This window comes from Lepidochelys kempii, chromosome 14 (genome assembly GCF_965140285.1).
Source record: "Lepidochelys kempii isolate rLepKem1 chromosome 14, rLepKem1.hap1, whole genome shotgun sequence".
NCBI lineage: Eukaryota > Metazoa > Chordata > Testudines > Cheloniidae > Lepidochelys > Lepidochelys kempii.
The window spans coordinates 36,099,251-36,242,872 of record NC_136393.1 but is presented as its reverse complement, the minus strand read 5'-3'; the positions used below and the strand labels follow the sequence as shown (position 1 = coordinate 36,242,872).

The 143,622-nt window shown below is 46.7% G+C and overlaps 4 protein-coding genes, 1 long non-coding RNA gene and 5 pseudogenes across 6 annotated transcripts; 6 read left to right on the top strand and 4 right to left on the bottom strand.

Annotated features, from left to right (window-relative positions):
• LOC140898146 (olfactory receptor 14A16-like) overlaps positions 1-730 on the top strand; it is a 1,000-nt pseudogene extending 270 nt beyond the window's left edge.
• Positions 731-13,985: 13,255 nt separating this feature from the next.
• LOC140897743 (olfactory receptor 14A16) lies at positions 13,986-14,945 on the top strand. Its single transcript, XM_073310744.1, has one exon. The coding sequence runs from the start codon at positions 13,986-13,988 to the stop codon at positions 14,943-14,945; it is 960 nt and encodes a 319-aa protein (XP_073166845.1).
• A 14,755-nt stretch (positions 14,946-29,700) lies between these two features.
• On the top strand, positions 29,701-30,624 carry LOC140898145 (olfactory receptor 14A16). Its single transcript, XM_073311587.1, has one exon. It carries the CDS (start codon positions 29,701-29,703, stop codon positions 30,622-30,624), a length of 924 nt encoding a protein of 307 aa, XP_073167688.1.
• A 1,354-nt stretch (positions 30,625-31,978) lies between these two features.
• Positions 31,979-37,674, bottom strand: LOC140898144 (olfactory receptor 6F1-like; annotated as a pseudogene).
• An 18,605-nt stretch (positions 37,675-56,279) lies between these two features.
• LOC140898143 (olfactory receptor 6F1-like) lies at positions 56,280-62,511 on the top strand (annotated as a pseudogene).
• A 2,939-nt stretch (positions 62,512-65,450) lies between these two features.
• LOC144929310 (uncharacterized) lies at positions 65,451-69,621 on the bottom strand. The gene is made up of 3 exons (XR_013634561.1): positions 68,530-69,621; positions 65,894-65,967; positions 65,451-65,550 (listed from the first exon to the last, which is right to left on the bottom strand). It is a non-coding gene; the product is annotated as an uncharacterized LOC144929310 (long non-coding RNA).
• Positions 69,622-69,892: 271 nt separating this feature from the next.
• On the top strand, positions 69,893-86,738 carry LOC140898142 (von Willebrand factor A domain-containing protein 5A-like; annotated as a pseudogene). Its single transcript, XR_013634600.1, has 15 exons — positions 69,893-70,036; positions 70,385-70,607; positions 71,154-71,322; positions 72,013-72,127; positions 72,641-73,012; positions 73,464-73,607; positions 74,818-74,897; positions 75,134-75,248; positions 75,374-75,538; positions 76,264-76,367; positions 76,634-76,842; positions 77,816-78,058; positions 79,333-79,469; positions 79,929-80,054; positions 80,519-86,738. The product of XR_013634600.1 is annotated as a von Willebrand factor A domain-containing protein 5A-like (transcript).
• On the top strand, positions 81,668-117,046 carry LOC140898141 (olfactory receptor 6N1-like). Its single transcript, XM_073311585.1, is given in 4 exon segments — positions 81,668-81,741; positions 116,065-116,137; positions 116,140-116,514; positions 116,517-117,046. Coding segments are annotated over 3 exon segments (978 nt in total). The 5' UTR covers positions 81,668-81,741.
• Positions 99,172-100,222, bottom strand: LOC140897472 (olfactory receptor 5B21-like; annotated as a pseudogene).
• A 19,611-nt stretch (positions 117,047-136,657) lies between the features above and the next one.
• LOC140898070 (olfactory receptor 11A1) lies at positions 136,658-137,608 on the bottom strand. Its single transcript, XM_073311528.1, has one exon. It carries the CDS (start codon positions 137,603-137,605, stop codon positions 136,658-136,660), a length of 948 nt encoding a protein of 315 aa, XP_073167629.1. The 5' UTR covers positions 137,606-137,608.
• Between the last annotated feature and the right edge of the window lie 6,014 nt (positions 137,609-143,622).

Below are 143,622 nucleotides of genomic sequence, written 5' to 3'. Positions count from 1 at the left end.
TTCTTATTCTGGTTGAGATACCCAAATAATTTTTTTCTTATTCTTTGCTTCAGCAAATTTTTCCTTACTGACCATCATGCCGTACGATCGATACATCGCCATCTGCCAACCATTGCACTTGGAGACAGTAATGAACAGGAGAGCTTTCGTCCAAATGGCAGCAAGTGCCTGGATCAGTGTTATTCTCTACTCTGCAGTGCACACTGGGAATATGTTTGCAATATCCTTCTGTAGAGGCAACGTGGTGGACCAGTTCTTCTGTGAAATCCCCCAGCTCCTCCACCTCGCCTGCTCTGACTCGTATCTCAGGGAAATTGTTGTTATTTCTTTTCATGTGCTTTTAGGTTTAATCTGCTTTGCTTTTATAATTGTGTCATATGTTCAGATCTACAAAACAGTGCTGAAAATCCCTTCGGAGCAGGGCCAGCATAAAGCCCTCTCCACCTGCCTCCCTCATCTCACTGTGGTCTCCTTGTTCCTTTTCACGGGCACCTTTGCCTTCCTGAAACCAACCTCCAACTCGACCTCAGATCTGAATCTCTTGGTGGCTGTTCTCTATTCTGTGTTGCCCCCAATGATGAATCTGATCATCTACAGCATGAGAAACAAGGAAATGAAAGGTGCACTGAGTAAACTGATAGGTTGGAGGTTATTCAGCAGAATAAAATGTCTATATTTCTCCACTGATCGCGAGTTCATTCTGTGTTTCTTTATAAATAGAATCATCTGATGACATGATTGCCTTCATGAGAACATACTTTGTAATCTTTTTTATGCAGAATTGGGTATTTGCATTCATAAAAATCCAGACAAATTTAACCCAAGAAAATTATAGTTACTCTAGGTTTACATCAATGTAATTAAGATCGGAATCTATCTATCTATCTATCTATCTATCTATCTATCTATCTATCTATCTATCTATCTATCTATCTATCTATCTATCTATCTATCTATCTATCTATCTGTGTACAGCTAGACACCACCATTCTATGTGATAATCAGTAGCCCTAGCAAAGTTCCTAGTGGGTTCTCTGGCTCTTCTTTGTCAGGATAATAACGCTGACAGAGGTATCAACACATTTGTTCTTTGGTTTTTGTTTGTTTGTCAGTTGTTTAGTTTAATTTTGTTGAGTTGTTTGTTTTTATTTGTTTCTTTGTTCCAGGTGGGTTTGCAGGTGAGAAGGCCTGTTGAGACGGTGAGAGTTTAGTTTGACAGGATTTTCAATGTTTGCCTTCTCTTGAGAGTGCTCATATGTCATCTCTTTGATGGGGTTTTCTGAGTAAGCTGAAGGTTTGCTCCCCACAATGATAAAAGGGTGCAAAAGAAGTTTCTGCATGGCTAAGTTCCTCCTGACTCGATTATGTATATACTGTTGGGATATTATTGTATTATGAATGACGTCTTAGGGGAGAAAGAGCCTCAGATAGCTGTCTTTTATTATTTTAACCTGAAGAAGAGTTCTGTGTAACTCAAAAGCTTGTCCCTCTCACCAACAGAAGATTGTCCAATTAAAGTTATTACCTCACCCATCTTCTCTGTGTAAGATCTGTGTCATTCTTGCTATGGTGCAAAGACTGTTTGGAAGAGAAACTTTTTCCAGTGTTTTCTAAAGAAAATCCAACTTGGGATAATGAGGCCAAGTTTGGATCCTACTGAAGTCACTGAGGTTTAGCCCCTCACTTCAAAGAAATTAGGATTTGGCCAAGAGCCTGTCTACACAAGGATCCAGAATTGGCTGACAGACCCCAGGAGAAAGTGAGTGTGACAGAAATGTAAGGGCCTGATATCCCAGCTCATCTGAACCAGCACCAATGTAGAGTAAACACATTAACATCACCAATTTAATACTTCTGAGGTTCTGGCCCAAAGTCTCTGGGCTACACTCAGCAGTGACATGAACACTGGTGTAAGTTACTTGGTTGGGATCATTTTGTTCTAGCCTTGATGTAAATGGAAAAGTGCCGTCACATGCACTTATCTGGTGTTCCATACGCTATCCCATGTAGATCTACTCATTTCCAAGCTGAGAAAGGATCTCAGAAGTTGTTACTATTAGAATACCATCTTTGTGCATGGTTCTGTACACTACATATATGACGGACAAAAACAGGTCATGTGATTAGATAGAGAGACAGACAGATAGGATCATTTATTCTCCTAACACACAACCTCATTTAGTCATAATGACTGATTTCTCTTTGATTGTGAATTATGTTAGTTAGCTAGCTAGATAACAAATCACGGATGAAAATTATTGTGCTTCTTCCTGTTAATGATTGTCTTTGTCCACTTCATGATTCTCTTATAAGTACTCGTTATTAAACATTATTTAGCAAAGATAGTTTATGACTCTGTCTTACTCCATCGCTCATTTACAAAGAGCTCATCAAAAGTACTCAGTGTTTAGACTTCCAGATGTTTTGACTGGATACATTTTAAACATGCTGTGTTTTGTTTCTCTGAATAAATGAACATATCACACATGGGTTCCTGAAAAACCAAGGGGCTAATTCTCAGCTGGTTTAAATTGTCATCGCTCTGTTGAAGTCAATAGATCTCTGAGAATTTACACCAGCTGAGGATCTGGTCCAAACATGAGTGGCCCCATTGAAAGTTTAAAGAAAACTTATACTTAAGTCCCTGTTGGTTATGGGTTAGGGCTATGGATAGGGCTGAAGGATAACCCCAAACTGGTGTCAGACCCTGACACTGCAAGTTACTCTCCTTTCCCAATCAAATAAAGCCCTGCAATTGGTGCACTGGAATTATTCTCCCTTTCTGGGTTCTGGATAATTAACATGAAATAACAGTTTATCCCAAAGCCAGAATCTCTGGGTCTTCTTCTCCAAACTCACCAGTACAGTGTGCTGCTTCCTCACCAACCTCTCCCTCCTGGACGTCCTGCTCACCAGCATGGTCGTCCGCATGGTGAGCAATCAGGAGACGAGTTCCTTCCCTAGCTACCATGCCCAGGCCTACTTCCACTGCCTGATGGACTGCATGGAGTTCTTCTTCTTTGATAGCATGTCCTCAGACTTCAGAATGGCATCTCATACCTGCTGCAATTCCTCACTATCGTGAGCAATCGGATCTGCCTCTGCCTGGTGGCTGCCTCATGGCGAGGGGTAACATTTGCAGAAACACTTCTGTGACAAGTGCAACATGCCTTAGTCACTCAGGCCAGATTTTTAAAGGTATTTAGGTGCGTTGTGAGATCTTCAAAAACATCTTATCACTTAACACCCATGGATTTCTATAGGTATTAAGTATCTAGGTTCTTTAAGTAATTCTCCATATGCACCTAAATACCTTTAAAAATATGGCCGTATTATAGGTAGAAGTGCCAAAGTCACGTTTGAAAATAAGACTTTGGTACCTAAATAACTGGGTGAGGGATGATAATTTTACCCAGTGGCTGTAAATGGAGGAGAATCTCTGTGCATGTAAGTGTGTGTGTGTTTATATGAGAAGAAGAGGGAGAATGTCTAGCGAGACAAGGTAGAGCCAGGTCTACACTGGAAAAGTTTTGCTGAAATAGCAATACAAACAAACTCTCCTACTGTAAATGGACTAGTAGTTTTGCTGGTATTACTTACACTGGTTCTCTGAGAGAAACAAGCCACACCACAGAAGCATTTGTAAGCTGGTTTAACCATGTTTACAAGAGGGGTTTTACTGCCATAGAAATGTTGCCCAAAAAATCACACTTCCAAGCTGACATTGCTATGATGGTGAAGGTTTCTAGTGTCAATCTGTTTTATGTGTTTCTTTTTGTGAGATTACATGATAAGTGCAATGTACTGAGACATTGCTTTCAGTGTGTGTTTGCTAGTCAAGTACACGGCTCACATGTGTGGTGTTGTCAATGTACATTATTGTGAGTGTATACCTGAGTTGAAATCAGTGTCCATGTGAGTCTTCTGTTCGTGTGTGTCCATGAGAATGTACAAAATCATGTGTTTATGGTGAAAAATATTGCGTAACTTTTGTGTGTATTGTCAGTGCTTCTTCTGGCATGCAAGTTTGCATTATTGTTGTGTTTGTGAACACACAATATTGTGTGTTTATTAGTGAAAAATATTGTGTGAATACATGAGTGTTATGACTGTGGATTATTGTGCTTGTGTTTGTACGGGTACATGATTGCATATTTATGGGAAAATATGATTTTGCTGCATGTGTGTGTTTGGAAGTGAACATTAATAAGGACTTACCGCTGAGCCTGGGATAAACATCAAAAGCTGCTGTCTTCCTGCAGCTCCTCAGATAGTGAGATTTGAGTCCGTTCAAAGGTGATGTTTCCAATGCATCATTTCCTCCCATGCCAAGTGCAGCTCATTTCAGGAGTCCTTCAACCTTTGTATTTGCTATCTTGTTAATTTTAAAACAAAATTTGCAAGAATTATTTTGAGCCACATTTTCAAATGTCACTTTTATTCTGCATCTTGAAAGGACTCCAGAATGGTGCAAAAAATTCCATATTTGGGCTTTTATTTTCAAGGGAGTCTAAAGAAGTTAGTGTGTTATACCAATAAAATAAAAACCAGCAGGATCTTATTAAAGGGGAAAGGGCAAAATACCACATTTATTGTGAATACAGAAAGAATCATAGTAAGCAGTTAGTTACAGCTATAACATTCCATTCAGTCTCATATTTATTCACACATTCATTCATACACACACACACACACACACAGGTTCTGCAAGGTTGTTATCATAGTTATCAGACTTAGAGTTGCTCATGCCAAGCCACTGGCCAGGTGGCCTGGACATGAGGAGGGAGCAGGGCCTTGTCAGATGCTCATCTGATGCTCCTGGAAGTTGGTTTGCAGAATCAGACCCCCAAAGTTCTCGCTTTCTAGAGTCTATTTTTATAGGAATTTCTTCCTTTGCCAGTCTATGGGAATTGCTTCATCATGCTGTTGCTGAATCAATCAGCAGATGGCACATTCCTGACGGCTCTGTGCTGCTAGATGTTATCTTGTTCTTTGGTTCTCCCATCCTTGAGGCTGTTGGGTGGATTCCAGTCTGCCCTCCAGGGGCCCTCTGGTTATTTCCACTTGACGCCTTCTTCAGCCGATGGACACTGGATTCTTAGGCTGGCCCCTCCCTGATCATTCATTTATTATCCACACCAAGCATCCATCCACATACATCCATTTTAATCACAACTGTTAACAAAGCAAGATGAATACAACAAAAGGGCGGGGAGTCTCTGGGTGCTGTTTCTGTTGTTACAGAGTATTGTTTTAAGTCTCTCTCTGTGTGAGTGGTTGTTGTTACAAAGAATTGCTTTGAGAACAGACTCTGTCTTAGAATGTACTAACACAATTAGCAGCTTGCAAGTTTCACATATAGAGGGAGAGAAACAGTACTAAAAACCAAGAAACTTCTTAATTACTAATACCCTGGAATTTAAACTATGGGGAATCAAACTCATTTGTGATTTTAATACAGAACTTCTTTAATATGATTCAGCAAGTGCAGTAGATAGGAGTTCAGAACTTGTTCCAGGCCCAGGTCCTCCAAGGTATTATGCACCCAGCTCTCATGTGACTTGGTTTTTGGTTTTGCCACTGACATACTTGGTGGCTCTGGGCAATAGCCAATACTTGGTGCTTCAAAGCAGGTGAAAAATCAACCCATCCAGTGCTGAACATGAAATGTAACTTATTTCTTATGCCCAGAGGCCAGCTCAGAAGAACTCAGGTCCCATTCAGGCATCAAATTAAATGGTGCCCATGGAAGAATTTAATCTGAGAATGACATCAGCCTCATGATAGCTTCGAATGGACGGAACTGTTATAATTCAACTCTATAGATGATGTGAAAGTAGAATGAATTATATTGAAATTATAATTCATTAAAGAAATGCTGCTTGAAGGGTTTGTTGAAATATAGTTGTCAGGAAGAGAAACATTAAAGAGTGTGAGACAATGGGTCCTGAAACTAATTAACTTAGAGCTCCTACTGAGGTAGGAGATTGGTAAACGTTAGTATGCAAATAAGATAGGTATGTATATTTGTCAGTTTCTGCTTCCTTTTGTCTCTTATGTTAAATTGGCTTTGGCTTATCTGTTTAAACAAGTTAGCTTGAGCTTTTGCAAGAGGCACACATATCTGGGTGCATTGGCAAAGCGCTTTGCTAATAAACAGAGTGGTCTGACAAACCTTCTGAGTCTTGAATCTGACTTTGACAATGATCAGGAAAAAAAGTCCCATTATTCACTGCTCTGTCTATCTAAAGTGTCTATATGGCTGCCATGACTGCATTCCATCACAATGTTTTCCAATGTATAAATTGCAGGTTTCACCAAACAAAATTTTCACAGAAAGTCTTCACTTTCCTTGAACATTTTCTGTTTTTCATTTAAAGAAATTAAAACTGGAAAAACAAATAGTTTTGCCTGAAAATTGTATTTTTAATTTAATTTAATTTAGTTTAATTTAATGTTTTTTGACAGTTTTCAGACAAAAAAGTTCAGTTTTGAGAAATGTTGGGGATTTTCTTTAACAAAAAAAACACAAAATTTTCATGAGGAAACAAAGTTTCCAACCACCTCTGTTTTAACCACTAACTCTTTAATATATTTATCCTCCCCGCAACCCTACAAGGCAGGGCAATACTATTATATCCATGTTATAGATGGGAACTGTTGTCCGGACAGAATGACGTGCCCAAGATCACACAGGAAACCCATGGCAAAGCAGGTAGCTGAGCTGGGTCTCTCAGGTTCCATGTTAGCGTCCAGATCACCTGGACCATTCCTCCTCAGTCACTGCTGTCACACTGTCTGGAACGGCTCACAACCATGAGTGTCAATCGCAGGTCAGATGGTCAGAACACAGGGCAGACACCCCAAACTGGTGGTATATTCAAAAATTAGATTTCACCAAGCCAGTAATAAATGTGAACTCCTGGATCACTATATTAGTATTACCATGGAGTCACAGACAGTCCCCTAGGATCTCCAGCCACTCTTACCAACCAGATAAACTGGACTTTGTGATAAAAGGTTCTTAAAACAAAGAATCACATTCTATTGGGTTACTCCCAACCCCAAAGGGTCAGTCACTTATCCCAGGTCAATGGATCCTCTTGATCTCACAGCAAAGGCAATGCTGGCAGCAAATTTCTCTAGTAAACTAACTAAAGTTTTATTAGCTAAGAAAAGAAATGAAAGTTATTGAGAGTTTAAAGCAGGTAAAATACATTAACAGGTTTGGACAGTCCAAGTTTGTCAGTGCAAAGTGACAGCAGAAATGTGGTATCTGCTAGTTTTCCATAAGTCTCTCAGGGTTACCCAAGATAACTTTGGGGATCTCTGTCTTGCATCTTTTCAGGTTTCAGAGTAGCAGCCATGCTAGTCTGTATTCGCAAAAAGAAGAGGAGTACTGGTGGCACCTTAGAACTAACCAATTAATTTGAGCATAAACTTTCGTGAGCTACAGCTCACTTCATCGGATGCATTTAGTGGAAAACACAGTGAGGACATATATATATACACACAGAGAACATGAGAAAAAAACCAAACCGAAAAACCAAACCTGTAAGGAGAGTGATCAATTAAGATGAGCTATTACCAGCAGGAGATCGGGGTTGGGGGGAGGGAGGAGGGAAACTTTTTGCAGTGATAATCAAGGTGAGCCATTTCAAGCAGTTAACAGGAACAACTGAGGAACTGTGAGGGGGGGGGAGAGGGAAGAAATAAACAAACATGGGGAAATAGTTTTACTTTGTGTAATGACCCATCCATTCTAAGTCTCTATTCAGGCCTAAGTTAACTGTATCCAGTTTGCAAATTAATTCCAATTCGGCAGTCTCTCGTTGGAGTCTGTTTCTGAAGTTTTTTTGTTGTAATATAGCGACTTTCATGTCTGTAATCGCATGACCAGAGAGATCGAAGTGTTCTCCGACTGGTTTATGAATGTTATAATTCTTGACAACTGATTTTTGTCCATTTATTCTTTTATGTAGAGACTGTCCAGTTTGACCAATGTACATGGCAGAGGGGCATTGCTGGCACATTGCTTGCATCTGGAATGTTCCCTGAAAGTGTCCAAACAGCTCAGAGAGACAGAACCATTCCCTGGATCCATTCTCACAGCTGTCTTCCCTGGAAAGCAATCTGGCAAGTGTTTCCATCACAGCATGGGTTTTTCCTCTAATGACTAAACGCAGACTGGGTCTGTGGATTTCCCTTTGTCCAACACAATGACCCGTACTTTGAAGGTAGCATGTTCTTCATTTACATTTCCAAGGCTCCAATCGCATTTGATGGGCAAACGTAATTACCGGGATACATGCGATGTAAATTGCAATGTAACAGTAGACAACAATCCTTCCTTAGTTTTCATGAAGTTCACACATCACATAAATTCACACTTTTGATCTAGGGTTAATTAAGTAGAGGGATATACCTAATGTAAAGGGATAGCATTCAACAGGTTACAGATAAGTGAAGGCAATATCATTCCCATTTCCTTTGAACTAAACACTTGAGTGAATTAGTACACTTAACATTTCTTTGATAGTCATACGTTTGTGATGGTAATATAGTATGTAGTCCTGTTTATTTGCCTGAGATAGAATTTTGGGTTTTGTTTGCCCACTTGAATTTTGAGGTTTTTAAAATAGAATTGTTTGTGTCGTATACCCTTATCAACATATGTGAACAAGGGGCAGGGGGGACACCACCGTGTGTTGCTTCTGCCCACAGATGGGGTTTTTCAATACAAAGAGAAATAGGGTTCCAGTGTTGCTGGATATGGCGGGCGTTTGATATACAGTGTACAATTGATGGCTGCCTGACTCCTCTCCCAAGACAAGGTCAACTTGGGGTGGGGGGGCAGGGAGATGGGGGAAGCTATAAGGAACACTAAAAACCAATGAAAAAGGTAACCCTGACTGGTTCATAATTTCACTCCCTATCCCTCCCACGGGGTACAAAAGAGGTGGTACCGAAGCCCCCAGACTCAAGACCCTCCAAAATGGAATATGACCATAAATTGTAAGGGTGGTACCAGGGTTCAGGGTACCGGGGCGTACACTACAGGTATAATTAAGCCCACTACAAAGGAGGAGGGAGAGGAAGCTCTGTTGGTGTAAAGAGCTGGGGTTATGCATTGCTGGCAGTTTGGACACTGGCTACCTGCTTTCTGTCTGCATGACAAGAACCAAGGGAGGGTAGGGGAAGCCCTAACAACACACAAGTGAATTGGCCTATTGCTCTGACCTGAGCTGGCCTGTCAGTGTCACAATTGCTACGTGACCAGAGGGAGCGACATTACTCAGCTATGCCTTCACAGGGATTAATAAACCCATGGCTGGCCTGGATCCGCTGACTCGAGCTCATGGGGCTTGGGCTCCGGGGCTGAAATATTGTTGTGTAGACATTCGGACCCAGGCTGGAGCCCGAGCTCTAGGACCCTACACAGCAATTTTTAGCACCACAGTCCAAGCTCTGCAACCCCGAGTCAGATGACGCAGGCCTGCCAAAGCCGTGCCACAGGGCTTTTATCCCCGTGTAGACATACCCGAAGGGACTGGGACTCATGACACCCGGGTTATATTCCTCAGAGCTGCTGTGTGACCTCTAGCCAGTTACTTCCCCTCTCTGTACACTCTGAAAAATGAGGATGATGATCCTGACCCGGCTTGATAAATCACTTTGAGATCTACAGCTAAGTTGTATTGTTATCTCGATCTACAGGGTAACCAGGCACAGAGCAGGGAAGAATACCTGAAGAATGCAGCTGGGTGGGAAATGGGTTTCCCATCCTGCAAGACTTTTCAAGATTTTGAGAGAGACAAAGAAGGTGAGGTATCATTTTTTATTGGACCAACTTCTGTTGGTGGATGGGACAAGCTTTTGTGCTTCACAGAGCTCTTCCTCTGGTCTGGAGAAGAGAACCATAGTGTTCATGATCAGTACAAGGTGGGACAGATTGTTATGCATAAGGGGATCACACATATTGTAGGAGACCACTTAAAATGAAGTGGGCAATTAACATGAAGCGGGCTATTAACACTCTGCAGAATAGGCAGCAGGGCCCATTGGCTCCAAAGGAGCTACAGCCAATTTACACCTGCTGGCGACCAATGTGAATTCAATATTTTTTAAAAGTCTTGCAGCGTTGCATCTGCAGCCCATTGAAATTTTTAGTTTAGTGCTGTCTGTAGTAAGAGAAAAATTAATGTAATGGATGAGAAAGAAAGAAAGAAAGAAAGAAAGAAAGAAAGAAAGAAAGAAAGAAAGAAAGAAAGAAAGAAAGAAAGAAAGAAAGAAAGAAAGAAAGAAAGAAAGAAAGAAAGAAAGAAAGAAAGATTTGGGCCATTCATCCCAACAGAAGTTGAAAATGAGAAACTTGAAAACTGTGCAACACTGAATTCTTCCAAAGTTCTATCCGTAGAGGGACTGAACCATTCTCCACCACCAATAAAAGTTACACTTGTAATTAAACCCATGGGGCAAAGAGCTAAGAAAGTGCAGACGAGTTCAGAACTTTTGAATCAGCTTCGGATCACATTGGCAGGCAAAAAATATGGATTTATAACTGTGTAATGGGCTAGATCCCCAGCTGATGTAAATTGACATCCCTCGACGGAAATCCAAGGCCCAGATTCCCAGTTGGCGTAAATAGGCCAAACTACCATGAACTCAATGGAAGTGTAACAATTTACACAAGCCCATGACCTGGCCCTTAGTTTTTAGTCTTCACCTCTGGGTACCTCTTGGTGACTGACTTCAGTCAGACTAGGCAGCCTGAGCTGTGGGTTCCTCTAGCAGAGGCATCCCAAGACCTGCTCATACAATGCAGGAGGGAAAAAAAGTCTCTGCTCCCCCAGAAGTGATTACGTGATGTTAATGAAGGAACAGGCTATTCCAGGCCAGCTGAGATTCTGGTGCGACAAGGCTCTTCGCTATTGTGGATCATGTGTCTCTGTTAGAAATCGCTGTTTTATCCCTTCCAACCCTGAGATTCTATGATTCATTCATTCTATGATTCATTCTACAAACACCTTGGGACATTCTTTGGGCCTCTGCCCTGCCTTGGTTTTAGCCAAGGGTCCTTCCAGGGATGCTGCCATCAAGTGAGATAAAGGGCGGGTACTGTTCTCCCTCTGTGGGGTTAGCGTTGGGCAGGTTGTCAGGGTGGTTTGCTCCAGAGGTGAGATCAGAGCTGGGCGTAAAGCCTTGGAGACCGGATTCAACTATTTAGCCCAGAGTAGGGACATCCTGGGCTGTGACAATATCTGAACCCTGCAAAAGACAGTCCTTCATCTCCCAGCCAAGCCTGTCCAAGGAGGGGAGCAGGGAGCACCCCTCTGTGGAGTGGATCCCTGTCTACTAGGAACTGCAGAGAGACTCAGGAAATCCAGCGAAGGGACATGGAAACTGCTGCTTGATAATACAGTGATGAGGGCATGAGAGAGAGATGACCAAAGAATCCTGGTGCTGGAGGATCAAAAGCATCGCATGTTGGGAAAAAATCCACAAAGACCAACAGACTACCTTTTTGCTTTCAATTCTACATGTGAAGGTATTAATATACAGACAAATTTAATAATAGAGATATGAATTGTAATTGGAACTTTTAAAGACTTTTATTATCAAACAGCTAGAGCCTGTCAGATTTCTTTTCAGCAGAATGTAAGAACCGAAATATAAGTTAGAATTTGAACTCTTTAAGGAATTAACTCTCAGTCCGGTCAGACATCTAGATCCAGTCAGAGAAAAAGAAGGTGGACAATGACTTTGCATGAGAAATCAGAAATGTTTACAGGGATTAGCAACCAACAACTAATTTCTTTTCAGCTAAAAACTACTGTAAACTGGAAATTGCACATTGCAAACCAAAGAATATTGGGATTTGCAGATTTCAAAAAAGCAAAACAAAATATCTGAGTATAGGAGATACTTTCCCTGAACATTTTTGTTTAGTTCAAAAACTTGTTTTCCTACAAAAAACTCATTTTCCTACTACTACAAAAAATATCTAAATTTCCAAACATCTCTAATTTGGAATGGAACTTTAAACAAGGGAGGGGAACACTAATACTGTTCAATAATACCATAATTTCAAAACCATTTTTTCTCTTGAAACTGGGTTTGTTTCTGTGTCAAAGGGATAATTACTGGAAGGTCAAAATTGAATAAGCAGCAGAGCTGATAGCCACAGTTGATATGTTATGCACACTAGCACCTTTAGACTCAGAGTTGAACCACCAGTTAAAGCCAGTCTATCTCAATGTTGCCAAAGGACATACAGGAGGTAAATGGGACTAGAACCCATATTTCCAGGATTTCCTTGGAAGTTAACAAGATAGACACAGGACCAGGATTACAAAGGGTTTAAGCACCTAAAGAAGGAGAAAGGCGCCTTTGGGGATTTACAATAGCATCTGAGCAGGTTAGGTGCTATCTTTTAATCACAGGTTTCAGAAAAAGAAAAGGAGGACTTGTGGCACCTTAGAGACTAACCAATTTATTTGAGCATAAGCTTTCGTGAGCTACAGATCCGATGAAGTGAGTTGTAGCTCACGAAAGCTTATGCTCAAATAAATTGGTTAGTCTCTAAGGTACCACAAGTCCTCCTTTTCTTTTTATCTTTTAATCGTGGCCCACAGAAGCTTGGCTGGAATCAGGGAACCACGGTGGCGATTGTACTCCCTGTGTTATGCTGGGGTCAGACTAGAGGGTCTGAATGGCCCTTTTAGCATTATCACCTTTGTTTCTGTGCCCTTGCCTCTGAATCTCTGCTTCTGAGCTGTGCAGGGCTCCAGGGCATGAGTCTTGCTAGCCCTCAGGAAATAGACGTGGATAATTCACCTTCCCACAGCATCAGTCCTTTAATGTCAGTGCAGCTCAACGCCAGCTACTCACAGCTCGTCTGCAGAGAGCAATCGGTTTGAGCCTAGTTCAATCGCAGAATGAGGCTGAAAGGATTCTCAGATACCTGTGCCATTAGCTTCTAGATTCTGCTATATAGATAGATAGTGACCAAAAAATCCTAGTGCTGGATGACTGAATGTGTCTTCCATTGGGAAAAATCCACAAAGGCTAGCACAGGAAGTTTGCTATTTCAATTAAATGTGTTGGGGGATCAACATACAGGAAAGAATTAAGATGATAAATATGAATTACCGTATGAACTGGTTAAGACCTTTCCCATCAGTTTAATCAAATACCTACTGCTGACTGGAATTTTTCCTCCCATCAGGAAAATTTTTACTTTTCACTGAACACCCTAAATCCATTCCCCGCTCCCTCCTCCCCCTCCCAGTTTTTGGCAAATGAAAACTTTCTGCTGAAAACTGATTTTTTTTTATTCCAAAACCAATATAGTTTGGTTTTTTAAGTTTTCATTTTTTTTTTACAAAACAATCCCAAAATGTTTGAGAAAAGCAGACAGATTCTGAGATGTGTTGTTATTTAGCTTAAAAACCAATCTCCATTAAAAAGAACACAGCTGAAAAATTTCCAACCAGCCTCTATGCACAGAGTTTGGGGTGGAAAAATTACAGATGAGTTGCTATTTACGATGCTGGGTGAGTCAACATCATATTGCCCTGCAAAGTGAGAATCAGGCTGTGTTAGAATTTTAGTTGATCAGTTTCATACCCAAGTTGTGAGAATTGTTGGGTTTGGAGTGTGCTTTGTTCCATCCTTCATATTGCATTTTATCAAGCCACACCTTGGGCCAAATCCTCAGATGAGATAAAGTGACGAAGCTCCATTGACTTTAAAGGAGCTGACCTAATTTACACTGGTGTGGTAACGTGACTCATTGATTGTCAGAGGCGAGGAGCACTAACAACACCTACTCATTGTAAGTGATGAGATCTGTGCACTTTTGACATTCATAGAATGAGATATTAGGGAAAGGGGAATCAGGGCCATTCCCTCTGTTGCTCTAATCCTGACCATTGTCTTTCTCATTCCCTCCACAGACATCGCACAGTGTACTGCAGAAGAAAATGTCCAACCAAACTGCCGTGACCGAGTTCCTTCTCCTGGGATTCTCTGACATTCGGGAGCTGCAGATTTTACACTTTGTGGTGTTTCTACTGCTTTACCTGATATCCCTGCTGGGGAACCTTCTCATCATCACAGCCATAGCCCTTGACCGCCACCTTCACACCCCCATGTACTTCTTCCTGATGAATCTGTCCATCCTAGACCTCGGCTCCATGTCTGTCACCATCCCCAAATCCATGGCCAATTCCCTCACGAACACCAGATCGATTTCTTATTCTGGATGTGTTGCCCAAGTCTTTCTCATCTTCTTCTTCGCTTCAGCAGATTTTGCCTTACTGACCATCATGGCGTACGACCGATACGTCGCCATCTGCCAACCACTGCACTATGAGACAGTGGTGAACAGGACAGCATGTGTTCAAATGGCAGCCAGTGCCTGGATCACTGGAATTCTCTACTCTGCACTGCACACTGGGATCACCTTTGAAATCTGCTTCTGTGGAGGCAACGTGGTGGATCAGTTCTTCTGTGAAATCCCCCAGCTCCTCAATCTCGCCTGCTCTGACTTGTACCTCATTGAAGTTGGGTTTCTCATCTTTAGTTCATTCTTAGGCTTAAGCTGCTTTCTTTTCATCATTGTGTCATATGTTCAGATCTTCAAAGCAGTGCTGAGAATCCCCTCTAAGCAGGGTGGGCATAAAGCCTTCTCCACCTGCCTCCCTCACCTCACCGTGGTGTCCTTGTTCTTTAGTACTGCAACCTTTGCCTACCTGAAACCCACCTCCAGCTCAACCTCAGGTCTGAATCTCATAGTGGCTGTTCTTTATTCTGTGTTGCCACCGATGATGAATCCGATCATCTACAGCATAAGAAACAAAGAGATCAAAGGTGCACTGAGTAAACAGATAGGTTGGAAGTTATTCACTAAGAACAAAATGTCCATATGTCTCCTTCGGTAGCAATTTCATTCTGTATTTCTTTATAAATAAAATCTGATGACATTATTGCCTCCATGAGAAAATACTGTGCACTCTGTTTATGCGGAATTGGGTATTTGCACTAGTAAAGATACAGACAAACATGACTCAAGAAAAAAAGGAGTTTCTATAGGTTTACACCAATGTAAATAAGATTGGAATATATCATATACTGCTACCGATCACCATACTACCTGAGACCCTTGCCTATAAAATCAGTAGCCATAGCAGAGTCCCTGGTAAGGTCTTTTGCTCTTCTTATATTTTGGGATAAAAACTCAGTTGGTTTGTTTGTTTGTTTTAGGAGGTTTTGGCAGTGGAAAGGCCTGAGAAGATGGTGACTGTTTGGTGAGACGGGATTTTCAATATTTGTCCCTTCTTGGGAGTATCCATATGTCATCTCTTTGATGGGGTTTCCTGAGCGAACTGAAGGTTTGCTCCCCACGATGACAAAAGAGTGCAAAAGAGGATTATGCATGGCTTAGTTCCTACTGACATGATTATGTGTAGATTGTTGGGATATTATTGTATTATTAAAGATATGTGTCATAAATATAAAGGAAAGGGTAACCACCTTTCTCTCCACAGTGCTATAAAATCCCTCCTGGCCAGAGGCAAAACCCTTTCACCTGTAAAGGGTTAAGAAGCTAAGATAACCTCGCTGGCACCTGACCAAAATGACAAATGAGGAGACAAGATACTTTCAAAGCTGGGGGGGGGGAACAAAGGGTATGTCTGTCTGTGTGATGCTTTTGCCAGGAACAGATCAGGAATGCAGCTCAGAACTCCTGTAAAAGGTTACAGAGTAACAGCCGTGTTAGTCTGTATTCGCAAAAAGAAAAGGAGTTCTTGTGGCACCTTAGAGACTAACCAATTTATTTGAGCATAACATCCGATGAAGTGAGCTGTAGCTCACGAAAGCTTATGCTCAAATAAATTGGTTAGTCTCTAAGGTGCCACAAGAACTCCTTTTCTTTTTGTAAAAAGTTAGTAAGTAATCTAGCTAGAAATGCATTAGATTTCTTCTGTTTAATGGCTGGTAAAATAGCTGTGCTGAATGGAATGTATATTCCTGGTTTTGTGTCTTTTTGTAACTTAAGGTTTTGCCTAGAGGGATGCTCTATGTTTTTATCTGATTACCCTGTAAGGTATTTACCATCCTGATTTTTAGAGAGGTCATTCTTTTACCCTTTCTTTCATTAAAATTCTTCTTTTAAGAACCTGATTGCTTTTTCTTTGTTCTTAAGATCCAAGGGTTTGGGTCTGTGTTCACCTGTACAAATTGGTGAGGATTTTGATCAAGCCTTTCCCAGGAAAGGGGGTGTAGGTCTTGGGGGGATATTTTGGGGGAAGACGTCTCCAAGTGGGCTCTTTCTCAGTTCTTTGTGTAACACGCTTGGTGGTGGCAGCATAGGGTTCAAGGACAAGGCAAAGTTTGTACCATGAGGAAGTTTTTAACCTAAGCTGGTAAGAATAAGCTTAGGGGGTCTTTCATGCAGGTCCCCACATCTGTACCCTAGAGTTCAGAGTGGGGAAGGAACCTTGACAATATGTAAGGCATCTTTTTATTATTTTAACCTAAATGAGTATAGCATCATAGAATATTAGGGTTGGAAGAGACCTCAGGAGGTCATCTAGTCCAATCTCCTGCTCAAAGCAGGACCAACGCCGACTAAATCACCCCAGTCAAGGCTTTGTCAAGCCAGGCCTTAAAAACCTCTAAGGATGGAGATTCCACCACCTCCCTAGGTAACCCTCCTAGTGAAATAGTGTTTCCCAATATCCCACCTAGACCTCCCCCACTGTATCTTGAGACCACTGCTCCTTGTTCTGTCATTTGCCACCACTGAGAACTGCCTAGCTCCATCCTCTTTGGAACCCCCCTTCAGGTCATTGAAGGCTGCTATCAAATTCCCCCTCTCTCTTCTCTTCTGCAGACTAAATAACCCCAGTTCCCTCAGTCTCTCCTCATAAGTCATGTGCCCCAGCCCACTAATCATTTTCGTTGCTCTCCACTGGACTCTCTCCAATTTGTCCACATCTGTTCTGTTGTGGGGATGTAAAAACAGTGTCATTCTTGCTATGGTGGAAAGACTGTTTTAAAATAAGTGACATGAACACTGGTGTCTGGGGTCTTCTTGTCTTCTTGTCTGGGATCATTTTGTTCTAGCCCTGGTGTAAGTGGACAAGTGCCATCACGTGCACTGATCTGGTGTTCCATATACCTTTCCGTGTAGATGTACTCACACCCGAGCTGAGAAAGGATCTCAGAAGTCGGCCTGTTAGTAGTATTAGAATATCATCTTTGTGCATGGTTGTGTACACTTCATATATGACAGACAAATCAGAGTATGTGATTAGCTAGAGAGACAGACAGACAGGACCATTCCTTGTCCTAACCCACAACTTCATTTAGTGATAATGATAGATTTCTATTTGATTGTGAATTACATGAGCTAGCTAGCTAGTGTGACAAAATTTCTCCTCTACCTTGGTGGGTCTTGCGCTTATTGACGGATTTGTTTGCCTTTGAGCTTCACGGCAGCCCTCAGTTTGGCTGTTTTCGTGAACCCACAGTCCAGGTCAACTCCTCCTGTGTCTGACCAGGAATTGGGAGGTTTGGGGGGAACCCGGGCTCGCCTCGACTCCAGGGCCCTGTGGAATGCAGCTGTCTAGAGTGCCTCCTGGAACAGCTGTGCGACAGCTACAACTCCCTGGGCTACTTCCCCATGGCCTCCTCCCAACACCTTCTTTATCCTCACCATAGGACCGTCCTCCTGGTGTCTGATAATGCTTGTATTCCTCAGTCCTCCCACAGTCCACATTCTCACTCCTAGCGACTCTTGCTCCCAGCTCCTTACACGTGCACCAAAAACTGAAGTGAGCTCCTTTTTAAACCCAGATGCCCTGATTAGCCTGCCTTAATTGATTCTAGCAGCTTCTTGATTAGAACACCTGCAGCCAATCAGCCTGTCTGTCTTAATTGTCTCCAGAAGGTTCCTGATTGTTCTGGAACCTTCCCTGTTACCTTACCCAGGGGAAAGGGACCTACTTAACCTGGGGCTAATATATCTGCCTTCTACTACTCTCCTGTAGCCATCTGGCTCGACCCTATCACACTAGATAATGAATAATCTATGGAAATTATTGTGCAAATTATTGTGCTTCTTTTCCTGTTAATGATTGTCTATGTCCAGATCATGATTTTCTTATAAGTACTCCTTATTACACATTATTTCGCAAAGATTTTGTATGACTATATCTTACTCCATCACTCATTTACAAACAGCTCATCCTAATACATTTAGTGTTTGAACTTTGAGCTGTTTTGACTGGATACATTTTTAACATACTCTGGTTTGCTTGGAAGTATTACAGACGGGTTGGAAGAGACCTCAGGAGGCCATCTAGTCCAATCCCCTGCACAAAGCAGGACCAACACCAACTAAATCATCCCAGAAAGGCTTAGTCAAGCCGGGCCTCAGGCCAATGCTCAGCTGATTTAAATTGGCATAGCTCTATTGAAGTCAATAGATCTCTGAGAATTTACACCAGCTGAGGATCTGCTCCAAAAACTCATGATTATGAATTTAAAACTCATTTCCTTTGAATATTCTGTACAATGGTCCTGATTCCGCAGCCACTTCAGCACGTTCTTAACTTTAACCATATGAGTGGCCCCATTGAAGGTTTAAAGGTAAACTCATGTTTAAGTCCCTGTTGAAAATGGGTTAGGGATATGGATAGGGCTTAAGGATAACCCCAAACTGGTGTCAGACCCTGACACTCTTTCCATTTCTCTCCTTTCCCAGTCAAATAAAGCCCTGCAATTGGTGCATTGGAATTACTCTCCCCGTCTGGCGTCTTTCAAAAATTAGGATTCTGGGACGTGACGTGTCAGTGACTTTCAGCACCACACCGATGAATGGAGTAGAGAGAGAGAGAGCAACATTGACAAGGACTTGCACAGAGAAAGGATGCAGTGCCACTGTCCATGTCGTCAGTGTTAGGGGTATTCTGATGTGAGGCTCCCACAGTCACTCCAGTTGAAGCTGTTCCAGTCTGGAAAAATAATTAAAGAGTTATTGGAGCAGGGGGTCTGGACACGGGGTCTCCCAGGTGAGTGCTTTGACCACCAGGCTACAGGGTAATTCTCATGTGCTCTCTCTCCCTCTCTGACCCAATGATTCTTTAATGATTTAATCCAAAGTGGAACAGCTTGAACAGGAGAGGTTGAGGGAGCCCCACGTCGGAATATCCCACAGCCCAGTGATTAGGACACTCACCCAAAAGGTGGCAGATCCCCCTTCAAATCCCTTCTCCTCCTCAGGCAGAGGGGGGACTTGAACTGGGGGTTTCCCCATAGCCAGGTAAGTACCCTAACCACTGGGCTAAAAGTTAAACAGGAGGGCCTTCTCCTTCTCACACAAAACACCGGAGGGGCCTGACCCAAGGAGAGGGTTCCCAGGTATGCATCACAAGCAGGGATAGGCGCCACCCAACAGTTCGACATAGGCAACTATCTCTGTGAGGGGACGGAGCGTGGCACACCCGAGTCTAGTCATCATCTCCCAGTGGTCAGGTTAGGCACCTCCCCACTGCCTGCTGGCAACTGTGGATCCCATTTAGGTGTTTACCTCTCCCCATTCATTGAACAGGGAGCCTGGGCTCCAAACACAGGCTTTAGGAATCATGGGGATTTTCTAAGTGCCTAAATGTTAGGTGCTGCAATGCTCATCGTTAGAATACCTAAAAGCAAGATTTTTAAAGGTATTTAGGTGCCTGGTGGGATTTTCAAAAGCATTTAGGTACCTAAATCCAATTGAAATCAAAGGGTGTTTTGAAAGTCCTACTAAATGCTTAAATACCTTAAAAAAATCAGGCCCTAATTCCTTCTGTGAATCTAGCCCTGAGTGTCTGATAGCCCTGAAGAGGCTTTAACAATATCATCCCAGAAAACTGAAGACAGATCCAAAAAACGTATTTTTGAGCCCTTCCTAACACTGAAGGGCTTTGTAAACTGCAGCCGTATCCAGACATGGGTTCTACAAATGGCCCTGTCCCTTTAAAATGAGCCAGACACAGACCCCAGGACCAAACACTCATGAGTTTGAGGTTTTAAAATATAAGGCTGCTCCCATCTCAGCTGAGATACGGACCACCTCACCTCTAGATCATGCAGAACAATCTGGTCCCAGCAGGGTACACGAGAAAAGCTGATAGTCATTGGATAGCTGACAGTCAGTGGTAGCTGGGTAGCTTTGAAAATGAGGCCTCTTTGAAAATGCCAGCTGAGGGCTTTGTCAAGTGGAAAATGATCTATTGTCAGATTTTACAAATGGCCCCTCTCTTCATCATTGGCCAAACAGAAACATCCATCCCTGAGCTGTGCAGTGTTCAACATCCAGCCTTGCCTTCATCACTGCCTAGGGGTGCACAGGGACCATTCCCCCGCTAGGCCGCGAGTGACTATGTTGGCATAAGCATCAAAGTTTGTGCCTTGTGATGGCTTCATGGTGACCTTAAGAAATGGACTGGGGGTCTTTGTGCGGTTTCTAGAAGATGTATCCCCAACACACAAACATCAGCATCACTGGAAATATATTTGCATCCTTGTGCTCCATTACTATAGAGAGGTTCAGAAGTATGCAGAAAGGAATCCTCTGTCCTATATAGCAGGGGTCCCTCCACGGCAGGGGAGAAGCACACGTCCGGGGAATGGGGAGCGAGGGAAGATCGCACAGCTGCCACCTGGGCTTATATATGTACTACTGAAAAATGTCAGACTTCAGAACCTTGGGCTAATCATCTGGCCACTGAGGGTTAGGGTGGTGCAAAGAAAATTGGGATACAAGGGGACAAGACAGAAATCTCTGTATATTAAGTCTGGGATATTCAAAGCGGTCGAAGGACATTAGTTGCCTAACTCCCATTGTGCAGTCAATGGGAGATGGGCACATAATTCCCTGAAGCCACTCTGAAAATCCCTGTCACAGCTCATGGCCCGCAGTGAAAGTTCACTGTACGGTTCCAGATTCTGCAGCACCCACAGCCCCTTGTGTCTGCTCTAACTGCACAGGATGGTGGAGAGTCGGTCACTGGTTCCTCCAGAGGGCCAAACCCATTCCTGGGGTCTCCCCAAGGAAATCAGTGATTTTGCACCCAGGATACAATCGTTCCCTTCTGCTGAGCTGTTTTCTACTCTCTCCCCTTCTAATGCCCCCTGGGGATAATCACAGCTCTGTGCTTCTCACACGGGTTTCCTAGGGGATGCCCTACTTGGTCTGATTGCTTTGGTTGCTCTCAGTAACTGAATCCCTGGGCTGATGTTATGTTCCTGGCACACCATGCTTGGTGCACCATGCTGTGGCAGGGCCTGGGAATAGATTGTGCCCCAATAAGGCAACTTTAGAGAGCAGGACTGTCTCTTGCCTTTGGCCCCTGAACATCTGAGAGGAGCTGAGGTCTCAGTTCACACCCCATTTCCATGTGGAAGCTACAAACATTGTCAAGCAGGATGGGACAGGCTGGCTCGGGAGATAAGAGATGAAGTTGCTGCTTTCACCTCTAAGCCACCTGTCCAAACCCAGCCCCACTGAGCAGGAGCCGAGGGCTAAATACGCAAAACCATTTAGGTGCCGAAGTCCAAAATTTACATCCTCAAAAGCTCTGCTCAGCTGCTGCCTAACCCTGTAAGCACCTACATGTCCCTAGATAAAGTCCACTGTGGTCGCTATTGCAGAGGGATGCAGATGGTGGTGTATCAGTTGTAGAAACCCAAGGTTTGCTCCAATAGGCTCTTTTGCAAATGATAGGTGTAATGTTCCTGAAGTTCAGGTGAAGCCCAGGCCTTAGAACTTGAGAAGATAGACACAGGGCACGGATTATAAAGGGATTTAGGCACCTACCTATTCTAATAGGTGCCCAGTGGGATTTACAAGAGCACCTAAGCAGGTTAGGTGCTTAACTCCCATTGAATGTCCATGGGATTTAGCCACCTGGCTTACTTAGGAGCTTTGATTAATCTCCCTAGGTGCCTGTCTCCATCGGTAGGTGCCTAAATGCCTTGAGCAGTGCAAGACGGTATATTCCTGAGGTACAAGGCTGGGAGCTGGGGGCATCTGGCTGGTGCCTTTCTTTGTGCAATTCACGAGTGGCTCTGGGAGCATTCATGCAATCTAGCTGGGTGTGGGGCTTCATATGCTTCTGGACTGAGTGATAACAGCACCTGGAGGGGTTTGCTGTTAGTCGCTAGCAGAGCATTGTGAGAGACACACCAGGCTAGTGAATTCAGGAGACACAGCCATCCCACAGCCCCAGGTTGCAGCCCGGGGAACACCATCACACACTCCCTCTCTGCCTAGGCACACAGCATGATGGGAATGACTTTTGGCTGGTGTTGGATCACAAGACACTTTGTTATTGGGGCAGGGGTAATAAAGGGTTGTGTATCCTTCTTGTGTGAATCAAGGGCAGCAGAACTGTGCTTGACATGCCCTGACTGAGGAACTCACCCTCAAGTTAACTGCACTTGCTAAGCAGGGGACATGGGTGTCAAAGGCCAGTGGAGGGGGGTGTGTGTGTGTGCGGGGGGGTGGCTGGCTGGCAGAGGCCAGAGCAAATGCCCGGACAGCGGAGAGAGCAAGGTGCCTTTCTCTCCGTCCACCAGGGTGGACGGTGAATGCCACAGATGCACCTCTGAACTCTGGTCTTCACTGACCAAGGACAACAGCTGTGAGTGGGGTGCGGTGAAGGGCACGTTACAGGAACTTTTGGTTGCTGGACTTAAGAACCTGAGGCAAAAGGACCCTGCCCAATATACTCTGGGGTGGGTGTTTTGCTCATGGTTTATGTTATGAATCCTGCTTGCAGTGTTTTCCCAAGTTAATACCAGCTTACTTTCCCCCTTTTTATTAAAAGTTTCTCTTCTACACTCGGACTCTGTGCTTGTGAGAGGGAAAGTGTTATCTCTAGAGGTGCCCAACGGGGGATGTGTAATTGTGCCAGGTTACTAGCTGGGGGCTCAAGCCGGTGTTGTGTTGCATTGTTGAAAAGGACCCCCAAGATATTGAACGCGGCCCTTGTTGCTGCCGACTCCAACTGGCAGAAGGGTTACACAGGCTTCTTAAAAGTGAAGGGGCAGGTTCTCAGTTGGTCTACATCATTATAGCTGGGTAGGTGCGACCGCGCGGTGCTGCTGGCTGGGAGAGCTGCCTGAGGCAGAAGCTTCCAGCTCGCATGATATTCCAGGCAGGACTGAATCTCCATGAGATGAAACTTAAAGAAGAGAATGACCTGGAGTCTCTGGCTCCCAATCGGTGCTCTAAGAGGAGGATAGCCATGTCTGTCCAGGCGCCCCGATCGACCTCACCGAGATCTGCCAGGAGCACCCAGGAGACGTACGCCGACTATCAGTCCTACTGCACCGTCTGCCATGAAGGCAAGGAATGGTGCTATGTAGCAGTGCAGTACCGCATCTGCCAGCAGCACCCAGGAGACGTACAGTGAGCTGAGCGAGCTCCATGCTTGCCGTGGTATGGCATCTGCATGGGTAACCCAGGAAAAAAGGCATGAAATGATTGTCTGCCGTTGCTTTCACAGAGGGAGGGAAGGAGGGAAGGAGCGGGGGTCCTGACGACATGTACCCAGAATCACGTGCGACAATGTTTGTGCCCCATCAGGCATTGGGAGCTTAACCCAGAATTCCAATGGGCAGCAGAGACTGCGAGAACTGTGGGATAGCTACTCACAGTGTACCGCTCTGTAAGTCGACGCAAGCCATGGTATTGAGGACGCACTCCTCCAACTTAATGCACTTAGTGGGGATATACGCGAGCAACTGAATAAAATCAGTTTCTAAAAATTGACTTCTATAAAATTGACCTTATTTCATAGTGTAGACATACCCTAAGAGAGTTAAGCATCTAACTCCCATTGTGCAGACAATGGGCATTGGGCACCTGTTTCCATGAAACCACTCTGAAAATCCCTGTCATAGCTCACATCCTGGAGCAAGTGTCCACTGTATTGTTCCAGATTCTGCAGCACGCACACCCCCTTGCTTCCACTCTAATTGCACAGGATGCTGCAGAGTCGGTTACAGGTCCCCCAGAGGGCCAAGCCCATTCCTGGGGCCTCTCCATGGAAATCAGCAATTAGTACCTGGGATACATGGTGCCCATTCTGTTGAGCTGTTTTCTACTCACTAGATATTACCTCACCCACCTTGTCTCTCTGTTCCCAGAAAAGCCATCTTTAGAGAGCAGGACAGTCCCTGGTCTTTGCTTCCAGCACTGGACATATGAAAGGAGAGGAGGTCTCCGTTCACACCCCATGTCCACATGAATGCTATAGCCATCTCGGCGCACGATGGGATATGCTGGCTTGGGAGATAACAGATGAAGCGGCTGTTTTCATGTCTAGGTCACCTATTCAACCCAGCCCCAGTGAGCAGTGTCCCAGTGTCCTCCCCTTCTGAGCGCTGTGAAAAATTGGTTTTGTGCCTCATCTCCTTGGACACGTCATGAAAGCACCCATTAAACATCTCATCCATCCAAACTAGAATGCATTAATCCCCTGTGAGGAGCCTCAGCAGAGACCATGGACCAGCCCGGACCTGAAGAGATCATCTCAAAATGGGAGAGGGTAGATCGGGCTCCCAGTCCTCTTCACTACATGATCTCTCCATGGAGATTGCAATAGCCATCAAAGGAGCCAATTGTTGCCAGTCAAAGTGAAGGTGGGTTCTGTAGGGATGGGCTTTAGTGTGGAACCAGAACCTCAGATCCTAAGCCCCCTTGACTGAGCTTTGGGGACGTGAGGATCCCAAGAAAGAGTCCAGTGTCTGAGCTGGGCCCATCTCAAATTAATTTGCAATTTCCTGGTAGAAATAGTCTTCTTCTGTCAGCCACACAACCCTCAGCTCTGACATAGCAGGGAAGGCCCGGTCCTGATCCCACTGCCATCACTAGCAATGCTCCCACTGACTTCAGCAGTTCCAGGGGTTGATCATAGAGGTGCACGCCGTGTGTTCATTAGAGCAAATTTCTCCAAGGAAATTTCTTCATTTCACAAGTTTTTTGTTTCATTTTCCCCCATTCCATACAGAGGTGGCCACATCAAGCATAGGACATTTGCATGGATGGAAATGTAGGTGGGGAAGGAAATGAAGTGACCTAGTCCAGGGTTGCACAGTTAGGAACGGCGAGAGCTACAAACATGGGCTGGGGCTTCCAAGCTGACTTACCCCAGTTGAAACAGAGAGACGTTAATGGCATCCCTGTGTGTTCCCCCACTGGTCATTGGTGCGGATACGCTCCCCCCATGCAAACCAGGAGTGATTCCACTGGACTCAGTGAGACTCATTCTTTTCGCCCTCAGGCTGGAGTAAATAAAGAGTAACTCTAGTCGAGGAAATGGAGCTGTTTCTCCTCTTACTCACCCAGTGAGTAACTCAACGGAGTTAGGCCATGTCGACACTATAGACCTTACAGCTTTTACCTTTACTGCCATGTCTACCCTTCGGCTCTTTCTTCCTTTATCGCTTGGGTCGGTCAAACTTTTGTCGGTTGGGGTGGTTTTTTCACATCCCAACCGACAAAATTGGTAGTGTAGACAAAGCTTAAGGTGGGGGCCTTTGGTTAACTTATCGTTCGTTATGTTAATTGAAGGATGAATTCACAGCCGTCAATCTCAATGAGGTCTGTGATTGATCCAGTCATTAGTACCTCACAGTTTAACAATACAAGGCAGCAGAAGGAAACTGGAAGTTATGGAGGGGCTTATAACTCTGGAAGCCCTTGGTCAAATGACAACAAATTTGGAACTCGAATGCTACCCCGGGCCTGCCTGAGGCACCCAAATTTCAAAGCTATCCGAGTAACCATTCAGCTTCTAGTGCACTTCCAGAAACTGAGCTTTAAACCATCAAAATGGCGGGAATGGAAATCCTCTAGCCCTCCTTCTGTATTGGCACAAGCGCACAATCCAACACGCAGACTTTCTTAAATTCCAATCTCATTTCGGGTCCCCCAAGATTTCGTGGGGGCCGTGCACTACCTTGGGTAAAATGAGACAGATTGAGACCAGTTTGACCTGCCTCACATCAATAGTTTGATCTCTAGCTTTGAGCAAAATAAACAAACCTAGAATCTTGTAATGGGGCTCATATCTCCACAACCCTTCGCTCAAATGACCCCACATTTAGGTCACTAATCCTACCCTGCACCCTCCTAAGGCACATTAAATTTCAAAAGAATCTGACTAAGTTTGTCTTCTGTTTTTTTCCTTTTTTTTTTTTTTAAGAAAGGAGGACCTTTAAACAGAAGTCATGGTGCAACCTTAACTAGAAGGGCGTTGCTGTGATGGTAATAATATTCATCAATTCATTTACTGGTTGGGTACCCATCTTGCAGGTTTCTATGAACCCTGCTATTGGAATATTCCAGGAGCATTGAGATGGGATTGTGATGTTCAGCAATGAGAATCTCAGAGACAGGAACAAACAAAAAGCTCAACATCACGGCACAGATATTTAGCTCATGTAACCTGGCCGAATTCCATAGCACTCTGCCAATTTACATTCTCTGAGGAACTGGTGTAATTGACTTCAGTGGGGCTGGGGCTGATTTACACAACAGCTGTTTGGAGATCTGGACCCTTTGAGTCCAAGGCAGCAAAAGGTGATTTACAAAAACTGGGGCACTGACCCATTCACTCCACTGACCCTGATTTGAACTTGCTGAGAATCGGAACCATTGATTCCAATAGGTCTAGGGCTGATTTCTACTCTCTGGCTCTTTGTATTTCATCAGTTTCTCTGACATGAATGTCTCATGTAATTACACATTTTTAAACAGTGCATCTGCAGCCAAAGGAGCCTTTTATTTTAATGTTGTCTGCCGGAAGGAAACAATGTTACTACTGAGAAAGAAAGAAAGAAAGAAAGAAAGAAAGAAAGAAAGAAAGAAAGAAAGAAAGAAAGAAAGAAAGAAAGAAAGAAAGAAAGAAAGAAAGAAAAGACCTGGGCTATTCACCCCAATAAAAGTTGAATATCAGAAGCAGAAAATCTCCACAACACTGTCCCCAGTTCTGTCCCAAGTGGGAATGAATCGCTCTGTCACCCTTACAAGTTATACTTGTAATTCATCCCAGTGGACAAAGAGCTAGGAAAGAGGAGCCTGGTTACGAATGTTTGACTCTTCTTTGGTTCAGTTTCACAGGCAAAGGATATGGGTTGGAAACTGTGTCATGGGCCAGATCCCCAGCTGGTGTAAATGGATGTAGCTCCGTGGAAATCAATGAGTCAGATCCCCAAGTGGTGTAAATAGCCCACGCTACTCTGAAGTCAATGGAAGTGTATCAATTTACACCAGCTCAGGACCTGGTCCTTAGTTTTTAGTGTTTGTCTCTTAGTGAGGAACTTCAAGCAGCCAGGGCAGCCTGAGCTGTGGGTTCCTCTGGTGGCTGCATCCCAAGAGCTGCTGGTGCAATGCAGGAGAAAAACACCTCTGCTCCCCTAGAGGTGACTACGTGGAGTTAATGAAGGAAGAGGCTTTTCCAGGCCAACTGAGACTCTGGTGCCAAGAGGCTCTTAGCTATTGTAGAGCCCATGTGTGTGCTACAAATATCTGTTTTATTTTGCCATCCTGTGGGGACCCCCTTTGTGATCCAGCCTTAGCTAAAGGTCCTTCAAGAGATGCTGTCACCATGTGAGATGCAGGGCAGGGGCTGTTCCCCCTCTGGGGGGTGAGGGTCAACTAGGGCAGGTTGTCAGGATGGTTTGCTCCTGAGGTGAGAGCAGAGCTGGGCTCACAGCCCTGGAGACCTGATTCAGCTATTTAGCCCCAGAGCAGGGATATCTTGGGCTCTGACCTTGTTTGAAGCCGGCACAAACCAGGATCAGCTCTAGAGCTGGGACTGTCTTTCAGTCCCTGATCCCATTTAGTCCATCACCTTTCACCCAAGCCTGCCCTAGGAGGGAAGCAGGGAGCGCCCATCTGTGCTAGGAATTGCAGAGAGACCCCCTGCAACTCAGGACATCCAGCGAAGGGATGCGACAACAGCTGGTGGATAATACAGTGGTGGTGCATGAGACAGAGAGAGAGAACCAAAGAATCCTGGCAGTGGGTGAATAGATAGATAGATAGATAGATAATGACCAATGATTCCTAACACAGTCGGATCAAATGCATCACAAATTGGAATAAAGACCAACAAAGTAAGTTTTCTATTTTAATTAAATACGTTAGAGTATTAATATATGGGGCAAATTTAATATCAGAAATATGAATTGCAATTGGAACTCTTTAGGACTTTTACTATCAAATTATGCAGATATATAGAGATGATCAGATTTTTTTTTCCACCAGAAAAAAATGACTTTTCATTGAGAACCAAACAGTTTCAGCCGAAAACTGTTGGAACCTGAAAATTTTAGCCATAATCAAAAAAAGTTTTCATTTTGATGGATATCAGAGACTTTCCATGAAAATATATTCAACTGAAAACTGAATTTTCCTTTGAAATAAAGTAGAAATTGTCTGACGACTCCTACCTGGAAACTTAGCTTTTTGCCATGGTGGGGAACATGAATATTGTCCAATAACACCATAATCTCCAACCCCATTCCCTCTATTGCAAACGTGTTTGTCTGTTTCAAAGGGGTAGCTGCAGGATGGTAAAACTGAGTAAGTAGCAAAGTTGGTGGCCCAGAGAATGTGTTTTAAGCATACTAACCTCTCTAAACTAAAGCCCTGAGAGTCGAAGCTCCCAGACAAAGGCTGTCTCTCTTTATCCTACCCAAGGACAGGCAGGAGGCTGATGGAACTAGAACCCAGATCTCCACTTCTACCATCATAGCCTCTGTCCCACACTGCTGCCTGCTAAACAAAAATACTGTCAACATGTGCACAGAACATGCACATAGGAAGACACAATCCATCCCCAAAAGAGTTCACATTCAAAGTACACGAGACAGACAAAGAGAAGGGGAGGAAAGAGAGGCAGCGGTGACTGCTCCATGGTCACAAAGTGACAAAGGCAAGACTAGAACCGAAGTCTCCTGACTCACACAGCACAGAAATAAAGTCACAGAGGGGAACCACACAACCCATCAGCAACTGAGCGATGCGACCAGCCCATCATCACCCAGCAGTGGGAGTGCAGCTGGGATCTGGTGCCATAAATCAACGTGTAAGTAGGCATCAGGCGGTATGTGGGATGTTGGGGTGGAATCATCACAGAAAAGCTGCCATGCGGGAAGCTGGGTGATTCTGTGCTGTATTTCTCAGTTAAGTGGGAATCAGACTGTGCTGGCATTTTAGTATTTTAGTTGGCCAAGTTGTGAGCCTGCTGTCTATAGCAATAGGGGCATAATTTTGGCTCAGATTGTTGGATTTGGGTTGTACTTTGTTCCATCTTTCATCCTGCATTTGATCAAGCCACATCTTGGGCCAGATCCTCAGATGGTGTAAACTGACCCAGCTCCAGTGACTTTAAGGGAGCGATGCCAATTTACACTCCTGTGATAACGCACCAGAGTAGTGCCCTGGTTGTGAGCGGTGAGGAGCCCTCACTACTCCAGTCAATGGAAGTGACAAGTGCTGTGCACCTTTGACATTCACACCATGAGATAGCATGGAGAGGGGAATCAGAGTCATTCCCTCTCTCGCTATAACCCTGACCATTGCTCTTGTCCTTCCCTCCACAGCCATCACACGATGAACTAGGAAAAAAAATGTCCAACCGAACCACCGTAACTGAGTTCCTTCTCCTGGGATACTCTGATGTTCGAGAGCTGCAGATTTTGCACTTCATGGTTTTTCTAGTGCTTTACCTGGCAGCCCTGACAGGAAATCTTCTCATCATCATAGCCATAGCTCTTGACCACCACCTTCACACCCCCATGTACTTCTTCCTGATGAGTTTGTCCATCCTAGACCTCGGCTCCATCTCTGTCACCATCCCCAAATCTATGGCCAATTCCCTTATGAACACCAGGTCCATTTCCTATTCTGGATGTGTCGCCCAAGTCTTTTTCCTCATCTTCTTTGCTGAAGCCGACTTTGTCTTACTCACCATCATGGCATACGATCGATACGTCGCCATCTGCAAACCACTGCACTATGAGACTATAATGAATAGGAGAGCTTGTGTCCAAATGGCAGCCAGTGCCTGGATCAGTGTAATTCTCTATGCTTCATTGCATACCGAGAACACTTTTTCGATCACCTTCTGTGGAGGCAACATGGTGGATCAGTTCTTCTGTGAAATCCCCCAGCTACTCAAGCTTGCCTGCTCTAACTCGTACTTCAATGAAGTTGGGGTTATTGGATTTGGTGTGTGTTTATCACTAATTTGCTTTGTTTTTATAATTGTGACATATGTTCAGATCTTAACCAAGGTACTGAGAATCCCCTCTGAGCAGGGCCGACATAAAACCTTCTCCACATGCCTTCCTCACCTCATTGTAATTTCCATGTTTGTTTCCACTGCTGTCTTTGCCTACATGAAACCCATCTCCAGTTCTCCGTCAGCTCTGGATCTCATGGTGGCTGTTCTCTATTCTGTACTGCCACCAGTGATGAATCCGATCATCTACAGCATAAGGAACAAGGAAATCAAAGCTTCCCTGAGGAAACTGACTGGTGTTAGGATATAGATATTCAGGCCTGTCTGTAAAGGCCTGTACTTTAAGAATTTAGGTGTATTCTTATCACTTGGCTAGTTAGAGGTATAAAAGAAAGAATCAAAATCACTGTCTGCCAGTGTAAGGTCCTTCTCTTACTGTGACAGTCTGAGGCCCTGTTCTTAGGCTAAGGCCTTTGGCTAAGCAGCAGAGGCAGCCATAAGCTAGGAAGCGAACAGTCACATCCTCACATTCCAAACTAGTCACATTGAAATAAGGTGCTATTGGGCTGTCAGGCACTATCAGGACAGGATTGTATTCCTATCACCTCCAGAGAAAGGGAAGTGCCTAGAAAATGTAAAAGGAAACTTAGTTTGATAGCATCCTGTCTGGCAAGAACTCACTTATCAATAGCTAGGATGTGAAATCCTCACTTCTGTATTATTTTGTCATTATCGTTCCCACTTTGCTATTGTTTGTCTGTATAACCTCTGTCTGGTTCTGTGATTGTTTCTGTCTGCTGTATAATTAATTTTGCTGGGTGTAATCTAATTATTGTGGTGGGATATAATTGGTTAGCTAATCATGTTACAGTATGTTAGGATTGGTTAGTTAAATTTCAGTAGAATGATTGGTTAAGGTATAGCTAAGAATATTACTATATAAATTAGGGGCAAACAGGAAGTAAGTTGGGATTTGAAAATAAGGAAAAAGGAACTTGTATTTAAGCTTGCTGGAAGTTCACCCCAATAAACATCAAATTGTTTGCACCTTCGGACTTCGGGTATTGTTGCTCTCTGTTCATGCGAGAAGGACCAGGGAAGTGGGAGAGTGAAGGAATAAGCTCTCTAACAACTGGGTGAAGGTTATTCAACTAGAATAAAATGTCTGCATTTCTCTGATGAACATGGTTTTATCTGTTTTTTTTACAAATACAATCAACTGATGACATTATTGTCCCCATAAGAATATGGTGTGTGATTTTTTTGTGCAAAATGCTGTATGTATAGTGGTAAATCCACACTAACTCCACTAAGTCAGTGGAGTTCTTCTCGGTTTATACCAGTATAAGTAAGATGAAAATCTATCTATCTGTCTCATGCTTTTATACTGCCACCCCTCACCATGTTATCTGAGTACCTTCCACATAAAATCAGTAGCCGTTAGAAAGTACCCAGTGGACTTCACGGAATGTCTGGTTCTTCTCCTTTTTTGGGGTCAAAACTTTACTTGGGGTTTGATGGCTTTTGATTTTCTGTTTGCTGGTGTGACAGAGTGGGATATGGCAGCATCAGATCATGAACTCTGTGTTTTGCTATCTGGGTAAATATAGACATGGTGACTTCAGAAGTCTGGGCTTGCTCAATAGCCGTCTATCGCTCTTTGTTCATGGCAGCTCTCCTACCTGAGAAAGGTGCATGTTACTTTGCTGAAGAAAGAAGAGAAATCACTCAGAGAAATCAAGACTGAAGTCTGGGGCCTTTGACTTTTGTTGCCTTTCACCTACAGGCCCTGCTGCATGGAACAAGTCTTTTGCTGTATAGGGAGTCTGGAAGTGAGGGGGGGGGGAGGGCGGGGGCATGGCTGGTGGGTCTGGAAGTCTTAATTTTAGCACATGACAAAGAGACAGGGGACCTGTTTAAGTGCAGAGTCCTACCCTGTGTCAGGTGCCAACCATAATCCCATGTAAGAAGGACTTGCAGGAGTTCATTCTATCTAAATCTAATCTAATCTATCTGTCTATCATAGGATTCCACACTGTAACCATTACCATGCTATCTGAGTACCTTCCACATAAAATCAGGAGCCATAGCAAAGCCCCTAGTAGACCCTAAGGAGCCAGAGACTCCATTCCTTTTTTTGTTCTTCCCCTCAGGGTAAAAAATATGATTGTGGTATCAGTGAAGTTGTTTGGTTCTTGCTTCTTTCTCAGATTTTTTAAATTTTATTTTAGGGTTTTTTTTTTTTTTTTTACTGGTGGATTGATTTGTTTCTTTATGAGGTGGGAGTGCCTGGGCACAGGAGCACCGGAAGCTCCCTAGAAGTGGGGGCGGGGGGCACCTACACCTGAACCAAGGCCCTACCCCCACATGGCCTCTTCCCCCAAGGCCCTTCCCCATGCTTGCTCCTCTCTGCCTCCTCCCCACCATCACTCACCCTTAAGGCCAGTAAAAAGTGGGAGAACATAGCCCTCCCACTTTTAAAAGCGATGGGGCCATGGCCCCCTGTCCACCCCATCTCCATTCTGGTTCCTCTGCCTGGGGAGATGTTTAGTGTTTGGGTAGACAGTGTTGTCAATGTTTTCTCATTTATTGGGCGTGCCCGTATGTCATCTCCTTGATGGAGTTTTCCGAGCAATGAGTGAAGTAACATCTTGTATTGGCCCAATTTCTGTTGTTGGGAGAGTCAAATTTCCAAGCTTACACAGAGCTCTTCTTCGGGTTTGGGAAAGGTGTCACAGCTAAATACAAGTTTCAGAGTGGTAGCCGTATTAGTCTGTATCAGCATGTTTTAAATTTTCATCCAGATTTGAGATAAAAACCAATTTCAAACTATTGAAATTTCCTCTACAATGAAAATTCCAATCAGCTCTAATTAGGGCTGGGTCTTCCAAAGATGCCAAAGGGACATAGGAGCAAAAATTCTATTGAAACTCTCTCAGGATACTTTGGTAAACCCAGCCTATGTCTTTACACTCCTTTGAAATCCCCAGCCTTAATAAGTAAAACATTTTCCAAAAGGTAGGGTGATACAAAGGTAAAAGTTAAAGTTTATTTACACTTTGATAATAAGACTGGTCTAGATACAAATATACAAAAATACATGTCATAAATATAAAGGGAAGGGTAAACCCCTTTGAAATCCCTCCTGGCCAGGGGAAAGCTCCTCTCACCTGTAAAGGGTTAAGAAGCTAAAGGTAACCTCGCTGGCACCTGACCAAAATGACCAATGAGGAGACAAGATACTTTCAAAAGCTGGGAGGAGGGAGAGAAACAAAGGGTCTGTGTCTGTCTATATGCTGGTCTTTACGGGGGATAGACCAGGAATGGAGTCTTAGAACTTTTAGTAAGTAATCTAGCTAGGTATGTGTTAGATTATGATTTCTTTAAATGGCTGAGAAAAGAATTGTGCTGAATAGAATAACTATTTCTGTCTGTGTATGTTTTTTGTAACTTAAGGTTTTGCCTAGAGGGGTTCTCTATGTTTTTGAATCTAATTACCCTGTAAGATATCTACCATCCCGATTTTACAGGGGGGATTTCTTTATTTCTATTCACTTCTATTTTTTATTAAAAGTCTTCTTGTAAAAAACTGAATGCTTTTTCATTGTTCTCAGATCCAAGGGTTTGGGTCTGTGGTCACCTATGCAAATTGGTGAGGCTTTTTATCCAACATTTCCCAGGAAAGGGGGGGTGCAAGTGTTGGGAGGATTGTTCATTGTTCTTAAGATCCCAGGGTCTGGGTCTGTAGTCACCTAGGCAAATTGGTGAGGCTTTTTACCAAACCTTGTCCAGGAAGTGGGGTGCAAGGTTTTGGGAAGTATTTTGGGGGGAAGGACGCGTCCAAACAGCTCTTCCCCAGTAACCAGTATTAGTTTGGTGGTGGTAGCAGCCAGTCCAAGGACAACGGGTGGAATATTTTGTACCTTGGGGAAGTTTTGACCTAAGCTGGTAAAGATAAGCTTAGTACGGTTTTCATGCAGGTCCCCACATCTGTACCCTAGAGTTCAGAGTGGGGGAGGAACCTTGACAATACAAATAAGTCAGGCATCAAGGGCAAGATATGTAAAGGTATTTAGGAACCTAGTGGGATTCTCAAAAGCATCTAGGTGTCTATCACCCGTTAAAATCAACAGTTCCCATCAACAGATGATGACACTAAACTGGGAGGAGTGGTAGATACGCTGGAGGGCAGGGATAGGACACAGAGGGACCTAGACAAATTGGAGGATTGGGCCAAAAGAAATCTGATGAGGTTCAACAAGGACAAGTGCAGAGTTCTGCACTTAGGACGGAAGAATCCAATGCACCGCTACAGACTAGGGACCGAATGGCTAGGCAGCAGTTCTGCAGAGAAGGACCTAGGGGTGACAATGGACAAGAAGCTGGATATGAGTCAACAGTGTGCCCTTGTTGCCAAGAAGGCCAATGGCATTTTGGGGTGTATAAGTAGGGGCGTAGCGAGCAGATTGAGGGACGTGATCGTTCCCCTCTATTCAACATTGGTGAGGCCTCATCTGGAGTACTGTGTCCAGTTTTGGGCCCCACACTACAAAAAGGATGTGGATAAATTGGAGAGAGTCCAGCGAAGGGCAACAAAAATCATTTGGGGTCTGGAACACATGACTTATGAGGAGAGGCTGAAGGAACTGGGATTGTTTAGTCTACGGAAGAGAAGAATGAGGGGGGATTTGATAGTTGCTTTTAGCTACTTGAAAGGTGGATCCAAAGACGATGGATCTAGACTGTTCTCAGTGGTAGCTGATGACAGATCAAGGAGTAACGGTCTCAAGTTGCAGTGGGGGAGATTTAGGTTGGATATTAGGAAAAACTTTTTCACTAGGAGGGTGGTGAAACACTGAAATGTGTTACCTCGGGAGGTGGTGGAATCCCCTTCCTTAGAAGTTTTTAAGGTCAGACTTGACAAAGCCCTGGCTGGGACGATTTAGTTGGGGATTGGTCCTGCTCTGGGCAGGGGGTTGGACTAGATGACCTCCAGAGGTCCCTTCCAACTCTGATATTCTATGATTCTATGAACAGTTATGTTTTGAGAACTATCAGTTAGCCAGTTTTTAACCAATTTACTGTTGGTTTTGTGTAGTGTTATTTTTTTTTAAAATAGTGTGATGTTACCCTGAATCAAACCTCTAGAAAAATGCAAGTCTATTACATCAACACCATTGCCTTCATCAATCAGAAATGTCACAGTTAAATCAAGTTCATTTGATAAAAAACACTTTCTGTGAAAACATATTGATCACCATTAATTGAACTTCTTTCTCCCTTGTAATTCCTCTTTGCTGAAAAGTGACCATTTTCAAAAATAAACATTTTTTGTAAAGAACTGTTGTTCTAGTGAATTTTTCTTTTCTTTTTTTAATTAAATTTTTCATTTCAATTTTTGACAACATTTAAATGGAAAACTTTATAAAAAATGTTATTGACTTGTTTCCATTTACCAACATGTAGGACCCCCAAACTTAGAACCCTTAAAAAGGGAAATAAGGTTGATTTTTTGAAATTCTTCACTAATTAAAAAAACAAATCCACCATCGTTGTTCATCATTCTGTATTTCCTGCATTTTGTTCTTTAGTCTGCTGTTTAATTATTTTTCAGCTATTGAATCAGGGAACAGACACAATGTCGTGTGAGTTGGCCAACCAGTCATACATCACAGATAATGAAAACTCTGGAGTTGCTACAAATTTAAACTTAGAACAAACTTCTGAGTACAGATTCAGTGTCACTAACATCTTGATCCTGCACACGCTTTATGCACAAGCTTTCTTTCCTAGTGTGAGTAGTCCCATTAGAGTCAACTGGACGACTCAAAATAATATAATTTACCAGCTGAGTAAGGATCTCAGGATGGGGGCCTAAATGTGAATTGCTAAAAGTAATGTCCACATAGGGCCTGATCTAAAGGCCATTTAATTCAGTTGAAAGATGATCATTGATGCCAACGGGCTGCTAATGAGACCTCTCGAGAGATTTTAAGGGACAGATTTTCAAAAGTATTTGTAGCTACCACTGAAATCAATGGGATTTGGTGCCTCATCTGCTGAAGTGCTTTGGAAAAGCCCACTAAACAACTATCTGCATCTTTAGACACCTAAATATCTTCGAAAATATGCCCCTTAGGAGCTCATGTCTGGTAGATTTTCAATAAAAATTAGGCTCCTAGAAGCCACATCTTTAATGGTATTTAGGGGCCTATCTGAATCTTTAGGTGCCTAAATTCCTTTGCAAATCTGGCCCTCAGGCACTTCTGAAAATTTTACCCAAATACAAAAGTTGTAAATGTAAAATTGGAACCAGGATTAAAAGAACAACAACAAGGACAGTTACTACCAAAGGGAACAAGAGCACAGGCTGAGAATCAGACCCAGTAACATCTAAGCCATTCAAAAACAACTTCGTGTCCCACTGAATAACCTTCCGTAAAGCCACTTTCACCTCTTTGTTTCTCAGACTGTCAATGAAGAGGTTTAACAGCGGAGTTACTATAGTATTCAAAGTGTTGACAGTCTTGTTCATGTCCAAGACATTCTGTCTGGAAGGCCTGACATACAGGAAGATGGTGGAGCTGTACCATATAATCACAAGAGTGAGATGGGCAGAGCAAGTGGAAAAGGCCTTTTGCCGGCCTTGGGCTGACGGGATGCTCCGTATGGTGGAGAGGGTGTAAATATAGGAGACCAGAGTTATTGAACATAATCCCAGGATGACAATGATCGAGATGATAAAAGCTGCCATCTCTATCACATAGGTGTCTGGGCAGGAGAGAATGATTAAGGAATCTATGCTGCAGAAGAAACGAGTAATGACATTCGTGCCACAGAAGGACAACCTAACTCTCAGAGATTCTGGGATAGAAATAGCCAGGAAACTACACACCCAGGAGCCAAGGGCCAGCTGAGCAGACAAGATGCTGTTCATGATGGTGCTATAGTGCAATGGGTAGCAAATAGCCAGATAGCAGTCATGGGCCATGGCAGACAAGAGGAAATATTCTGTGCCCTCCAAAGAGAAAATGAAGTATATCTACAGGATGCAGCTACGAAAGGGGATGGTTCTGCTTTTCCCCAGGAAAATCGCAATGGTCTTGGGAACACAAGCTGTGGTGTATCATATCTCCAGCAAGGAGAGTTTGCAAAGGAAGAAGTACATGGGGGTGCGGAGTTGATGGCTGGCCCTCACTAGGACTAGGATGGCAACATTTCCTGCAACTGTCAGGACATACATCATGGTAAACACCACAGACAGAGAGATCTGCAAATATTGACTACCGGGGAAGCCCACAAGGATAAATTCCTGTATCCTGGAATGGTTTTCCTTCTCTATTCCAGTCATAGGCTCCATCTGTCAAGATACAACAGACCATAATTCAGGAGAAGCTTTGTTACATGGATTGTTAGACATCACAGGTACAGTTTTCAAGGATGCGTGTCAAGGTTCCTTCCCCACTCTGAACTCTAGTGTACAGATGTGGGGACCTGCATGAAAGACCCCCTAAGCTTATTCTTACCAGCTTAGGTTAAAAACTTCCCCAAGGTACAAACTTTGCCTTGTCCTTGAACCCTACGCTGCCACCACCAAGTGTGTTACACAAAGAACAGAGAAAGAGCCCACTTGGAGACGTCTTCCCCCAAAATATCCCCCCAAGCCCTACACCCCCTTTCCTGGGGAAGGCTTGATAAAAATCCTCATCAATTTGTACAGGTGAACACAGACCCAAACCCTTGGATCTTAAGAACAAAGAAAAAGCAATCAGGTTCTTAAAAGAAGAATTTTAATGAAAGAAAAGGTAAAAGAATCACCTCTGTAAAATCAGGATGGTAAATACCTTACAGGGTAATCAGATTCAAAACACAGAGAATCCCTCAAGGCAAAACCTTAAGTTACAAAAAGACGCAAAAACAGGAATATACATTCCATTCAGCACAGCCTATTTTACCCGCAATTAAACAAAAGGAAATCTAATGTATTTCTACCTAGATTACTGACTAACTTTTTACAGGAGTTCTGAGTCTGCATTCCTGATCTGTTCCCGGCAAAAGCATCACACAGACAGACAGACCCTTTGTTCCTCCCCCTCCAGCTTTGAAAGTATCTTGTCTCCTCATTGGTCATTTTGGTCAGGTGCTAGCGAGGTAATCCTAGCTTCTTAGCCCTTTACAGGTGAAAGGGTTTTGCCTCTGGCCAGGAGGGATTTTATAGCACTATATACAGAAAGGTGATTACCCTTCCCTTTATATTTATGAGAGTACATAAATGATATAGAAGCCTAAATCCCATTCCAAAATCATGTAAGTTGCTTAGGAGCCTAAGAGCTGGAGTTTCAAAAGTATTTAGATGCCAACAGTGCAGACTGACAAAAATGCTTAAGCAGGTTAGGCACCTAATCTGGTTAGGTGTTTTTGAAAATCCCACTGAGCATCTATCTGAAGCTTTAGACATCTTCATACTTTTGAAAATCTGGCTCTGAAAGATTAAAGCTCTTTTGAAAATTGGATTTAGGCTTTCAAGTCACCCAGTGCCAGATTTTAAATGGTATTTAGGCATGTAGAGGGATTTTCAAAAACACCACGGCACCTAAACTCATTGATTTCATTGATGCATAGATTCCAAAGTCAGAAGGGACCATTGTGATCATCTGACCTTCTGTATAACACAGGACATAGATCTTCTTCAAAATAATTTGTAGAGCAGATCTTTTAGAAAAAAACATCCAATCTTGATTGAAAAATTCTCAGTGATGGAGAATCCACCACGACCGTTAGTAAATTGCTCCAAAAGTTAATTACTCTCACTCTACGCCATATTTCCAGTCTGATTTTGACTAGCTTAAAGTTCCAGCCATTGTATGCTGTTATCCCTTTCTATGCTAGACTGAAGAGACCATGAAGGAATTTATTAACCTTCTTTTTGTTAAGCTAAATAGATTGAGCTCCTTGGGTCTGTCACTATAAGGCGTGCTTCCTAAACTTTTAATCATTCTCGTGGCTCTTCTCTGAACCCTCTCCAATTGATCAACATCCTTTTTGAACTGTTGACACAAGAACTGGACATAGACTTTTTCCTGTTTATGCATCCAAGAATTGCATTAGTCCTTTTGGCACAGCATCACACTGGGAGCTCATGTTCAGCTGATTATCCACCATGACCGCCAAATCTTTTTCAGAATCACTGTTTCCCACAATAGAGTTCCCCATCCGGTAAGTATGTCTGACATTCTTTGTTCCTAGATGTATACATTCACATTTAGCCATAGTAAAATCATATTGTTTGCTTGAGTCCATCTTACCAAGCGATCCAGATCGCTCTATAACCCTGTCCTCTTCATTATTAACTACTTCCTCATTTTTGTGTCATTTGCATACTTTATCAGTGATGAGTTTATGTCATCTTCCATATCATTAAAAATGTTAAATAGCATTAGGATATGAACAGAACCCTCTTGGACCCCATTGGAAACATACTTGTTCCATGACAATTCCCTTTTACACTTACATTTTGAGGCCTAAGAGTTAGCCAGCTTTTGGTCCATGTATTGTGTGCCAAGTTATTTTTGTATCCTTCTAGTATTTTAGTCAAAACGTCAGGCAGTACCAAGTCAAATGCCATAGAGAAGTCTATTATATCAACACTATTGCCTTTATCAATCACAATTGTAATGTCATCAAAAATGATACCAAGTTAGTTTGACAGGATCTATTTACCATAAACCCATGTTAAATGACATTAATTATATTACTTTATTTCTTTATTAATTGAGTCCCTTATCAGTGTAATGATGCTGGTTCTGGCGGGACCCAATGGAGAGTGCCCATTCAGGACAAATTGCTTCAAGCAGGGCAGTTACAGCCCAAGGCTGGGGTTTCTGTGCACACCAAGGCAAACCAAACCAGCCAGACAGATGAGATTTTGCTTTTACCCCACTGGCTAACCACAAGTCACACAAGCAATTCCCTTAGACACCCCAGTTTCCCAGTATCACCACCAATGCCACACGTTATGAGGACAAATGGTGATGAAAACCAATACCCCAGTAAAAGAAAAAAGGTTCTCTCAATCCCAAAGGACCAAATCCCACACCCAGGTCAATATACAAAACAGATCTTACCCACAAATCACGCTGTTGCCAATCCTTTAGAATCTAAAATCTAAGGGTTTATCCATAAAAAGAAAAGATATAGATGAGAGTTAGAATTGGTTAAATGGAATCAATGATATACAGTGATGGCAAAGTTCTTGGTTCAGGCTTGCAGCAGTGAGAGAATAAACTGCAAGTTCAAATCAAGTCTCTGGAGGACATCCACAGCTGGGATGGGTCTTTCAGTCCTTGGTTCAATGCTTCAGTGTAGCAAAGTCCCTCCAGAGGTATGAAGCAGGACTGAAGACAAGATGGAGGAGCTGCAGGAGCTTTTTATAGTCTCTTGCCATGTGATCTCTCTTTCTTTCTGCCAAAGACAAGCTGTCCAACACTTGGCCTGGAAAAACCTCAGAGTTCTGTCCTTAGGCAGGTCCTTGCATACCTTGCTGAGTCACAAGGAGTGTCTGCCTTCTCTCAATGGGTCAATTGTATAGCTGATGGTCCTTAATGGGCCATCAAGCAGGCTAGGCAGAGCTGACACCAACTTGTCTGGGGTGTCACGGAGAAGCATAGCATAAGTTTGAAATACAGACAGTATAGAGCCAATATTCATAACTTTAACTACAAAAGTAATACACACAAATAGACAGCATAATCAGCACCAGCAGTCCATAACCTTGTCTTTAACACCTTATTTGACTCCCTTTATACAAGATTTGGTGCCACTACAGGACTTTGGTTGCAACAATGATCTATACTGTCCCAGCTTATGTCAATAACCTCACAATCAGCCACTCCATTATCTTGCCTGATAGGCCTATCAGGCTGACAGGCCTATAATTGCCTTGGTCCTCCCATTTACCCTTTTTCAATATTGGCACAGCATTAGCTTTCTTCCAGCGTTTCAACAGTAAAGGCCCAGTGAGCTCCTCAGCTAGCATTTTTAAAACTCCTGGATGCGGGTTATCTGGATCTGCTGATTTAAAAATGTCTAACCTTAATAGCTTCTGTTTAACATCCTCCTGAGGTACTAGTGGATTTGAGTGTTTTTTAGCCACCTAGATGCTTTTGAAAATCCCACTAGGTGCCTAAATACCTTAAAAAATCTGGCCCTTAGCTGCTGTTGAAAATTTTACCCCACCCCACACAGTGACCAAATTCATTTGGTCCACAGATTTTCTAACATCTGGAGAAACAAATGATACTTTGTATTGAATTCTGTTCTTCTCAGTCCTCCTGATGAGAAACAATCTCATCATCCATGGGAGTGGACGCTTCCTTCTGTATGCAAATAGCAGCAACATGGAAATCCAGGACTCAGAGGGTGAAAACCAACACACCGAATCAGTTTTCCATCTCTACCCCAGTCTTGAATTCTGTAGGTCACAAGAAATGCTCATGGAGTTAAACAGTTAAAATGCATTATTGAATTGAATGTTCCTTGAATGTTCAAGTCAGAATCCTAGTGCCTGAATAATTATTACCACCTCCCCTATCTCCCTAAGCCTCAATCAGCTATGACTTACAACTAGAGTTTGTCAAGAAACAGGGCAAGGGAAGGGAAGGGGATCATGATCATTTCATCATTTTTCCCATTGACATTTGAAACGTTGATAGCACTTTTGATCTACTAATTGTTCATTCAATCTTCAGCCAGTGCTATTCCTTGTCAAAAGTCCCTCCATTCTGTTAGCTGGGATTTTCAAAGGGAGCTAAGAGAGTTTGGTACCCAATACCCATTAAACTCCATTAGGTTATGGACCAATGGCATGTAGAATTTCCTTTGATTTTGGATGTCCATTTTTAAGGGATGATCTTGACTCGCACTCTGGAGAATCACTGATATGCAAATCCCATTTTAATAATTCTATGGAATTTAGCATGAAGAAGAATAGGAAGAAAAATATCCCAGTTTCCCTAAAAATTTCCTTTCTTCTAGTATTAAGGTAAATGGATCAGTCTTGTCCTCTGCTATTTTCTCCTTCATGAATCTCTGCTGTGCTCTGCGGCAGGTAGGACTTGTCTTTGTTCCTCAAAGGCTCTACGATGAACATTTTACATTGGTATATTCCAAGGCAGAGAATCATAATCTCTAATTCCAGCACAACATGGCCAAACTTGAACTCCTAATCTTTTCTCCTAGATCCTCCCTCACTTTCCATTCTCCAACTCATTTCAAAACTCAGCTACCCTTGTCATAAATATAAAGGGAAGGGTAAACCCCTTTGAAATCCCTCCTGGCCAGGGGAAAGCTCCTCTCACCTGTAAAGGGTTAAGAAGCTTAAGGTAACCTCGCTGGCACCTGATCAAAATGACCAATGAGGAGACAAGATACTTTCAAAAGCTGGGAGGAGGGAGAGAAACAAAGAGTCTGTGTGTCTGTCTATATGCTGGTTTCTGCCAGGGATAGACCAGGAATGGAGTCTTAGAACTTTTAGTAAGTAATCTAGCTAGGTATGCATTAGATTATGATTTCTTTAAATGGCTGAGAAAAGAATTGTGCTGAATAGAATAACTATTTCTGTCTGTGTATCTTTTTTGTAACTTAAGGTTTTGCCTAGAGGGGTTCTCTATGTTTTTGAATCTAATTACCCTGTAAGATATCTACCATCCTGATTTTACAGGGGGAATTTCTTTATTTCTATTTACTTCTATTTTTATTAAAAGTCTTCTTGTAAGAAAACTGAATGCTTTTTCATTGTTCTCAGATCCAAGGGTTTGGGTCTGTGGTCACCTATGCAAATTGGTGAGGCTTTTTATCCAACATTTCCCAGGAAAGGGGGGGTGCAAGTGTTGGGAGGATTGTTCATTGTTCTTAAGATCCAAGGGTCTGGGTCTGTAGTCACCTAGGCAAATTGGTGAGGCTTTTTACCAAACCTTGTCCAGGAAGTGGGGTGCAAGGTTTTGGGAAGTATTTTGGGGGGAAAGACGCGTCCAAACAGCTCTTCCCCAGTAACCAGTATTAGTTTGGTGGTGGTAGCGGCCAATCCAAGGACAACGGGTGGAATATTTTGTACCTTGGGGAAGTTTTGACCTAAGCTGGTAAAGATAAGCTTAGGAGGTTTTTCATGCAGGTCCCCACATATGTACCCTAGAGTTCAGAGTGGGGGAGGAACCTTGACACTTCCCAACACACATCTTTGGAACACTGGGGTTATTTATGTGTCTTCTTCTGAGTCCAGGACCATGATTTTTGTCTTTGGTGAAGATTTTCAGAGACAAAGAGGGAAATTCTATGGCCCAACTCCCACTGAAAACCCTTTGACAATCTCCCCCTTTGTATCGAACATTAAAACTGATTTTACATTTTGCCCAGGATCAGACTCTAACAACCAAGGAACAGATGTCATGACTAGGCTTGGAAGGATTAGATTTGTATTGGTGAATGTTGGTAAATGTCAATTTCACCACACACACACACACACACACACTGATGAAAATGTATTTCCATCGATAATACTCAAAATTTACAGATAGGCAAAGTAAGAAAAATACTGCCGGAGAACTTATTAGAGTCAAAATCCAGTGATTTAGACTTTTGAATTCGGCTTACAAATGGATTAGTGAATGAAAAGTGAAAACAGGTATGATCTGTTGAATTAAGGATATTTACTTTCTATAGTTTAACACGTGATGTTGACAATTTGTGTTTTAATAGTTTATAGAGCTTTCACTTTTTGAATCTCAGTGTTGACTATCATTTGTCTGACAGTCTCCCACTCCCCACCCCCATAATTTTGCACAACTGTAAATACTGAAATAAATAAAAAGTGGAGAAAAGCTTAAAAATAAACATTGATAGTACCCATCAAAATTATAAATAATAAAAATAAAATGCTGCCAAGCCTATCCATGACATATTAACGTATAAGTGAGAACAGAACAAGAATTTCATACAGAATTATGTACCAGACAGTGCTTAATTGTCAATGCTCATTAAGTATAATCCCTAGCTTTTGTGCAATGCTTTTCATCAGTAGATCTCAAAGCATTTTACAACCAGAGTCAGGATCATTATCCCCATTTTACAAAAGAAGAAATTATAAACCAAAATAAGTGTACCTGATTTTGCAGTGCCAGACCTTAGCCCTGGTCTACACTAGAAGTTGAGGTCAAATTTAGCAGCATTAAATCGATTTAACCCTGCACCCGTCCACACGACGAAGCCCTTTTTTTCGACTTAAAGGGCTCTTAAAATCTATTTCCTTACTCCACCCCCATCAAGGGGATTAGCACTGAAATCAGCCTTCCTGGGTCGAATTTGGGGTACTGTGGATGCAATTAGGCTCCATTATGACTGCTCTGGACAGTGCTCTCAACTCAGATGACAGGAAAAGGCCCGCAAACTTTTGAATCTCATTTCCTGTTTGGCCAGCGTGGCAAGCTGCAGCTGACCATGCAGAGCTCATCAGCAGAGGTAACCATGATGGAGTCCCAGAATCGCAAAAGAACTCCAGCATGGACTGAATGGGAGGTCCGGGATCTGATCACTATATGGGAAGAGGAATCCGTGCTATCAGAACTACGTTCCAGTTTTCGAAATGCCAAAACATTTGTCAAAATCTCCCAGGGCATGAAGGACAGAGGCCATAACAGGGACCCGAAGCAGTGCCGTGTGAAACTTATGGAGCTGAGACAAGCCTACCAGAAAACCAGAGAGGCAAACGGCCACTCTGGGTCAGAGCCCAAAACATGCCGCTTCTATGACGAGCTGCATGCCATTTCATAGAATCATAGAATATCAGGGTTGGAAGGGACCTCAGGAGGTCATCTAGTCCAACCCCCTGCTCAAAGCAGGACCAATCCCCAATTAAATCATCCCAGCCAGGGCTTTGTCAAGCCTGACCTTAAAAACTTCTAAGGAAGGAGATTCTACCACCACCCTAGGTAATGCATTCCACTGTTTCACCAACCTCCTAGTGAAAAAGTTTTTCCTAATATCCAACCTAAACCTCCCCCACTGCAACTTGAAACCATTACTCCTTGTCCTGTCCTCTTCTACCACTGAGAATAGTCTAGAACCATCCCCTCTGGAACCACCTCTAAGGTAGTTGAAAGCAGCTATCAAATCCCCCCTCATTCTTCTCTTCTGCAGATTAAACAATCCTAGTTCCTTCAGCCTCTCCTCATAAGTCATGTGTTCCAGACCCCTAATCATTTTTGTTGCCCTTCGCTGGACTCTCTCCAATTTATCCACATCCTTTTTGTAGTGTGGGGCCCAAAACTGGACACAGTACTCCAGATGAGGCCTCACCAATGTCGAATAGAGGGGAACGATCACGTCCCTCAATCTGCTCGCTATGCCCCTACTTATACATCCCAAAATGCCATTGGCCTTCTTGGCAACAAGGGCACACTGCTGACTCATATCCAGCTTCTCATCCACTGTCACCCCTAGGTCCTTTTCCGCAGAACTGCTGCCTAGCCATTCGTTCCCTAGTCTGTAGCGGTGCATTGGGTTCTTCCGTCCTAAGTGCAGGACCCTGCACTTATCCTTATTGAACCTCATCAGATTTCTTTTGGCCCAATCCTCCAATTTGTTTAGGTCCCTCTGTATCCTATCCCTGCCCTCCCGCATATCTACCACTCCTCCCAGTTTAGTATCATCCACAAATTTGCTGAGAGTGCAATCCACACCATCCTCCAGATCATTAATGAAGATATTGATCAAAACCCGCCCCAGGACTGACCCCTGGGGCACTCCACTTTACACCGGCTGCCAACTAGACATGGAGCCATTGATCACTACCCATTGAGCCCGACAATCTAGCCAACTTTCTACCCACCTTATACTGCATTCATCCAGCCCATACTTCTTTAACTTGCTGACAAGAATACTGTGGGAGACCGTGTCAAAAGCTTTGCTAAAGTCAAGAAACAATACATCCACTGCTTTCCCTTCATCCACAGAACCAGTAATCTCATCATAGAAGCCAATTAGATTAGTCAGGCATGACCTTCCCTTGGTGAATCCATGCTGACTGTTCCTGATCACTTTCCTCTCATGTAAGTGCTTCAGGACTGATTCTTTGAGGACCTGCTCCATGATTTTTCTGGGGACTGAGGTGAAGCTGACTGGCCTGTAGTTCCCAGGATCCTCCTTCTTCCCTTTTTTAAAGATTGGCACTACATTAGCCTTTTTCCAGTCATCTGGGACCTCCCCCGTTTGCCACGAGTTTTCAAAGATAATGGCCAATGGCTCTGCAATCACAGCCGCCAATTCCTTTAGCACTCTGGGATGCAACTCGTCCGGCCCCATGGACTTGTGCACGTCCAGCTTTTCTAAATAATCCCTAACCACCTCTTTCTCCACAGAGGGCTGGCCATCTACTCCCCATGCTGTGATGTCCAGCGCAGCAGTCTGGGAGCTGACCTTGTTAGTGAAGACAGAGGCAAAAAAAGCATTGAGTACATTAGCTTTTTCCACATCCTCTGTCACTAGGTTGCCTCCCTCATTCAGTAAGGGGCCCGCACTTTCCTTGGCTTTCTTCTTCTGTTGCCAACATACCTGAAGAAACCCTTCTTGTTACTCTTGACATCTCTTGCTAGCTGCAGCTCCAGGTGCGATTTGGCCCTCCTGATTTCATTCCTACATCCCCGAGCAATATTTTTATACTCTTCCCTGGTCATATGTCCAACCTTCCACTTCTTGTAAGCTTCTTTTTTATGTTTAAGATCTGCTAGGATTTCACCGTTAAGCCAAGCTGGTCGCCTGACATATTTACTATTCTTTCGACACATCAGGATGGTTTGTTCCTGTAACCTCAACAGGGATTCCTTGAAATACAGCCAGCTCTCCTGGACTCCTTTCCCCTTCATGTTAGTCCCAGAGGGGATCCTACCCATCCGTTCCCTGAGGGAGTCGAACTCTGCTTTTCTGAAGTCTGGGGTCCGTATCCTGCTGCTTACCTTTCTTCCCTGTGTCAGGATCCTGAACTCAACCAACTCATGGTCACTGCCTCCCAAATTCCCACCCATTATTGCTTCCCCCACTAATTCTTCTCTGTTTGTGAGCAGCAGGTCAAGAAAAGCTCCCCCCCCCCTAGTTGGCTCCCCTACGTTTTCCAAAAACTTCCTGGATTGTCTATGCACCACTGTATTGCTCTCCCAGCAGATATCAGGAAAATTAAAGTCACCCATGAGAACCAGGGTGTGCGATCTAGTAGCTTCTGCGAGTTGCCGGAAGAAAGCCTCATCCACCTCATCCCCCTTGTCCGGTGGTCTATAGCAGACTCCCACCACTATATCACTCTTGTTGCTCACGCTTCTAAACTTACTCCAGAGACACTCAGGTTTTTCTGCAGTTTCGTACCGGAGCTCTGAGCAGTCATACTGCTCCCTTACATACAATGCAACTCCCCCACCTTTTCTGCCCTGCCTGTCCTTCCTGAACAGTTTATAACCATCCATGACAGTACTGCAGTCATTTGAGTTATCCCACCAAGTCTCTGTTATTCCAATCACGTCATAATTCCTTGACATCCCCAGGACCTCCAGTTCTCCCTGCTTGTTTCCAAGGCTTTGTGCATTTATATATAAGCACTTGAGATAACCTGCTGATCGCCCCTCATTCTCAGTATGAGGCAGGAGCCCTCCCCTCACAGACATTCCTGCCTGGGTTCAGCCACTGCTACCCCAGCCGTGTTGTTTGACTCCTTCAGTGGAGATGGAGGCAACACAGAAGCAGGTTTTGGGGACGAGGAAGATGATGATGATGAGGTTGTAGATAGCTCACAGCAAGCAAGTGGAGAAACCTGTTTTCCCAATAGCCAGGAACTGTTTCTCATCCTGGACCTGGAGTCAGTACCCCCCGAACCCACCCAAGGCTGCCTCCCGGACCCGTCAGGCGGAGAAGGGACCTCTGGTGAGTGTACCTTTTAAAATACTATACATGGTTTAAAAGCAAGCATGTTTAATGATTAATTTGCCCTGGCATTCACAGCTTTCCTGGATGTACTCCCAAAGCCTTTGCAAAAGGTTTCTGGGGAGGGCAGCCTTATTCTGTCCACCATGGAAGGACACTTTACCACTCCAGACCAGTAGCACATAGTCGGGAATCATTGTAGAACAAAGCATTGCAGTGTATGTTTGCTGGCATTCAAACAACAACCATTCTTTATCTCTCTGTGTTATCCTCAGGAGAGTGATATCATTCATGGTCACTTGGTTGAAATAGGGTGCTTTTCTTAAGGGGACATTCAGAGGTGCCCGTTCCTGCTGGGCTGTTTGCCTGTGCCTGAACAGAAATGTTCCCCACTGTTAGCCACGGGGTGGGGGGAGGGTTGAGGGGGTAGCCACGTGGTGGGAGGAGGCAAAATGCAACCTTGTAACGAAAGCACGTGTGTTATGTATGTAATGTTAACAGCAAGGTTTACCGTGAAAGAGTGTAGCCATTGTTCTATAAAATGTGTCTTTTTAAATACCACTGTCCCTTTATTTTCGCCACCAGCTGCATGTGTTTCAAGGACCACAGGTTCTTCTCCTTCCCAGAAGCTAGTGAAGATTAGAAGGCGAAAAAAACGCACTCACGATGAAATGTTCTCTGAGTTCATGCTGCCCTCCAACAACTGACAGAGCACAGACAAATGCGTGGAGGCAGAAAATGTCAGAGTGCAGGAAAGCACAAAATGATTGGGAGGGGAGGTGGTGGGCTGAAGAGAGGGCTGAAGCTGAAAGGTGGTGGCAGCGTGATGAGAGGAGTCAGGATTCAATGCTGAGGCTGCTGGAGGATCAAACTAATATGCTCCAGCATATGGCTGAGCTGCAGGAAAGGCACCTAGAACACAGACCGCCGCTACAGCCCCTGTATAACCAACCACCCTCTTCCCCAAGTTCCATAGCCTGCTCACCCAGATGCCCAAGAACGTGGTGGGGGGACCTCCGGCCAACCAGCCACTCCACCCCAGAGGATTGCCCAAGCAACAGAAGGCTGGCATTTAATAAGTTTTAAACTTTTAAAGTGCTGTGTGGCCTTGTCCTTCCCTTGCACACCGTAGCCTGGCCAGTCATGAAACTGGTTTTCAAAGCTTCTCTGATGCACACCGTGCCCTCCTGTGTTCTTCTAACTGCCCTGGTGTCTGGCTGCACGTAACCAGCGGCCAGGCGATTTACCTCAACCTCCCACCCCACCATAAACATCTCCCCCATACTCTCACAGATATTGTGGAGCGCACAGCAAGCAGTAATAACAGTGGGAATACTGGTTTCGCTGAGGTCTAAATGAGTCAGTAAACTGCGCCAGCGCACTTTTAAACATCCAAATGCACATTCTACCACCATTCTGCACTTGCTCAGCCTGCAGTAGAACAGCTCCTGACTACTGTCCAGGCTGCCTGTATTTGGCTTTATGAGCCATGGCATTAAGGGGTAGGCTGGGTCCCCAAGGATTACTATAGGCATTTCAACATCCCCAATGGTTATTTTCTGGTCTGGGAATAAAGTCCCTTCCTGCAGCTTTTGAAACAGACCAGAGTTCCTGAAGATGCAAGCGCCATGTACCTTTCCCGGCCATCCCACGTTGATGTTGGTGAAATGTCCCTTGTGATCCACCAGTGCTTGCAGCACTATTGAAAAGTACCCCTTGCAGTTTATGTACTCGCTGGCTTGGTGCTCCGGTGCCAAGATAGGGACATGGGTTCTGTCTATGGCCCCACCACAGTTAGGGAATCCCATTGCAGCAAAGCCATCCACTATGACCTGCACATTTCCCAAGGTCACTACCCTTGATAGTAGCAGATCTTTGATTGCTTTGGCTACTTGCATCACAGCAGCCCCCACAGTAGATTTGCCCACTCCAAATTGATTCCTGACTCACCGGTAGCTGTCTGGCGTTGCAAGCTTCCACAGCGCTATTGCCACTCGCTTCTCAACTGTGAGAGCTGCGCTCATCTTGATATTCATGCGCTTCAGGGCAGGGAAAGCAAATCACAAAGTTCCATGAAAGTGCCCTTACACATATGAAAGTTTCGCAGCCACTGGGAATCGTCCCAGACCTGCAAGACTATGCAGTCCCACTAGTCTGTGTTTGTTTCCCAGGCCCAGAATCAGCGTTCCACTACATGAACCTGCCCCATTAGCACCATGATGCCCACATTGCCAGGGCCCATGCTTTGAGAGAAGTTTGTGTCCATGTCCTCATCACTCTTGTCACCGCGCTGATGTCTCCTACTCACCTGGTTTCTCTTTGCCAGGTTCTGGTGCTGCATATACTGCTGGATAATACGCATGGTGTTTAATGTGCTCCTAATTGCCAAAGTGAGCTGAGCAGGCTCCATGCTTGCCATGGCATGGTGTCCGCGCAAAAAAAAGGTGTGGAACAATTGTCTGCCATTGCTCTGACGGAGGGAGGGGCGACTGACGACATGGCTTACAGGGTTGGCTTATAGAGAATTAAAATCAACAAAGGAGGTGGCTTTATATCAAGGACAAACAAAAACAACTGTCATGCAGAATGGCCCCCTCAAGGATTGAACTCAAAACCCTGGGTTTAGCAGGCAATGCTCAACGCACTAACCTATCCCTCCCTCTGGTATTTTGGGCAGGACTGAATCTCCATTAAAGTTTTCAAGGTGCCCCTGACAGACCTCACCAAAATGATTGTCGGCCATTGATTTCACAGAGGGAGGGAGGAGCAAATGCATACAAAACAAATCTGATCTATTTCTTGTTTTGATCCACTCCATCTATCTTTTACATCTTTGGCTAGCAGCAGATGGTGCAGTAGGACTGCAAGCCATCCACATCTCCTGGCTGCTCACCATAAGATGGTACAATAGGACTGCCTGCAGGAGTAAAGAGAATGACCTGGTCGAGTCACTCCTAATTTATTCCCTGCGCCAATGTCTGTCTAGGCGCTCCTGACCAACCTTACCGAGGCAGCCAGGAGCACCTCGGACATGATGACAATGGTTTTCAGGCCTATTGCACCATCTGCTGCCACAAGGCAATGGGTTGCTGCTGCTGTGTAGCAATGCAGTACTGCGTCTGCCAGCACCCAGGAGACATACGGTGACAGTGAGCTGAGCAGGCTCCATGCTTGATGTGGTATGGCATATGCACAGGTAACTCAGGAAAAAAGGTGCGAAACGATTGTCTGCCATTGCTTTCACGGAGGGAGGAAGAGAAGGAGGGTGGCCCTGATGACATGTACCCAGAACCACCAGCGACAATGTTTTTTGCCCCATCAGGCATTGCAATCTCAACCCAGAATTCCAATGGGTGGTGGAGGCTGCGGGAACTGTGGGATAGCTACCCACAGTGCAATACTCCAGAAGTTGACGCTAGCCTCGGTACTGTGGAAGCACTCCGCCGAGTTAATGCACTTAGAGCATTTTGTGTGGGGACACACACAATCTACTATATCAAAATAATTTCTAAAAAATTGACTTCTATAAATTCGACCTAATTTCGTAGGGCAGACATATCCCTTAGAGGCACATCCCATGCTCAGCTGAGACAGAAATAGAACTTTGCCCTGAAGGATAAACGATTGATTGTCACTGTGCAATGGGATTTTCAAAGGAGTTCAAAGCAATTAAACATGCAATTCTCATTGTGATAGAGTGGAATGTAAATGCCTGATTCCCACAGACTCTTTTGAAAATCGCACCCATAATGATTATCCTCCTTATGCTAATCTGAGACTAGTCTGGCAAAGATAATAATACCTTTTACTTTTATACCTCTTTACATCTTGAAATCACTGTCCAGTCATAAGCTATTTTATTCTACTACAGGTTGAAAAGAACTCCCTTTGTAGCCATGACTTCAATGTTGTTTGGAACAACATTGGTGCTTTTCAACTGCCCCTCTGTAGTAAATAATTAACCATTATCAATCCTCTGCTATATGAGGAGAAATTAGGTCAGAGGAGTAAAGGATCTTGCTTAGGGATGCATTGGAAGTCAGGGGCAAAACTCGGAACTGAGACCAAGATCTCCTGCCTTTGAATACCCTAAGTTCCATAATGACAGGTTTCAGAGTAGCAGCCATGTTAGTCTGTATCTGCAAAAAGAAAAGGAGGACTTGTGGCACCTTAGAGACTAACAAATTTATTTGAGCATAAGCTTTCGTGAGCTACAGCTCAGTTCATCGGATTCATCTGATGAAGTGAGCTGTCGCTCACGAAAGCTTATGCTCAAATAAATTTGTTAGTCTCTAAGGTGCCACAAGTAATCCTTTCCTAAACTCCATAGTTACAGAGGGCCTGATCCAATGAGAGAGGAAGTCGAAGGTATTCTTTCCATTCACTCTAGTACACTTGGGAAGAAATTCATGGTGCTTTTTCACCTGTAGATTTCAAACCATTTTACTAAGGTGGGTGAGTAGTATTATTTCATTTATTTACAGATGGGGAAACTGAGGCACAGACAGTTAATCTGACTTTCACACAGTAAATCCATGACAGAGCTGGGACAAACTCCAACTCCTTATTTCCCATCTACCAGACCAGGCTACAGCTGAGATTTCAAAAGCTGCCAAAGGGATTATGGGGCAAATTCTTAAAGGCTTGTAGGTGCGTAGTGGGATTTTTCAAAGTAGCTAGGTGTCTAATACCCATTGCAATCAAGGATTTTTAGGTGCCCAGATGCTTCTAAAAATCTCATTAGGTGCCTAAATACTTTTAAAAATCTGGTTCTTAAACAAACAAATGCCCATGAAAATGAATGAGGAGCGGGCATCCATGTGGCATTTGTGGCTATGGAAACCTAAGTCTACCTCTAAGAGAAATATCCAATCCATTTTTACATTCTTATCTATGCGACTCAATAAATTACAGCAGCAGCGAGTTCCACAGATCTATCGTATAGCTATTTTCTCTTATGCATTCAAGAGTTGAAAAAGATGAGTGAAATGTAGAAAGTGAGAAAGTAAGTGAGAGAGAAGGAAGTATGTTACAGATGTACCAGTTCCTCACTGGGAAACCTATTCCTTCCAACCAGATAAGGCCCAGTAGGTCACATTACCAAGTATACAAAAAATATGTATTAATACAAGTGGTTTAAAGTATATTTCTGGGATGGTCTATCTCTCTCTCTCTCTCTTTAGTGGACCTAGCTTATTAGCTTTTGCTGACAGAACTAGTCAGAACAGACCCCCTTCTCACATTATCTTCTCTCCTTAGAATAAGGCGTTCTTGGATTCTGAGGGAAAACATGCATTGCGAGCTGGGGTGCCGTATTTTTTTCTCCAGCTATAAATCAAACATTTAAAGGTTTCATACACAAAATCTTCCTACGTATTACATAAATTTCTATATTGATTAAAATCTCATTGCATTACCATTTTATCATCACCCTGCTGTCTTTTCCCCTTAACTGCTTCCTTTATGTATGGCAACTGAATAGGTCCTAGACATAAGACTAATTTATGTTCCTCAGAAGTGCTCTTGGGATTTGGTCTCAACAGAATTTCACTGTCTTCTCAAGAATGTGCCAAACCCCTGGCTTAGTGAGGACGATGTCCTTGTTTAAAGAAGAGCACGGGAAGTTAGGAGACCTTGGTTCTGTGTCTCCATTGACTTGCTGATGGACCACTGTGAAATTGTTTAAGTTCTTTGTTCCTCAGTTTCTCCATTTGTAAAAGACTAAAGGCCAGATTTCTCAAGGTATTTAGATGCCTATTGAAATTTTCAGAAGCACCTAGGAACCTCAAACTTATTGATTTATGTGGGTGTTAAGTGCCTATGTACTTTTAAAATCCCACTAGGTGGCTAAATACTTTTAAAAATTTGTCCCTAAGTGGCTGCCCAAAGTTAGGCAACTACGTCCACATTTAGGCAACCTAATAGGTGGTCTGAGATACAGAAGTATAAAGCACCAGAGGCTAAAGACATTCAGACGTCTAAAGATAGGCAGATAAGCACCTCGTGGGAATTTCAGAAGTACCTATGCAGGTTAAGCACATAACTCCAATTGAATTCATTGGGGTTTAGGGGCCAAGGCCTTTGAAAATCCCACTAGACACCTAATAACCTTTGAAAATCTGGTTCTAAGGCACTTCGGTGCTTTTGAAAAAATGTACCTCTAGTCTACACAAAAAGTTGTACTGACAAAATGAAAGGTGTGATTTTTATACCAATTTAGCTAAAACAGTGCAACTTTGTGTGTGGATATTATATTGGTTTAAACCTCATGTATGTCAATTTTCAGGTGCAAACTGAACTGATATAACCAGTTTTCAACCTAAGAGTCCACAAAGGCACAAAAGTTGCAGTGGACTAAATAAACATATTGAAGTTAAGTTGCTGTGTCTTCTCTGTATAGACAAGCCCTAGGGCCAGATTTTTAAAAGTATTTAGGCACCTAGTGGAATTTTCAAACCTTCTAGTTGCCTAACATCCATGGAAATCAATGTTTTAGGTACCTAGGTGCTTTTCAAAATCCCACTAGGTGCCTAAACACCTCAACTAATCTGGCCCTAAATCACTTTTGAAAATAGGATTGACAGTTAAATTTTCAAGTGCAGCTAATTGACTAAAGACCCAATGAGACTTAAGCTCCTAAGTCACCTAGGTGCTTTAGGAAATTTTACCCTAAGGCTCCCTAGTGTGCTTGAATATAGTATAGTTTGAATTCTAGGGATTTCAATGGAAGTTAGACACCAAGGTGCTTCTGAAGATCCTGCTAGGCACCTGTTTGTCTCTTTAGCACCTTTATACCTTTGAGGATCTCAGCCCTAGTGCTTAGCTATCCAGTTCCACCGGGTTGTCATTGTGCTCATGAAATCCTGAACTGCTCAGAGCATTTGCCATCCACATGGGTGTGAAAATTACTGAGCAATATCAGGCATCATCCCAGTAAATACAATGGGAATTTGCTGGGCTAAGGACTGAATAAAATTTACATCAGGGGTAAAATAATTGTTGAAATTATGCACCTGATCTCCCTTCCCCTTAAAGAGATTTAGGCTGCGATTTTCAAAGACGACTAAAGGAGTTAGGTTTCCAACTCCAATTTAAATTAATGAGATTTGGGCACCTAAATTCCTTTAGGCGCATTTGAAAATACCAGTCCACTTTGGCATGGACTTAATTGAGGCAGAACTGTCCCCTAAAGCAGAAGCTACTCCCCATAATAGTGTAATACATGTGAAAAGAGAATCAGGATCTGTGACTTTATGGCCCTCAACTCCATGAGAGATTCATGATAACATCATTAGGCTTGGCAGCATGGACACCCCATTCTAAATGATAGGTCAGAGCTCCTAAATGTAAATAAGCTGCAAAGATGGGAGCATGTGTATTTGTGGCTAGAATAGAGAAATTGTGACTTGTTCCAGTTCAGAGCCAGTGGGCAGATTCCGTAAGCCTTAGGGTGAAAATCATTCTGTGCAGAGAAGTACTTACCTTACACCTAACCCTCACAGTATCACTTGAGGAGGTCTTCAGTAGTGCACCGGCTGAATTCGATTCCTCATCTCAGCATGGGACACAGGACCAAAGACATAAGTTGATAGAAATCTACAGCTGATATAGTGAGTTGATGACCTGTATGATATGAATTAGTAAGTCTTTGACCACATTGTGGTGGAGAAATATCAACATTGCATTTGTCACCAGTTTGCACCCTGTTGTTGGAGTCTAAGGAAAGCATCTGTAACAGTGACCAGTGCCTGGTGTTGGAAGAGTCCTACACATGGGTCTAGTCTGGTGAATAAATGTGGACAGGCCAGGGTAATACTTATGCTAAGCTCACTGGCTTCAGCCAAGTCTTTGCTTGACATGAGTGTTGCTTGCGAACTTCCTCCGTGTGTAGAGACTTCTTTAAAGAATGCTTATAGCAGCTGGGTAAGACACAGGTGTTTTGTACTGTGTTGAAGGACATAGATAAAAGGAAGTTAATCAGTACAATACATAAAAAGTATTGCCAAAATGACCCTGTATTGTGAAAAACAGAAAAGACCCTATATTGAGTGGTACGATCCAAGTAAATAAACCAATTGGAATAGGGACACGTTGACATGAAAGTAGCCTGGACAGAAAAAGTTTTGTAAACTGAAGCCTTCACATGTATATACCATGGGTAAGGTAAGACACAATGCTTAATGTTGATTGGATGGTCAGATAACGTGTAAAGGTATAAATATGCTAGAGTGTAAGGGAACAGTCAGACCCTCGTAGGAAAAATCGACAGTGACTACGCCCCCAAGAAAGGTAATTCGGCAATATCTTTTTCTGTATATCTGTCATTCATTGCTTTTATGGTAATTGTAATGTGCAGGGCCTTACATCTGGTTCAAAGAAAGGTTTGAATGAATAAACGTGACTGTCTCAGTCTCCAGTGTATGGTAATCCTCACCAAATGCTCGTCCTTCAGAAAGAGCTGTAAGAGGCCACATGCAGAAGCAGTTATGGGAACAGTCTGCCCATACTGGAAGTTTCTTCTGTTAGTACAAGCAAATGTGAACAAGAACAAATGTAATGCATGATAGCAACTGTGAGCTGAACAGAAAGTTCAGCCACCCATGGGATCATAAACTGTTCCTCAGAAAGTAGCTCATGTGTGACTTTTTCACATGACCTCAGAAAGGATGTAAACATTCTGTGGAGAACTAATCATAAGGGAGTTTGCAAATCTACAAAATAACTCTTCCTCTCCCAAAGACCTTGTATTTTCCATCAATATCTGAAGCAACCACCTAACTTGATCTGAGGTTAGAAAATTATTTTAACTTTGTTAAAAGGGCATTATCTAGACCATCCCTGACAGTGTTTGTCTAACCTGCTCTTAAAAATCTCCAAAGATAGGGATTCCACAACTTCCCTAGATAATTTATTCCAGTGCTTAACTATTCTGACAATTAGGAAGTTTTTCCTAATGTCCAACCTAAACTGCCCTTGTTGCAATTTAAGCCAGTTACTTCTTGTTCTATCTTCACAGGTTAATGAGAACAATTTACCTCCCTCCTCCTTGTAACAACCTTTCATGTACTTGAAAACTGTCATCATGTCCCACCTCAGTCTTCTCGTCTCCAGACTAAACAAGCCCTTTCCCTCCCTCCTCCCCCTCCCCCCTTCCCTCATAGGTCATGTTTTCTAGACCTTTAATCATTTTTGCTCTAATAAATTGGTTAGTCTCTAAGGTGCCACAGGTACTCCTTTTCTTTTTGTGAATACAGACTAACACGGCTGTTACTCTGAAACTTAATCATTTTTGTTGTTCTTCTCTGGATTTTCTCCAATTTGTCCACATCTTTCCTGAAATGTGGTGCCCAGAACTGGACACAATACGCCAGTTGAGTCCTAACCAGCGCGGAATAGAACAGAAGAATTACTTCTTGTGTCTTGCTTACAACACTCCTGTTAATACATCCCAGAATGATGTTTGCTTTTTGTTTTGAAACAGTGTTACACTATTGACTCATGTTTAGCTTGTGACCCACTATGGCCCCAAGATCCCTTTCCACAGTACTCCTCCCTGGGCAGTCATTTCCCATTGTGTATATGTGCAACTGATTGTTCCTTCCTAAGTGGAGTACTTTGCATTTGTCTTCACAGAATTTCATCCTATTTACTTCAGACCATTTCTCCAGTTTGTCCAGATCATTTTGAACTTTAATCCTATCCTATCTATCTCATCAATCTTCTTCTTAGTGTCCAGCTTGGTTCTGAGTGCTTACAGTTCACTACCTTACAAACGAGGTATTTTTTAAAGGAATTCAATATTTTTAACATAATTTACCGTGAAAGGCATACAGTTCCCTGCAAGCCAATAAGGTCTCGTTGGTACAAAGAAAGGACATTATGAGCTAAAAGAGGAGGAAAGTCTTGAAAAGATTAAGTCTACCATTCAGCTGAGATGAGGCCTTCTTTTTATGGAGAAAATAGAATATCACGGCTGTTTTCATCATTTTCATCATGATAAAGGGCAGGCAAGTAGATTTTGTCAATCAGGTGTTTTAACTGTTCTGGAAATTTTGCTAGGTTCAGCTCTTTCCATCAGTAGAGACTGAATACAAAGAGCCAGATCCTCAGTGGGTCTAAATAATCGTAGCTCCATTGACAGGTCTCCTGAGAGAAATTTGGAGGCCCGTTAAATTATGTTTTCCCCCTCCCATTTCACCCTAAATAGATAGTTTTGTGGGGGCACTGAGCTCAGGACCTCAGTACAATTGTTCCATCTTACCTCTCTCATCTGCCCTGTCTATTGATAATTCACACCCGCTGAAGGTTTGCCCAGTGAGAAGATTTGCTGAATGATGAGTTGCAGTAAGTTCCATTTCTTAAAAACGTTTAAAAATTTTACTTATTTTCCTCACTTCACTCATGTGAGTGGAACCCTTGACTTCAAAGGAATCATTCATGTGAGTAAATTCATGCATTTTTATTTTATATATGTCTATATATGCAAGTTTATGTATGTATTAACTGTTTGCAGAATCAGGGCATTAGATGTTATTCACAGGATATTATTCATAACAAAATAAATGGCTTATATTAAAGAGGGAGAAAATATAATTGTTGATTGCCCGTGTTGATTAGACTTTGATACAAAATATTTAAGGCTGGGATTTTCAAAGGTGTCTGAGGGAGTTAGGCACCCAACTCCATTACATTTCATAACTCCCTTAGATCCTTTGCAAATTCAAATCCAAATAGGGAAGGGGACTAAATTTAGGTTATAAATTAACCTGACATTGTAACTTTAATGAAAACTCAGAACACCCAAAACAAGCAATCAAACAAAAATTCAGAACATTCACTGTAAAAGTCATTGATAGATTTCAAGTTAGGGACAACTTTTTCAAAAGTGGCTTCTAATTCTGAATGCCTCAGATTTGACACCTCAGGATTAATCCATCTGTGAAGGAAACTTTTGGCCAGCACTGGGAACCTGATATTTTTTTCTGAAGGTGTTTTCGAAACTCGGCATATTACAGTTTTGCTGTATTTGTGGGGCTTGCGGTCTGTTGCTTAGCACAGGTGTCTAGGAGTGAGGGTACCTGGATTCTGTGCCGAGCTCTTTTAGGGATGCATAGAATAGCTGTTGTATCAAAGGAACAGGAATCAGTACACTTGGGTTCTATTCCCATTCTTTGAGGGGAGTTAGGATCGTGGTTGGAGCAGAGCGGGGGCTGAGAATCAGGGCTCCTGGGTTCTATTAACGGTTCTGGTTGAGAAGTATGTTCTATTGACTAAACAGGGAGAAGAATTGCAGACTCCTGGCACAGCTGGTCAAAAATATTTGAAATTCACAGTTTTGATGAAATTCTTCATAAGAATTGAAAATTCTGATAAAAAAGGGATGCATTCTTTGTGATTTTTTTTTTAGCAAAATTGCTTCCTTTGTTCTTTGGTCCTCTCTGGCCCTGAGCTTTGCTGTAATTGGCTCATTGCATGACCTTGCACACCTCAGTATCAACTGGTCAAAGGAGGTTGCAACTGAGTCATTTTCAACCACCAAAAATGAATGCTGGTTTATAGATGTAAATGGTTATTTATGCTCCAAAATTGAGTAGCTGTCCTCTGAACTGCAACTTTGTATTACATCCCCACTCCAACTTGGGACTTCAGCAGGCTTGGAACCGGAGACTTTCTGCACAAAAAGAATTAAATGTCCTCTTGCATTGTAGGAAGGAAATTGACAGGTACAAATCTCATGTGTTCAGTATTGACCTAAGTCTGCTCCCACTGACTCAATGACAAAAATCCTATTGACTTCCTTGGGAGCAGAAATAGGCCTATACTGAGAACTTTTGAAAAGCTCACCCTATTTAGCAGGGATGTTCAAAAGAGACGAGGGGTTTTGTTCACTTCTAAAGGAATCTCAGATTGTGCTGAAAGCCTAACACCCATAGGTCTTTCTTCTGTTGAAATTTTTCAGGGTTTTATCAAAAGGACAACCCCCCACCCCCACCCCAGAAAATAACTTTTTATTTGAAAATTTTCAATTTAAAACAACAAAAATATAAATTAAAATAAAATCAGTCTTGGGCTTTGGATGCTGACCGTGGAAAAAAATGTTTCATTGACAAAAACTAAAAATTGTGTTTTTCAAGGAACACCTGAAAATGGAATTTCTATCATGAAAGTTTCTTTTTGGTCCAAAAGCCACTTTCCACTGGAAAAAAAGTTTCCACAGGAAAAATTAGAACAAGCTTAAATTAACCCTGTGAGCAGGAAGGCTCCAGCAATGTACTAGCAATAGGATATTTTCAGCCTTAAACCATTATTTCCTGCTGTCAAGGTTCCTCCCCCACTCTGAACTCTAGGGTACAGATGTGGGGACCTGGATGAAAATCTCCTAAGCTTACTTTTACCAGCTTAGGTTAAAACTTCTGCAAGGTACAAATTAATTTTATCTTTTGTCCTTGGAATATCCACTGCCACCACCAAACTCTAACTGGGTTTACTGGGAAACGTAGTTTGGACACATCTTTCCCCCCAAAATCCTCCCAACCCTTGCACCCCACTTCCTGGGAAAGGTTTGGTAAAAATCCTCACCAATTTGCATAGGTGACCACAGACCCAAACCCTTGGATCTGAGAACAATGAAAAAGCATTCAGTTTTCTTACAAGAAGACTTTTAATAGAAATAGAAGTAAATAGAGGTAAAGGAATCACCCCTGTAAAATCAGGATGGTAGATACCTTACAGGGTAATTAGATTCAAAACATAGAGAATCCCTCTAGGCAAAACCTTAAGTTACAAAAAAGACACACAGACAGAAATAGTCATTCTATTCAGCACAATTCTTTTCTCAGCCATTTAAAGAAATCATAATCTAACACATACCTAGCTAGATTACTTACTAAAAGTTCTAAGACTCCATTCCTGGTCTATCCCCGGCAGAAACCAGCATATAGACAGACACACAGACCCTTTGTTTCTCTCCCTCCTCCCAGCTTTTGAAAGTATCTTGTCTCCTCATTGGTCATTTTGGTCAGGTGCCAGCGAGGTTACCTTTAGCTTCTTAACCCTTTACAGATGAGAGGATTTTTTCCTCTGGCCAGGAGGGATTTTAAAGGGGTTTACCCTTCCCTTTATATTTATGACACCTGCCTCTTTTAATTATCTGCTCTTTCTGTGCATCAAAATCATCTGCATCCCACAAAGCCACAGTTGTGTTTAATCAGTTTAATTTCATGTCTTCATTTGTTTTGGCAGGTAAAACAGCTGACCGCACTGGAAAAGGGCTATCACACCATTGTGAAGGAATTTATTCTCCTGGGATTCCCTGGGACCCAATATTTGCAGATCTCGCTCTTTGTGCTCTTCCTTGTCATGTACATCCTATCAGTCACAGGAAATGTGGCGATCATAGTCCTAGTGGCAACCAGCCGTCACCTTCGCACCCCAATGTACTTCCTTCTCTGCAATTTCTCCTTCCCGGAAGTATGGTAGACCACAATTTGTATCCCAAAGACGCTTGCCAACCTTGTGTCCCAAAGCAAATCCATCTTCTTTGTCAGCTGTGTCCTACGGATGTATTTTGTTTTCTCCCTAGGATGCACAGAGATTTTCTCTTGGCTGTCATGGCCTACGACTGCTATTTGGCTATATGCTATCCTTTGCTCTACAGCTCCATCCTGAACAGCACCTTGACTGCTCAGCTGGCTGTTGGCTCTTGGTTGTGTGGTTTCCTGCCTATTTCTGTCCTAGCATTTCTGATCACCAGGTTGTCCTTCTATGCCCTAGTGTCATCCATCACTTTTTTGGGGACATAGCACCGTGGATAGTTCTTTCCTGCACAGATACCTACCTTATTGATCCGGTGGCCTTTATCATCTCCTTCATCGTCATCCTGGGCTCCTGTGTCATAACCCTGCTCTCCTACATTTACATCATCTCCACTGTACTGACAATCCCATCAGATAAGGAATGGAGAAGGGCCTTTTTAACTTGCTCTTCCCATCTCACAGTTGTCATTATCTGGTACGGTTCAACCATTTTCTCACATGTCAACCCTTCCATGCAGAACTCACTGGAATTGACCAAAATAGTCACCGTCTTGAATACTATTGTCACACCCCTGTTGAACCCTTTCATCTACACACTGAGGAACCCAGAGGTAAAAGAAGCCCTGAGACATGTATTCAGGGAAGCGATGTTTTTCAAAATGAGTCTGAACATGGAAGATATACCAAAGCTGATAGGGTACTGAAAAAACAACAACAATCCCTGAGAGCCAGAAGTCTAAAGGTAATTAGATGCCTAACTCCAATGGAAATCAATGTGAGTTAGGTGACTAAATAACTTTAACAATCTGGTCCTTAGTGTCTCACATCCTTGAACATTTACAGCCAGATTGTTAAATGTATTTAGGTGCCTAATGGGATTTTCTATGAGTTTTAAGGGCCTAGATGCTTTTTAAAACCACACTTAGCAGCTAAATACCTTTCAAAATCCAGCCCTTATGCATTACTATCCTCTTACTTTGTATTTAATTTAAAATGAAACAAATTGCACATGTGCCAATCATTTATTTATATTAAAGCATGGCCTGTGGAAAGGATAGAGATATCGACAGGCTTGGCAGAATTAAATTTTTATTTTTTATAATTTTGACAGAGAATATCAAGGTTTATTTGTAAGCATTTTTTTAAAAAATATTGTCTATTTGTATTTTCACACTTGTGGGAAATTTCTGTGGCATGTCAGACAATAAGGTGGGTCAGAGAATAATTATTTAAAGACAATTGGTTTTTTGAAAAGTTTGCACTTTATAAGGATTAAAACTCAAATTGTCAACGTCACAAGACAAAATATACACAATATATTCCTAAATCAAACTCCAAGAAGTTCTGACGCAGCATGTTTCTTACTTTGCCTCTCTGTACATTTCTATTTGTATTGATGGAACCTTTTATTTTGGTCGGTTGACAGTCTGTATGGCGCAACTGGCATTTACCGACATTTACTGATAAAAATTTAACCCTTCCAAACCGAGGTAAGATAAACCCACAGGAACCTCAAATCAAGACCCCAGTGGATTTTGAAGAGGATTCAGAATAAAGTTCCAGTTCTAGTTCCAGACTGGATAAAAACCCAGATGGGTATTTTTGTAGCCTTCTTTTTTTCTTTGTTTTTAGTACATGGGCATTCCAAAATTTTGGAAAGATTGATTTCACGAGGATTCCGCCGGTTTGGACTGAAAATATGTGAGAATAGCTTGCAAAATTTTGATGATGTCAAAACTGAATCCGGAATCTTAGTCCTGATTGACCTTTAAAATCAGATGCAAGTCATAATGTAATACCCTGGCTCAATACAAGAGATGTACTTGCCATTGTTGGTTACTACAATAGCCTTCCACTTTGTCACATCTAGAGAAGTTAATTTTTTTCCCTCCAGTGCTAGAGGCCTGTGTTTTCTGTGCTGAAATTTCCCAGGTCATGGGGTGAATCCCCAATTTACAATAAGCCTAGATCTAATCAGGATTTGAATTCACCTGTTGCCTTCTCTATCCACTTTTACTAAGAGTTCCTCATTGTCTTGTGTTATCTCCTCCTTCTATGGCGACGTATATCTAGTGGTGCTTGTGGAAGTGGCTGAGAGAAAATAAGACACCTAACTTCTTTCCAAAACTTAAGGTTTGAGAAATTTCACAGAACATCTCCTTTAATTTTCCAAATGCCTTTGCACTTTCTGAGTTCATTCATTGTGAATACAAATATCAAAAAGAGAAGAACCAGAGGTGTCCTCATTGTACCTTCAACCTGACTGGGGCCATGACGCACAGGGATCCTCAAAAGAAATGAAATATTGGAAGACCACAGAGGTTGGGAGAATTTTTTTGGGGAAAAAAATCATTATTGTTAAATCCAAGCATTGAAAAATCATGAATCAGGGCCCCCCAAATCATGAGATTGGCTTTAAATAGTAAATGTTGGGTTCTTTTGATTTGCTCTCTAGTTTTTGAGTCTGTAGGGCACACTTCATGTTCTTATGGTTTTCTCTGTAACCATGAGTGTGCCCTGGTGGCAAGAGGACTAGACTGCAACTAGGAGAATGAAGTGAGCTGTAGCTCATGAAAGCTTATGCTCAAATAAATTGGTTAGTCTCTAAGGTGCCACAAGTACTCCTTTTCTTAGTTCTATTCCTGGCTCTGCCATTGGCTTGGGGGGTGACTTTGGGCAAGTAATGGCTTCTCTCTGTGCCTCAGTTTCCACATCTGTAAAATGGGGATAATGATATTCACCTCCTTTATATAGTGCTTTGTGATCTATGGATGAAAAGAACTACCGCAGAGACAGGCATAATGATTATTTAAAAGAAAATATGAAAGCTGATCTGTTGATTCAAGCGGTTGAGACTTGAAGAAAAACAACAAATATTGTGAGACAGACATTAAAAATCCTAAGAAGATCCTAGCCCCACTGACATCAACTACAGAACTTAATTTCAGTGGGGCCAGGATTTCACCCTACATTGTCCAGAATTTTATCTTAACCCAACATTCAAACCCTTTGAGGCTTGCCTGCTGTCTAGGGCCAGATGTTCAACTGCCAATTTACAGTAGATTAGCATCCGGTCTACCAAAGGTACTTAAAACAGATGGATGTGCTATGTACAATTAATATCGCTTCATAAAATAACATGGAACTGGTTAAGATTTTGTGCAATCTGATTTACATAATATTTACATAAAGATCATTGTAAGTGGTCACTCACTGATTCACATAAGCAGTGACCATGTTTCCATTGAATCTTGAGTCCATTGAGTTTCGTGAGTGTAAATTCTAACGTTTCCATGCACTCACAGGTGTTAGAATCATGAAGTGCCTCCGAAATGTGGTGCTTTTGTGGATAGCTATCACTTTGGGCCTGGTGGAGGCTGTTTTCAAAATGTTAAAGGTTATGAAAGTGATATGTCCAAGGAAGATTATGTCCACAAATCGTTCTCAACCAATTTAGTTTATTCTGTGAATTCTACTTTTGTGAGACACTATGCACTTGATCAGTCTGGATTTATTTATTGTTGGAATACCTAGATAGTACGATAAATTAGATTAGATAGATAGATGCGTATGGGGACACAGAGAGAGATCATTTTTGTTAACTGTGATCTCCATACAGTTAATTCACCTTCCTTTCCCCTGATACTTGAATAGAATTTTACTGGTAGCTTTGGTTTCTCTTGGCAAACATGGATGTTTCAAATGGAATTTCTAGATTGTGCTTCACTGGACCATCGGACCACCTGAAACAATTCGGGAAATATCATTTGATGGTTCACAAGATAAAAGAATAATTCAAGTTACTGATTTCACAACGTACTCAACTCAGTGTACAGTGATAGCAAGACACAGAAACACAGCAATTAATGTGAATGAGGGACCTGATCACCTCCTACGATATGATTTTTATTGTGCGCTTTTTGTCTAATATGCAATATAAATCCCAGGCTCATGGTTTGAGGATCTGAGGATTTAAATTAAAGACTTATTTATCCTTCCTATGGAGTGATTATCAAGTTGGGATACAAGCTTGGGTACTGATGTTATATAGGGCATTGGACCAAATTCACATCTGGTGTAACTCACTTGGCTTTGGAGAATTTGCCCTAGTGTCTCACAGGAACAGAGTGGGTGGACAAAAATCTCCTTCAACATGAGCCCTATATAAATACAAAAGAGGGATACACATTACACTTTAAAGTAAGAGGACTGTAGTTACAGTGTAGTTACAGTGCAATGGCCCTCTGAGCTGAGCGGTGACTGCGCCTAAGGCTCTCCTCTGCCTCTGCCTCCATCAGAGGGGAAGGGCCCATTCCCCTCCCTGCACCCAGACGGGGCCGGTGGCTGAGCTGAGAACCCAGCTCCCACCCCAGAGCAACCAGCTCAGGATGGCACGAACTCTCCTTCTGCTTGTGCTGGGTAAGTGACTTCCCTCCGCCCGCATCCCTCTGTCTGTCTGTCTGGAGATCCCCCCGCCCAGCATCCCTCCATCCCTCTGCACCCCCATCCCCTCCCTGGAGCTCTCACCTCACCTCACCTCACCTCACCTCACCTCACCTCACCTCACCTCTTCTCTTCTCTTCTCTTCTCTTCTCTTCTCTTCTCTTCTCTTCTCTTCTCTTCTCTTCCAGCCTCTCTCCAGCTTCTCCCCAGGCTGGTGTCCCCTGCAGGTAATGAAGTCTCCTCTCCTTGCTGAGATGCTCGCAGTGAGGGGGTATCAAGGAGTGGGGGGTGGGGATCCTCCTCCTCTCACACTGTGATGTTTGGAATTGCAAGGAAGGGAGGATCCCTGGGTGCCCCCTGTGTCATCCCCTGGGTGGGTCAGGCTGCCCCGTTCACAGGCGCCTCCTATGAACCTGCCCCAGCAGCAGCAGCAGCTACGGTCCAGAGCCACTTCCGTGGGGGTGGAAGAGCGATCCCAGCTGACGCCTGCTTGTGGGGTCCATTTGGTGGGTCCCAGCTCAGGCCGTAGGGGAGAAGATGCCCGCATCCCCCTGGGCGCTACCTCATTGGCAGCCTTAGCAGAGAGAGCGAGGTCTGGAGGGGCCATGGAGACTGACCTCCCACCTCCCCATTACAGTGAGTCCCCCCAGGCCAGAGGCCCATGGGTGTGGGGCTGTGTGTGGAGGGGGGGCCTCTCTCTGCCCCAGTTCTGGGCTCCCACCCACAGAGGACTCAGGGCCGGGGGGGCAGATCCAACACCATCCAGCGGGACATTAAAAGCAGGATCTGAGGAGACCGCAGAGGAAACGCGGTGGGTGGAAAATTCCCCCCTCCCTTCCCCACATCTGGCCGAGCTTCCTCAAGTCTCTCGGTGTGATGGTCGACTGACGGGTTCTCGCCCCTCTTCCACCACTGCCCCCTGGATGGAGAGTGTGGGGTGAATACCCTGATGGGAAAGGGGTATCTTGGAGTTGAAACATTTGCATCCACAATCCTCCCCGCTTTTTGTGCCATAAAGGGGCAGGAAGGAGCAAGGGGCAGTTTGGAGACCCCCCCTCCCCAGCCCCAGTTCAATGGGGGGACATGGCAGGATGTGTGGAGCGAAGAGTTTGCAGACAGTCCCTGGCTTCCGGGTCGGAGGGCGGGGCGGCCAACTGTGCAGATGGTCCCTGGTTTATAGAAGCTGGGGACGGGGAGCTGGCAGGCGCTCCTTGGCTGGGGGGTGAGGCGTTTGCAGACGCTCCCTGGCTGGGTGGGGTGGGGGGGTGAGGCGTTTGCAGACGCTCCCTGGCTGGGTGGGGTGGGGGGGTGAGGCGTTTGCAGACGCTCCCTGGCTGGGTGGGGTGGGGTGGGGGGGGTGAGGCGTTTGCAGACGCTCCCTGGCTGGGTGGGGTGGGGTGGGGTGGGGTGGGGGGGGTGAGGCGTTTGCAGACGCTCCCTGGCTGGGTTGGGTGGGGGGTGAGGCGTTTGCAGACGCTCCCTAGCGGGGGGCGGGGCTCGCGGGGACACTTTCCCTCCCAGCCTGGCTCAGAGACCGAGCGAGAAGGTACCGGGGGTGCGGATCGGGCCCCAGTCGGGCCCTGCCCCTGGGGGGCCTGGCCCCAGCCCCCCCTCCCCCTCCATGTCCAGGGCCCCCCTTCCCCTGGTCTGGGCCCATCCCCCGACTCAGGGCTTCGCCCCTGCAGAGTCTCCCCGCCCTGGCTGCGGGGCCCTGCGTGCCGGGCGGGTTTGGGGGTGTTTGGAGGGAGGTGACCCCGAAGCGTTTCTGCTCCGTCCCCCCCCACCCATCTACCCCCCCTTTCCGCGCTTCTCCCTGCGTGGGTTTCCCAGGGGCCATCCCCGTGGCGCCCGGCCGGTGTGACGACACAAATCTCAGCCCTCCCCTTTTGCACCGGGGGGCACCGGCCCTGACCTGCTCCCCACAGGCTCCTGGGGTCCGCTGGGTCCCATGAGGGGTCGGAGCTCCCCACCCCCGCCCACCCCGCCCTGCGGCTCCCTCGCCCCCCAAGAAGCAGCTGCTGCAGCAGGAGCCGCCGCCTGTGAATCGGCCGAAGTTTCACGCCGACTCCCTTTCTCCGGGCGGGGAATTAGGCATCAGAGTTCAGTGCCGGGACCAACCGACCCGCCCCGCGCCCCGCTGGAGCCCTGCCCTGGCCTCAGCCCTTTCCCAGCCTAGGGAGCGCAGCCCAGAGAGGCGGTAAATACCTGCGGGGGGGACGTGGCCTGTCCTGTGGCTGGGAGTTGCAGGCAGATGAATTCAGGCGAGGAGGGAGGCTCACCTGTCTGGCGGGGAGGGGGGGGAATTAGCTGCTGGCCCAACTCCCCGGGGGCTCGGGTGGATTCTCCATCCTGGGCCACGTGTGAAGCCGGACGGGAGGTTTGTCTACGAATCTGCCTACGTTCCCCCCACAGTTCGTTCCGGGCCCTCCCCGGTGTGCGGATTAGCCCAGGTGATCCCAGTCTCCCCGTCCCACCTTCCAGCTGGGAATTCTCCAGGGGGCTGGAGTGGTGGCCAGCAGAAACATGGCTCGGAGAGTGGGGTTGGGAGCCCCTCTCAGTCACGGCAGCTCTGGCGTTCCTCGCCCCCATCCCACCCTCAGCTCCCCGCTCCTCCGCGGAGACTCCCTGCGCGCCTCAGAGCCAGATTTCTGCTGCGGGAGAAATCAACCGGCTGCCGTCCTCTTACCCCGTCGTAAGGCAGCAAATCCAAGGCCCAGGCCGAACTGCTCTGCGGCGTGGAGCAAGAACGGCCGGATTTCACCCCCGTTGGGGTGGGGGGGTCTATGGCAGCTGCTCCAGCCTGGGGTGAAAGCTGAGTAAATAGCAGGGCCGTGTCCCTGCCAAGAACAGCCAGGATCCAGAGCCTGCTCCACAAACCTCTGCTTCTCCGCAGGGCGACAGCGGGGAGAAGGGCCTAGCTGGGTTAACACCCCCCCAGTGACCGACCCGGGTCCCCTGCACCCCCTGTCACTGCTCCAGGGGCCCCCCAGGGGCTGGGGATAGAACCCAGCAGTCCTGGCTCCCAGCCCCCTCGTTCTAACGCATGAGTCCCTCATCTCCCTTCATTCTGTCTGTCCGTCTGACCCCTGCACCTCTCCTTCCTTCCATCTGTCCATCCATCCCCATATACCTCCCTGTGTTTCTCTCTCCATCCCCCAACTCCCAGCTGTACCCCAGTCCCTGCCTGCCCCTCCCTGCCAGGGGCTGGTGCAGTTGGGGCAGAGCCGTGACTCTGATCTCGGGAGCTTGGGCCTGTGGGACTCCCTGCCACAGGACCTGGCTGAGCAGGGGGGTGGGGCTAGGGTCTCAGAGCCATTGCCGAGTGTGTGTGGGTCAGGGCACCCTGTGGCCATCAGTTTCCATGGGAACCCCGTATCTCACCCCCCCCCCGCTTCCCCTCACACAGATCCCCGACCCCGGAGCCAAGATGATGAGCTGCGGCCTCCTGACCAGCTCCAAGGAGCCGGGTGAGTCAGGGCTGCGGGGGACGGTGCCATGAGAGGGAGGGTGGCCCCATGGCTGACACGGCTCCTCCCCCCCATGCCCATGGGGGGGTCTGTGGCTGATATCCCCCTGCCCCCAGTGCCCCTGCACCGCAGCTCGGTGTCGGTGTTGATCCGAGGCTTTGTGGCGGACGTGGGCTGCCAGCTGCTCCACAGGAACGAGGAGCTGGGGCCCGTGGAGGCGGTGTTCAAATTCCCCGTGGACGCTGAGGCGGCTGTCGATGCCTTCCAGGCCTGGCTGCGGGGGGCCTGCATCCAGGCCCATCTCCAGGAAAAGAGACAGGTGCTGGGGGGCAGGGGTCCTGGGGGGAAGAGAGGAGGGGGCCGGGCTGGGGGGATCTCGGGGTGACCCCATCTCTCCTGGCAGGTGCATGAGCTGTCCAGGGATGTGCTCGTCGGGAGGGCAGGGGATCTTGGGGGACAGGGGGATGTCGGGATGACCCCGTCTCTCCAGGAGGTGAACAGGGAAGTGCTGGCCGAGGGGCAGGGGAATATCGGGGGCAGAGGGATTTTGGGGGGCAGAGGGATCTCGAGGTGACCCTGTCTCTCCAGCAGGCATAGGAGCTGTATGGGAACATGCTGGCAGGGGGATGTCAAGGGGATCTCAGGGTGACCCCATCTTTCCTGGCAGGCACAGGAGCTGTATGGCGATGCGCTGGCCGGGGGGCAGAGCTCGTTTCTGCTGCAGCAGGAGGAGGCCGGGGGAAACGTGTTCAGCTGCTCTCTGGGGAATTTACCCCCCGGGGAGGAGGCGATGCTGACCCTGAGCTACACCTACGAGCTGCTGCTGGAGCATGATGGGGCCGCCCGCTACGTGCTGCCAACCGTGCTGCACCCTCGCTACACGCCCCACGGTGAGACCCACAGATCCCCCTGCAGCCTCGCTACACGCCCTCCAGTGAGACCCACAGATCCCCTACCCCCATCACTGTGAGACCCACAGCCCCCCCACACGCCCCATGGTGAGACCCACAGGTCCCCCCATACTCCCCTGTACTCCAGCTGTGTGCTTCCAGCCATGCTGCACCCCTTTGACATGCCTCATGTTGAGACCAGGCCTATAGGTGCCCTAGATCCCGCATAGCTCCCTGTACCACATAGCCCCCAGAACCCCAGCTACACACCCCATGGTGAGTGATCCCGCAGTCTGTAACCCCCTGAAATCTCCATAGCCCCTTCTACGTTACCCCACAGTGAAAGACCCACATAGCCCCCATAATGCCCAATAGGCCACCACTGTGTTCGCTGCGGTAAGTGACCCCCCCAGGGTATGTGACCCACCCCAGCCATCCTGAAATCCCCTGATATCCCAGCCCAATACCCCCCGAATACTTCATACCCCCCATCCTCCCCCCCACTCTCCCAGCCCCCTGGCCCTCACCCCGGGTCTCTCTCTGCAGGGTGGGATGGGGAGAACATCACCCAGGAGGTCCCGTGGGTCCTCCACGGGGAGCTGCCCTACACCCTGAGCCTAAGCGCCATGCTGCAGTCGCCCCACAGCATCCACTGCTCTCCAGCTGCCCCCTCACCCCCCTGAGCTATACAGCCAGGGATCTAACCACTGCCCAGGTAAGGGCTCACCCGGACACCTGGGTCCCGGCCATCCCCACTGGGAGGAGGGTGCTGGGGGTGGGTCAGGGGGGAGGGTTCTGGGGTGAGGAGTGGGTTCCAGGGAACGGGGCTGTGGGCTGGGGGGGAAGGTCCCAGGGGGTGAGAGATGTGGTGTAGGGCAGGGGGTGGGTCCCGAAAGGGGGAGCGTGGGCCAGACTCTTTGGGTGATTATGGGGGTGGGGGAATTGAGCGACTCCAACGGATTTGGGGAATTTCCCAATTTCTCTGGGGAAAATCTGGACAGGCTGAAATCTGCCAGTTTGGGGATGCAATCCCGGGCAGTCGCTGGGCTCTGTAAGTTTTTAGTGTCTGGGATTTTCCCTCGCCTTGTTTCTCAGTGGAAGTAAATGGAGGTGGGGGGACCAGGAAAATGCCACCCCCAAATTGGAAAGATTTAGCCCCCCCCAAAATGTCAAATTTTTGCAATTTTTCACCAGGAAAATCCAAGTTCCCGCATTGGCCTTTGGGATTGTTATTCCTTCTCTTCTCTCCACCTAACCGGGGGGGTGGGGGGGGCAGCCAGCGTTCCCAGGGTCTGCCCCGCACCCTGTCTCCATTGGGGGGTGCCGAGCCGGGCGCGAGAGCCAGCGGGACCCTGCCCCCCCCCAGGAACTGTGTGGAGGTGACTGTGTGTCTGTCGCCCCCCAGGTGTCACTGGCCCAGGCCCCCCCGTGGGACCGGGACTTGGAGCTGCTGGTGTATTACACGGAGCCACCCAAACCCAGCGCGGTGCTGGAGGCGGGGCTGCCCGGAGCCGAGCCAGGTGCGGGAGGGGATCCTGAACACTACTACCCCTGTGCGGGGGCGCAGAGGGGGATCCATGGGGTGGGGATCTGGGGAGGGTGAGGTAGGTGCTGAGCGGTGACATGGGATCGGGGGGGGGCACGGGGCAATGAGGGGGATGATGGGGGAAAGGGGGGTCCTAGGACTGCTGTAGGTGGGTGCTGGGGGAATCTGGGGGCAAGCGAGGGTCAGGGGACAGGAGCGGGGGGGGTCTTGGCGGAGCTGGCCTTGACAGGGCGGGGTGTCTGGGAGCAGGCGGGCACTGGGGAGCACTGCAGGTTTGCGGGGCATGGGGGAGAACTGGGGATGGGAGAGCAGGCACTGGGGGGCTGGGTATTGGGGGTGGGGGGATCTAAGGAGAGAGGGGGTGGGGGGAGGGACAGAGCAGTGGGAGTGGGTCTCTGGGGGCAGTCATGGGGCTCTGAGGGGGCGGCTCACAGGGGCTCGACCCCACGCCCACCCCATTTAGGGGCTGGCCCCCATCTCCCCGCAGGCTCCCTAATGGGCGACCCGACCGTGGTGATGACCCTGCTGCCCAGAGTGCCCCAGGTAGTGCCAGCCCAGAGCCAGCCGGGGAGTTCATCCTCCTGCTGGGCCGCTCCGGCAGCACGGCCTGCCCCATGGACGCAGAGACCTGTCCCGCCAGCGCATCAACAGCACCAAGGGACGGCCAGGCGGGAGGCTGCGCTAGATGGGCCCGTGGGGCCGTGCCGGGGGAGCAACCCAGGCTGGCTGGGCCCGTGGGGCTGACTCTCCATCCGTATGTCTGTCCCCAGGAGACCCTGGTCCTCCTATTGAAGAGTTTTCCCCTGGGCTGTTATTTCAACATCTATGGCTTTGGGTCTGAGTTTGAGTCCTTCTACCCGTGAGTCCGAAGGGCAGGGAGGGGGCTGGCTGGGTTAGGGGGCAAGGCTGGTTAGCGGACAGAGGGTGTCTCTTGGTTAGGGGGCAGGGCTGGTTATGGAGCAGGGTGTGTCGGTGGGTTGGGGACAGGGCTGGTTAGGGAGCAGGGCTGGTTAGGGGGCAGTGGGTGTCGGTGGGTTGGGAGTCAGGGCATGTCTGTTTGTTGGGGGCAGGAGGTGTCCGTGGGTTGGAGACAGGGCTGGTTAGGGGGCAGGGCATGTCTGTTTGTTGGGGGCAGGGTGTGTCTGTGGGTGGGGGGCAGGCCTGGTTGGGGGACAGGCGTGTCGGTGGGTGAGGGGGCAGGGCTGGTTGGGGGACAGGGGTGTCGGTGGGTGAGGGGGCAGGGCTGGCTGGGGGCAGGGTGTCCCTGGCTCCGGCTGTCTCAGCCCCAGACCTGTCGGCGCCCCCCGCAGGCAGAGCGTGGAGAATACCCAGCAGACCAAGGCCGAGTCCCTGAAGCGCCTCCAGCTGCTCCAGGCTAACCTGGGGGCACCAAGATCTTGGAGCCACTACGAGCCGTTTACCGCAGCCCCTGCCGGGACGGGCACCCACGCCAGGTACCGGGGTGCCAGGGCCAGCCGGAGGGGCATCCTGGGGCGGGCCTGGAGGGTGATTGTGGCGCCGAGGGGTGATGTGGGGGGTCTCAGAGAGGGATGCGGGCCTGCGGGGACAGACTCACAGACTTTCAGGACCGAAGGGAACATCATGATCATCTCATCAGGCCCCAGCTCCTCGCCCGCCACCCCCCCCCCGTGACACTGCTCAGCTCCTCGCTCCCCCCGGGGACAGCCCCGCCCCTCAGGCTGAGTCACCGGCACCCCCAAACCCTGAGTTACAGGCGTCAGGTCACAGCGACTCCCCCAAGTTGCTCCGGTTCAAAGCAGTGAGTGCCCCAGGCTGCTGAAGGAGACCAACCCCCTCGGGTCTCTACCAGTCTGAGCCAGGGGAAAATCCTTTCCCCACCCCACACGTGGGGGTCAGCTTGCCCAGAGGATGAGGGCGAGACCCCCCCAGCCAGCCCCCTAGGAAGGATTCTCTGCAGTAACTCTGAGCCCCGCCCCCCCCACTCCCAGTGCCCCGCTGCCGCCCATGGGGTGTTTGCTCCCAGCTGTTGCTGTGGGCCATACGCCATTACAGGCGCCTCCTTGCCAGCCCTCCCTCCCCCCTGCCCCGCTCCCCTCGGAGGCTGTTCAAGGGGGAGACCCTGGGAGAGGGGATCGGAGAGGGGCTGGGAGCCCTGTGGGGCAGCCGAGCGGGGCCAAGAGGTTGCTCGGAGTGGGACTGGGGCTCTGGGCCAGATGGGGGGCCAGTGCCCCTGGGGGTGTGAGCAGGACGTGGCAGGTAGCAACTGCCAGGGGCGGGTACCTCTGTATAGAGCTGGGAGGGGCAGCGCTTTGTGCTGTGCCCAGCTCTGGGGGGTGCCCTGCAGCCGGGAGGAGCAGGGAGGTCACTGGTGGGGGGGTCAGGAGGGAGTTCATGGAAAAGTGCCCACAGCAGTCGGTGGGTTCTTGTCTCCAGGGGCCGGTGAACAGGTGATGGGTTGGGGTCATGCCTAGGGGTTGGGGGTCACAGAGATAGGGGAGGTCAGCAGTCCCCGTCTGTCAGCCCCTCAAGGGAGATCTCTGGGAAGGGAGGGATGGGGCTGGGGGTCTCTGGGAGGGTCAGTGGGGCAGACTCTCCAGGGGGCTGGTCCCATTCCCAACAGGGAGGGGGTGTCTCTGGGGCGGTTGGGGTCCCCGGCTCTGACAGAGTCTCTCCCCCGCTCAGCTGTTCGTGTTTACGGACGAGGAGGCAGAGAACACCCAGGACATCATTGCAGAGGTGCAGCATCATCGGGGGACCCACAAGTAACTGGGGGTGCCTAACCCCATTAGCATTGCCATCATGTGGATCCCCACCACCATAGTGCCCAGCATCTGCCCAACCCTTTGCCTCACCCTGCCTCCCAGCCCCGCCAGCATGGGGAGCCCCCCCCAGTCCAGCCAGCCCTACTGGCCCCTCTCCAACTGCCCTGCCCCCCCCAGAGCACTGGTTGGGTCCCACCAGCTCTGCCCCTCCCCCTCCAGTCTCTGCCCCCCATCAGGTGCTTCTCCTTCGGCATCAGGGACAGGGCCTCCACGGCTCTGATCAAAGGCTTCGCCCGAGGAGTGGGGGGCAGCGCCGAGTTCATCACCAGCCAGGATTGCACACAGCCAAAGGTGAGAACCCAGCAATCCTGGCTCCTAGCTCCCCCATTCGAGCCTACTAGACCCCACTCCCCTCCAGAACTGGGGATAAGACCCAGGCGTCCTGGCCCAACCTGTGTGTGCCGGTCCCGCGCCAGGTGCCGCAGTCTCTGAAGTGGGCCATGCAGCCAGCGTTGACTGGGATCTCACTGAGCTGGGATCTGCCCCCTGAGATGCAGGCGGAGCTGCTGCATTGGGACCCCGAGGTGATCTTTGCTGGGCAGCGGTGCCTCGTCTACGCCCAGCTCCGCGGTCAGCCCCAGGTGAGAGAGCGAGGTCCCCCGAACTGGGGTGCCCCCAGGGCATGTGGTCAGTGACTGAGCCAGGAGTCCCACAGTCCCCTCCTGGGTGATAACTCTGACCCCTAACGATGGCTATTGGCTGGAGCTCCCTGTGCTACCCCAGCCCCATTGTTCTGAATGGGGAGAGTTCACTCTGACCCCTAATGATGGCCATTGGGTCAGGGGTCTCTGTGCTACCCAAGCCCCATTGATTTCAGTTGGGATTGTTAACTCTGACCCCTCACGATGGCCATTGGGCTGCAGGTCTCTGTACTAGCCTGGCTGCATTGATCTCAGGGCCGGTCTACACTACAAATGTTCATCTCCTGCCGACGTAGCACTGTCTGCACGGGGGGCTACGGTCGGTGTAACTACGCCGCTCATGGGTGTGGATTTTTCATGCCCCTGAGCGATGTAGTTCTACCAAAGTATGTCGTGTAGATGAAACCTCAGTGGGGATCGATAACTCTGACCTCTGATGATGGCCACTGGGCTGGAAGTCTCTGTGCTACCCCAGCCCCATTGAGCTCAATGGGGATTGTTATCTCTGGACCCTAATGATGGCCATTGGGCTTAGGAAGCCAGCCCCCCAACTGGTGTTAATTGGGTGTATTTGACCCCTTTATTCTGTAAGCTGGGTCTGAGGGGTCCCAGGGCATCTTCTGCTGCCTTGCATTCCGCCTCTGACCACCTTTCTTTCCCCGCAGCCCCGAGACATTCCCATGGGGGGCATCACCCTGCAGTACCGCATCCAGGACCAGACCTACAAGGAGACGCTGCAGTTCTCCCTGCAGCCACAGGATGGAGACAGGTGACAGCAATGCTCCCCTGGCTCCCATCCCCCACCCCAGGCAGCTGGGTCCTGCCCCCCCACGTCCTCACCCCAGCAGAACAGAGACAGGATGGGACCAGCCCCCTTCTGTGACCACTAGACCGCACTCCCTTCCCGGGGCCAGGATAGAACCCAGGAGTCCTGGCACCCTCACCCCCCATCCTGCTAGACCCTGCACCCCTCCCCGCAGCGGCTGGAACCCAGGTGTCCAGGGCTGACCCCGTGAATCTCTCTCCCTGGCACAGGCTGCCCGTTCACCGGCTGGCAGCCAAGTCGCTGCTGCTGGAGCTGGAGGGGGCCGTGGGCACGGGGTTGGAGGGGGACGGGCGCCGGGTACTGGAGGCCAGCCTGAGCTCGGGGGTCGTCTGCTCCCTCACGGCCTACATGGGGGTGGACATGGAGCGGGGGCAGCTGGTGCAGGGGCTGCTGGTGAGACGGGATGTCCTGCTGGCAGGTAACCCCCGAAGGGGCTGGGGCTCCTGGCGCCAGGGGGGGACCCAGCATGTGGGGGGAACTCGGGTGGGAGGGGGAACCTGGTACTGGGGGAGGTGGAGGGAATTCAGACAGGGATCCCAGCACGGGGGGATCCCAGTGTAAGATGGGGGGACCCAGCGTGTGAGGGGAACTCGGGTGGGAGGGGGAACCTGGCACTGGGGGCGGTACGGGGAGGTGGGGGGAACCAGGCGCCAGGGAGGGGGGCAATTCAGGGAGGGATCCCAGCACGGGGGGAACCCAGAAGGGGCATGCAGGGGGCGTCATGTTTATGGGGTAATGTCCCTTTGCCCCTCTCCCTGCCCCCCTGACTCCCGGGGTCTGTGCTGTCCCCTCCCTGCTCCAGGGCAACGCGGACCCCAGGGCTGGCAGGGTGAGATAGGGAGTAGCCCACGGGGGTGTGTCTTCCCCGCCCCCCGCCCCCCCGCAAGCCGGAAGAGTGGGACCTGTGCCGGACAGAGGCAGACAGGCATGCAGAGACCCAGAGTCAGACAGGGATAGAGACCGAGAATCAGCCGACAGACCCAGACGGGGACAGGACGGAGAGACGCAGAGAGAGAAACAGACCCAGTCAGACAGACAGACCGACCCGGACAGATGCAGGGACAGGAGGGGCGGGCACATTGCTGTCATGAGCAGACCTGGCTAGTAGGGGCCTCTCACCCCCTGGCATCCTGCCCTCAACCATGGAGTGCAGCACCCACCCCTGCATCCCCTGGGGCTGGAGGAGGGGTCCTGGCTGGTGGGAGAAGAATAGGGCTGTGGGGACTGGATCTGGGGGTCACAGCCAGGGGGGAAGGGGCAGGAGCTGGGAGATCCTGTCTATGATGGAGCTGTGGGGAGAGGAGGATGGGGCTGGGTGTGGGGGGGTCCCAGCTCGGGGAAAGGGGCTGGGGGGTATGGAGGACGGGTCCCAGCGGTGCGTTGGCTCTAAGTGTCTGGGCGGGGGGCGGAATTCTCTTCCCTCCCTTTGCTTCTCTGGGTCTGTTTTCGTGTCCGTCTGTCTCTGTGTCTGTCCATCTACTCGCTAAATTTCGATTTCATCATGGACTATACGGAGATGATAGACTGCGTCTCGAGAGACCCCATCTGCGAGCGGCCGGCGAGCGGAGTGCGCCTGGACGAACCGAACCAGCGCAGCGTCTTCGGGCGCTTGTCCCGTGACTTGGCTGCGGCACGTGAGTACCTCTGCCCCGCGTGCCTGCAGCTCCCAAAGTCCAGCGCCGGCCATCTCCTCCCTCGCAAGCGCCTGTCCTGGTTCCGTGGCCTCCCAAAGCTCAGCCGGGGGGGCCCAACACAAGGGCAGACAGTCCTGCAATCAGGGGGCCCCACCGGAGACAGCACCCCAGAACGGTGAAGGGGGCTGGGAGTCAGGACTCCGGGGGTGGGCCAACGCCAGGGTGACGCTTCATCAGGTTAGAGACCCATGTGCCCGGAAGGTCATGGAGCTGTGCAAGTCTTTAAAAACGACATAGAAAACGAAGGAAATTCCTGGGTGAAAAACCTTTGTGTCGCTGAGGGAGGGGGAATTCTTGGCTGTTTTTTTTTTGTGTGTGTCATGAAGCAAATTATGTTGAAAGAAAATGAATAAAAAAATAAGGAAACCCCCAGGCAAAAAACTCTGTGAAGGTGGAATTTGGGGTGTAAGGTTTGTGTCAGTGAGCTAAGGATGTGTGTGGGGAGCGGCGGGGGGGGGTGAGATCAGTAGTTTTTCATAACAGGAATGTCTCTGAGCAGTTTTCTGTGAAATAAACCCAGAGGGAAATTCCCAGGCAAAAAAACCTTATGAAGCTGGGTCTGAGCTTGGAGGTTTGTACAGGCGAGTTCAGGGGCAAAAGTCTTTATTGGCACCTTCTGGTTTATAAACGAAGAAACCCACGAAAGGCAGAAATTTTAAAGTGAAGGTTACCTTAAAACCTGCATTTGGAGAGTCTGGAAATACAAAGTGACTGTAGCCCAGATAACGTTAACTCTGCCCCGTAACCCTGGCCCATGCATGGCTATACTATCATATAGACTCTGTAACATCCCATCCCCCGCTACCCCTTTAGACTCTTGTGTCTCTCTCCAGACATAGGTCCTTATCGCAGGTTGTAGTGGGGGATGGTTCCGGGGTCAGACTGTGATTGAGAAACACTGTGGGGTCGTGGAATTAATGCCTGGGCAGGAACAGTCACAGGGAGTTGGGTGCCCATCTCGGATTGAAAGTTAATTGTCATCCCATGGGTGCAAGAAGGGTCAGAGTTAAGGATGTTTGTGGTGGGGTAAAGGGTGCAGAAGAGCAGGTAAAGGGTGCAGAGGAGCAGGTTAATGACACCCCTGGAGAGACAGAGATAAGGACACACAGAGGGTGACAGTTAAGGTTGTTGGCTGTCCCCCAGCCTGGACAGGCCATGTCGCTGTTCTGTACCCACAACCTGTGCCAGCCCCATCTCCCTGTGTCTCTCCCCAGAGCGGGCACCGGAGGAGTCTCCCTTGCTGAGGCTGGTGTCTCTGCAAAATGCCAACGTCTGGTGGAACCTGGACCCCCGGCTGGCTGCTGTGCTGGGGGTGAGCGGGACCAACGCCAGGGTGAGGATACCCAGTGAGGTGAGCGGGGGTGCAGAGGAGAGGGGAGAGATCGGGGGCAGGTGCCATGGGTTGGGCCTGTTCTCTGCTCCCAGATGAGATTGGTGGGGGGTAGTCTGTGGGTGACTGGATTAAAGGACCCCTGAATCTGGAGCCCAGTGGGCGAGACGGGCCCAGATCGGGGGGCTGGGAACCCCCTAACGGGGTCGGAGCATTGGATTGAGGGGGCCCAGGGCCAGGTGGAGGCGCCCAGGTTGGGCTCTGTCTCAGGCCATCTCTCCACTCCCTGGACATGGCACTGGGCATCTGGGTAGAGGGTCCACGGTGCTGGAGCGGGGGCTATAGGAACCCTCCGAGTCGGGGTGGGGGGATGGAGTGGGGGGTCCGTAGAAAAGGGGGAGGGCTGGGTGAGGGATGGAAGTCAGGGGAGGGGGCCAGGCTGGGCGCTGACTCAGGCTGTCTCTATCCTGCCCCCCACAGGACGTGACCCCCAGCATCTGGGCCACAGTGCTGGCCATGGTCTGGCTGCACGGCCGGGCCGTGGGGCAGCCCGACGAGTCGAGCTGCTGGAGGCCAAGGCTGTGGGCTGGGTGCGGGACTGAGCAGGTGAGAGGGGGCCTGTGGGGTGGGGGGCAGGGACAGGGTCCAGGGACTTGATCCTAAAGCCCCTGCCCCATGGGGCCCCTGAGCCTGGGCCCCTGGAACCTCCATCCTCATGCCCCTGTTCCCACGGCCCAGAGCCATGAGCCTGCCCACCATGTCCCATAGCCCAGCCTCCTTCAGGGCCCTGAGAGCTTGTGCCCTATGGGTCCCAGGGCCCCCATTCCTGCGATTCCTGTGCCCCAGGGTCCCACAGCCCAGCCCTCAAGAGCCCCCATCCCCAGCCTCTCCCCATCCCAATCCCAGCACCCTTCTGGGATTTCCGTGCCCCGCCCCCCAGCACCTTTACTTCCCAGCTTCCCAACCCCCACGCCAATCCCGCACGTGCTGTGAGCTCTGTTCCCTTTGCCCCCAGGCCCTCCCCTCGTTCCCCAGGCTGGTGTCTCTCCAGTACCCCCCTCTCATTTCAGGGGCCCAGCTGAGCGAGTGCCTGGAAGCTGCCAACGCCCTGCTGGGCTGCAACGATGGCCCTGCCATCTTCGGGCTCTGAGCCCCCTCCAGGATCCCCGCACTCGCTCCCCAAACTACCCTGGGCGTCCAACTGGAAGCCCGAGGGCCAGCAGGGGCCACTGGGTGCAGACCCACCTGGCCAGCCTGTGCCCAGCCCGGAGCAAACCCCCAGCTGGGATCCCACCACTGCCACCAATTCAGATGCATCTGCCTCCCGCTGGCTGAAGAGGAGCGATGGCTGCCCCCCGGCTCCACCCCACTCTGACCCACTGTTGCATAACCCCCACGCTGCTCACAGCCGCTGCCTCCTCTCCGCATTGTGGGGGAGTCCTCGTGATCGCCTGCATCAATGTTGCACATTTCTTCGCTTTTTACAAATGACTGAGGGGTCCCTCTGTAAACAGCCCCCGGCCCCCACCCCAGAGGTGGCTGCACTGACCTCGCCCTGCATGAGCCATCCAGTGTCAACCTCGTCCCATCTGCACGGAGTTCCACTGTTGGACAGCCAGGCAGACCAACCGGATCTTTGCTTGTCCAAACACGACCTCCTTTTGTCGTAATGGCAGTTTTCTCTTTGCTGGACAATCCTGAATGCAAACACGAGCACAGTGATTGGCTTAATTCTTCATTTCCTCTCTGCCTAGGTCCAGACTAGAGCTGGTCAGTCATTTTCCAGCTGAACAATGCTGTGTTGGCAAATGCAATTCCGCGGTGAAGGCTGAAAGGTGGAATCAGGCAGCAGATGGAGGAAGCTTGCCCCATGCTGCGTGTTGTGAATCTGTCCCCATTCACCAGCTGCTGAATTCTCTACCACAGGAAGAAATGCTTCAAAACCTGACCGTCCATCTCGACGGTTAATGCTCACGCTGTGTCCATCCTGGACAGCACCGGGCCCTTCTCAGGACATCCTGGGACTCAAGCAAACGATGAAAGACCTCAGCTGGTTAATTCCCTGGAAAGAAAGTGCTATTTTTATCAAGAAACTGCAGGAACATAAGGAAGAAGCAAACAGTTTTCCCACTTCATGTTAGCCAGCACTGACCTCCTTTGAACAGCTTTCACCATATGACTCTGTGCTGGGAGGTGTCCCTATTTCAGCCTTTCCGTGTCTGAGAAGGCAACTCAACAAATTCAATTTACAGCCACATTGTGCAGCGACTCCAGGGAAGGATTAAGATACCAGGTAATGGATTAATTGCCTTAAGGCCTGAAGGAATGCTGCCCTGGGACGGAGATTTCCCCAAAGGCCAGACGGAATTCAGAGATCTTAATTCTCACTTCCCGCTATGAATAGGGGAACTTCAATACCAGCGGTGACATCCTGGCCCCATTGAAATCAAAGGGTGTTTTGTCTTTGACTTCAATGGGCACAGTATTTTAGCCCATATTACTAGGCTTTTGCAAATTAAACCCTGTGGCTGGGATTTTGGAAGAAGTGGTTGAGGCACCCAGTTCCAGGGGATTTGTCCTCTTTGAAAATGCCAACCTCCTATCCTGGTCCAAACCACCTGAAGTCAGAGGAAAGGCTCTTTCAGAGAGAGCTGGGGAACCAGCTCCCATTGAAAACTCCAGCCGGCGTGAGTCTTTCCAGTGGTCTTTAGATAAACTCCGTTGGTAGAAGCTAATTGCCTAGCTCCCTTCGGTGCATTTGGATATCCCAGCTTCCAGCTGACTCTAGTGGACTTTGAAGCAGAGCCAGTCTGTATACCTGAGCCGATAGATAGATAGATAGAAAATCCACACACAGAATAACAAAATAAAATCATACGACTGTCTGTACTCACACGTATGTGACCAAAGACAGCCTCACGTACTGTAGCACACCCATTAATGTATGAACCCTCCAGCCTGTAATGCCCCATCCCTTCCCGTCTGGTCCTGGCTCCTAGGTCCTCTCCTTGGCTCTGTTTGGGCTTGGCATGCTAGCGACTAGGGCAGGGACTGGCTCATGGCGTTCCCGGGTTCTGTTTTGGTTCCTGGAGGCAAATGTGGCCTAGCGGGTTGAGTAGTGGGGACTGGGACTCAGGACTTCTGGCTTCTACTGTGGTAAAAGCATCACAGAGAAACCAAGACAAGAAACCGATGTAAACACGCTGAGCATAGCAGGAGTCACGCGTCAGTCTTATGGGGCCCCAGCAGGTCAGAGTCTTTCCAACGCTTCCGCCAGCCCAGAAGGTCCTGTCCGTCGATGGGTCCGAGTCAGTTCAAGCTCATCCTTTCAGAGCAAAAGTCCTTTCTTTGTTTCCTGGTTTCTGGAAAAGCCAGCTTAACCCAATGTGTGCGAACCCCCGTGAGGGCGTGGAACTTCTGGGGAGCGGATCAGTTTGCGGTGGGGTGTCTACACTGCATTGTAAACCCAGGCTTGTGGACTCGGTGTTTCCAAGCCTGTGCTTGAGTGTCCACGCTGCATTGGAAGCCTGGGTTTACAATGCTGGGTCTGGGTTAGCTGTGCTAACATGTTCATACTGCACTGTGCAGACCTTCTGACTCGGGTCTGCGGCTTGACCCACGTCCACACTGAACGGTGACAGGGCTTGGACCCGAGTCTCAGTGGGAGTCGGGCTCTGACCCATCCCCCGAGCAGCATCCTAGGACCCTGGCCCTGAGTGCTTCCTGTGCTGAGTCAGACTGATCTGTGTGCACGCAGAAGGGGGCCTTGGGCTCAGACATGAGTCAGAACCTGGGCGTAGGGTGCAGTGTAGACATAGATGGTTAGTTGATTTGCTCTACTCACCCCTCCCCTGGTATTTTTGGTTCCTGGAGGAGCTGGTATAGCCCTTTCCCATGGAGTTATGTACAGTTCCTGGCCCACAATGATACATAAACTTAATACAGTGTGGTCCTCAAAATATTGATGGGGTGCAATATCTAAGACTGGCCTGCAGAGAGCATCCCAGTGATGCCCTGGATTGGGGAACATGGGTGCTGAGTTCGATTCTCAGCTCTGTCACTGAATCATAGCGTCATCTTGGGTAAGTCTCTTCATTGCTTTGTGCCTCAGTTTCCCCTTTGAAAAATAGGGATGAGGATGCTGATGATATTCCCACTTCCAGTTGTGCTATGAGGATAACTCGAAAAATACTTGGGAGTCGGATACGACAGTGCTGGGTGCAGTATAATACCTGGGGTAGATACATGATGGGTAACATCTTGGTCAGTTACTGTAGCAGAAATAGTTCTGAGCAAGAAACTTCACTTATCAAATGTATAGTTCACACCTCCTCTTGGAATAAATCCTTTAATCTTTGAGTCAGCAAGAGTAAACCTAGACCATCCCTGACAGGTGTTTGTCCAACCTGGTTTTAAAAACCTTCAGTGACGGGGATTCCACAACCTCCCTTGGAAGCCTGTTCCGGAGCTCGATTACCCTGAGAGAGAGGGAGAGCGAGTTTTTCCTAATATCCAATCTGAATCTCCCTTGCTGCAGATTAAGCCCATTGCTGCTTCTCCTCCCTTCAGTGGCAATGGAGAAAAATGGATCACCGTCCCCTTCAGAACAGCCCTTCGCTTATTGGAAGCCTGTTGGCAGGTCCCCCTCAGTCTTCTGGTCTCAAGGCAAAATATGCCCAGTATTTTAACCTTTCCTCACAGGTCAGGTTTTCTAACTCTGGTCACTTTTGTTGCTCTCCTCTGGACTCTCTCCAATGTGTCCACATCTTTCCTTAAGTGTGGTGCCAAGAACCGGACACAGTACCCCACTGCGGCCTCGCCAGGGCCGAGTAGAGCAGGACAGTTACCTCCTGCGTCTTACACACGACCCTCCTGTTAATACAGCCCAGAATGCGACCAGTGCTAGGGCCTGTGTTACACACGAGGGAAGATGAGATGGTCCCATAGATTCCAAGGCCAGAAGAGACCAGGGAGTCATCCCCTTCCATCCAGTCCCTATAATGCTGCTTCCCTCTCATTCCTTATCCTTTGCTGCCCTCTGGCGACCGCATGAAGCAGCCAGAATTTCATGGAGATCTGCTGTATTCTCCATCTTTTCTCTTTACCAGTTCACTTCCAAATGCTTCCCATTTGTCAGTCCAAACTCCTAATCAGCAAGGGCTGGTTGGGGCGCTTCGACTGTGGATGGGATCGCAGCGCCCCAGGCACCCACTGAGATTTGCCTTTGTATTAAGTCACCAGCAGGGAACGCACGTAGGCCCCAATCCTGGTGACACAGGGCCAATGGGAGGTTGGCCTTTGATCTCAGTGGGGACAGGTTTTGCCTTCACTGTCTGTCTAGGTAGGTAAATGCCTCTGAGCACTGTCGTGTCTGAGCACACGCAGGGAGGAGATGAGTCCAGTGGAGCTACGGCCGGGTCACACCACCTGGGGATCTGCCCAGTGACTCCAATGGAGTGACGGCTGATTGTGGGCCAGATCCTCAGCTGGAGGCAGAGTTTAAGGTTGATATTTTCCAATCCTGACAAGGTGATTTGGGCACACAATTCCCATCATATTTAGTTTGAAAACATCAACCTACGTGACGCGCTCAGTGCCACACAGGGAGTCTGGGGCAAAGCCAGGAACTGAGCTGGGAGTTCCTAGGGCCAGTCCAATGCCTCCAACACACGCTCAGCCGTCACCGCCACGCTGGGGTCTGTAGGTGAGGGTCTCTGGCCTGTGCTATGCCCAGAACAGACTATATCACGGGGGTCCCTTCCGGCCTTGGAACAGCTGGGAACCTATACGTCTCCTAGTGAAACTGATCCGTGGCTGTTCAAAAGAATCGTTTAGCATTAAGCATCCTGCTCCTCAATGAAAATTGCAACCTCTGCTTTTCCCAAATGAACAGTTTTAGGAAGATTGATTTGTGACCAACATTTTCAAATTGGGGGACCTAAAATTAATAATTAGGCTGGAATTAGGCACCTAAATCCGACTGAATTTCAATGGGATTTGGACATCTAGCTTCTATAAAGCTGCTTTCAGAGTGCCAAACTTAGCTCTCATCTGGCACAACCGTAGACCTCAGCCCCATTTGGCGAAACTGAGGCACAGAGAGGAGATGGGACATACTTTCAAAAGCATCTAATCCTAGTATCCAGAGGGACAGGTTTTTAAAGGTATTTAGGTGCTTTGTGGAATTTTCACAAGTGCTTAAAGGAGTTAGATGCCTAACTCCCCTAGAAATGAAGAGAAATTGGGCATCCAAATCCCTTCGGCAGTTTGAAAATCTTAGCCTTAATGTCTCTGTTATGGTCTGGGTGTGTTTTTCAGGATTGCTGGGCAGCCCTGGCTCCCAGACAGGTCACTGAGAAATGCAGGTGCCCAACATACCTACAAGTCTGGCCACTTTGATTAGTAAGGATTTTTGCTGGCTAACTTTAGGCACCTGAGTTTGAAAACTTTTGCATAAGTGATTTGGCTGAGGTCGCAAAGACAGTCAGGGCCACCTCCGATATTAAAGCTAAGGTCTCTGGATCCCCATCATGTGCTCCAGACTATTCTTATGAATTCTTCTTCTTCTCCAAACTTACACCAGTGAGACCAAGGTTAGAAACTGACCTCTGGAGACAAATCAGGGTCTCAGGTGCCCCAATGCATTAACCCCACTTAAGTCACGGAAGGTGAATTCTGATTCACACTATGAAGACCCAGAACTGTAACAGAAGTTTAACATTTTTGGTGATATATTGCTCTGTGTGTATGTATATATGTGAGGAAGGTGGAATTTTTGGTTATATTTTTATGACCTTACTATGTGCCTTGGTTTCCCCTCTATGTCACGTGGTTACCCAGTGCGGGGGAAAAGGACTCCCTGTGTTTTCAGGAAAGGCTAAAAGACAGAGGAGTGTGCCTGTCAGCTCCCTGTCTGGGTGGCAGGAAGAGTCGTTAAGGAACTGGTTGAAACTGACCCAGATGAACAAGGGGGCCAGAGAGACAATGCCAGCGCTGCCTGGATTTTCCCCCTTCTCGCAGGGAAGCTGAGCCAAGACACCCACCTGCCAGCTGGAGAACGGAGGACTGGGAAGGGGTGAGCTGGGGGGTCAGAGGCGGCTTCCGGACGCTCTCTCTCCTGGGAACTGACTGCAGAGGTTCGACAGACACAGCCTGGACATGGGGTTCACTGCGGCTGGGTGGGGCCCCGGGCTGACCAGAACGGACGACGTTTTCACCTTCATTTCTCTCTGCTAACTTAAGAGCTTCCTAGGCTGTGTCTACGTGACTAATAAACCCAGCTGTTTTGCACACGCTGCCCGAATGTTACCGCAAATCCTGGGGGAGGTGCCCGGGTCCCTGCACAGTGGACACGTCTCTCTCAGGAGTCTGGCTCCGCTGGACAGAGCTCACGGGATGAAGCAGGGGGGCTGGAGCCCCAGAGGGTCAGTCCAGGAGGTGGTGAGGCCACGTGGCCTCCCCTGAAGGGAGAGTGAGACCCTTTGGGGGTCTAGCCCATCGAAGGGGATCCGCCAAGGGACTGTTCCAAAGCTGGGGGCGCAGCATGGATCCTGTGGATCTGGGACAGTATGTGTGTGAGGGTGTTCCCCCTGCCGGAGGCTGTGGGATCTCCTGTGTATTTGTTTCAGAGTAACAGCCGTGTTAGTCTGTATTCGCAAAAAGAAAAGGAGTACTTGTGGCACCTTAGAGACTAACCAATTTATTTGAGCATAAGCTTTCGTGAGCTACAGCTCACTTCATCGGATGCATACTGTGAAGTGAGCTGTAGCTCACGAAAGCTTATGCTCAGATAAATTGGTTAGTCTCTAAGGTGCCACAAGTCCTCCTTTTCTTTTTGTGTATTTGTGTGTGTGTTTTGTTGTTGTCCCCGGCTGGAGGGAATGAGACCTGCTCAGTGTGTGGGTGCGGGTGCATGCATCCCTGCTGTCCTCTTCTCTCGCTCGGGTGTGGGGCAGGATGCGTATTTCCCTTCTGCGCCCTCTCGGAAGGAAGGACACTTGTTCTGTGAGAGTGGGTGGGTGAGGGGGGAGAAGTGCAAGCTGCTTTGTGATGCATGGAGACAGCTCAGTTCTGGCCTGGGCCTGGCCTGGCAGGGGCTGCCAGAGCTCAGAACTCCACAGAAATACCAGAGCTCTGAGGACGCAGGGCCTGGGCCAGGCTCCTTCGCCTGCGTGCTGCAGACAGGGCAGGAGCAGTGCAGGAGGAGAGCTGCCGGTCACAACTGTGGTGCATTGACAGAGCTCTGGTGTGGGGTGGACTTGGATCGCAGAGGGTCAGGACAGATGGGAACTGTCAGCGCTGTGTGTTTGGGGCAGGGCAGCAATGACAGCTCCTTGCTGTGATGTATGGGCAGCTTTAGGATGGGCACAACAGGGGTATTGTCAGTCAGGGCTGAGATCCCTCAGCAGAGCTGTCAGGGAGTCAGGGCTGGGACCGCAGGGGGCTGCGGGTCGGGATGGAGGGGCAGCAGCACAGCTGTGTGTGTGTGAGCCCAGAGATGGAACGGGGTGGGGGAGAAGGGGGCTGTGGGTGAGGACCGAGGACATCGGCAAAGGTAGGGGTTGCGGGCAGGACAGCAATGCCCGTCAGTCACTGAGGCCTAGAAACCCAGAATTGCCTTTTGCTTAGTGCCACTGGGCGGTGATGCCTTTGCTAACCTCGTGGGAAACTGAGGTTTGTTTACATGTCTGTTTCACTGCACCCCCCCACCCCCCAGCAAGCCCCTCACATTCCCTTACTACCTGAGGGTCTGATGGAATTTACGAAGGGGGGGATCACCTGTCACAGGCACTGGGAATGAATGGCTTGATTTCTTTGGCTTTACCCATCAGGGCTATCTGCATAGGAACAGGCCTGTCCCTTCCTTTGTCTAACTTTAATCAATGCCTCTGAGTTTCTGTTCTAATCAGTCCCCACGAGACTGCCACCGAGACTGGCATTTCCTGGCAGTGTTGCCATTCTAATGGCCCGCGGCGGGACCCATTAAAGCAACGAGTAACTTTGTTTCTGCTGCTGGCCCGTAATTCCTCGAGAGAGTTGTCAGCTCTCCAGGCCGGGCCCAGCCCTGTGCTGGGCTGAGCCCTTCTCCGAGTCCTCATTAAGACAAGCGAAGTTCTAATGATCAGCGCGTCCTCCTGTCGGTCTCGGTACACTCACAGACGCTGCAAGGCTCATTGGAGAGAGTTCTTTTTAGAAGGAGCTTTGCTAACAGGAATGGTTTTAATGAGCACAGAATGAAGCAGCCTTTTGGGTTGGTTTGTTTTTCTGTTTGTTTTTTTTAAATATTTTTGTCCTAAGCAGAGCGTCAGTGAAATTAATGTGTTTCAAATGAAATGGATCCAGGCTGTACAGCAGGTCACCATCGCCTCCTGCAGCACCCCTTGCAGCTGAGGGGAGCTTTGCTGGGTGCTGCTTCTGTCTTCCCTCGGGAGATCACATTAACTTTAAGGCTAGTAGGGACCATCATGATCATCTGGTCTGCCCTCCTGCACATCGCAGGCCACAGAACCTCACCCACTCCTGGAATAGACCCCCAACCTCTGGCTGAGTTACTGAAGTCCTCAAATCTTGATTTAAAGACCTCAAGTGACAGACAATCCACCATTTACACTAGTTCAAGCCAGCAAGTGACCCCTGCCCCGCACTGCAGAGGAAGGCAAAAAAAACCCAGGCTCTCTGCCCGTCTGACCTTGGGGAACCCCCCCCCCCCCCAAACCTGCATGTTCCCACGTCAACTTTTGAATTAATCACACATGTATCTCTGTTAGTTAACGTCCATTCACCTTAGTTCATAGCACTGTCAGGGTGCTCACGGCAAGAGAATCTCTCCTGTCTCATGTCAAGGAGAATAAACACATGCAAAAAAAAAAAAAAAAACCCAAACATTGACATAATATCCCCTCTATTAGGGTTGGATTTTCAAAGGGCTTTGAGAGGGTTATAGAGGCCCAGCTCCCCTGGAATTTCAGCTGGCCCCCGTGAGGCCCTTTGACAATCCTGGGCTCTATCATTTTCTTCACTAACTTGGTGTTTATATCCTGGGAGGCAGGAGCTGGGAGCCTGCTGTCTATTTCCATGCCTACCACTGACCAGCTGGGTGACCCTGAGCAAATCACATGACTCCTCCGTGCCTCAGTTTCCCCATCTGCAAAAGCGGGTTAGCCATGCTTCTCTTTCTTGTAAGGACTTTGAGCTCAAGAAAATTGCACTGGGTATGTGGGTGTGATGGGGTGTCCACCCCACACAAGCCCTGAGTGGGTTAATGTGGGCTGGGAGGGGCCAATTAACCTTCGATGCTGCACCTGGAGGGAAACCAGGGCTTGATAGGGCCTAATGGCAGGTGAAGCCCAGCTGTGGGAGGAGCTGGGCGAGCATTATCAAGCCAGGAAGCCCATGCAGGAATGAGCTGCTGGGAGGCAGGATGTCTGCAGTTGTTCCTTGGAGAGAAAGGGAGTTGGTCTGGGACAAGGAGGAGATCCAGGGGGATAAAGAAGCCCTGGAGTTGTGCCCTGAGTCAGGGAGTCTGATAAGAGATCTAGAGGAGTGAAGTAGCAAAGGGGCATGGAGGAAGCTCCAGGGGTGAACCCAGGGGAAGGCAAGGAGATAGAGCGCTGGGCTGCAGCAACCAGGTCTGAGACTGAGCAGGCCTAGCTTGCAAGTCAGAGAGTGCCTGGGTCCCCCCACCGGCAAAGTGGCCCAGGACCTGGCGTTGGGACAGAAGCTGCCTGAGAAGGCAGATGGATAGCTTGTTGGCTGGGACTGCGTTACCCTGGGGTGCCACATAGTAACCTGGCCGGAGGGCTGAGTCACAAGAAGGGAGCACCCTAAGTTATAGGGAGGGGTAACAAAGTGAGCAACTCATGGAAGAGGGCACCAGATGGGGAGAGAACTGATTCCCAGACCAGCTAGGAGGAGGTGTGCCTGCGTTGAGTCACTCCCTTCCCAGGGAGATCAGGCTGAGATTTCAAAAGTGCTGAGGGGATTTGGATGTCCACAACCAGCTGAATGGCAGTGAAAGTCTGTGTGTGTCTGTACCAAGGTCAGGGCTAGCTCATGCGCATTTACAGAGATGTCCTGGTCACTCCAATTTATGGTCCCCACACAGCTCTGCAGTATTTTTTTGGCCCTGCCTGCCTATGGGGGTCTGACCCCTTCTTCTAGTCTCCTCCTACCTGAATCAGGTTCAGGTGGAGCTAGCCTTTCTGTGGGCCAGGATCAGGGGAGCCCTTGCACCTCTGGATGGGGGAGCTGAGAACAGGCAGGTTTGGGGCATGCACCAAGGACACACTGCTGAGAAGGGGGGTGCTTGACACACCAGAAACTCTCCAGCCCTGGGGTGGGGGGAGAGGAACCCCCACTAAAGTGAACAGGGGCAGTTCACGTGCCTCAGAGCTGTGCTTTCAGGCTGTATTGAGCCCTCCTGGGTGTTCTCTTTCAGCTGAGAACCTCTCAGGGAGATAAGTGGGCCACTTCCCACCTCTCTGAGCCCAATCTGCTGCAGATAGATGGGTGGATCCTCTCCCCTTCATTCTCCCCCTGCTTCATACAGTAATGGAGTGCCAGGGTAACTCCGCCCTAGCCAAGGTTGGGAAGCCCTTCTTGTTAAGTGGATGACTCCAAGTGCTCTAAAATTCACATGCTTATGCAGATTGTGTTAAAACTTGCCATGGCAGTCCTGGTAGCAACTGCAAACATTGCGAGGCACTGCTATTGCACTAAACCAGTGGTTTTCAGCCTGTGGTCCACAGACCCCTTTGGGGTCCGTAGTCTGCGTAAGATTTCCACAGGGGTGCATACCTTCCTTGGAAATTTTTCAGGAGTCTGCAATGAATAAAGGTTGAAAGCCACTTCACTATAACCAAAGTATGGGGAGGAACACTGCGGAATCACAGAACAACCATGCGGCTAAGGGGAAAGCTTGTGCCCTTCCATACCATTGCATTCAGCAAAACTCAAACTTCAGGTAAGGTAAAAGCCCAAGTCACCTTAACTCTGCCCTCAGTGCGTGCTGCCCCTCCCCCATGACCATAATACACACGCTGCCTCTCTGCCTTGTTACGGCAATGGACGGGTATATCTACAGCTGCCTGGCCCTCAGTACTGAGCCAGGCCCTGTAAAATGTAACCAGACTTTTACAACTATGATGCTTCTCGGGGTGCCCAGGGCTGGGAGTCACCTTGTTACCCCCTGCCTCCAGCACGAGGGAGTCCTGCCTGTGCTGGCTGAGTGAGAGCTCCGGACACAACTGGCGGCTCAGATGCTCTCCTTTGGTCTCCACCAGCCCTGCAGCCTCACAATCGATGCACCCCACCTCCTGAGTTCCTTCAAAGTGTCCCCTTCTGGCATCCACCCCGATCGCTGGGTTCCTTAGTTTCACCTTTCCGCCCCCGGGCCTCTGTCACACAGCACTTGAGTTCAGTCACAGTAAAACAAAAGGGAATTTATTTGAGAAAGAACAGAGATTCACACAGAAACAAGTGTGAGTGACAGAAGCAAATGGCTACATACAAAACAAAATCATAAAGCACAAACTAGGGCCTAAGCTTACTCATGGTCACCTTTCCTATCTAATAAAGTAGATTCTCACCCCAAAGTTCAGTCTGTCACAGGGATTGCAGGCCCCATGGAGCTAGGACCTGGTCTTTCATAAAGTACCCCTGCTCGGCCAGGTACCTCCTCAGTGAACGAGTGCAGTCTCTTTCTCCTGTCATGTACGGAATCAGTCTTTTGTCTTTATTCCCAGACAGGGCTGTCCCCTTGCTGTCATTTTGTCTTTTTTGCTTCCACGGGGTTTTGATGTTTATAGTGTCTTTGGCTTTCCGTTGATTGTTCTGGGTTGGTAGACAATTGAGCAAAACGTTACATAATAGATGAGCCAGGGAGGGATGACAACTCCCTTCCAGTTAAATGGGCCATCACCGAGACACAATTCCCTGCTGACTAACTCTTACTCCAAGACCATAAGGGCAAAACTTTTAGTATAGCTACATTATTCCCTATATGTACACTTCGCAATAATTGAGTATCGGTACATTACAAGCTTTCAGTAGACACCTTGGATGCTACCCTTTATGGATAAACACGTTGAAAAAGATGTATTAGTTGTAGTGAGTTTGTCAGTTCTGAGACAGGAGTTGCTTGTAAACAGCAAACTCTTTGCCAGTTGGCACCAAGGGGCCCCTGTGTCACAACAATCCCTTCGCTGTTACATGCATGATACCAACTAACCCTATACTTTCCCTACCCATCATTAAAGCCTCAGACCACTCTCACATCCTATCTCACTGCTGTCAATACCCGTTTCAATACAGAATCGTTTAGGTCAGTGGTTTTCAAGCTTTTTTTCATTTGCGGACCTCTAAAAAATTTTGAATGGAGGTGCAAACCCGTTTGGAAACCTTAGACATAGTGTGCGGATCCCAGGTTGAAAACCACTGATTTAGGTTGTGTCAATAGCAGGGCACTGAGGTCATCTTGCCCTGGGCAGTGAGGACCTCTCAAGGTTCCTTTCCACCCTGCATTTCTATGATTCACACAGGAACTTAGAGTGGAGCAACTCCTAGCTTGTCAGCGGCAAGGACATCCTTGGGGTTCACAATGGATGAGATAGGTACTCAGGCTCCCTGGACAATGAATGGGGAGTGACAGGACTAAGACTGGGAGTCACAAAAGCCAGCGTGCTCTGCAGGCAGGTGCCTAAGGTAGTTCCTGGGAGATGCTAAGAGGAGTGTGTCCCAAACCTGCCCGATCAAAAAGTTCAGCACCTAAATCCTGGCTGGAGGGAGGTGCATACTTCTGACTGGGGCTCTCAGCCCCTCTCTTTGAATCAGACACAGCTGCCCCATAACTCTGAGCCTCAGGGGTTACAGCACTCCCCAAGGACATGGGAGACCCTGGATCCAGTCCCCCTGCTCTAAAGGCATGTTCATTATTGAAAGTCAATCAATTATGACCCTACTTGGAGTGTAGCTTTTAGAAGGAGGCTCCAGCCTTCCTGTAAAGTCTCCAGATAATGGCAACTCCACCACATCCCTTGGTAAATGGTTCAGAGTTGCTCCAAGACAGAGGTAGGCAACGTGTCCATACACGGAAACAAGTATCTGTAGTAAAAATTGTAATGTCCATGGCAATTGGAATCTGGGTTGAATGACTGAAAGACATAATCCTTCCTGCAATGTCTGTCACTAAGTCCAGTAATTTTGTCAAGTGTCCATTGCACAACATGGTGGTGCTGACCTGTGCTCCAAGAACGATTTGGGGATCTGGAAAACCAACCTTACAGTGAAAGACTCAAGAACCTCAAACTATGTTACTGAACAGGGAGACGGTGAGCAAAGCTTCCGTTGATGGTTGCCAGGGACTCTTTAGTCTCCCAGACAAAGGCGAAATGAGAGCCAATGGCTGGCAGCAGAAGGGAGACAAATTTGGGTGAGAAAGAAGGGGCACATTTTTAACAGTGAGGGCAATTGGCCATTGGAACAGTTTGTCCAGGGCTGTGGTGGCTTCTGGGTCATTTGCAGTCTTTAAATCAGGGCTGGATGCCTCCTTCTAAAAGATCCTCTCTAGCTCCAGGACAAGCCAGGGGTGTTGCCGGGGTGGGCTCGGGCTAGAGGGGGTTCACCCCTTGCCAGATCTGAGCGAGCCTCCTGCTTGGTGAGAGCCCGCTGGCTGCTCAGCAGAGGGATGAGCAGGGAGAGTCCCCGTGGCCCGGTGTGGTGCTTCGGGCAGAGTCCATCCTGAGCGTGCCCAGCATGCCAGGCCTGTCCCCGGTGTGAGTAGTAAGATGGAGGGAGGGGAGGGGAGGGGGAAGGGGCTGCAGAGGAGGGAAGGAGACAGACACAGCCAGCTGCTGCCATCGGCACTGCCACACGGCTGCCTGTGCTCCCAGCCCCCCACCGCCCTTCCCTTTCCCCTCCAAACCCCCATCATAGACCCCCCAATTAATCCCTTCCCACAGTGCCCCTCAACCCTCTCCCATAGCCCCCCAACCAACCCTCTGCCATAGACCCCCCAATACCCTCCTGCAGTTCCCAGCCAACACCCCCACCACAGACCCCCATATAACCCCCAACCCTCCCCACAGCTCCTGTTTAAATCCATCCAACCCCTTTTACCCCATCCCCAAATAAACACATCCACCCACCCCCGGAGAAACCCAAACCCCACAAAACCTCCTTCTGCCACATCCCCCACCCACCACACTACACCAACCCCCTTCTCCCCACATATATCCACCTCATGGCACACCCCTCCAACTACACACCCTCAGAAAACATCACCCTGACAGCACCCCCTCACCCCACCCAGACCTCCGCCCGCCGCTGCTCATCATCCCCCCAGCTCCATTGCCTAATAAACCCACCTCTGAAAACCGTCCCTACGCCCCCATCCCCCACCATCCTCAAACCACTTCCCTCCCCACACCTCCCTCTGTCTTTACCCCAGCCCCTCCTGCCACTGCTCCAGCACCCCGACTCCCCCCAGGGCCCTTTTGTGGCCCCCAACACCCCGGTCCATCTACCCTACCCATCAGCCCGAATGCCCCCAGCTCCTGGCTACACCAACCCCCCTCTCCCTTCTTCAGTCGCTCCGGTCCCCTGGGGCTCATCCCGGAACCCCCCACAGGCCCCTCACCGCTTTACCCTGGCACCAGCATCCTACCTTCACCATATGAGGGGACGGGGACCTTTTCCCCCCTCCTTAGCCCTCCCCTTCCTTGTCCCCTTGGGGTGGTCAGAGGTCTGAGCCCCCACTCATTGGAATGAGCCACCCAGCAAATCTGAGAGTGGGGAGAGCCAACAGACCAGAGTAGGGAGGCGGGCCCAGCCCCACAGGATGCTGCTGTGGGGTGAGCGTGGGGCAGGCTGGCTCTCCAACCTCCCTCCCCTCCTTGCTGGGGCCTCATCTCCACACCAGGCTGGGATAGAGACAGCGACCCCGACACCAGAGAGTGGGGCCTGACCATTTCCCTGAGCTCCCCCAAAGGGTATCTTCACCAGCCCCCTAGGGCGATGGGCCTGAGGGGGGAATCGCTGGCTGGAAAGCTCCAGCCTCTGCTATGCGGGAGATGTGACTAAAATGATCAGAATGGATTTTTTTCACCTTAAAATCTATGTATCTAGGAGCTCCTCTCCCCCAGGGAACAGTGGGTTAACGGGGAAGTGTGAGTCTTGCAGGGTGGAGGGTAGGTGTGTGCACATGGGCGGGGCGGGGATTGTGAGTCTGGGCCCCTCTCTCTTTCCTCAGCTGAGTAGAAAGGAGCACAGTGCAAACCACCTCCAAAGATTTTGACAGAAAACTGAAAACAACAGAACATTTTTTTTGAGAGAGAGAGAGCGAGAGAGAGGAAAAAAAAGGTGGGTGAGGTGTTACCTTTGATTGGTCCAACTTCTGTTGGTGGGAGAGACAAGCCTTCATGCTTACACAGAACTCTTCTTCAGTCTGGGAAATGTACTCGGTGTCACAGCTAAGTACAAGGTGGAACAGATAATTTATCATAAATAGTTCACACACATTTCAGGGGACCATTCAAGTTGAAATGTCCCATTTAGTCGGGGATTGGTCCTGCTTTGAGCAGGGAGTTGGACTAGATGACCTCCTGAGGTCCCTTCCAACCCTGATATTCTATGATTAACACCTGTCAGGGTTCCTTCCCCACTCTGAACTCTGGGGTACAGATGTGGGGACCCACATGCAAGACCCCCTAAGCTTATTTTTACCAGCTTAGGTTAAAAACTTTCCCAAGGCACAAATTCCACCTTGTCCTTGAACAGTATGCTGCCACCACCAAGTGATTTAGACAAAGAATCAGGGAAAGGACCACTTGGAGTTTCTGTTCCCCCAAAATATCCCCCCAAGCCCTTACACCCCCTTTCCTGAGGAGGCTTGAGAACAATATCCTAACCAATTGGTACAAAGTGAACACAGACCCAAATCCCTGGATCTTTGGACACTGAAAAAAAATCAGTTCTTAAAAAAAGAATTTTATTTTTTTAAAAAAAGGTAAAAATCCCCTCTGTAAAATCAGGTTGGAAGATAACTTTACAGGGTAACAAAAGGTGAACAAAACACAGAGGAACCCCCTTGAGCCTTAGTTTCAAAGTTACAACAAAACAGGGATAAACCTCCCTCCAGCAAAGGGAAAATTCACAAGTTGAGAGACTGGTTGAGAGTGGTTTGGAGGACATGGATCGAAGTCCGGTCCTTCTTAGTCCTAAGAGCGAAGGAACACAGAAACAAAGAACAAAAAACAAAGGCCCCCACCCCCCCGAGATTTGAAAGTATCTTTTGTCCCCATTGGTTCCTTTGGTCAAGTGCCAACCAGATTCCTCCTTACAGGTAAGGAGGAATTTTAGGCTACCCTTATGGTTATGACACACACACCCCCAGTCATGAGAGGAAGGGTGGGAAATGCAGCTGTGTGTGTGGGGGGGGGGGGAGAGGGTTAGTTGGTTACAGTTTGTTGTAATAAGCCATAAATCTAGTGTCTCTATTCAGTTAATGATTTTTAGTGTCTTGCAAAATTATGAATTTAAGTTCCCAGACTCATCTTTTGACAGGGTTGTGCAGATTTCTTTTGAGAATGAGGACTGAGAGGTCAGATGTAGAGTGATTGCTTTGTGAAAAGTATCATTAAACAATTACAATCCACACTCGATGGGGATCACATTCTGAAAGAAATCTTTCCTGAACCCCCACTTCTGGCTTTCAGACAACCCTCCATCCTTTCCAACCTCACCATCAGAAGCAAGTTCCCCACAGATCAGGACACACCAACTCAAAGCCGCATCAGACCCTGCCAGAACAACAGATGCAAAAGCAGCAGACATATCTCCTCTGCTACAATGAGCAATACTTCCCCCAACACACCTTTCAAGATCCATGGGTCCTATCTGTGCCTATCATGACATGTGCTGTACCTCATCCAGTGAATCAAATGCCCAGACAACAGCTATGTGGGTGAAACCAGACAATCACTATGCTCTCAAATGAACTGACACAGAAAAATGATAAAAGACAAACACTGTATTACCTTTGGGTGAACACTTTTCACCGAGATCACTCTATAGCAGTCCCTTGAAATATGTTAACTACTTATGTTAAACAATCTGTTCCACCTTGTATTTAGTTGACACACTGAGTGTATTTCCAAGTCCTGAAGAAGAGCTCTTCTGTCTAAGCTTGAGTCTCTCACCAGCAGAAGATGGTCCAATAAAAGATACTACCTCACCGGCCTTGTGTGATGGGATCCCCGGGTACAACCTGGAGCTGTGGGACCGCTGTGTCCCCTTAACTCTCCAGCCTGGGCTGTCTCTCACAATACTATGCCCGTGACAAGCAGCAAACCCCTCCAGGTGCTGTGATTACTCAGCCATCAGCTTGTGGAGACCCACACCCAGTTAAATTGCATGAATGTTTTCCAAGCCAGTCATGAATTATACAGAGAGAGGCACCAGTCAATCACCCCAGCCTTGCACCCTAGAAACATACCGTCTTACACTTCTCAAGACTCCCTTGGACAGTGCAAGCACATTAATTAGTTGGCCACACCAACAAATGAAAGCAGATGTGCAACAGCCCTTGTGAAGCTGAGCTGAGATTCCCCAAGCATTTCAACCAAAACCACACAGTTTTAGGTAAAATATAAAACCGATTTATTAACTACAGAAAGATAGATTTTAAGTGATTATAAGAAGCAGGCATAGAGATCAGAGTTGGTTACATAAGAAATATTAATAAATTTGCAGTCTAAATTCTACAAATGAAGCAACATTTGAATCAAACAGTTTCTCACCCTAATAGTTTCTGGAAGCTCACATTTCTCTATACACAGGCTGGAATCCTTTCCCAGCCTGGGACCAATCTTCCCCAGTTCAAAGTCTTTGTCTTCCAGATGATCTTCCAGGTGTTGAGATGGTGGAGGAGAGAGGCCAAGTGGTGATGTCATTGACCCTCCTTGTACTTTCTCTCCAGGTGCTAGAAAGATCTTTGCTGTGAGGCGGGGGTCGGGCAGTACCCATTGTGTACCTGCCCTCTGAGGAGTTTCTGGGAGAGTGGATTCTTCTTGATGGGCCATCAACGCCTGTCTGGCCAGCGATGGGTGCCCCTTTGTTGTTACTGAAAGGCCAGCTGTGCCCATCAACCAACCTCACTATATTTCAGTAACACATTTAGCAATACTTCATAACATCACATACAATGATAGTACCCACAATTCGACAGGATAGTAATGTTCAGCAGATCCAGACTTCTCAAATGATCCCTCCCAAGGCATACTTTGTACCAAACACAGCATCCTCCTATCCCAGTGGTGAATAGGGGGGTCCAGGGTGCTATTTTGAGGTACAGAGAGTCACAGCTTGTCTTTGTAATATTCTGGGACCAACACAGCCACAACAACAGTGCATGACTTTTTTTTTTTTTTTTTTTTTTTACAGTTTCCATCTGAAGGTTTTCAGATGTCAGTTGCCAAAAAGCAAATTTTTTTTCATTTTTCAGGTTTCAGTTATTTTGATGAAAAGTCAAAATCTTCTCTCCCCTCCTCCCCCTGCAAAATTCCAACCATCTGTATCACTCTTAAATTTATATGTATGTGTGTGTGTGTGTGTGTGTGTGTGCGCAAGCACACACATCTCTTGTACACTGCATTTCTGTATCAGGGCCCACTTAGACCCTCCTTCTTTCACAGTAGAAAGCAGATTGATTGATCCTCATTTCATTCAACTAGTCTGACTTCTGTGTGAGGGCCAGACATTTCCTGGCAGCTTTTCTCAGGGCCTCCTTGACCTCTCTGTTTCTCAGGCTGTAGATGAGGGGATTCGCCAGGGGAGTCAGGACTGTGTAGCAGACAGAGAACACTTTGTTCAGGGCTCTCAGGTTGCTGGATTTCGGTAGTGTGTAGACAATCATTATGGTCCCATAGAAAATTGTTACCATGATGAGGTGAGAGAAGCAAGTGGAAAAGGCCTTTTGCCTCCCGGTGGTGGAAGGGATTCTCAGGATGGTGCTTACGATACAAACATAGGATGTCAAGGTTAATAGAAATGGGGTAACTGCATCTGGGAAGGAAAATATGTAAAGAACCAGCATAATCTGGCTGGTGTCGCTGCAGGAGAGCTTTAGCATTGGGGTGAGATCACAAAAGAAATGGTCCATTACACTGGGGCCACAGAAAATTAATTGTGACATAAAACACATCACTATTGTACAAGGTAGAAATCCACTTATCCAACACCCAGCTGCTAGCTGGAGGCACAACTTGCCATTCATACAGGTTCCATAGTGCAGTGGTTTGCATATGGCTAAATACCGATCATAAGACATCACTGCCAGGAGATAACACTCTGTGGTTGCTAGAAAACAAAAGAAAAAAAACTGTGTCTTGCAGCCCCCCACAGAAATTGTTCTGTCCCCAGTCAGGAGACTGGCCAGCACCCTCGGCAGGAAGGCAGACGTGTAGCAGGTCTCCAGGCAGGACAAGTTCCCCAGGAAGAAGTACATGGGGGTGTGAAGGTGCTGATCAGTCACAACTAGAGCAATGATGAGGAAGTTCCCTGCCATGGTCACAATATAGATCACTAGGAAAACCAGAAAGAGAAGGATCTGCAGTTCAGGGAGATCCCCAAACCCCAGGAGGATGAATTCTGTCACATCTGTTTGATTTTCCGCATCTCCTTTCTCCATGAGCTGCATCCTGTGATCGTGAAAAAGTAATGAACATCGAAAGATTTGGCTGGACCATGAAATTAGATAGATTTCCATCTTTTGATTCCATAAGAGTTCCCACTGCAAACTGAGAGCTGGATTTATATTCTCTCACAACACAGAAACTTCTTCACTTCAGAGAGATTCCCTACACACCCCAAAGAGCTGTCACCCAGTTAACTTGCCCTTCTTCTGCCCCATACCCCAACTTTTTTCATTAATTGATTCTTAGATTTAAGACCAAAAGGGACCATTTGGGGATGGAGGTTGACACAACTGATTAAAAGAGTTTTAAACTAGAAACTTGGGGGAGATGCTCAGGTAATCTCCATGCCTGATTCTAAGATTGAGAGGGTGGAAAATCAAGTCAGAAAGGATACAGCAATGGAGAAAGGAGCCACAGTGGGTCGGAGAATGGACATTCAGAGGAAGGATAGTGCTGATACCAGTCAGATAGGTGACACTGGAAGAAGAATAACTGTACCCGATCAGGCAAGGAACGTGGGTGAAGCCAAGCAGCACCAGATAAGATGTTTGTACACCAACGCAAGGAGCCTGGGTGACAAAATGGGTTAACTAGAACTACTGGTGCTGGAAGTGAAACCAGATATTATAGGGATAACAGAAACATGGTAGAGTAATAATCATGACTGGAGTACAGGTATGGATGGGTATGTGCTGTTCAGGAAAGACTAGAAATAAAGGCAAAGGTGATGGAGCAGCATTGTATATTAATGATGAGGTAGACTAAAGAAATTAGAAGTGATGGAATTGATAAGACAGAGTCTGTTTCGGCTAAAATCACTTCGGGGAAGAAAGCTTCTGGAGGTTCTCCCAGGATAATCTTGGAGTCTGCTAGAGACCACCAGGATCCAATATGGATAGAGACCTCTTGTTAATGTTTGTAAGGAAACAAATACTACTGTGAATTGTGTGATTAAGGGAGACTTTGATTTCCCACATATAGATTGGAGGACAAGTGCTACAAAAAGTAATTTTCCCTCTGCTGATACTCACACCTTCCTGTCAACTGTTGGAAATGGGCCACCTTGATTTCATTGGCTTTGTTGGCATGACAACAGTAATTTTCCTTCCCTTGGTATTCACCCCTTCTTGTCAACTATTGAGAATAGGCCACTTCCACCTTAATTGAATTGGCTTGTTAGCACTGACCCCCGACTTGGTAAGGCAACTCCTATCTTTTCATGTGCTAGAATATATATTCTGCTTACTGTATTTTTCATTCCATGCATCTGATGAAGTGGGTTTTAGCCCATGAAAGCTTATGCCCAAATAAATGTGTTAGTCTCTAAGATGCCACAGGGACTCCTCATTGTTTTTGCTGATACAGAGTAACATGGCTACCACTCTGAAACTAATAATAGTAGTGCCCAGGTTTTCCTGGATGTGATTGCTGACAGATTTCTTCCCCAAATAGTTGCTGAACCAAGAAGAGGTGATGCCATTTGAGATTTGGTATGAGTGAGCAATGAGGACCTCATAGAAGAACTGGTTGTAGGGGACAACCTTGGTTTGAGTGATCATGAGCTAACTGAGTTTCAACTAAATGGAAGGATAAACAAAACTCGATCTACAACTAGGGTGTTTGATTTCAAAAGGGCTAACTTAAAAAAAATAAGGGAATTATTTGGGAAGTGGACTGGCGCGAAGAACTTCAGGATCTTAATGTGGAGGAGGCTTGGAATTACTTGGTAGAAGTAGCAGAAGCTATCTGAAGCCAGCATCCGAAGCAAGGGGAAAAAATTCATAAGGAAGGGTTGCAGACCAGCCCAGACGAGCAAGCTTCTCAAACAGGTGATTAAGAGAAAGCAGAAAGCCTGCAAGGAATGGAAGATGGGATGGTTCAGCAAAGAAAGCTACCTCATAGAGGTCAGAATGTGTTGGAATAAACTGAACATGCCAAAAGGCAAGCAGAGTTGGACTTTGCAAAGGAAATTAAGACCAATAGTAAAAGGTTCTATAGCCATATAAATAAGAAGAAAACAAGGAAAGAATAAATGGGACCACTAAACACTGAGGGTGGAGATAAAAGATAATCTAGGCATGGCCTAACACCTAAACAAATACTTTGCCTCAGTTTTTAATGAGGCTAATGAAGAGCTTAGGGGTAGTGGCAGGGTGGCGAATGGGAACGAGGATATGGAAGTCGAAATTACCACGTCCAAGGTGGAAGCTAAACTCAAACAGTTTAATGGGACTAAATCGGGGCCCCTGGATAATCTCCATCCAAGAATATTAAGGGAATTGGCACATGAAATTGCAAGCCCAATAGCAAGGATTTAATGAACCTGTAAACTTGGGGATCATATTCTAGGATTGGAGAATTGCAAATTTACTGCCTATATTTTAAAAAGGGGGGGAAAGTGAGCCAGGAAACTACAGATTTGTTAATTTGGCCTCAATTGTATGCAAGATCTTAGAACAAATTTTGAAAGAGAAAGTACTTAAGGACATAGAGGTAAACAGTAATTGGGATAAAATAAACGTGGTTTTACAAAAGGTAAATTGTGCCAGACCAACCTGATTACTTTCTTTGAGAAGATAACTGATTTTCTAGACAAAGGAATTGCAATAGATTTAACCTACCTGGATTTCAGTAAAGCATTTGATACAGTTCCACATGGGAAATTATTAGTTAAATTGGAGAAGATCAGGATTAATATGAGAATTGAAATGTGAAGAAGGAACTGGTTAAAGGGGAGACTACAATGGGTCATACTGAAAGGTGAACTGTTAGGCTGGAGGGAGGTTACTAGTGGAGTTCATCCAGGATCGGTCTTGGGACCAATCTTATTTAACATTTTTATTCCTGACCTTGGCACAAAAAGTGGGAGTGTGCTCATAAAATTTGCAGATGACACAAAGTTGGGAGGTATTGCCAATGCAGAGGAAGACCAGAATATCAAATAAGAAGATCTGGATGACCTTGAAAACTGGAGTACTCGAAATGGGATGAAATTTAATAGTGCACAGTGCAAGGTCATGCATTTAGGAACTAACAACAAGAATTTTTGCTGTAAACTGGGGACGTATCAGTTGGAAGCGACAGAGGAGGAGAAAGACCTGGGTGTATTGGTTGATCACAGGAGGACCATGAGCTGCTAACGTGATGCGGCCGTGAAAAAGACTAATGCAGTCCTAGGATGCATCAGGTGAGGTATTTCCAGTAGAGAGAGGGAAGTGGTAGTACCATCATACAAGGCACTGGTGAGACCTCATCAGCAATACTGTGTGCAGTTCTGGTCTCCCATGTTTAAGAAAGATTAATTCAAGTTGGAACAGGTGCAGAGATGGGCTACTAGGATGATCCAAGGAACAGAGAACCTATCTTATGAGAGGAGACTCAAAGAGCTTAGCTTGTTTAGCCTAACCAAAAGAATGCTGAGGGGAGATATGATTGCTCTCTACAAATACATTAGAGGGATAAACACCAAGGAGGGAGAGGAGTTATTTAAATTAAGTGCCAATGTGGACACAAGAACAAATGGATACAAACTGGCCATCAACAAGATTATGCTTGCAATTAGATTAAGGTTTCTAACTATCACAAGAGTGAAGTTCTGGAACAGCCTTCCAAAGGGAGCAGTGGTGGCAAAAAACCTAACGGGCTTCAAGACTGAGCTTGACAAGTTTGTGGAGGGAATGGTATGATGAGATTGACTACAATAGCATGTAGCCAATCTGCAACTGATAGCAGCAAATATCTCCAGTGGCTGGTGATGGGGCACAAGATGGAGAGGGCTCTGAGTTACTACAGAGAATTCTTTCACAGGTATCTGCTTGGTGGGTTTAGCCCACATGCTCAGGATCTAACTGATTGCTATATTTGGGATCGGGAAGGAATTTTTCCTCAGGTCAGATTGGCAGAGACCCTGAGGGGGTTTCGCTTTCCTCTGCAGCACGGGGCACAGGTCACTTGCAAGATTAAACTAGTGTAAATGGTGGATCGCATCAGCCCTTGCCCCGCAGCATCATGCTGGGAGCTGAAGATGAGTTACTTGTCCACTGTAGTCTGAGCTCCAGCTTAACAATGTGATGGGGGCGAGGGTCAGACACATGAGCTTCCCCAGAGAAGGGCAGGAATGAGATTGCACCAGGTCAGTGCCTGCGATGAGGGAGTGACAATGACCAACAGCACTGATGGGAAAGTGACTCTGCCAATGGCCGTGCCCAAGGCACAGATGAAACCACCCCTTGGAGTAGATGCATACTCAGATTCCTCTCATTCATATCCCATTAATGACTAGTCCAGAAACACTGACACTGCTTATAATGAATTGCCAGCTATTATTGATTAATGTTAAATATTAATTATTGACTGAGTGACTATCCAAGGTCATACAAAGAGGCTGCGGCTGATCAGAGAAGAGCCCCCAGGTCTTCTAAGTCACAGGCTGGTGCCCTAACCGCTGTAGTACCCATCCTCTGGAAAAAAATTACGGTAGAGCAGTAAATGCTTGGGCAAAGTTTCCTAATCTGTAAGGAATCCAGTCTCCATTCAGTTCATTTCTAATGTACACCCTTTTTCGGTGGGGTGCTCAATACTGCCCAAGAAATGCTGAGGGCCCTCAAGTCCCACAGAAATGCAGGGAGGAAATACTCAGCATGAGACATAAAGCATCTGAGGATTGGGCTGGGATGGTGCACAGGTATCTGCCTCCCAGAAAAGTCTGGAGAGGCAGCTGATAAGTAGCTGAGAATCTGAAGGCCAAGGTCCCTGAGAAAACAATGATTTGTCAGGGAGAGAGAGATGGGGACAGCCAGCCAGCGAGCAAGAGGATGAGGGGAGGACAGACAGAGGGATGTGTAAGGGCAGAGATGATAGCTGGGTCTCTGTTCTGATTCATCATTTTTTCTAGTTGTGAACCACAAAGAAAGCAACTCTGAAGTCCTTACTCTGGCAGAGCTCCCAGCGTGTGAGGACACTGTCCAAGGGGGGTGTCTCAGAACAAGGGCTGCATATGAACAAGGACCTGAGGATTTGCCCCGAGGCTAGTGACACTTACCTTCAAACCTTCGCATGAAGCAGTTAGCTCCCCATCTCCAGTGACTGGGTCTGGTGTTAGTCAGCCTTCTTGTCCCAGTGTGTGGGCAGACACCTGCCTGTGGCTGCTGGGATCGGCATCTCTCGCTGCCTGGGTTGATTGTTGGCATCACACAAACGCTTAATGTCTCCTGCTCTGGATTCTTGCAGTATTTATCAGGGAAAGCAGCCAGCCCCTGGCCCTTGCCGCTGCTGTTGGGATCTCCCTTGGGACTGCTGCCGGTGATCCTCTGGGTTCCCTCCATAGGAGAATTGATGCTGTATTACTTTTTAAAACAGCGTAACCTCACAAGAATGGCCACTCTGGGTCAAACTAATGGTCCATCTAGCCCAGTGTCCTGTCTCTGGCAGTGGCCGGTGTCAGATGCTTCAGAGGGAATGAACAGAACAGGGAAATTATTGACTGATCCATCCCCTGTCATCCAGTCCCTGCTTCTGACAGTCAGAGGTTTAGGAACACCAAGAGCATGGGGTTGTGTCCCTGACCATCTTGGCTAACAGCTATGGATAGACCTGTCCTCCATAAACTGATCTAATTCTTTTTTGAACCCAGTTATACTTTTGGCTTTCACAGCATCCCCTGGCAATGAGTTCTGCAGCTTGACTGTGCGTTGTGTGAAGAAGAACTTCCATATGTGTGTGTTAAACCTGCTGCCTATTAATTTCATTGGGTGGCCCCTGGTTCTTGTTTTATGTGAAGGAATAAATAACACTTCCTTACTCACTTCCTCCACAACAGTCGTAGTTTTATAGACCTCTCTCCTATCCCCCCTTAGTCGTCTCTTTTCCAAGCTGAACAGTCCCAGTCTTTATAATCTCTCTTCATACGGAAGCTGTTCCACGCCCCTCATCATTTTTGTTGCCCTTCTCTGCACCTTTTCCAATTCCAATATTTCTTTTTTGAGAGGGGGCGACCACATCTGCACGCGGTATTCAAGGTGTGGGCGTACCATGGATTTATAGAGAGGCAGTAAGATATTTACTGGCTTATTATCTACCATTTTCCTAAAGGTTCCTAACGTCGTTCGCTTTTTTGACTGCCACTGCACGTGGAGCAGATGTTTTCAGGGAACTACCCACAATGATTCCAAGATCTTTCTTCAGTGGTACCAGCTAATTTAGACCCCATCACTTTGTATGCATCATTGGGATTATGTCTTCCAGTGTGCATTGCTTTGCACTTATCAATATTAATTTCATCTGCCATTTTGTTGTCCAGTCACCCCGTTTTATGAGATCTCCTTTGTTACTCATGCTCTCTCTGTCTGTCCCTCACCTTCTCACTTCCTGTCTTTCTCTCTCTTTCTCTCTCTCTCTGAGAACTCATTGTTTTTTCAGGGACCTTGCCCTTCAGTTTCTCAACTACTTATCAGCTGCTTCTCCAGACTTTTCTGGGGGCAGATTCCTATGCACCTTCCTAGCTTTGGACTTAACTTTCTTGAGTAACTTTCTCTCATCTGCAAATGTTGCCGTTTCACTATTTACCCCTTTTCCCGGATCATTTATGAATATGTTGAGCAACACTGGTCCCAGTACAGATCTTTGGGAGGCGTCATAATTTACATCTCCCCATTGTGAAAACTGACTTTTATTCCTACCCGTTGTTTCCTATCTTTTTAACCAGTTACTGATCCATGGGAGGACCTTCCCTCTTATCCCCTCTCTGCTTGCTTTGTTTGAGAGCCTTTGGTGAGGGACCTTGTCAAAACCTTTCTGACAGTCCAAGTACACTATATCCACTGGATCACCCTTTTCCACATGTTTGTTGACACCCGCAAAGAATTCTAATAGATTGCGGGGGCATGATTTCCCTTTACAAAAGCTGTGTTGGTTCTTCCCCCAACACGTTCTGTTCATCTATGTGTCTGATCATTCTGTTCTTGACTATAGTTTCAACCAATTTGCCTGGTACTGAAGTTAGGCTTCCCAGCCTGTAATTGCCAGGATTGCCTCTGAAGCCTTTTTTAAAAATCGGTGTTACATTAGTTACCCTCCATTCATCTGGTACAGAGATTGATTTAAGTGCTAGGTTACATACCACAGTTAGTAGTTCTGCAATTTCATATAAGTTCCTTCAGAATTCCTGGGTGAATACCATCTGGTGCTGATGACTTATTACTGTTTAATTTATCAATTTGTTCCAAAACCTCCTCTATTAACATCTCAATCTGGGAGAGTTCCTCAGATTTGTCACCTAAAAAGAATAGCATAGGTGTGGGAAGCTCCCACACACCTTCTGCAGTAAAGACTGATGCAAAGAATTTGTTTAGCTTCTCCGCAATGGCCTTGTTTTCCTTGAGTGCTCCTTTCTCACCTTGATTGTCCAGTGGCCCCACTGACTGTTTGTCAGGCTTCCTGCTTCTGATGTACTTAAAAAAATTGCTTTTAGTTTTTGTGTCCTTATCTCGTTGTTCTTCAGATTCTTTCTTAGCCTCACTTACTTATACTTCTATGCTTGACTTGCCAGAGTTTATGCTCTTTTCTATTTTCCTCAGTAGTATTTGACTTCCAATTTGTAAAAAGATATCTTTTTGTCTCTAACTGCCTTTTTTACTTTGCTGTTAGCCATTTTTCTGGTTTTCTTTACTTTTTTTTTTGAGGGGGGGTAAATTTAGTTTGAGCCTCTATTATGGTGTTTTTAAATAATCTCCATGCAGTTTGCAGGCATTTCACCCTTGTGATTGTTCCTTTTAATTTCATTTAACTAGCCTCCTCATTTTTGTGTAGTTCTCCTTTTTTGAGGTTAAATGCTACTGTGGGGGTTTTCCCCTACAAGGATGTTTATATTTAATTACATTATGGTCACTGTTACTGAGCAGTTCATCTATATTTACCCACCTGGACCAGATCTTGTGCTCCACTTGGGACTAAATCAAGAATTGCCTCTTCCCTTGTAGAAAGAAAAGGAGTACTTGTGGCACCTTAGAGACTAACAAATTTATTTGAGCATAAGCTTTTGTGAGCTACAGCTCACTTCACTGGATACATGCAGTGGAAAATACAGTGGGGAGATTTTATATACACAGAGAACATGAAACAATGGGTGTTACCATACACACTGTAACAAGAGTGATCAGGTAAGGTGAGCTATTATCAGCAGGAGAGCGGGGAGGGAGGGGGAACCTTTTGTAGTGATAATCGAGGTGGGCCATTTCCAGCAGTTGACAAGAACGTGTGAGGAACAGTGCTGGGGGGGGGGCGGATAAACATGGGGAAATAGTTTTACTTTGTGTAATGACCCATCCACTCCCGGGCTCTATTCAAGCCTAAGTTAATTGTATCCAGTTTGCAAATTAATTCCAATTCAGCACTGTCTCGTTGGAGTCTGTTTTTGAAGTTTTTTTGTTGAAGAATTGCCACTTTTAGGTCTGTAATCGAGTGACCAGAGAGATTGAAGTGTTCTCTGACTGGTTTTTGAATGTTATAATTCTTGACATCTGATTCGTGTCCATTTATTCTTTTACGTAGAGACTGTCCAGTTTGGCCAATGTGCATGGCAGAGGGGCATTGCTGGCACATGATGGCATATATCACGTTGGTAGATGTGCAGGTGAACGAGCCTCTGATAGTGTGGCTGATGTGATTAGGCCTTATGATGGTGTCCCCTGAATAGATATGTTTGTTTTTCTTAGCTAATAAATCCTTAGGTAGTTTACTATAGGATTGGCTACAAGAATATCTTTGGTGTAATATCTAAAGTGCAGTTGACCTGGGGTAAGTGACTGGTCCTTTGGGACTAAGAATAACCTTAATATTGTGATTTTTGGTGTAAGGGGCCATCTATTGCAGAGGCAGGCTCACCTGGATAGCAAGACAGACTGGAGTGCCCAAGGGGACTGTCTGTGACTCCATGTTAAGGTTGTTGTAGTTCTTAAGGAGTTCCCACTTGATACTTGGTTGGTGAAATCTAAGTCTAGAACTCACAGCCAATGTGGTGGTTGTGCCCTGCTTCTGAACTGTCTGCCCTGAGGTTGGTACCGGTGCTCTTCAGCCACTCCAGACAGCCTGACAGCTTGTCATAAATATAAAGGAAAGGGTAAACCCCTTTAAAATCCCTCCTGGCCAGAGGAAAAATCCTCTCACCTGTAAAGGGTTAAGAAGCTAAAGGTAACCTCGCTGGCACCTGACCAAAATGACCAATGAGGAGGCAAGATACTTTCAAAAGCTGGGAGGAGGGAGAGAAACAAAGCGTCTCTGTCTGTCTATATGCTGGTTTTGCCAGGGATAGACCAGGAATGGAGTCTTTGAACTTTTAGTAAGTAATCTAGCTAGGTATGTGTTAGATTATGATTTCTTTAAATGGCTGAGAAAACAGTTGTGCTGAATAGAATGACTATTCCTGTCTGTGTGTCTTTTTTGTAACTTAAGGTTTTGCCTAGAGGGATTCTCTATGTTTTGAATCTAATTACCCTGTAAGGTATCTACCATCCTGATTTTACAGAGAGGATTTCTTTACTTCTATTTACTTCTATTTCTATTAAAAGTCTTCTTGTAAGAAAACTGAATGTTTTTTCATTGTTCTCAGATCCAAGGGTTTGGGTCTGTGGTCACCTATGCAAATTGGTGAGGACTTTTGCCAAACCTTTCCCAGGAAGTGGGGTGAAAGGGTTGGGAGGATTTGGGGAGGAGACATGTGTCCAAACTACGTTTCCCAGTAAACCCAGTCAAAGTTTGGTGGTGGCAGTGAAAAAGTCCAAGGACAAAGGATACAATTAATTTGTACCTTGGGGAAGTTTTCACCTAAGCTGGTAAAAGTAAGCTTAGGAGGTTTTCATGCAGGTCCCCACATCTGTACCCTAGAGTTCAGAGTGGGGGAGGAACCTTGACACAGCTCTTCTTCCCCTGTCATCAGGGATGGCATGAGTGAGCCAGGTGGTCTTGAAAAGTGTGACAATACTCTCCCCTGTCTTCAGCAACTCAGGGGCTGGAAAAAGGTGTGAAGTGGCCGTCACACTTTACAAGTGTGGTATTCTGCTGGGGGAGTGGGATCAGTATTTGAACATAGGGCCAGGGCAGAGAGTGCCTGCCCACTGCAGTGACATGGTAGAGTGGGAGTGTGTGGTGTGGGTATTTTGGGGTTTCATACAAATACGGCAGTGTTAAGGTTGTGTGGGCATTTATGTTCTCTCTGTATTTCCTGGTTCTCAGAAGTCAGACTTTTGCTGAACTCAGCCTTTGGATAGGGCCCTAGCTATCACCGGGCACCTTAACTCTGCATTAACAAAGGTTTTTTGTGACTTTTTATTTCCTAGTTTTTTAAACAGAAAGAGCAATGTTTGTTGGCGGGAGTTACTGGCTGTTTAGACAGCTGTCGTTCTCACCTAGGTTTGCAGTTGATGTGCTACTGTGGCTCGGTAATAATCAAAAGACCTAGTTTTTATATTGTGCTTTTCATCAGCAGATCGCCAAGAGCTTGACATCATTATCCCCATTTTACAGATGGGAAACTGAGGCACAGAGAGGTGAGGTGAGTTGCCCATGTCCATCCAACAGGCCAGTCGCAGAGCTGGGAATAGTCTCGATCCAGTGGTTTCTCCACTGGGCCACACAGTTGCTCTGTGATTCCATAGTGCTCCTCCCCACTCCTCGGCATGTTTTGTTATAGTTTCCTTCTTGCCCTACCCTTGGTGCACATGGAGAACAATGGATCATCACCCTCTTTCTAACATACTAACTACATCAACCTTGACTCTACGCCGCTTGTGGAGGTGGGGTTATTAAGTCGGCGTAGCGGGGCAGTTACATTGGCGGGAATGAAATTGAAGTGTAAACGCCTCAATAGTTAGGTCAATGTAAAATGCCTTGCATCGACCGAGCTCTGTAGTGTAGACCAGGCCTCAGTCGTCAATGGCCTTTGTGTTTACACTGTCTTAACAAGCACCATAGCACTGAATTCCCTCCTGAGGGCACTTTCAAAGGGATCATTAGCAGCAGCCTCAGCGGAGATCCCAACAGCTGTCTGAGCCAGCGTGAGGCTGCTTTCCCCTATAAACCCTGGAAGGCTCCAGAGCAGGAGGCATGCAGGTCTCTTGTAATATACACAGGTGTGTGCATCAAGAAAGAAATCAAGAGCCAGCCCAGTGCAGCAGTAGAAGGTAGATGTCTTTGCAGAGCAAATGAGGGCTTGTCCATATGGGGCGCTTGTGCACAACAGCGGGGTGTTAATTCTAAAGTGTCCCAATGTGTCTTGTACAAAGGACCTTTCAGTGGGCGCCAGCAAGAGTCTACACGAGCCCGTTCACAAGCCACACGTTGGTGCCCTTTAGAAATCCCATTGCTCTTGAGTGCACTTCCCCACCCTGTAGACAAGCTCTGAGAGCAGGAGACACGGAGGGGAGCAGCATGGAAGTGGAAACCAGATCCTGATCCCCACACCCACTCGGCGTCGACAGAGAGGTTGCCACTTCTTGCTGAGGATTAAAGGTAAATCTGAACTTCCTGGGGTTTGTCCACACAGGGAGTTAGTGCGTGGCAAGCTGGGGTGGAAATCTACTGTGCTGTAGGTTGCTGTGCAGTAAGGGGCTGCGTGGAGCTCACTATCAAGCACTAAAAGTCCCCTAGTGGCCTTTGCCCGAGCGCTGTTTGAAATGGGGGTAGGTCAATGTGCACTTGGGAACGTTTAGTGCACTGGAGCAGGGTCCACACAGCGTGTTAGTACGTGGCAGGCTAGTGCGCTGTATATTCACACCCTCAGCTTGCCACGATCTGACTCTCCATTTAGACAAGCCCTTAGTCAGATCCTGGGGATCTCACGTAGGGAGGAAACGGTGCCGTAGTGGGAATGAGCCTCTCTCAGGCGCACACCGCAGCTGTGCATATCCTGCTCCCTCTCACTTCCTACTCTTCCCTTGATATGCCTCAGCCCTGCCCCTAACAGGGCCGAGCTGCGACACTGCAGAGCGTGGCTGGGAGCATTGAGTTCCAGCTGTTCTGTTGCACCAGGGGTGCTGCACGAAATCCAGGCCCAGACACTCTCACGCTTCAGCTGGGCTGCAGAGTGCAGCGGGGGTAGTGTGTGTCTCAGGGTGCTGGGGAGGGAAGGAAAGGGAGAGGGGTCTGTGTGTGGCTGTTCGGGGTGTTCCCTTTGTGCACGGGGCAGGGCGCTGGGCAGAGGCAGTTTCCCAGCTGCGCTGCTGGTCAGTGTCGCGCTCTCAGTGTCTCAGGCACTCGCATGAGGAGCGCGCGCTCACGCCCCGCTCTGCTGGCTGTGGCATGCAGGGTCCTGAGCTGCACCTGCCGTCTCAGAGCTGGGGGAGGAGAGCGTCTCTTCTTTTCCCATTTGCTGCATGGGGCTGGGAATGGAGCAGAGGGTGAGAAGAGAAGCAGATGCATGGATGGGCAGAGTTTAATGGGACTGGGAATTTCAAGGGAGTCAGGTGACCAAATCCATTTGATTTTCTACTGTGCCAAATTTCTTTAGGTCCCTTTGAATATCCCAGCCTCAGAAAAGGCTCGGAGAGTTTAATTTAAAGAAGAGATGAACAAGGTGGGACATGCGGGATGTTAAGGACTAATGAATGGGACAGAGAAACTCCATTAGGTGCACCTCCAAATCAAGAGTCACCCAATCAACTTAACAGGCAACACCTTTAACACTCAGACACAAAACCATTTTCTTTTTACACAATGTGTATTTGTCTCCTGGAACTCACTGTCATAAGAGATCTTTTTTGTAATTCAGGAAATTAAATAATGTGGTGAGCTATAGCTATGGATAGATTTGGATAGGGGGCTAACCTGGGATGTTGGACACCTGGGTTCAATTCTCTGTTCTCCTGCAGGCTCCCTGGGGGGGCCTTTGGGGGAATTGCTTAGGGCCAGATTTTTAAAGGTGTTGAGGCACCAAACGATGTAGATGGGCACCAGGTGGAATACTGAAAAGCATCTAAGCAGGTTAGGCATCTAACTCCCTTTGGCTTCAACGAGAGTTAGGCACTGAGCCTGATTAAGGACTTTGTAAAATCTCACTGGGCACTGATCTGCATTTTTAGGCACTAAGTACTTTATCAAACTTGGCCCTCTGGGCCTCAGCTCTCCATCTGTACAATGGCCACAAAAACCTTTTCCAATCTCACTGTGGTGTTGTGAGGATAAATATATTAAGGACTGTGAGGTGCTCAAATACAACGGTTTTGCTCAGTCTGTAACCAACACACTTCCATTGTTCTCGGTGTATGGGAATTTTCACTGAGTGAAGGCTGATTAAGGACTGTAGACCATGCAGTGTACTACTAGGAAAACACTTGAAATACAAAGGCTCTATCTCTTTGTCTGTCTCTCTCTCTCTTTCTTTTGGTTTCTGAGCATTTCCCATTCTATCCTGTTCCAGACAGGGTGTTTCAGTGTTTCTTTGATTGCCTGCCTTTGAGTCCTCTCTATGAAATTTTGCTCTTGCTTTTCAGCCCACTGTTGTTTTCCAAGCCCCTTTTTATGCTGTGGATGAGATATAGTGACTGGGTGAGTAATGTGTCCCATGTAGTAAGCAAAATCAGCTGCTCCATAATTCCATAAGTAAAATCAATCCTTGTGCTCAGGTGGCTCATGGCCAGCCTGTGGCTTGATACACCTTCTCTAATTGCCTCGGGACTGTGGACACACTCCGCCGACTGCATGCACTTAGAGCATTTGTGTGGGGACACACACAGTTGCCTGTATAAAAAGGCCTTCTACAAAACCAACTTTGAGAAATTCCACCTAATTTCATAGTGTAGACAAGGCCTTGGTTAACTGATAACTTGGACACATTTTAGCTGACTTGGTGTTTCAGTGATTGTTTGAGTGAAATTGGTTACAGTGATACACTACTGATCGAGTGTATTACTAATTTGTCTCTTTATTTCTCTAACATTGGAATGCAGAGGGTTTTTTTATATTGCCTTTTCGGATGTGTTACATTTCTTATGTTAAATAGAGCTTCTGGAAAATTTCTTCTCAAAACTGTTTTTTTTTTTTTGGTTTGGTTTTTTATGGAAAATTAGGTTTTCAAATTAAATGAGAATTTTGCATGAAAAGTGTCTGCTTTCCCTGGAAAATGGCATGTTTTCATTAAAAAAAAAAATTCGCCAAAACCCAAAAACTTTTCAGCCAAAATCTGAAAAATATTGGGTCAAAAATCAAAAGCTTTCAGCTTCTGTTGGAAAATTTTCAGTTTTCAGCCACAACATTTTGATTGTCAATTTTTTTCAGAAAAAGTCAAACATTTCTGTGAAGGAAAAAAAATCCATCAGCTCTAATGTTAAATAGGAGTGTTTCACACATCTCCCTCTATCTGTCTGATGTCTCTCTGTGCCTGTCTGTCTCTCTCTCTTTGCCTGTATCTTTCCCTCTCTCTCTATGGCATCGGTGGTGTATTGAAAACTGCATTAAAATTATATGCTCTCACTTTAAACTCTCAAGGGTTCTCCTGGTCCTGCTTGCAGACCAGGGGCTCTGTAGGGAAGCATGAGATCAGTGTCTTTCAGCAGTCAGTCTGGAAAGAGCCAGCCTAGAGCAATGCTGGGTGAGTTGGGTCTCTCTGCCCTAGGGAGCAGCCTGCTTTTTCTCTCTCAGGTTTTGGTTCTTGTGCATTAGGGTTTTGGATTTTATGCAATAAAGTCATGTTCCATTGCAACCTTCCAGAGACAGTATTTGATGTTTTAATCTAACTTCCCTGTTTGTATGCTGTGAGCATAACAGTACCCAGGGCAATTCCCATAGCTTTTATCTCCCATCTCCCAGCCCTTTAGACAGGGCTTGCATGCCTTTCTGTCTCCCTGACAACTCGCCTCTTTCACATGGACGCTCACTCCTTTCCGCAGTTGTTTTCAAAATGTCCTTCTGTATTTTCCCATAAAGTGGAAGTTCTGTGCATGTTCCTGACCCTGTAGCTGCTAGTTGTCTTCAGCAGAGCCTTTCCTCCACTGATCGGAGTGTCAGCTGATTGCTCTCAGCAGCTGTCGGGAGGCATTGAGCACTGCATCATCTCTTTGCAGTGTTCTTCCAGATTACATGGTAGATCAACCACAACTACTCCTCTGTCTATCCCACTTCAGGAATTTGGACCCCCAATTCCCATTAAAATAATAATAACATATATTCAGTGCAGCAAGTCAGTTATTTAAAAATAAAATACATAGCATGTAGAATGTACATGTCCTCAGAATTTACAGCTCCTAGTTCTGACCTCACCTGGGCAGCTGTAAAATGGGAGGATCTCTGGCAGAAGTTAATATTGCAAAAAACAGTTTGTGAGATCAGAATTAGACCTCGTGGATTTATTCATGTGAGGAAAGGCTGCAAGATCGATATTGTTAAAGCAATTCCTTTACTATCTCTTAGCTCTGCTGACCTTTTTAGTGTGGTCTAAAACTTCCCAGTGGCTAGCATCCTTTGAGGAACAGCAGATCCTTTGAGGCTCTGCATAGCTTGAATTAAGGTCCTGATTCAGCAAAGCCCTCAGGCCCAGATTGTTGAAGCTATTTGGGGTTGCTGAGCTCAGTGTGGCAACAATGCCTGACTGATTGAGAAGCCTAAATTCCATTTTCAAAAGGGATATAGGCATGGAGGAGTCTAAATCCCATTGGCTGTCAATAGAAGGTAAACTCCTCGGTGCCTAAATCTGGGAAAAAGTGAGTTAGGCTTGGACATTGCGATGCTGAGTGCTGCAGCACCTAAATAGCTTTAAAAATCTGGCCTTAAGGCACCTATGTTGCCTAAATACTGTTGAAAATCCCATGAGGCATCTATCTGCAACTTTGGGTGCCTAAATGCCTCTGGATATTTGTCCTTCTGCCCTTTCTTAAGGTGATGGGATGTTTGTGCCTTTGAAAGTCCCACCTCTGAGTTTTAGTATTTTTATTTGTTCCTAGATGCACCTCATAGAGAAAGCAGAAGAGGACAATCGAACGGTCATCACAGAATTCATCCTCCTGGGATTTGGGAATTGGGATTTGGGAATCTCCTTCTGTTCCTGGTTTTCCTAGTGATCTACATTGTGACTACGTCTGGGAACATCCTAATCATTGCGCTAGTTGTGGCTGATCAGCACCTTCACACCCCCATGTACTTCTTCCTGGGGAACTTGTCCTGCCTGGAGACCTGCTACACCTCCGCCATCCTGCCTAGGATGCTGGCCAGTCTCCTGACTGGAGACAGAACCATTTCTGTCAGTGGCTGTTTTGCACAGTTGTATTGCTTTGATTTTTTGGCAGCTACAGAATGCTATCTCCTAGCAGCAATGTCTTATGATCAATATTTAGCAATATGCAAACCCCTGCATTATGCAGCCCTGATGAACAGCAGGTTGTGCCTCCAGCTAGCAGGGGGTCTTGGATAAGCGGATTCCTAACTTGTGTAATAATGATGTGTTTTATGTCACAATTAACATTCTGTGGCCCCAGTGAAATTGACCATTTCTTTTGTGATTTTTCTCCAATGCTAAAACTTTCCTGCAGTGACACGAGCATGATCACACTGGTTAGTTTCATACTCACCTCCCTAGACTCGCCTTGCCCATTTCTATTAACTGTGACATCCTATGTTTGTATCATTGCTACTATCCTGAGAATCCCTTCCACCACCGGGAGGCAAAAGGCCTTTTCCACCTGCTCCTCTCACCTCATTGTGGTTACAGTTTTCTATGGGACCCTAATAACTGTGTATCTGCTACCAAAAACCAACAAACAGATAGCCCTGAACAAAGTGTTCTCTGTCTTCTACACAGTCCTGATTCCCCTGGTCAACCCCCTCATCTACAGCCTGCGAAACAAAGAGATGAAGGAGGCCCTGAGGAAAAGTCATCAGTTAATATATGTTGCTCAAATGAATTCAGATGGAGTCACTGATCTGTGAAGGAATCTATCTGGCTCAATGAGCAAGAAAAGTTTTCATCTAGTAGGGCCTGTCATAAATATAAAGGGAAGGAAATCTGATGAGGTTCAATAAGGATAAGTGCAGGGTCCTGCACTTAGGATGGAAGAATCCAATGCACCGCTACAGACTAGGGACCGAATGGCTAGGCAGCAGTTCTGCGGAAAAGGACCTAGGGGTGACAGTGGACGAGAAGCTGGATATGAGTCAGCAGTGTGCCCTTGTTGCCAAGAAGGCCAATGGCATTTTGGGATGTATAAGTAGGGGCATAGCGAGCAGATCGAGGGACGTGATCGTTCCCCTCTATTCGACATTGGTGAGGCCTCATCTGGAGTACTGTGTCCAGTTTTGGGCCCCACACTACAAGAAGGATGTGGATAATTTGGAGAGAGTCCAGCGAAGGGCAACAAAAATGATTAGGGGTCTAGAACACATGACTTATGAGGAGAGGCTGAGGGAGCTGGGATTGTTTAGCCTGCAGAAGAGAAGAATGAGGGGGGATTTGATAGCTGCTTTCAACTACCTGAAAGGGGGTTCCAAAGAGGATGGCTCTAGACTGTTCTCAGTGGTAGAAGAGGACAGAACGAGGAGTAATGGTCTCAAGTTGCAGTGAGGAAGGTTTAGATTGGATATTAGGAAAAACTTTTTCACTAAGAGGGTGGTGAAACACTGGAATGCATTACCTAGGGAGGTGGTAGAATCTCCTTCCTTAGAGGTTTTTAAGGTCAGGCTTGACAAAGCCCTGGCTGGGATGATTTAACTGGGAATTGGCCCTGCTTCGAGCAGGGGGTTGGACTAGATGACCTTCTGGGGTCCCTTCCAACCCTGATATTCTATGATTCTATGATTCTAAGGGTAAACACCTTTAAAATCCCTCCTGGCCAGAGGAAAAATCCTTCACCTGTAAAGGATTAAGAAGCTAAAGGTAACCTCGCCGGCACCTGACCAAAATGACCAATGAGGAGACAAGATACTTTAAAAAGCTGGAGGGAGGGAGAGACAAAGAGTCTGTCTGTGTGATGCTTTTGCCAGGGACAGAACAGGAATGGAGTCTTAGAATTTAATAAGTAATCTAGCTAGATATGCGTTAGATTATGATTTCTTTAAATGGCTGAGAAATTAAGCTGTGCTGAATAGAATGAATATTTCTGTCTGTGTGTCTTTTTGTAGTTTAAGGTTTTGCCTAGAGGGATTCTCTATGTTTTGAATCTAATTACCCTGTAAGGTATTTACCATCCTGATTTTACAGAGGTGATTCTTTTTTACTGTTTATTCTATTAAAATCCTTCTTTTCAGAAATTGAATGTTTTTTCATTGTTCTTAAGATCCAAGAGTTTGGGTCTGTGGTCACCTATGCAAATTGGTGAGGATTTTTACCAAACCTTCCCCAGGAAGTGGGGTGCAAGGGTTGGGAGGATTTTTTGGGGGAAAGACGTTTCCAAACAATGCTTTCCTAATAAAATAAACCCGGATAAATGTTTGGTGGTGGCAGTAGAAGTCCAAGGGCAAAGGGTAAAATAGTTTGTACCTTGGGGAAGTTTTAACCTTAGCTGGTAAAGTAAGCTTAGGAGGTTTTCATGCAGGTCCCCACATCTGTACCCTAGAGTTCAGAGTGGGGAAGGAATCTTGACAGGGCCCTAGCTCATGCCAGTGGGAACTGCTTTGGGGAATGTGAGGACATACTACATTTTGGGATGACGACATTCCCATTCATGGCTAAAGCTGATACTTGCTACTGCCTTAATTGGAAACCTTACTGTCTTGCACTCTACACTCCACATGGTGACATTTGGGATTTCAGATACGTGTTTCATCTATTTCTCTGCTCTCTCTGAGTTGGGAAAATGCCATGTTTTACTTGGCATTGGCCTCAGATCTCTGTGGGTGGAATTAGCTGGTTCAAATATTTTCTGTCTCCTTGATGTCCTGGATTCCCAAAAGCTCCATAAGTTTATATCTGGGAAGATTGTACTGGACTTCCCACTCTTGTACTATATGCCATCTTGCAATGGGTAGAAGGGGCGTAAGGATGTGCCTATACTGCAATGTAAGCCTAGGGTCTGCGGGACTTGAACCCATTGGCTCGGTGGGTGTAAACCTGGGCTTGAGCGTCCACACTGCATATTAAGCTAAGGTTTAGAATTTCTGGACCCGGGCCTCACGCCAGTGCTCAGGCATCTGTGCTGCACTACGCAAACCTAAGTCAAACCAGCCTGTGCCAGGTTTCCTAGCACCCTCCCCAGCGGTAGCCGTTCTAGCCCTTTGTGATGCCCTGTGGGAAAATTTGACTGTCCATCCCGTGGCACTTTACCGGAAGCTGTTGCATCCTGCCAAGGCATCTGGCCGAGTTGTCTTTTGAGTCTACACGTGCCCGACGGCTGGAGCCAGCAACAGGGAGGAGTCAGCGTTTGAAGCACTTGTCTTGCTTGTGCTTTCACTCCTGTTTCAGGTAACGGGCAGAGAGTCCATGAAGTGCTGGTGGACGTTTCGGGGGCATTTTCTGACCTGCTGAAGAAGGCACCTGTCAGAGGAGGGGGGGGGGCGTGAAACAGACCTGTCAGACTCAAACTGGCTGATGGTGCTCACGGCTCTCGGGAGAGCTGCTGATGCCCTCTGTGTAGACCAGCGCTTCTGGAGCAGGGCCACAAGCACAGACCAGTGGGACCCCATAGTCAAGCGGATCTGGGATGACTAGAATTTGCTCATGAAGAAAGCTAGATTTGTGGAGCCTTGTGAGCAGCTTGCCCGGACCCTTCAGCACCATGACATATACGCGAAGGAAGCCATTCCTGTTCAAAAGTGGATTTCTACACCCCAGAGTCCTACAGGTCTGTTGCTAACCAGTTTGGGGTTGGAAAGTTGACTGGAAGGTAAAGTGGTGGCCGAGGTTTCTGAGGTGATCAGGTGTGTGGTTTATCCAAAGGTGGGGGCATAAACAATATCCCTGAAGTAACTGCTGGCTTGGGGAGAATAGGGTTTCCCCACTGCACTGGGGCCACTGATGGGACTCATGAGCCCATTGCTTGCCCTCCTCAAGGAGCAGGAGTACATACACTGCAAAGGGTACTACTCCATGGGCATGCAGGCCCCTGGGGACCACAGAGGCCAATTTATGGACGCCAACTTGGGCTGCACGGGAAAAGTTCATGATGCCAGGGTTTTCTGCCAGCCAGGCGTCTACCTTCATGGATAGGCCAAAACACTATTCCAAATGACAATGTCATAAATGGAGTTACTGTTCCCACGGTTATTCTAGAGGATCCCATGTACCCCCTTTTGCCTGGGCTTATGAAACAGTATCCTGATCACAGAGGCCCTGGCAAAAGAAGGTTTAATTACATTCTCAGTAGGTGTAGAATGGTGGTTGAATGTGCGTTTGTCAGACTGAAATCCTCGAGCCTGAGTCTGAGTTTGGGCTTACTTTGCAGTGTAGACATTCCCTAAGACCCAGTGCATCAGACCCTAAACAGATTAATGGCTAACAAAGTAAAATAAATTATGTGAATGATTTTTGTTGACACAACCTCTTTGCTACAGCAGCAGCAACAAACAACAAAACCAATGTCAAGTAAAAAAAAACAGCAGTTAGGCATGGAGGAAATGCTAGTCATGACATATTTGACAAGTGCCAGCATCTTTCATCCTGAAGCACATGGGGTAAAATTTCCAAAAGTGCCTAGCTGACTTAGAAGCATAAATCACATTGACTTTCAATGAGACACAGATTCCCCCATCCTTAGGTCCTTCTGAAAGGAGAACGGAGGCTCTGAAGTCACTTTGGTGATTTTGAAAATTCTACCCATTGAGTAGTACTTGAATTCTTAGGACTCTGATTCAAATTAATACACAGGAACTAATTGAAGGCATGACAGTAGTTGAACCACTGAGGGTACGTCTACACGGCAGCTGAAGGTGAGCCTCCCAGCCTAGGCAGGCAGACTCGTACTAGTAGGGCTTGTGCTAGCATGCCAAAAAATAGCTGGGTGAACATTGTAGGGTGGGGCCAAGCCTGGGTGACTAGCCTGAGCCTCCGCTGAGGTGGGGGATGTTGTAATGAGCTGGAAAAACCTTGTTATGGTTGAGTTAAAAAAACGTATTCTAACTGATGTGTGAACACACCCTTCTAGTCACATACCGGTCAGAATGAGTTAAGCAGAAGCCCCTTCCCCCGGCTAAGATAAAGAGGTGTGTGAACCTGCCCAGGAATTTGGACTGAGTGGGCAGAAGGGCTTTGCTGAGAGAGAGAGAGAGAGAGAGAGAGAGTGTGTAAGATACTGGAAAAAGTGAGTGTTTGGATCTAATGAGGTGACGAACGAGACTTGGGGCAGTAAGCAAAGAAGCTGCTCTTTTTGTTCTTGGTTCCTCATGCATTCAGAGAAGTTGGACGTTGTACATTCCTTGTCAATAAATGAGATCAAAGAAAATACCAGACTCCATCAATTTCTACTTCCAACGGGGACATCCCCATGGCTCCAAACTTTGCCTAGCCACTCTGGTCAAAAAGGGGTAATGATACGCAGTCTTTACCTGACATGGGGATACACATTGTGTGTGGGGCGGTTTCAACCCTAATGTCCTCAGCCTCTACTCAGGGTTGTCTTATTTTTGCTGCAGAATAGCTGAGAGTCTCTGTCTGGTCCCTAGAGAAAAACAACCTGCTGCTTAGAGTAATAGGAATTATCATCATTACATATGATAACTCTGGCTATTCTTGTTAGCCATACAAATGTCCAGTCCCGCTCTCATGACTACAGTCTAATCACACGTCGTGGGAAAAGGTATTTATTGGTTCAGAATTTGCCATCTTTTAATTTTATTGTATGTCCCTGTGACGTTTCCCGTTGGTGCCTGGGGTTGTGCCGCCCCCACTGCCACCTGCCCTTAGCGTGGGGAAACCAAGTCTGTGCCTGCCGGGGGTCAGCTCCCCAAATCCACTGGTCATGGGTGACACAAGCACTAGGCCTCTGCAGGCCCCACTGTTACTGTACAGGTTAGCGACAGGCTCACTCCAACACCTGAGCCAGGTCCACCTCAGATCATGGCTCTGCTTGACACACAGCACAAAGATATGGTTACAGTCAAAAGAAATCTAATGTTATTTACCGAACCACAGGCAGTCAAGTAGCAGCAAGTAAAAGTACTGGGAACAAATAGTTACATATAAAACAAAATCATACCCTGCGTTCTGGAGCCCAGACTTGATTAACAGGAGACTCTCACATCTTGCAGAATATTGCTCACCCCAAAATGCTTGCAGAGCATTACAGCTAGCCTTGGCCATGACGCATGTTTCCTGAAGCAAATACACTGTCAGTTGCCTCCCAATCAAAGGATTTAGTGTTTTTCTTTGCCTAGTATAGATACATAACTCCTTAAATATTATCCGTACATACATTTTGCAGTGATTATGATGACCAGTGGGCAGCTGGCTGTTCGTAATCTCACATGTCACCCTTTGGTATTATGCAGATATCCAACCCAATGGATCCCTGTAAAAACCCTATCCCCCTGACCCTTTGCTCTCTGCCACTTGGCACCAAAGGTGTTCCTAGGTTACAGTCCCCTTGTTCTTGTGTTATGAGATAGGGAGAACAGAAGGGCTTAATCTACCACCTCTAGACCATTAATTATTTTATACACTTAAGTCTCCTCTGACCCATTGCTCCTCTGACCCAGATGTTAGTGATTTGAGATTCACCACTTCTTGTGCTACATCCCCCCTCTTCTGAAGCTGGCCTGCGCTGACACCTACCTGAACAAGGTGGAGGTATTTGTGGTGGTCGTGTTGGTGGTCATGGCCCCTGGCCTGCTGATCCTTGTGTCTTATGCCCACATCATCCTCAAGATGTCTTCTGCTGAGGGAAGGCGCAAAGCCTTCTCCACCTGCTCCTCACACCTCATGGTGGTGACTGTATTCTATGGATCGGTGAGTGTTATCAATTTCTGACCCAAGTCAAGTTATGGAGGGGGCAGAGACAGGCCATTCGGCCTGGTGTACATTGTCCTCATGCCTGTGCTGAACCCCGTTATCTACAGCCTGAGGAACAAAGAGATGCAGCTGGCCTTGAGGAGAATGTTGGGGAGAAAAAAAGTGTGCTACCGTCCAGTATCCTTGCTGATGGTACCTTGCGCTCTAGAGCGCTGAGTTCTTCTCACAACTCCCACAATTTTGGCAAGTCATTTTGGGTGAATAGAGTTTCTAGGTGCTACCATAATAAAACTGACACAACCACTTGACCCTGACTGTGCCTGCCGGGGGTCAACGCCCCATCTCCACCGACCAAGGGCAACATATGCACTCCCCCTAGGCCTATGCAGGCCCCATTGTCACTCTGCAGGTTAGTGATAGATACTCTCCAACCCCCGAGCATCTCCCTGGAGCATCCAGCCCCTTGTCCACTGGACGCTTGCAGTAGTCACAGATTGACTGTTCCCAAAGGATCAGTACATCCCAGGTTATCAGCTCCACCTCAGAGCACCGCTCCGCTTAACACACAGCACTTAGATACGTTTATAGTTTAAACAAGTAGATGTTAATTGAACAAAGCACAGAGATCCAAATAGCAGAAAATAGAAGTAATGGAAACAAAGGGTTATATACATAACATACATTCTAGAGCCTAGACTTAATTCCCAAGATACTCTTGTGTCTTGTAGAGTATTTCTCACCCTGGATCCTTGCAGCACTTTACAGTCAGGCTCCCTGGGACCCTGCTTTCATGAAACAAATGTGTGGTTAGTTTTTCTCCCAGGTGAAGGACTCAGTGAGTTTCTTTGCACTCCCTGATACACCAGACCAATCCTTTGATCCTATTCACAAACAGGACACCCCCTCCACTCTTTGTTTCACCCTGCAGATTTACTTTGTAGATTTTGCACTCTCTCAATTTGCATCTGGCTCAGTATGCAAATAGGCCTACACGGAGTGGCATACAATACACAATGCATGCCTGTCCAGTCAGGGAGATAAGGGTCTACTCAGGGAACCCAGAACCATAAGCCACTGTGTCACCCCTCCGCTTTAGCAAGAGTGAGCTTTGCTGGAGGTTAGACTGTGTGTTGCTCCCTCCCACATCCATCTGCCTGCTTCATAGTAAACTCCTCAAGATTCTGCCAATCTTAACCTTGCCTTGCAGGTAGCCATCACTGACCTCCAGTTCCTGAGTTCCCCAAAGACATATCCCTGCAGTGTCTACTCCCTGTCACTGCACACTCAGAAATTATTGAGTTCACTGATTCCAAAGAGGCAGCGCACACACCAGACTGTTAGTTTAGCTGAAGACTCACACTTCACTTCAATATCACAGCACTGATTTGGTTTATAGTAAAACTAAGGATAAGTTTATTAACAAAGAACAGAAATGTAAATGATACTAAGCAAGAGAAAAAGATACAGGTCTGGTTACAAACAAACCAAACCAAACCATGCTTTCTAGTGACTAAAACTTAAATCTTAGTAAGTTACAATCTTTGCCTAAGCAGTTTTCTCACTTACATCAAGTTACCAGCATCTTTAGCCCTCCAGGCCAGGGATCCAACTTCCACAGAATCAGAGGGTGCTGTTATCTTTGTCCCCAAATTGAGGGATAACTAGAATGGCTTTTTGCTCCTGCTTATATTTTCCAAAGTCCATTGTCTGTCTCACGAGTTAGAAAGATTTCCTTGAGGTGCAGATTCAGACCCCCAGTGTGCTCACTACATTGTTTCCTCCATCACTTATTAGCTTCATTGCTTTGTTTACCTTACATGGAAATGTCCTTTTATTGTCCTCTCCCTGTAATTAAGCCGATCAGACAGGTAAATGCATATTCCTTTGTCTAGGGCAGACTTGGATTATGTACGGCCTCCAAATGCCATTTTAAGAACATATTTCCCGCACATATACATAACTTGCTATACACAACCCGTACACACAAAACACAATGATTTTCGGGACCAGCGTCACCATTTTGCATACGATACCTAACGTGACACCGCTTAGATACACATGACAACAACAGTGTGTTGGGTGTAGTGAGTGTGTCAGGCCTGTTGCGAGTTACAGTCTAGAGGGCCCTTTGCTGACTCAGGGGCTCTTAAGGTCACAGTTACCCCCTGCCTGGTAGGAACCCCTCCGACCCACATGACCTGCCTTAAGGCCAAGACCTTAAAGACTTTGTTTTGAGTATGTGTAACCCTTTTGCCTGTCAGAGTTGGCAGCAACAAGGGCCTGGTTCAGTAGCTAGGGGTTCCATTCCAATAACACAATGCAAACCGGCTCGAGCCCCCACCCAGTGACCTGGGACAAATATATACCACCCCCGCTGGGCGCCTCCAAGAGGCAATACTTCTCCTCTCGCAAGCACATAGTCTGAGAGTAGCAAAAGCCTTTTAATAACAGAGAGAAACAATGTGGCATTATGTTGGGGAAACACCACCAACAGGATTCATAACACAACCCATGAGCAAAAAACCCACCCCAAGCAAATTGGGGCGTGTCCTTTCCCTTTAGTTCTTGAGTCCAGCAACCCCAAATCACCCAAAGTCCCAAAAGTCCAACGACCCGAAAGTCTCTGTCCCTGGTCAGGGCAGCCCCAGAGTTCAAAAGTTTATCTACAGAGTTTTACCTCCCAACCTGGGTGGAGATTGGATGGGGGCGGGGGTTAAGGGGTACCTTACGTGGTCCAAAGCTGATGGCCCCACCTCTCCATGGGGCTCCACTCCACCAGCCGCCCATGGGCTGCTCTAGGCCTCCAACAAATTGCTCTGCTCCACCAGCTGCTCCACTCTGCGCGCTGTCCCGCAAACTGCTCCACAATCTATCTTCAGGCTCTCCCACTACTTAACACAACACTCAGTGATTTCAGCTCTTAGCAAGTTTAACTCTTTTGTGATTTCAGCTTGTAGTAGGGGAGCCTGAGTGCTGGTGCACCATTAGCCCAAAGTGAATTCAGCTCAGCAGCCTGTAACTAGACTCCTAATAGAATCAAAATTAGCTCGGATATTCCACAGTGGAGAGAGAAGGAAGTGCAATTAAGGCCCTCACAGGGGGCCCATGCCACCAGATATTAATACCTGTTCCCAACCTCTCCCAATTCACAGAGTTTTGGAACCCATGTCCCTTGCCTAGCGAGTGCTACTTAGTTGATGGCGAGTCCCTCCATCATAACAAAAGCTCAAGTACAGTTCCACTGTCCTTGATTCCCATAATCAGGGTAATAACAATTTATTCTTCCTGTCCCAATAACAGAGACACTGGGGATCCCACAGCAGCCAAAGTGACCATTTGGGCAGCTATGGCCTCATTCTAGGCGGGGTGGGTGTGCCTATGCAAATGAGATCAGCCCCTGAAGTTCTTTTCCACAACTTGCCACACCTCAACACCAGATGTCAGGGTGGAGCTCATCCTGACTGTGCTTACATATGGACACACGACTCCTTTAATATTATCCACACCCACATTTCACACCGATTAGGATGCCTAGTGGGCTGCTGGCTCTTGGTAGAGACCTCACATGCCACCATTGAGTGAAGAGTTATGCAGATATCCAACTAAGGGGCTTCCCGTAAAACCCTAGGCAACCCCTCTGCCGCTTGGCACCACGGGATTCCTGGGTCACACCTCCCCCACTCTCACTGAGGCAGTAGGGTTAGCCATTGGCTAATCCACATGAGTTGGCTCAGAACCCTCGTGCCTGGACAGAGCTTCTGTCACACATTTTCCTTGCCCTTCATGTGTGCAGTTTCCATACCATGAATGTCTATACTCCAGCATTGCAGTCAGAAGCTGGTACCTTCCGTTCAGTGAAGTCCTGCCAGTGGAGAATGGTCTGTTAGGACTCTGAACTTCCTGTGCCGTAGGTATAGCCTTATTTGCCCCACAACTGCATATTTCCTTTTGATGACTGAGTAATTTTGTTCAGTGATGGGTCAGTTGTTTACTTTAAAAAAAGCAATAGGACGCTTCTTATTGCCCTTGCCTGCTTGCATCAGTGCGGCTCCCAGGCCTGTACTTGATGAATCTGTGCAGAGTTCAAACATTTTATCCAAATTTGGACCGGCTAGAGCCAGTGTCACTGACAGAAGTCTTTTCACTTGAGCAAAGCCCTCCTGACAGTCTGTAGTCAAAACCACCTTGGCAGGCTGTGTCTTTTTGCAGAGGTCTGTCATTGCATTCGCAATGTTGCTGAAACCTTCCACGGAGTCTTTGGTAATAATTTGGCAAGCCTCTAAAAGACTGAATTGGCTTTTTGGTTCAGGGTACAGGCCAGTTAACAATGGAGTCCACTTGTAAGGGTTTCTGGCAAATCTGGCTCCATCCTGCCAATGGTCTAGATAAGGGAGTCAGGCCCCCTCTGGGATTCACACAACTGCTGCTGAGCTGCCGTCAAATGCTGTCAGTGCCTAAACTCCCTGGGCTCTTGCTTTTTTGCAGTAAAAGTTCCCAAGCGCAAGTTCCCATGCGCTCTGCAGCCCAACACCAACCAGACAGACACCTGAGCCCCAGAGCGATGTATGAGCTGGGAGGAGATAACCAGTCCTCTGCCTCATTTGTCTGTGGGGCCCAATTTGGTAAACATAGTCAGAGCTCACCTACCAGATTGGGGCCTTTTAGGCGATCTTATGCAAAGCAAGGATGGCTGGAGTTGGGGCAAGAGGAGGACCTCCCTCATAACTTTTAACCCAGTGGTTAGGCTATGTAGTTGGGGTGTGGCATAACCCTGGTTCAAGTCCCCCTTCTGGCTCAGGGGGAGAAAGGATTTGAACAGAGATCTGCCAGCTCTCAGGTTTCATAGATTCCAAGGTCAGAAGGGACCATGGTGATCATCTAGTTTGACCTCCTGTATAACACAGGCCGGAGAACTTCCCCGAAAATAATTCCTAGAGCAGAACTTTTAGAAAAATATTGAATCTTGATTTATAAATTGTCAGTGAGGGAGAATTCACCATGACCCTTGGTAAATTGTTCCTATGGGTATAATCACCCTCACTGTTACAAATTTATGCCTTATTTCCAGTCTGAATTTGTCTAGCTTCAACTTCCAGCCATTGGACCATGTTGTACCTTTCTCTGCCAGATTGAAGAGCCCATTATTAAATATTGGTTCCCCATATAGGTACTCAGACTGTAATGAAGTCACCCCTTCACCTTCTCTTTGTTAAGATAAATCAATTGAGCTCCTTGAGTCTATCGCTATAAGGCACTTTTTCTAATCCTTTAATCATTCTTTTGGCTCTTCTCTGAACCTCTTCAATTTATCAACTACTTGTCCACAAAGCATAACATGTTCCACTGCTCCATGAAGCTACTGTCTGTTGTAAAGAAATATAAAAGACAAAAATAAAATCATAATAATTAAAAACATTTCCCAAAGTTCACCAACCACAGCAGCAATCCTGCTCCTAATTCCCCTGCCTTGACCTGTGATCTTGAAGTTCTGTCTAACACTTTGACTTCTTTTCTGTTTCCCATACAGAAAAAGTAAGCATATACTTTCCAGCTGAGCCTTTTAAAGCTGTCTAGGGGATTTGGACACACATTTCCCACTAGTTTTATTGTGAATTGGAAGACTGAATCCCTTAGACAGCTCTGAAAATCTCAGCCTCAATGACTTTTTATTTTATATTAAAGGCAAACAGCAACAGAAGGAATAAAAATAAAGTATCCACGACAGAGAGCACAGTGTATGTAACGCCTCAGTAATTTTGTTTTAGAAGTGAGCACAAAATGGTAGCTGCCCCCAGGAGACTGCTAGCAATTTAGACCCCAATTCCCCACAATACTTGAGCACATGCTTAACTTGCAGGGCAATCTAGGGTGGTGGAGGATGGGGATGGGGATTGGGATTGTAATGTCCCAAATTGTGCATGAAAAGATGGCGGAGAGGAGACATTTATACTGGTTTTATTTCATGCCTAGGATTTCAATATTTCTTAGGATTTAGGCTGTAGTGCATGGTTCTGTGATTACGATTTTATCTGAAATAGAATCTAATCCACTTTCCAAAATATCAAATCCCTGAAGCCCTGGTCTGGATTCTCCAACTAGTCCTTACACTGCTGGCCAAAAGGAGGAGGAAGGTTTTAGAACAAGTCTAGAATTAAGCGGTGCCAATGTATTAACATTTAATTCTGTGTTCTCCTCATTATACGGCAGAGTTTGTTTGGTTCCACTGGATACAAGCCATGGCAGACGCAGAACAGGGAAATCAAATGTCCGTCAGAGAATTCATCCTCCTGGGATCCAGGAATACCCAAAAACTGAAGGTTCTTCTCTTCTTGCAGCTTCAAGTGATCCACATTGTGACCATGGCTGGGAACATCCTCGTTGTTGCGCTACTTGTGGGTGATCAGAACCTTCACACCCCCAGGTACTTCTTTCTGCTTGGAGATCTGCTTCACTTTGCCCATCTTGACCAGAATGCTGGCCAGTCTCCTGCCTGGGGACAGAGCCATTTCTGTTAGCAGCTGCATCATGCAATTTTATGTTTTTGATTCTCTGGCAGGTGCTGAATTCTATCTCCTAGCTACAATGTCTCATGATCGGTATTTAGTGATATGTAACCCCTTGCATTATGCAGCCCTTATGAATGGCAGATTCTGCCTCCAGCTAGCAGCTGGTCTTGGATGAGCAGATTTCTGATTACTTCCATATTAATGGGTATGATGTTACAATTGGTTTTCTGTAGACAAATTAAATTACTCTTGGTGATTGAATCCCCATGACAAACCTCTCCTGCAGTGACACCCACACACTGGTTCTTATAACTTTCACCCTAGCCTTTACATTCACCCTACCCCCATTTCTTCTGGCAGTGAGGTCCTACGTCTTCTGGGCATGTCCAATGCTCTGAATTCAGAGTCTCTTTCCATGAAACGCTGTGCAAGTTGCTTCAAGTTCACTGTTTTCCAGACACGGCTAGTGGCAAGCCCATTTGCTGGGCCATTCAAAAAAAGAAACACAAATGGGAGTGAACTCACAAGAAGGACTTTATCCTGATCCCTGCATAAGGGGCAGTGCAGACACTGCCCCAGGAGCAGACCAAGAGACGGATTTTGTCCCCGAGAGTCCCTGGCTCTTCCCTTGCCCCAGAGAAGAGGTAACATGAACCAGTTCTAGGCCCCACTGCAATTCACAATGCCCTCACTCAGCTGCCGCCGAACCCTGTAGGTGTCGCTTGGGGTTGGCACCTAAATTTGGGAAGTGACCGTTCCGTGTGTACCGATGTTTGTCTCTGAGGGTCGCCCTGCTGCTCCATTCTAGGTGTCTGGATGCCTAAGCCTGAGCGCAATGCGTGAAGATGTACCACTTTGACTGTGGACTCAGTTATACTGGGATAAATGTGGAGAAGCCAATGACTGAAATTCTTGAAGCTGCCTAAGGAATTTGGAAGCCCAGTTATGAAAACTGATGGAAATTGAGGCATCCAAATTTTCTAGGGACTTCTGAAAAATCTCAGTCTTCTGTGTACAAAGGATCAGATAATAGAAATTTATTTTTTTGGAATATCATATATGAAACTTTGGAAATACAGAACAATCACCCACTATCAACCTTGCATTCCTCACTATGTCACAATGGGTTTTGACAAACAAATCATCTATCCAGCTGGTTAGAACATGTTTTTGTTTTTTCCCCCAGGGAAAATTTTGACATTTTGGACAAAAAAATAGATACCCCTCCCAAACCCATTATTTTGTTTTCAACATCCAAATTTTGAAAAATTTCTGCTGAAAACTGAACAATTTTTGGCCCCAAACTGCTGAAAACAAACATTTTCAGACAAAACTGCCACCCTCCAAAAGTTTGGGGGGTTTTGGCAGCAGGTTCAGTTTTCTGATGAAAAATCAATAATTTGCAAGGGAAGCATATACTTTCCATAAAAAAAAGATCATTTAATCACACTCCCAATTCTCTGAAAAAAAGTTGATGAAAACTTTTTGACCAGCCCTAATAATCTGGTTTGTCTGACTCAGCCATGTCTAGAATGTTCTTCATAGTCACATCTTTGCATTACGCTAAGGTGTAACAGAGATGGTTGGACAATATTAGTCAAATGAGGTTTGGATTAAAAACAGGGTGGGGTGGAAATCATGAACATTTTAGTGATTTCCCACCCTCATTTTCTGACCAGATCCATAGAATCATAGAATATTAGGGTTGGAAGAGACCTCAAGAGGTCATCTAGTCCAATCCCCTGCTCAAAGCAGGACCAACACCCACTAAGTCATCCCAGCCAGGGCTTTGTCAAGCCAAGCTTTAAAAACCCCTGAGGATGGAGATTCCACCACCTCCCTAAGTAACCCATTCCAGTGCTTCACCACCCTCCTAGTGAAAAAGTTTTTTCCAATATCCAACCTAAACTTTAGGAGTTTCAACCCTCTAATTTCTCTAGGTCTCCCGCTGTATCCTATCCCTACCCTCCAGTGTATCTACCACTCCTCCCAGTTTAGTGTCATCTGAAAATTTGCTGAGGGTGCAATCCACACCATCCTCCAGGCCATCTAGGCCATGACCATCTAGCCCATCACTACCAAGAGGAAAATTTCCATCTCTGCTAGAGCCACCAGGAAATAGAGCTGCAACATGCAGCCAGTGAAGGAAATCATGTTGCTCTCTGACAAGAGGTTTTCCAGCATCTTGGGCATTGTAGCAGTGGGGCAGCAGATGTCTAACAAGGAGAGGTTGCTGAGGGAGAAGTACATGGGGTTGTGCAGCTTAGCCTCAGTCCCTATGGCTATGAAGATGAGGCCATTGGCAGCGAGGGTTATCAAGTAGATCAACAGAAAGGCAACAAAAAGGGATAAGCGAATGGCTGGGCAATTGGAAAGTCCCGTAAGGATGAATTTAGTCACCATCATCTCATTGTCCATTTCTCTGCTTGAAGAGGAGCTCTCCTGCATGGGGTTAAATAAAAGCGATTTCATTATGTGAAATTCTATGCATGGGAATGATGGATGGTCTTAGTGTTAAGGCAAAGGAGTGGGAGACAGAAGATCTAGGTCCTCCTCCACAGGCATGTGCCTACCTGTTTTCCCCTAATAATAAACATTCTCAGATTGATACATTTTGGTTTTTTGTTTTTGTTTTTAACCAAATTGAAACATTTCATTTGGGGTAGCTTAGACGTTAAACTCTCTTCCCCTGAGCTGCTTCAGCAATCCATGGGCGTTGCAGTGTGGGTGCTTCATGGTCCTGTTTTCCTCTCTGAGCTGGACTCCCTGGCTTGATTACATCTCATCTGATGGACTGCAATAGAGGCATAAACAGGGGAATATCGACTAGGCGTAGAGAGATTGTTTTACCTCTATATTTAGAACCTTCATGTGCATTCTAGAGCTCTTTGAAATAATGCTGTAAAACCAGAAATTTTGGTTTCAGGGCAGAACTTCCCGAAGGAACCTTTCAGAATGCAGGGACCTTGCCCAGGGCCCATTCTCCGAGAACTGCCAAGGACAACAACTCAAACTCAAAATCAGTGTGTGGGTGTAACTTCGGTTCAACGACCATCATGTGTCACCTTCAGCCATCGACTTCCTGGGACAGCAGTCTGCCCACAAACGTCTGGCTGTCAACAGACCCTTTGTCTTGCTGCCAATGCGTATTTCACTCTCTTGGGCCTTCTTTACTGATGCACTGACCTGGAGTTCCTAACTTAACCCTCAATAGCAGTGATGCTTCCTGGGGGTACCCAGGGCAGTGCAGCACCCCCGTCACCACCTGCCTTGAGTGTAAGGAAGTCTTGTCTGTGTCTACTGGGGGTCAGCTTCCCAACTCCGCCAGCCATGGTTAATATAAGCACTCCTTCTAGGCCTATGCAGGCCCTGCTGTCAATCTACTGGTTAGTGATAGGCACACTCCAACCCTTGAGCCCTCCAAGCGTCTCCATGGAGAGTCCAGCACCTGTTCCACTGGGCACTCAGCATTTCACAGGAAACACCCAGCACCCTGTAGGAGTGGACACTATATGCTTTCTCTGCTTTCTATAATTGAGAAATCAGACTTCAGAGTGCTGGTATTTGGAAATCTGCAAAACAAGGGTACCCCAAGCAATAAGGGACCAAAGCAGCCATTCACACAGGGGTCCCAAGAAACTCCATTGTACAGATGAGGAAACTGAGATCCAGAGAGCTGAAGTCAGCCAGAAACAAAACAGGGAATAGAAGTCCGGTGTCTCTGTGCCACTATCACAGTACTGACCTTTCTTCTTCACTGTCCCACCTCAGGGCTCCCGTTCTTACAGAGTTAATGGGCCCTGAGACGTGATTCACATCTTACATTACCATTGCACATTGAAGGAGTTAGATGTAAAGAAATATTGAGTATCTGGTGCAATCCACGATAAAGGGGCCTGGTAAAAAACACAGTGTGTGCTCACGTAATTCCAGACTATTGTAATGGAGACACAGAGAATGGCATCTCTCTGCCTTGGTGCCTCATTGATGAGGTGTTTTAGAGCAACCCACAACAGCAGTGATAAATATCAGACTAATCAAACCACAAAGACCTGCATCCCTAAGCCAAAACAGCAGAAGTATCTGTCCCAATATTGAATGCAAGCTATAGCAGCCGCTGACCTCACCTAAAAAGCCAGATGGCCAGTGAGAGAGGTGACTCAAACTCATTACAGCAAACCAGCTTATTTCCATTTCACGGGCACTGAACAAACTACGGTAAGACAGTCTGAACCCTTTTGACAGCACAGAATTTAGTGACAACTTTCCCCAGGATCTCTGTGACCTCTCTGTTCCTCAGGCTGTATATGAGGGGGTTGACCATGGGAGTCAGGACTGTGTAGAAAACGGAGAACACTTTGTTCAGGTCTCTCAGTGTATCAGTTTTTGGTAGCATGGAGACAATCATTATGGTCCCATAGAAAATTGACACCACGATAAGGTAAGAGAAGCAGGTGGAAAAGGCCTTTTGCCACCCAGTGGTGGAAGGCATTCGCAAGATGGTCGTGAGGATACAGATGTGTGTTGCCAGTGTTCATAGAAATGGCGAGAGAGTGCATATAGCAGCCAGCATGGTAGTGACAGGCTCCATCATACGTGTGTCACTGCAGGAGAGTTTTATTACTGGGATGAAGTCACAGAAGAAATGGTCAATTTCATTAGAGCCTGTCATAAATATAAAGGGAAGGGTAAACCCCATTAAAATCCCTCCTGACCAGAGGAAATATCCTCTTACCAGTAAAGGGTTAAGAAGCTAAAGGTAATCTCGCTGGCACCTGACCAAAATGACCAACGAGGAGACAAGATACTTTCAAAAGCTGGGAGGAGGGAGAAAAACAAAGGGTCTGTGTCTGTCTGTGTGATGCTTTCGCTGGAGACAGAACAGGAATGGAGTCTTAGAACTTAGTAAGTAATCTAGCTAGGTATGTGTTAGATTATGATTTGTTTAAATGGCTGAGAAAATAGCTGTGCTGAATAGAATGAATATTCCTGTCTGTGTGTCTTTTTTGTAACTTAAGGTTTTGCCTAGAGGGATTCTCTTTGTTTTGAATCTAATTACCCTGTAAGGTATCTACCATCCTGATTTTACAGAGGTGATTCCTTTTTTACTTCTATTAAAAGTCTTCTTGTAAGAAAACTGAATGTTTTTTCATTGTTCTAAGATCCAAGGGTTTGGGTCTGTGGTCACCTATGCAAATTGGTGAGGATTTTTACCAAACCTTCCCCAGGAAGTGGGGTGCAAGGGTTGGGAGGATTTTGGGGGGAAAGACATGTCCAAACTATGTTTTTTCAGGAACCCAGATAAAGTTTGGTGGTGGCAGTGGAAATCCAAGGGCAAAGGGTAAAATAATTTGTACCTTGGGGAAGTTTTCACCTAAGCTGGTAAAAGTAAGCTTAGGAGGTTTTCATGCAGGTCCTCACATCTGTACCCTAGAGTTCAGAGTGGGGAAGGAACCTTGACAGAGCCGCATAAAGTTAATGTCAGCAGCCAGAGAATGACTTACCCAAGTGCCAACTGCTAGCTGGAGGCAGGACCTGCCATTCATAAGGGCTTCATAATGCAGTGGTTTGCATATCGCTAAATACCAATCGTAGGACATCACTGCCAGAAGATAACTCTCTGCAACTGCCAGGAAACCAAAGAAATAATATTGCGTGAGGCAGCCGCTAACAGAAATGGTTCTGTCCCCAGTCAGGAGACTGGCCAGCATCTCAACCCTCGCAGGTCTCCAAGCAGGACAATTCGCCAGGAAGAAGTACATGGGGGCATGAAGTTGCTGATAAGCCACAACTAGTGCAATGATGAGGACGTTCCCAACCACGGTCTCAATGTAGATGATGAGAAGCAGGAGGAAGAGAAAAAAATGAGGAGTTCTTGTGGCACCTTAGAGACTAACACATTTATTTGGACATAAACTTTTGTGGGCTAAACCCCACTTCATCAGATGCATGGAGTGGAAAATACAGTAGGAAGAAATATATACAGAGTACATGACAAGATGGGGGTTGCGTTACAAATTCTAATGGGACAATTCAATTAAAGTGGGCTATTATCAGCAGGAGGAAAAATCACTTTTGTAGTGGTAATCAGGGTGGCCAATTTCAAACAGTTGACAAGAAGGTGTGAATAACAGTGGCGGGGGGGGACAATTTTTCTCCCTCCTTCTTGTAACAACCTTTTAAGTACTTGAAAACTGTTATACCCCTCTCAGTCTTCTCTTCTCCAGACTAAACAAACCCAATTTTTTCAATCTTCCTTCATACATCATGTTTTCTAGACCTTCCATCATTTTTGTTGCTCTACTCTGGACTTTCTCCAATTTGTCCAAATCTTTCCTGAAATGTGGCACCCAGAACTGGACATAATACTCCAGTTGAGGCCTAATCAGTGCAGAGTAGAATGGAAGAATTACTTCTCGTGTCTTGCTTACAAACACTTCTGCTAATACATCCCAGAATGATGTTTGATTTTTTTGCAAGTCTTACACTGTTGACTCATATTTAGCTTGTGATCCACTGTGACCCCCAGACCTCTTTTTGCAGTACTCCTTCCTAGGCAGTCATTTCCCATTGTGTATGTGTGCAACTGATTGTTCCTTCCTAAGTGGAGTACTTCTAACTGGAGTACTCCTTTTCTTTTTTCGAAAATGGGCAACTAAAAGGCCTGGGCTGGTGTCCTGCAGCACAGGTTAGAAGGTTTCCTTTTGCTTTTCTGTCCTTTGGATGAAATACACCCAGACATCAACACCTGCATTACAAAAATATTAGATTGCAATGTCAAAATGGAACTCCAATGGCAGAAATTGTGTAATTAACTCTTTAGTTCATCTCACCCTACAAGGGATGGATGCTCAGCATTCCATTTGCATCCATTTAGCCTGCACCCTCCCGCTGAGCCCAATCTCCATTTGTTCTCTTTATTTCAAGTAGCCACCAGTTCAAGTCTCCCACCAGCTGAGTTGTACCTCACCTGTGGTATCTAATATTGGTCCTAAAAATAACAGGTTTTTAAAAGGTCTATGCACCTCCATTTCTCCTAGGAGCATGACATGAACCCCATTGAAGAGAATGGAAATGTGACCTTTTAACTTTAGTGGTCTGATTTTAGGGGCAGAATCAAACTTATCTATTTCATTTTAACATAAGGAAACCGATCAGCTAGCATTGTCCAACCCTGCATTTCCTGAGAGCTTTCCTCAGGGCCTCCTTGACCTCTTTGTTTCTCAGGCTGTAGATCAGTGGATTGACCAGGGGAGTCAGGACAGTGTAGGTGACAGAGAGAACTTTCTTGAAGTCTCTCAGGGTGTTGGTTGCTGGGAACATATAGGCAATCAGTAGAGTTCCATAATAAATGGTCACCACAATGAGGTGGGAGGAGCAGGTGGAAAAGGCCCTTTGCCTCCCGGTGGTGGAAGGGATTCTCAGGATGGTCACAATGATGCAGATGTAGGACATCAAGGTAAGTAGGAATGGGACCAGTGTGAAAATCAAGCAGAGTGTGAAAGCCAACATTTCCATCACCTGAGGGTCATTGCAGGAGAGTTTTACAAGGGGGATAAGATCACAAAAGAAATGGTCAATACCATTGGGGCCACAGAAAGTTAACTGTGACATTGACAATGTTGTTATACTATTAGCTAGGAAGCCACCTATCCAAGTGCCACCTGCAAGCTGGAGGCAAGACCTGCCTCTCATACAGGCTGCGTAGTGAAGTGGTTTGTGGATGGCTAAATACCGATCATAAGACATCACCGCTAAGAGAAGGCATTCTGTGGCAGCCATAGAACCAAAGAAATAATACTGTGAGAGACACCCACTAAATGAAATAGTCCTGTCCTCAGTCAGGAGACCGACCAGCATCCTCGGCAGGAGGGTGGAGGTGTAGCAGGTCTCCAAGCAGGACAAGTTCCCCAAGAAGAAGTACATGGGGGTGTGAAGGCTCTGATCAGCCACAACTAGCGCCACGATGAGGAGGTTAATGGCCATGGTTGCAATGTAGATCATGAGAAACACCAGGAAAAGGATCCGAAGTTCAGGGAGAGTGCTGAATCCTAGGAGGATGAATTCTGTGATGGACGTTTGATTTCCCTGTTCTGGATTCGCCATGGCACGTGTCTACGGGAAAGAAAATAACTCAGCGACATAAATGGACAACATTCACTTAATAAAATGTTAGCATTGTTTTCATTGTCTTCCTCTGCTGGCTACTGGAACAATAACAGAGTGGAGAATGAAGTCCAGGGGAGGGGAAATGCCATCTCTCTTGATCCCTGGGATAGATTTCATATCTGAGCAGACTGCAGGTTAAACAAAATGTGAATCTCTCTGAAAATCTGTGCAGTACCTTGACAGACGGCACCAAGCACTCAAATACTATTGTGATGGGGCTCAGATACAACAGTACAGACACACACAGAGGAGACAGATTAGAAAGATATTGGTTCAAATAGTCATACACACCACTTCCTGGTGTCTAAAAGCAGAACAAAATAGGCTGGAGTTCCACTGCTGAAATCGGTCAGGATTTTATGGGAAGTCACAAAAAAGAAACCAACCAAGCAAATAGGGCTGGGAATTGCAATGGGTGGGCAGCCAACTGCAAGTGAATTGTAAGGGAAATGGGTAGCCTAATTTTATTAGCGCCTTTTGAAAAATTTATCCTAAACAAACAGAACTACCTGTCCACCCCTATGATAACATTTCATAGTTCTGCAGTAGGATACTCTGCATCCAAAGACCCAGCCAGGTGACCATCTTATGCAGAAAGGAAAATCTGAAATCTCTGCAGTTAGCCCCTAGTGGTGGAAATGTTACTACTAACCACACACAGTTACCCAAACTTTATTTAAAAACAAAACAAAACAAACACAAAACAGCTAGAAACCACCAATTTAGCTAAAGATTTACACTATTTTGCATGAATGATTTCTGTTGGAAATTTAGGTTCTCCATTTCTCTAATAACATGAAAATGTTTCTTACAAATTTCAATTTCATGGGCAATTCCATGATTTCAAATGTTGGTTTTCATTCTAATTGACTTTAAAATATATATCTAGAAATAAAATACATTTTTAGATTACTTGTTTTTTATATTTGTATTGTATTTTATTTGTATATTTTAAAGTAAAATTTATTTTTTTAAAATTTTATTTCATTTTATAAAACATACAATAACTTTCTTTAGGAAACAAAGTTTCCTAGAAATAAAATATGGTCCCATGGGACCATTTCCATCTTGAGGAGTTGATATTTTTCCTGATAGAAAACTATTTCATCAGATTTTTTTTTATCAGCATTACCTTTTATTCTTTTTTTTCCCCTTTATATTTGGTTAAAAAGATATGAATTCTCCCTTTGTTTGTGGCTGTTGTATCTGCCATCACTGCCTCGTGCCATTACTAATTCAAAGAGACATGTGGATGAGGTAATATATCTTTTATTGGACCAATTTACTAATCCTTATTAACTGCTAAGTAAGGACCTGATTCTGCACAGTTATTTTTACAAACCGGGAATAATTCTGTCCAGTCTGAGCCTTCTCTTGTGGATGTCAAAGATAAAATTTCCCACTGACTTCAAGGATGGGACCCATTGATTTCAAAGGGATTTGGACAGCTAATGCCTTTAGCCTTCTTTGACACTCATAGTTTGGCTCGGCAGGATTTGATTTCCATTGACAGACGTTGGTAAACGTTGATATCAGCTGACACAGCAAAACCAAATAAAAAAATATCGGTAACAGGCATCATTAGTGCAGCCTCCCCTCTGCATCGCACCGGCAGGGATGGGAGTCACTGGCCCTGTGGCTGGGCAGGGACCCTCTGCCCCCAGCTCTCACTGCGGTGAGCGAGTGGGGCAGTGACAGCAGAGGTGCACAGAGCTCCCTGTATGGCTGCAGGGCTGGTGACACCCATCCCTGAAGGCACAAGGTGCAGGGCAGGCTGCGGTCTTGGCGAGCCAGAGTTGAGACCCTGAGCCTGGGCTGTGAGATGGAGGAGTTGTCCCTGGCTATGAGGGAGGCCACCCTGCTGCTGGATGGCTTCTGCCCATGGATGGAGCCATTCAACAGGGTGGCCTCTGCCACTGCCCGGGGCTCATCGTTCTCCCCCTCCTCACAGCCCTGGCCAAGGATCTCTGCTCCACTGGGCCAGAGCAGCCGCCTTCCCTCCCCTTTCACCTTGGTGTCTTGGACCCCTCGGCGGTGCATGAATCATAGAATCATAGAATATCAGGGTTGGAAGGGACCCCAGAAGGTCATCTAGTCCAACCCCCTGCTCAAAGCAGGACCAATTCCCAGTTAAATCATCCCAGCCAGGGCTTTGTCAAGCCTGACCTTAAAAACCTCTAAGGAAGGAGATTCTACCACCTCCCTAGGTAACGCATTCCAGTGTTTCACCACCCTCTTAGTGAAAAAGTTTTTCCTAATATCCAATCTAAACCTCCCCCACTGCAACTTGAGACCATTACTCCTCGTTCTGTCATCTGCTACCATTGAGAACAGTCTAGAGCCATCCTCTTTGGAACCCCCTTTCAGGTAGTTGAAAGCAGCTATCAAATCCCCCCTCATTCTTCTCTTCTGCAGGGTAAACAATCCCAGCTCCCTCAGCCTCTCCTCATAACTCATGTGTTCCAGTCCCCTAATCATTTTTGTTGCCCTTCGCTGGACTCTCTCCAATTTATCCACATCCTTCTTGAAGTGTGGGGCCCAAAACTGGACACAGTACTCCAGATGAGGCCTCACCAATGTCGAATAGAGGGGAACGATCACGTCCCTCGATCTGCTCGCTATGCCCCTACTTATACATCCCAAAATGCCATTGGCCTTCTTGGCAACAAGGGCACACTGCTGACTCATATCCAGCTTCTCGTCCACTGTCACCCCTAGGTCCTTTTCTGCAGAACTGCTGCCTAGCCATTCGGTCCCTAGTCTGTAGCTGTGCATTGGGTTCTTCCGTCCTAAGTGCAGGACCCTGCACTTATCCTTATTGAACCTCATCAGATTCCTTTTGGCCCAATCTTCCAATTGGTCTAGGTCCTTCTGTATCCTATCCCTCCCCTCCAGCGTATCTACCACTCCTCCCAGTTTAGTATCATCCGCAAATTTGCTGAGAGTGCAATCCACACCATCCTCCAGATCATTTATGAAGATATTGAATAAAACCGGCCCCAGGACCGACCCCTGGGGCACTCCACTTGATACCGGCTGCCAACTAGACATGGAGCCATTGATCACTACCCGTTGAGCCCGACAATTTAGCCAGCTTTCTACCCACCTTATGGTGCATTCATCCAGCCCATACTTCCTTAACTTGCTGACAAGAATACTATGGGAGACCGTGTCAAAAGCTTTGCTAAAGTCAAGAAACAATGAGCCACCAGCATCTCCGCTGTCACTGCTGGGAGTCCCCTGCAGCCCTGCCCTAACCGTGATCCCAACCCTGCCCCCCACTGTATTTCCTGCAACTGTAAAAAATTAATACTTAAAAGTTAGAAAAATCTTTTAAAAAATCCCAATATTAACCGTCTAAAGGGCACAAAAGGAATAAAAAGTCAAATTCTGCCCAGTCTTCTTATAGCCAATGTCGGCACCCTGAGCACTGAGCACAGCAGCAAACATCAGCTCTGCTTTACCCATCATCTCACTAATGCTCTCAATGCTGCAGGGAGGTGGGAGCTGTCATGAAGGGCACAATCCTGTATTTAGTAGGGAGGACAGTTTAAAGTGGAGTGAAGGATGCTCCAGTGTTTGAAGATCTCACTTTGGACTTGGCAGATGTTGGTTCAATTCCCTCCTTTGTCACAAACTCCTTTGGAGGATTTCCAAAGGCCGGTAGGTTCCTAAAAATGCACATTGGTGCTCGAGTAGGTGCGGTACCAAACTCCCATCGATTACAAATCCCACTAGGGGTGTCTGCTGTCTTTAGGTGCTGAAATACCTCTATAAATCTGTCCCTCTGGGCGTCCGGTCCCCATCTGTGAAGCAGGGACAATAGCACCTCACAGGGAGGTGGGAAATTAGCTACATTCAGTTCCATGAGGTGCCCAGATACCCTGGTGATGGGGGCCATACAAAGAGCTAAGACAGTAGTGACCTGAGAGGTCTTTCCTTCTTCCAAATTCTGTTGGGTTGGGAGTTTAAGAAAGATCATTGCCAAATTCCCCTTAGGTTCCAATGGAATTAGTTACCTAGCAAACTTACATGGCTTCAAGAAGCAGGGAGGAAAAGGTTGATTTACCTCCATCAGCAGCTGGAGTCTGTCACCTCCTCACTCAGAAGTTCAGACACTGTGATCCAGGTTATTCAGTCCCTCTTCTCTCCCCACTGCATTCATGTACTTCCATGTTCCCAGCCTAGATGGGCTACCATGGCTCTGTTATATCTGATAATGTGCCATGTGTTTCATACCCTCCACCAAATGGGGAGGATCTTTTCTGATTCACTAAATATCCTTCTGTGGGAAGGTGCAGTCTCTTGAGGCACATCTGCTGTGGGGAACGTAACAGGCAAGGGAAAGTTAGTATTCGGACATTGTCTACAACTAAACCTTAGAGTCAAATTTCTAATCTCAAAGGGAAAGTTCTGGAGAGGGAAGAAACGTCTAATCCTAAAATCACTCTTTTTAGTGGGGGAATGTTATGTTGACAGTCAAGAAATAACATTAATTCTAGAAATAAGGTTTACAGCTGAGATTTTCAGAGCTGCCTAAGCCCTGGTCTACACTAGGACTTTAGGTCGAATTTAGCTGCATTAAATCGATGTAAACCTGCACCCGTCCACACGATGAAGCCCTTTATTTCGACTTAAAGGGCTCTTAAAATTGATTTCCGTACTCCACCCCTGACAAGTGGATTAGCGCTTAAATCGGCCTTGCCGGGTCGAATTTGGGGTACTGTGGTCACAATTTGATGGTATTGGCCTCTGGGAGCTATCCCAGAGTGCTCCATTGTGACTGCTCTGGACAGCACTCTCAACTCAGATGCACTGGCCAGGTAGACAGGAAAAGAATCACGAACTTCTGAATCTCATTTCCTGTTTGGCCAACGTGGCAAGCTGCAGGTGACCATGCAGAGCTCATCAGCAGAGGTGACCATGATGGAGTCCCAGGCTCGCAAAAGAGCTCCAGCATGGACTGAATGGGAGGTCCGGGATCTGATCGCTGTATGGGGAGAGGAATCCGTGCTGTCAGAACTCCGTTCCAGTTTTTGAAATGCCAAAACCTTTGTCAAAATCTCCCAGGGCATGAAGGACAGAGGCCATAACAGGGACCCGAAGCAGTGCCGCGTGAAACTTAAGGAAACTGAAGGAGCTGAGGCAAGCCTACCAGAAAACCAGAGAGGCAAACGGCCGCTCCGGGTCAGAGCCCCAAACATGCCGCTTCTATGATGAGCTGCATGTCATTTTAGGGGGTTCAGCCACCACTACCCCAGCCGTGTTGTTTGACTCCTTCAATGGAGATGGAGGCAACATGGAAGCAGGTTTTGGGGATGAGGAAGATGATGATGATGGGGTTGTAGATAGCTCACAGCAAGCAAGCAGAGAAACCGGTTTTCCCGACAGCCAGGAACTGTTTCTCACCCTGGACCTGGCTGTCACCCCGAATCCATCCAAGGCTGCCTCCTGGACCCGGCAGGCAGAGAAGAGACCTCCAGTGAGTGTACCTTTTAAAATACTATACATGGTTTAAAAGCAAGCATGTGAAAGGATTAATTTGCCCTGGCATTCGCGGCTCTCCTGGATGTACTCCCAAAGCCTTTGCAAAAGGTTTCTGGGGAGGGCAGCCTTATTGCGTCCTCCATGGTATGACACTTTACCACTCCAGGCCAGTAACATGTACTCAGGAATCATTGTACAACAAAGCATTGCAGTGTATGTTTGCTGGCGTTCAAACAACATCCTTTCTTTATCTCTCTGTGTTATCCTCAGGAGAGTGAGATATCATTCATGGTCACCTGGTTGAAATAGGGTGCTTTTCTTCAGGGGTCACTCAGAGGTGCCCGTTCCTGCTGGGCTGTTTGCCTGTAGCTGAACAGAAATGTTCCCCGCTTTTAACCACAGAGAGCGGGGAGGGTTGAGGGGGTAGCCACGCGGTGTGGGGGAGGCAAAATGCAACCTTGTAACGA

What these genes read in the sequence shown, in the direction of transcription:
- LOC140898145 (XM_073311587.1), top strand. Translation starts at nt 29,701, where the DNA reads ATGTCCAACCGAACCACCGTAACTGAGTTCCTTCTCCTGGGATACTCT.
- LOC140897743 (XM_073310744.1), top strand. Translation starts at nt 13,986, where the DNA reads ATGTCCAACCAAACTGCCGTGACCGAGTTCCTTCTCCTGGGATTCTCT.
- LOC140898070 (XM_073311528.1), bottom strand. Translation starts at nt 137,605, where the DNA reads ATGGCGAATCCAGAACAGGGAAATCAAACGTCCATCACAGAATTCATC.